Source organism: Convolutriloba macropyga, chromosome 8 (assembly GCF_964194025.1).
Source record: "Convolutriloba macropyga chromosome 8, txConMacr16.3, whole genome shotgun sequence".
Lineage (NCBI taxonomy): Eukaryota > Metazoa > Xenacoelomorpha > Acoela > Convolutidae > Convolutriloba > Convolutriloba macropyga.
In genome coordinates, this window is record NC_134475.1 from 50,928,214 (window position 1) to 51,072,392 (window position 144,179).

Consider the following 144,179-nt stretch of genomic DNA (forward strand, 5'->3'; position numbering starts at 1 on the left):
CGATTTTTGCTTTTCATTGTATAATTTGGGAACGTTTATCCTAAGATTTTCCTAATCAAGTTGGCAAAGACGATGGAGCTCATATTTTTATGTTTTTCTTCTGATCCTCTGCTAACAATCAGTATATTGTCTGGAAAGCGATAGGTGTTTTTTAATCCCATTAATGTGTAATGCCTTGCTTTTCGAAGTTCCTTAAGGATATCTGTCAAAAACCATTGAATCTAGATTGAAATCGGTATGTGCCCGTCATTTTGCTATTTATTATGCTAAAACTGTATTGATTTGCTGTTTCAGTGTCTAGGTTTAGTTCTCTATATGCATACTTGAGACCTAATGTTGAAAAATTTGTAGTGCTTTGCGACCAAATATTACTAATTTGCTAAGGTAAGGACTCGATTAATGTATCTATCATGGGCATTTGGTAATTATTTTTATAAACAGCTTTATTAGAAATTTTTGTATCAAGTTAAAATTTTAGAGATTGATCGTATTTAACGGTGAATACAATTGGTGAAATTAAATTTTTGTCTTAGCAATTTGTAAGTTTAGTTATGTGTAGTTTGTATTTTTTTGTCGGGTAATTTTTTAACTTCTCAGTTTACTTTATCTTGTCTATCAGTAGGTGTACGTCTCTTTTTTTGATGTCGTGGTTGAAATTGTTGGTGAAATTTTGAATTTGCAACATATTTTTTTGATCCTCCATTTCAAGATATCAGAATTGGAAATTGTAGGGATACTTTTTTTGAACGCGTAATTTGGTGAAATAATATTTACTTACTTATCTTTTTGAGATGAGGATTGTTTGACCGCAAGTCGCAGTTTTTCAAAGAGTCACGGCCGATGGGCGGTTTGAAGCCACCAACAACGACTCTGAAAGTCAGTTGATGTATATCGGCCATAGCTTGTTACTGGTGTTCGGATTTTGCCCTCAATGTGGATTGTTCAATTGAAAATGTCCCCAGTTGTGGTTTGTTTATTTCGCTCACTCGCATTCCATATGGATTACTACTAATCACTCGCGCCGCGATTGACTTATTCAAAATGCTGCATGTGCTTTCTGATCCAACCGTTAGAGTAGCTGAGACGTTTTAATTTTTGATTGTCATGTAGAGAGGTTCTATTTTCTCAAGATCTTCGTTTTTTCTGACAACCATGTTTTCTTGTTCGCTACTGTAGTTTGAATCATACAATCCTGACGATGATTCTAAGAGATTCACTGAATCTTCGTGATGAGGTTCTTCTTCTACTGTGTGTACTAGTTCTTTCTTTGGACTTGGGGCTTTTTGTGTTTTTTGTTTTCCGCAAATTTTGTCAAAATGATCAGATAAACCACTGTTGTAACATGTTTTAGTTTGGCAATGCACTTAGCTCGATGTCCAGGAAGCTATGGTGCCGCAAAATTGGAGCAGTGTAATGGTGGTGGTCGAATGCCTTGTCTGTGGAAATAGTTTCAGAGAGACCAATTTGAGGAGCGAGTAATTTTTTGTATTGTATTACATTAACCCTTGCCAGAATGAGCGTCCTAAATTGAGCTTGGATTTGCTGCTAGTTTCACACTCTTAGTTCCATTTTATTAGCAGCTCAAGGGTTTTCCTCAGTTCCACTGTTTCTCTCAATAGATCTTTTTGAATTTCAGGATCGATTAAATTGGTGATGAAAACATCTCTGACTAGTGTTCCTTCTTTGTTTTTGAAGTCACACTTTTTCGGTAGTTCTTTAAGCTTTCCGTAGAAATGGTCAACTATTTTTATTCAAAATTGTTTTGTGATGAGAGAGACACGTTATTTTTTGGGTTCTAATGAATGCGTCCTCCACAGTCTTCCAAAATTCTGAGGTATTGAGAGTATCTACCATGATGTGTGAGTTCTTGCTGCTAAGCCCCTCCACACCGATGCTAAGATAGAGCGATGAGACGGGTTTGAGATCTGCTGGCAGCCACGGTTTGTCTCCACACATTATGCTTACTTGAATAAGTCTGTGGCAATTATTTTGCCAATTCATCTTCTGTTGGGTGTTTCGGTCATTACGTTTTCGTTTCGATTGTGCTGAAGAACCGATGATTCTTTCATTGCATATTGACTCTAGGTTCAATTCCACTTTCTCTGGTTTAGGGCCGGGAAATATATCAAAGACCATATTCTCCTGGGCTTGCAAGGCTAAACTGTATTTTCCCATCGGATAATTGGATCGGGTGTAGGTTTATCACAAAAGGTTGCGCCATGTCGTACTTGACTATTTTGCTGTAGGCTTCAATGCGCGAAGACACACTTTTGAAATTATGGTTGGATGTCACCAGGCGAAAAGCGTTTTTAGCCTGATTTTGCGGGGCAAAATCAAAAAAGAACCTGACAACTGAATTTGAACTAACAAGTCAAGATAATGAATTCAAGTCATTATCAAAAAATAAAACGGAATGATTAGGGAAACACAGCGGGAAACAAAAAATATATGAACAAGCAATAAGTCTGATCACACAGTCTGATCACACAGCGGGAAACAAAAAATATATGAACAAGCAATAAGTTGAAAACAGGAAACATGAAATATGGCCCGAGTAAAATAAAGAATGAAAGGCAATTAACAAAGAACTAATTTTTTGCATCGTATAAGACTTACTGCACTAAATTAAGATAACAATCAACAGTCATCACAGCCCTGATTGAAATGTGACTGGCTGGAGAAAACTCAATAGAAACAAACATGATGTGAGTTTAGTTGAATGCCCTTAATGGAAAAATGATGTTACCTGAATGAGGTAACTATGAACAAACTGGTAACGTTTAGCAGTTTTTTGCGCAAGAAAATTGCTTCGTAGGATTTCGAACGAATTCTCCGAATCAAAGACAAAAAATCATATTTTTCAGATACAGGAGACTTAAAGACGATTGGTTAAATTGGTTAAAAAGCGATAAATGTTTTTACAGTTTCTCAATAAAACAGATGATCCCGTTGATACTCAAAATAACAACACTGGGTATTTATTTTACTGATAGCTAATTTCAGAGAAAAACACGAATTAACTAAGCCTTCGAGTTACCACTCGTGTTTCGAGGTGCGGACTCACAAAACTTGCGTCGGAAGGATGCTTAGTGTGATGCACATTTGAAATATGATTGATGCTCTCAGACATATTTTCTCACAATTTGATCCTATTGACCCGAGGAGACCCTGTTTAAGCTTGCTACTTTAATTAATCCTATCACGTTATTTAGTTTTATCCAAACGGAAACTACCGTAAGACAACTTTTTTAATTTCGCCCCGAAAGTTTTATTAAACAAGGTTCCTCCAGTACTAAATTACATTTTCGTTTGACGAAGTAATAATTGAAAAACATGACTGAGACTGTATTTTTGGTCATCTAGATAATTTTCTATTTCAAAGATTGAGAGAAACTGAACATTGCGAAACATTTTCATATAATGACTTATGCTTGCTTGTTCAATTTTTTTAAAAATTGAATTGAAAACGGGCTTTACAATAATAGCATACATAGCAGGACAATCATGTAGCAATTCAAAGAATTTTCATTTACTAAACAAAAAACCAGACCAAGAACAGAATATGAATGGATTTGAAAAAAACAGTTGGAACAAAATCCGACAATTTAAATAAAAAACATAAGAACAAAAACAGAAAAAGAACAAAAAGAACCGCATAAGAACAAAAAGTTACAATCGAGAATTTTTGTTCAAACACCGTTTTCTCTGTCTACTTGGAAATTGGAGAAAGAAAATTTACGTCGCAAAACCCACTGCGTTTTCGCTCCCCTTGCTGTTTCGAAGTGGTTAAAATTAGTTCTCGTATGTTACCCAAAAAAACTGAGAATAAGTGAACAGATCCGAAATAAATGTATATATATATATATATATATATATATATATATATATATATAATTACAATAAAAAACTTTATAAATTGATTATTTTCTTCCTTTGATGAATCAAATGTGTCATCTTATGTTTGTGCCTAGTCTGCTGACGATTTTTGCAATTCAAGAAAATCAAAATGTATTGGTCGGTCTTCTTTTTAGGATCTGTTCACAAGTTATTTTTTAGGATCTGTTCATAATTTTAAGAGTCGATTAAGAGAATTAATTTTGGTCACGCCGAAAGAGCAAGTGGAGTGAAAAGGCAGGTGGTTTTCCGACGTAAATTTTTTCTCTCCAAGTTCAAAGTAGAGAGAGAAAACGGTGTCAATATTCTCAGGGGATTTAGACTATTGTCGGCAAATTAAGTAAAAGTATTGTTTACACTAAGAAATCTTTACGTTGGTTTCTGAAACACCTAGAATTATATATACCCTTGCTATTTGGGCGTGACCAAAAATAGTTCTCTTATTGGACTCTAAAAATTATGAACAGTTCCTAATAAAAAGAATTTGTGAACAGATCTTAAAAAAAGACCTTCTAAAGCAGTTTGATTTTCGTTTGAATTGCAAAAAAATTCAGCAGACCAGCTTCAAACATGAGATGAAACATTTGATTCATCAAAGGAAGAAAATAGTCAATAGATTTCAAATATAAATTATATATATATATATATATATATGTATATATATATATATATATATATATATATAAATATATACATATATAAGCGTATATATATATATATTTATATATATATATATATATATATATATATATATATATATATATATATATATAATTACATATATATATATATATACATAAAAGTTTACCTATATATATATATATACATATATATATATATATATATATATATATATATATACATATATAGATATATATATATATATATATATATATATATATATATATAAATTTATATATATATATATATATACATATCTATCTATCTATATATATATATATATATATATATATAAGTTTACCTCTATATATATATATATATATATATATAATTGTTTATGTATCAGAAACCAACGCAAAGATCTGTTAGTGGTAACAGTTTTTTTATTTTTTACTTAGGTTACGGACAAAGGTTTAAATTTCCTCGGATTATTGCTCAGACAACTCTATCAAGCTATCCAACAGTTTTTGGTTTTACAGGCAGAGATTCATTTAAAAAAAAGGTTAAAAAAACGATAACTTATGATAATAATATGATAGGATGATGAAAAGATGATGGGAATATGGAAAAAAGGAGGAAATATGACAATATAAATTCTATGCGTTTGTATTCTAAACTTTGGTTCTACAAATGATTTCGATAACAATTTTTAAAGTTAACAGCTAAGAGAACTCAATTTCAAGTGTTTCAATTCTGCTATTGCCTGTTGTTTGTGATATTTGCATATCACATTTTTTGGAATAAAAAGAGGAAAACCAGAACTGTTTTGAAAAATCATCGATAACGAAACAAGAGACGTAATGTTTTTTGGTTACTGTAGATCTTTATATTAAGGAGTAGAAAAAAAATTAATTGAGACATTTCATACTATGGGAACGAGCGGTCACAAAGAACACGATTAATGAACAAATCGCAGATACTTTTCAACTTTTTATTATTGTCTAAAAACTAAAAAGTGTCGGTAATTATTATCCACAGACCAAACTTTTTCTTTCCTGATTATTTAAATAGCACCCATTAGACACCCGCTTAGTTTTCACATGCAGCATTGAAATCTACATCCGGTTGTAATTACACTTACACAAAATTACCGACCAAAAAATATAGCCAGATGAATTCGGGAAACGACTTGAATTTGCCTCAGACAAAAAACAAGGCTTTCAAGTAAATAATTTAACAAACCCTGGTAGAAGGAAACAAAAAAAATTTAAGTCAAACAAAAAAATTAACAAAAGTGGAATCACCCGAAAAAAAAATATGAATTAAGACTTATTTTTTTATTTTTTACAAGTAAACATATGAAAGAAAATATTTGTTTCACACAATCTACACTACCGAATTATACCCTCAAAATCAACAAAGTCATCTTAAGCTTTTTAAAAAGTCTTCTGTTGGGAGAAAACAGAAAAACTTTGGAAAATTAAAAAAACTGTCTTAACTTAAATTGAACAAAAATTGTTCGTTAAAAGAAATTTTGTTCAGACCTTACTTTCGGTGTCAAAAGACGTTAGGAGTACTTCATCGACTCTCTCACTTTTGTTCATTTGTCTTTTTTAATTTGATGTTAATTTCTTTTTGGAGATCGATCATTTAGTTATTTGTTTATTCTTCTTAATTTTGTTGCTATGATTCACTGGCTTTTCTTATAGCCAATTTCCTGATCTTTGCCGCAATTTTAGTATTATTTTTTGTGCATAATTTAGTGCATGAACGAACTGCTGATGAGGTTCTACTTTTTTTCATTTCACTCTCAATAATCCAATTTCATTGTTCAGTTAAATCTCATTTAGAGCAATCAATTGCCAAACAAATCAGACAATTGGAAGTCATACTCCAAATCAGTTATTCGACTCACTATACTCTAATATACTATGGTATTCGCAGAGCGATTACCAACTGAAAATTGCCTCAAAACTAAATAGTGCTAACGAGCAGCATTATAAACAATTTCGCGCCGCCAAATCGCCCCATTTCAAGAATCATACAATATTGGACTTCGATGAGAGAAAAAACAGTTCAGTACTTATTATTAATCTGTACAACTTGGCGCAGTCAGCAGCTCAAAAATCCCAAAAAACCTCATTGTCAATCGAACTGTTTTGGGAGCGAGCAACTACAGAACCACCTGTCCGATGGGAAAAATGGCGAAAACGAGTAAAGCTAGCAGTCTTGACACATGAAAATATTAGTCTGGACACTTTAGAATTGATATCTTCAAGAGTAAAACTTAAACAACATACGAGGCACCTATCGAAGATGCATCGGAAAAAATGAAAGGCAAATACAAAATAGTCAGCTCAAACTAAAATGAGATCTCAAATGCCAAAAAAGTCACAAATGCAGGAATCCTTAGAGGAACACCCATGGACGTTGTGTGATCAAAATTGCGTATTTTTTCGGTCAACGCTCAAACGGCAGGAAAAACTAGTAATAGCTTTCATTTGGCCTCGTAATATCATTTTTGATTTACTTGTTTTCTTTTCAAGAAAACAGGAAAAACGGGAAACAGTCGAATAGTTCCACAGCACCCCGAAAAAACTAGCAATTGCAACTTTGAATGCCGCGAGAGAGACGTAATACGGGACATATTTATAACAAACAGGGTTGATGACAACATTCAACGTGCATTCAACGTGAATTGCTACGTGATACAATTGAAAAAAAAAACAGTGAGCATTGCAGTAAATTTGGAAGTAGGACACCAAAAGAAACAGCAAATTTTATCAAACAATACAAATAACACAAAATTAGTTCACTCAAATTTGCGGCGCAAATACACGACTAAAATGAAGGAACAGAAAGACTTCCAATTGCGAGTACAATGTTCAATCCATAAATTGTAGAAAGAATTGGACACCAAATCATGGACAGTTTTGCATCGGTATGGGTGAGAATTGTAATCACTAGGGTCTACTCATTCAGTTTGCAAAGGTATGCCGGAAACAACAAGACATCAGCAAAAACACATCACGAGGTAAACAAATAAATTGTCTTGAAAATCATGAAAATACAGAAAGTTCAGAGGAACAAAAAGTAAATTTCATTATTTACAATGAGCAGTACGACTCACACTATGACTCTTCTGATGGCGATAGAAAATTTTGAATCGAATGAAACCACGCCGCAAGCAAACTTGAACATCATAATTGGCAACACAGATTTTAATATGCTCCTCGATTACACCAGTGGATGTACCTTAATTGATCTTACACTAGCAAAAACTGTTATTTATTTTTGTATACAAGCTAAGTGGCCAAGGAAGAAAACCATTAGAACTAACACCATTTTCAAACAACACCATGGAAACATTTTGATCCTTAAAAACACCAGATTAATTTTGGCGGTCGGAGAATTCAACGTGCAAAACGTACTGTAGTAGTCGATGGATTCAAAGCATATCTTTGACGAGATTCTCGGGATCGATCAACTAGGAATAGAAAATATGCAAAGTTTCCCCCCCAATTTTGAAATTAGGGACCATCAGTGCCGCATTAAAATGTCAATCGCAAAAACAAAAATCCGGGATTAATAAATGGAATCGGCAAATCAACAACCAATACAGTTATATCAAGTTACACATCAAAATGACAAAAAGTGTATCATTTCAATTACAACGGAAGCTCAAAAACGAACTCAAAAAATGTTAAACGAGGGCCACAAAGAAAAATTGTCAAAAGGCTTGAATCTTTATTTTGTTCCACCTATCATTATCACGGTAAAAAGACGAATCAATTGAAATAGCTCTAGATTCGAATATTCTAAAAAAGTGTCATCCAATACCAAATACACAAGATTGATTGACTCGTTCAAACAATTTCGCAAACGCTTTCAAACGAGCAAAAACCAACATCATATTTTACATTTATTTTGCAATTCGCTCACAGCCAACTTAATTAACAGGCGGATGCGGCCCGCCACTGTAAACTTCAATTTGGTTAGTGGCAATATGACAGGCACATACCATTTCAAAAAAGGAATTTATGGCTTAACAGATAGACCTGTCTGCTGAAATTAAAAAAAATATTTATTGCACTCTAATTGGACGTACTGATACTTAATGTTCTCCTGATGACATTTTAATAGTCAGCAGAGAAAAAGTTGAAGATCAATTACAACTTGTAAAAAACTGTCTCAAAAAACTTCATAATCAAAATTTACAAATGAATTAAGCAAAATTACGTTTTGCAAAAACGCAAATAGAATGGCTTGGTCACAATATCCGTAATAGTACATTTAGCAAAAAACAGCTGCAATGAGACACCTTAGTGCACCATCAAATCGAAAAAAAGTTAATTTCATTCATTGGTTCAGTTCATCATCTCGGAATATTCAATTCGAAGTTGTCAGAACTTTGTCTTCTCTTACAACCACTACTAAAGAAAAACACTAAATTCATCTGGACGAACAAACTTGGGAAGCACTGCAATCAAAAGAAAGAAAAAAATGGCCAAAACTACTAAAAAAAAATACTTCAACCTAAACTTCTATGCACGTGTAAAATGTGACACTTCAAGGAAAGGTCGTGGAGCTGGTCTTGATCTACGTACCCCTGAACGTAGCATTCACCTTGCTTGGTGTAGTTTGTTCAACAGAGCCTTCCTGGTGTTAACTATACGGTAGATAAGTCATCGTCATTACTGATCATAGAGCTGTACTCTCAATTGTACGTGAAAAAATATCTAAAAAATCATATAATATACATATCTCACGTTGGGTTGATCGAATACTTCCGTTTGAGATCACGATTGCTCATTTGCGTGTGGCTCACAAATGGGTGTAGTAGATTACATTTTGCGCGAACCGCAACCAGCAGCCGCTAAAATATCTTTACATGACGAGCCAATCATAGATGCTAAATTAGACGCAATAAAACGCAGCGCGAAAAAAGTTATGTTTAATACCCACAAATAAGCGGATTTCGCTGAGCCAATTGAGGCAAATAAAATGAATGCAATTATCTCAAATACCAACGACGAAATATTTAGCCAATTTGCTGGGCAAAAACACAAATATTATATTTAATTAATAGAAAATATACAGCAAATTATTAATTTCCAATCTTTACGATTCAACAACTTTTGCCCACAAAACCCGCAATCCAAATTTTTTCTTTGCCCAATCGTGCGCTTCAATTCAGTTACCTCTCTTAATTTAAATGAACTGCGATCAAATTCCAATTTTTATTATTAACGACCAATTCCATCAAGGCTCAGATTTGCCCCCAACCGAATGCTCCCTAACCGACTATAACACCCTCCACACTAGAAACAGACGCCACATGCGTAAAAACGTCGGCGCGAAATCAATTGAGTCTAAATGCTTCAACAAATTTGATAATTTACCAGCTACGAAATTGTCCTCAAATGACGATCAATCTATCAACATCTGAGGCTCATTTTGGAATTAAATCAAATACTCCTTTTAGAATTATAGCCACAGAAACAAACCTAAATTCTTTAAGTATAGAATTGATTTAAGTTTTGCAATAAATATCGGAATTATTATTTTGATCTGAAGCTGTCCGGTGAGACGAACGTTCACCCGAAGGTTGATCAGAGGAAGGATTGAATTGGGGTGACATTGAAATTGAACCCAAGACGTCAAGGTTTAACCCAAGATAGAGTCAAACACAGAAACAACAATCCAGCGCAAGACTTCAAAATCCGGAGACATTATTATCCGTACCACAAAAAGAGGCTTCACTAAACCTAAAACTAGCTGAAAACATCCCCAAATTAAACAACCAAAGAACAGCTTAGATGGTCTGTAGGACATTCTAGTCCAAAGTTCTTCAGTAGTCAAAGCAGAAAACCAGACCTCCGTTATAAGGAAACCCGGGAAGAAAGAGATGACGATTCGCGTCTCGGATTTGGCCAATTTCTGAACTCAGAGTTAACGACAGATTGACATTAAGGAGTATGCAGACTGAAGTCAAAAGCCAGTTAAAGGAAATACGACTAAAAGACTCATTTAGAAACATGCCAAGGACACTCGAAAGAACATTGAAGCAGGGAGGAATATTAAAAGAAATCGACGCATAGACGACAATACGAGCTAGAACATTGAAGCAGGGAGGAATATTAAAAGAAATCGACGCATAGACGACAATACGAGCTGCGTATCCTCAATCCATGCGGATATTTCTCGCGCAATGCGTGTGAGGATGCCAAAAATGATAAAAAAGACAGAGCCATTCCCGCCGCAAAGCAGGTAATTGCAACACCACAAAAATTAAAAAGAAAACAAGCAGAAATTAGCACAAGTCAAGCAAGAACGAGCAAACAACAACACACATCATCTTATATAAAAGAGTCAGATAAATACTTGATTTCAACACAAATTTGTCCACCAATACTTACATCAAAAAGAGCTCTTACTTGTCACAAACGACAACAAATGATCAACCAACAAAAAAGGTGAAAAAATAGCTTCTACAATCAAGGAAACAGGTAATCAAAATCCAGATGGTCCTGAAACTAACCTAAAAAAAAGGAAACTCCTCACCAGATACCCCATTTTCAACCCAATACTGTGTCTCTCTCTAAATTATGAAGAAAATTGCGTGACATTCAGGGATGTTGAATGTGCCTAAGATTTTTTTTCCGATGAATTCGCTTGCAAGACAAGAAACGTACTAATGCAAATATTGTATTGGTTATGAGAACCAGTACATATTTTTTTAATTTTCTGTTATAAACAAACTGTATAGTTGTTTATTTTGTCACTGGGCAATGTGATACATTAGTAACTTCAATCTTGTTAACTCCAATTTTTTTGGCTCAAATCTTTATCTCGTTAAATCACTTAACTTTAATTTTAGTTCAATTTGTCTTTCATATTTTGATGTTAATTTGCGTTCATAATTTGGAAGTGATTTATTTATTTGTTCCCTCTTCTTAATTTGAGTTGATATTTAAGTTGATATCATTCATTGTGTTTTTGTGTAGCCAAATTGTTGATCTTTGCTGCAGTTTTAGTTTTATTCCTTTTTTTCATAATTTAGTGCATGATAAAATTGCTGATCAGATTCTGAATTTCTGTTAAATTTCATTCTTGGAAACTCAGTTTGATGTTTCGTTGATTCATTTTTAATGCTATTAACTGTCAAGCAGATTAGACAATTGGACGTTGTACTCCAAATTAGTTTTTCGCTAAGCGACTCACTATAACCTATTATACTATTGTATTCGCGGAGCGAATAACAATTAAAAATTACCTAAAGACCAAAATATTCTAACAAACAGAGTTATAGGGGAAATCACTCAATCCGAAAAAACACCTTTAGCAAGTAAAACAGCTGCAAAACGACGCCTTAGTGCACCAAAAAATTTAAGAAAATTAATATCATTCATGGGTTCAGTTCAACATCTCGAAAAGTTTATCTCAAAGTTGTCAGAATTTGTTTTTTTACAAGCATTAATAAAAAACGCTATACTCATCTAGAAAGACGAACTCAAAATGCACCTCAATCAAAATAAAGAATAAAATGGCCGAAACTACTGAAAAAACACACTTCAAACTAAACTTTGAAGCAAGTTTAAAACGCTCCAGGAAAAGGTCATAAAGCTCATGAACAACGTACCCCAAAACGTAGCATTCACCTCGCGTTTTCCTAATACAGTAGAACAAAGATATAAAGTTACTGAGGTAGAAACTCTTGGTGTAGTTTGTTCAATTGAGCTTTGCTGGTGTTAATTATACGGCAGATAATTCTTCGTTATTACTGATCATAGAGCTCTACTCTCAATCATGCGAGAAAGCATAACTAAAAATTCATATAATAAATATATCACACGATGGTTTGCCGATTATTTCCTTTTGAAATAACGATTGATCATTTGCGTGGCTCAAAAATGGGTATAGTAGGTTACATTTTGCGCGATCCGCAACCAGCAGCAGCTAAAATATCTTTACATGAGCAAATCAAATTTGCAAAATTAGACGTATTAAAAGGCAGCGCTAAAAATAATTTGTTTAATACCCACAAGTATGCGGATTTCGCTAAGCCAATTGAGGCAAATAGTATGGATGCAATTATCTCAAAAACCAACGACTGCGGGGCAAGAACTGTAGCGAATTTGCGGGGCAAGAAAACGAATAGTATAGTTAGATAATAGAAAATAATTAGCAAATAATTAATTTCCAATCATTCAGATTCAACAACTTTTGGCCACGAAACAAAGATCCATTTTCTCTCTGCCCAATCTTCTGCTTCAATTCAGTTACTTCTCTTAATTTATATGAACTACGAACCAAATTCCAATTATTATTAATAGCGACCAACTCCATCAAAGCTCAGATTTGCTGACGAGGCCGGACCGTCGATTGCTCCCTAACCGACTACTGCACCCTCCACGCCAGAAACAGACGCCAAATGCATAAAAGTCGAAACGCGAAATCAAGTGAATCCAAAGGCTTCAATAAATTTGATAATTTACCAGTTAAGTAATTGTCGTCAAATGACAATCAGTCTTTAACTATTTCAGGCTCATTTTTGAAATTCAAACAAATACTCATTTTGGTATGACAGCAACAGAAACAAATACAAATTTTTTGAGGTAGGAATCGATTTAAATATTGCAATACATATCGGCATTATTATTTTGATCTGAAGCCGTCCGGTGGGATAAAACTTTTACCCGAAGATTGATTGTAGGAAAAATTTAATTGAGGTGACATTCAATTTGAACCCAAGACGTCACTGCCTAACCAAAGATGCGGTCAAATACAGAAAAACGATCCAGCACAAGACTTCAATATCCGGAAAAATGATTACCCGTACCACGAAAAGAGGTTTTCACAAAACCTAAAACTAGCTGGAAAAATCCCCAAAAGTAAACAACCTAAGAACAGCTTGGATTATCTGTAGGACGTTCTAGTCCAAAGATCTTCAGTCGTCAAAGCAGACTACCAGAACTCCGTTATAAAGAAACCCGGGAAGAGGGAGGTGACAATTCGCGACTCGGATTCGAACTCTGAATGAATAACAGAATGACTTTAACGAGTATGCAGTCTGAAGACCGAAGCCCATTACGGGAAAAACAACTAAATAATCTCATTCAGAAACATGCCAAGGACACTTGAAACAACCTTCAAGGAGGGATGAATATAAAAAAATAGACAAATAAACGACAATACGAGCTGCGTATCTTCAATCCATGCGGATATTTCTCGCGCATTGCGTCTGAGGATGCCAACTATGATAAAAAAAAAGACAGAGCCAACCCCGCCGCAAAGTTAAGTGCAATTATTACATCCGCGAAGCTGGTAATTGCAACACCACCACAAAAATCAAATAGAAAACAAGCAGAAATTAGCACAATTCAACAAACAACGAGCAAACGACAACACACATCGTCTTATATAAAAATGTTGGATAAATCATTGAATTCAACACAAACTTGTTCCCAATACTTACATCAAAAAGAGGTCGTTCTTGTCAACAAATGATCAAACAACAACAAAAGGCGAATAAAAAATAGTTTCCACAATCAAGGAAACAGGTAATCGAAATTCAGTCGGTCCTGAAATATCCGGTTGGTACTGAAATATGAACCGGTACATTTTTTTTTAAATTTTCTTTTATAAAAAAACTGTAGAGTTGTTTTTTTTGCCACGAGGAACTGTGATACATTGCTACCTTTAATCTTGTCAAACCCATATTATTTTGGTTCCAATCATTATTTTAATTAATTCTTTTAACTTCAAATTTAGTTCAATTTGTCCTTTCATATTTTGATGTTAATTTGCATTCATAATTTGGAGATGATTTATTTGATCACTCTACTTAATTTAAGTTGATATTTAAGTTGATATCATTCATTGTGTGTTTATGTTGACAATATACTGATCTTTGCTGCAGTTTAAGTTTGATTCTGCTGTTCATAATTTAGTGCACGATGAAATTGCTGATCAGATTCTGCATTTCATTTCAAATTGACTCCCAAAATTCCAATTTCATGTTCACATGATTCTCTCTTAAAATAATCAATTGCCAAGAAACTCAGACAATTGGAAGTCATGCTCCAATATAGTCTTTCGCTAAGTGACTCACTATAACCTAATATACTATTGTATTCGCGGAGCGACCACCAACTAAAAGGTGCCTCAAAACTAAATAGTTCTACCGAACAGAATTATAAGGGTTTTCGCTCCGTGCAGTCACCCGAAATAAAGCATTATACAGTATTGGATTTCGATGAGCGAAAACAAAATTCAGTAAAGGATGTTAATCTGTACGACACGAATAAAATAAATTCAGCTGGCAACCAATACCAGTTTCGACAGCCTTCCAAACTGTCACTTAGGTTATGGCAATTTTTTGTTCAGACTTTGAAAAATCAGTTTTCCTAATGCTTTAAAAAAAACTCAGACAGCACATGTATCACAACATCCAGGATTAAAAACAATAAATCTGTGTCCTAAAAATTAAAACTACTGCTGTGTTGCGAAACAAGAGCATGCCACTATTGATGCCCGAGATTCCCCCAGATGTCAAGCTATATGGCGCAATAAAATTTAACAGGAGAGAGTGAGTAGGCTATTTTCTGATCATTAAGATATCAAAACCAGTGATAGACTTGTGGAAGGCAGCAAAAGCTTTCTTCGAACTGTGTAATTCTCAATTTTAATAATATCAATTTGTGGAACACCAGTTGCAGAAGAGGCTTTCATCAGTAGCATTCAATTGCTTTCAATAGCAGGTAGAGAGATTGGAGGAAGCTTGGTTCACTAAAACAAGTTTGTGTAGTGAACACAAATATTAATCAATTCTAAGCTCTGTTTAATATAGAATGAGATTTTAGCTTGCTTCCTGAAAATTAAATAAAATTACTGAAAAATTATTTTTTCAACTTTTGAAGGAGATTGATTCCCAATGCAATACCTAGTCTGAAAGTTTTAAATAGAAAAGGATGATTCTTGCCATTGTGTCATTGATTTTGAAATGTTCATTTCATAACATACTTCGCTTGTCCTCGGCGATTTTTCCTAAGATAAGCGATACTTTCCGTTTAACAGTTTTAAAAACACATAAAATTACTATAGATAACTAAAAGTTGAATACGGCGAAAACACTGGAGTAATGTAAGATCGACGCTAAAAATCATCACTTATCTTATACAGATTAAGTGCCTTCAATGCTTTCGCCTTAGAAGAGAGTGGGCGGGGAGGGGGGTACATAGTTTCTAACATTCTTTTTATGAATCAAGCCGCAGTTTACAGCTTCTAAAAAATTTTTCACCGTACAATTTTTTCTCTACAGCTACATTCGTTATAACATATATGTTAACAATACGTATTTAACAAACCGACACGAGAAATTCTCCAAAAAAGTTGTAAGAAGTGCGCTGAAATGCGCCGACTTTTCAAAAAGTTCAGCGAAAAACCTTACATAATAATTCGCTGAAAGGTGCTGAAATGCGCTGAAACTTTGTAAGAATTGCGCTGAAAATTCAGCTTAAGGTGTTTAATGTGTTGAGGATGTTAGATATGTTAAATGTTGAGAACAGCGCTAAATTAGAGCGGAAAACTTCATGGACTCTGGAACTTCAAAGCTTGACAACTTAAAGCCTCCAACACAGACAAAATGACCACCACCAATACCGCCCATTGCGTTTTTAGAGCATTTTGTTTTTAAACAATTTTAGACGTTATAATTAATTATGCATTGACAATTTTAACGAATTTAGGAAAAATCAATGCTAACTAAAGGCTTAGAAGTAAAAAGTTAACCCAAAAAAGAAATAATTAACCCTTTTTTATTCTCGCATCTAAGCATAAGCCTCTACCTGTCTGTGGATAACATTTTTGCCAACAGTTATTGGTTTTTTATTTTGGTTTTCACTAACCAATTGCGATCGATCTCAATTTGTTTATAATAAGAGGGTCAATTGCTAGCTTTAAAGTAAAATATACATTCTATTTTACTTAGCTCTGACTTTCTTTAATTCTGAGTGCAGATTGAAAGCCTGTAGTTTTTTGTATAAAAAAGACTGTGCTAATGAATCATCGCATCTCATGATCGACGACTGGACTGTTATGTTAAAAGTATCCGGAATTGTGATTGTATTTTTGCATAGTAATTTGCTACGTTACTACTTTGAAATGGTTTTCGGTCATGGAAAAATGCCATCACGTTTCCGTATTTTATTGTAAAAGGCCATCAACCGAAAACAAATCAGGCTTGCTGTACAGCAATGCTTAACAAAAGAATAATGAAATTGTTGAGTTCTAAATCAGAAAAAAAACAAACAAAATTTTAAAACTGCTTGGTACCAGAAAAGATTGGTGTTACACTTTCGTTGTAGGGTCTGATTAGTTTGGTTGTTTTGTTGCGTGAGTTCTATTAATCCTTGCCGCTGGTGGAGCCTGCATTTTTAATAGACAAGATGGTCGTACTTATTTTAAAACTTTTTTGCCATTTTTCAAAAAAGTTCAATTTATCTTTCTCAGAAATTGTTCAAAATATTTTATCGAAGAAAAACTGACTCAGAATTAATAGAGACCCTAGATTAAAGCGAACAAAAATTAAAATAGCAATGCACAAAAAGAAGTTTTTGCAAACAAGGGACAAATAGAAGTTAATAAACGATTATAAAGCATTTTCTTAGATCCCAAATAAAATCACAGTCTAAAAGAAGTTACTTTTAAGCTCTTTTCAGGTCACAAAAAAATTTTTAGCAGATTGGGCAGATATTGAGGAGCAACTTTGTTGTAACCAACTCACCAACTTGCAGCCCATTTATTTTTTCAGATTTGTGTTTAGATGTGTTTGCACCCAGCAAAATGGGATCTAAATCTTATTAATCGTTAATGTATGTGCCCAATTACTGCATGGACAGCTAAGGATGCAATAATTGTAATTGCGCAAGATCTGATTTTCGTTTCTAATATCGGATTAAGTTTGAGTGCATAAGGTATTGATCTCTGAACAATATGTATTCACTAATAAGTTAATCAAACAATTATTTAACCGTTTCCATTAACACATATGAGCAGGCTACATCCTCCATCAGTGTGTGGATAAAACTTGAAAAAGTAATTTGCTATGTTGAAACTGTAAACTGGTTATCAGACACGGAAAACTGCTATCAAATTTTGTTAGTTTATTGTAAAAGGCGTCTACGGAAAACAAATCAGGCCTGCTGAACAACAATGTTTAACAAAAAAAAAACGAATTTGTTGAGTTCTAAATCAAAAAAGAAACAAACAGATCTTTTTTATCTGCTTGGTACCAGATTAGATTGGTGTGTCATTTTCGTTGTAAGGTCTGATTAGGTCTGATTAGTTTGGGTTTTTTGTTGCGTGAGTTCCTATAGCCCCTGCCACTGGTAGAGCGTTTTCTAATCCGGTCAAGGTAGTCATAGTGTTTTAATTTCATTTGCCATCTTTCAAGAAAGAAGAAAGGATCTGTTAAAGAAATCTCGCAAAAATCTAAAAACTTATTTTACAAAACAAGAGCTGCACATTTGAGGGCAATTACTTCATGCAATTTTTGTCGTCAAAAACTTTGGAACGAATGAAAAATACAATCGCCTTGTTACAAAAATTAGTTTCATAACAGATTGACTCAAAATCAAGGAGAGAAGCATCAATCAGAAACAGTTGCCAGTTTTATCAAAAAAAAAATGAATCGGCAACAAAAGCGATCCTAGATGAGAGCGAATCAAAAAAACAAAAAAGAGCAATGCTAAAAAAATTCAAGAATTGCAGACAGATATTAAGACTGATAAAATTAAAAATAGCAATGCTCAAAAGAGATTCAAAAAATGCAGACTGATATTCTTTTTTTAATTAACTGTGACTTTGTTTTTTCCTTAAAAAAATAATGAAGGCTTGTTTTAAAAAAAAGACTCTGCTGAGGATTCTTTGCATTTCCTTATTAAGAAATGCATTGTTTTGTAAATAATATCCGGATTTGTTGGTGTATTTATGCAAATAATTATGCTAAATTGAAACTGTAAGCATAATATCGAATATGGAAAATTGGCAAGAAACTTTCTTAAATATTTGTGAAAAGCCATCAACGAAAAATGAATAACGCTTGCTGTATAACATGGCTTAACAAAGGATGAACGAAAATTTTGAGCTCTACATCAGAGAAGAAACAAACTAACCGTTTTTAAATGCTGGGTATCAGAGTAGATTGGCGTTTCGCTTTTGGTCTCAGGCCTGATTGTTTTGGTTGTTTTGTTGCATTAGTTCGAATAGTACTGGCCGCTGGTGGACCTTCCTTTTAAAATAGAAAAGACGGTCACACTTTTTTCTACCTGTTTACCATCTTTCAAAAAGGTTCCTTTAAACTTTCTCAGGAATAGTTGAACACTTTTTCTCAAAGAAAAAATTGACTCAGAAACAATAGAGGCTCTAGTTGAAAGCGACCAAAAGTCAAACCAGCAATGCACAAAAAAGTTTCAAAAATTTGCAAACAATGGATAAGTAGAAAATAATAAATGATTTAACAGCTTTCTTTTATTTCTTAAACAAAATCACAGTCTAAAATAATTTGATTCTAAGCTTTTTCCAGGTGACAAAAAACAAATTTTTGTAAGTTGATTGGACAGATATTGAAGAGCAAATTTTTCTTGTAATCAAAGACACCAAACCGAATTGCAGCCCGTTTAGTTTTAAGATTTGTCTTTGCTTGTGCTTGCACCCCGCAAAATGGGATTTAAATTAAATTAACCGTTTATATATGTGCCGAATTACTGCATGAAACTAAAGATGCAACTCTTGTGATTGCACCAAATCTGAATTTTGTTTCTAATATTTGATTAAGCTTCATTGCATAAGGTAATGACATCTGAACATTATGGATTCAATAAAAAATAATCAAACAATTATTTAACCCGCTTCCATTCCCACATACAAGAAAGCTACAGCATCCATCAGTCTGTGGTTAAAATTTGTGCCTACAGTATTGGTTTCTCTTGTTGGTTTTCTTTAATCAATTGCCATGGGTTTCCATTTGTTTATATTAAGTTCATCAATTGCCACTTTTGACGAAAAACAAGTTTTCCTTTTTATTAGCTTTGATTTTTTACTACAACTAGAAAAATTTTCTGGTAGTTTTGTAGTTTTTGTAGTTTTTTGTAGTTTTTGTAGTCATTTAAAAATGACTCTGCTAATGAACCTTTCCTTCTGATTATCACAGAATGGACCGTTGTGTTAATAGTGTCCAGAAATGTCTTTGTGCTTTTGTATAGTAAATTGCTACATTGAAACTGTAAACTGGTTATTGGACATGGAAAAATTCCATCAGGTTATTGATAGTTTATCGTTAGAGTCGTCTACGGAAAATAAATCAGGCTTGCTGAACGACAATTCTTAACATGGAAATAACGAAATTGTTGAGTTCTATATCAGAAAAAAAACAAACAAACTATTTATAACCACTTGGTACCGTATTAGATTGGTTTTTCAGGTTCGTCCTAAGGTCTGATTAGTTTAATTGTTTTGTTGCGTGAGTTCTTATAGCACCTGTCATTGGTAGAGCGTTTTCTAATTCAGTCAAGATAGTTGACTGAATTTGAATTCATTTGCCATCTCTCCGGAAAGGATCTGTTAAAGAGTTCTCGCAAAAAATCTAAATGCTCATTTAACCAAAACAAGTGCTGTCAATTTGCGAAAAATTATTTCATGCAGTTTCTGGTATAAAAACTTGGAATGATTAGAGAATACAATAAAATTGTTTTTAAAACAGGATCCAGAAAAAAGGCTCAAAATCAAGTGGAAAATTATCAAGATTAACTTTTTCTGAAGTAGTCGACAAATTTATCGAAGAAACAAAATAGACTGACAAACAATAGCGATGCTAGATGAAAACGAACAAAAATCAAAACAGCAATGCTGAAAAAACTTTCAAAAGTTTGCAAAACAAAAGACAAAAAAAATTAATAATTTTACAACTTTTTTATAGTTTTTCTTTACTAAACTCATAAAGCGAAAAAACACGTTCGGTCAAGTTTTGTTAGGTGACAAAAAATCAAAAAATTTTCTTTTTAAACAATTGGGCAGATATGGAAGAGCAACCTTTTCCTGTAACCACAAACCTGCAGACCATTTAGCTTTAAAATTTATGTTTGGAAGTGCTTGCACTCAACAAAATGAGATTTGCGTTTAATTAATTGATAAAAATACAAGCCCTGCTACTGCATGGGCAACTAAGGATGCATTAATTGTGATTGCTCCAAAACTGATATTTATTTCTAATATCAGATTGAGTTTCAGTGCATAGGGTAATGATCTCTGAATAAATTGGGTTCACTAAAAAGTTTATCAAACAAGTATTTAATCCGTTTCCATTCCCACATATGAGCATTAAACTTGTGCCTACAGTATTAGTTTCTTATATTGGTTTTGTTTAACCAGTTGCAATAGAGTTCATTTTGTTTATACTAAGTGCATCAATTACTTTTTTCACGTAATCAGGAACAATTGCTGGAACATCATTCTAGAACATGCTGGAATCTAGAACAACAGCTTGTAGTTTATCAATATAAAAAAACTCTGCTAATGATTCTTTGCATCAGGTTATCAAAGAAAGGACCTTTATGTTATTAATGTCCGGAATTGTGGCTGAACATATTAATTTGCTACGCTGAAACTGTAAACTGGTTATCAGACACGGAAAAATGCTATCAGGTTTTGTTAGCTTATCGTATAAATTGTGTACGGAAAAAAAGCAGGCTTGCTGAACAACAATGTTCAACAAAAAATAACGAATTTTTTGAGTTCTAAATCAAAAAAGAAACAAACAGATCTTTTTTATCTGCTTGGTACCAGATTAGATTGGTGTGTGACTTTCTTTCTAAAGTTTGATTAGTTTGGTTGTTTTGTTGCGTGAGTTCTATTAATCCTTGCCGCTGGTAGAGCTTGTTTTTAAAAAAGACAAGATGGTCGTGCTTTTATTTACTTCTTTACCATCTTTCAAAAAGGTTCCATTTAGCTTCTCAGAAATCGTCAAAAAATATTTTTTGAAGAAAAAATGACTCAGAAACAATAGAGACCCTAGATGAAGGCAAACAAAAATTAAAATAGCAATGCACAAAAAGAAGTTTCACCAATTTGCAAACAAGGGAAAAATAGAAGTTAATAAATGATTTTAAAGCTTTTTCTTAGATCTCACACAAAAAAACAGTCTAAAAGAACTTACTTCTAAGCTTTTTAAGGTGACAAAAAAAATTTTTTTTAGCAGATTGGGCAGATATTGAGGAGCAACTTTTTGTTGTAACCAACTTAACAGCTTTCAGCCCATTCAGTTTTCAGATTTGTATTTAGATGTGCCTGCATCCAGCAAAATGGGAGCTGAGCCCTATTAATTGTTAATGTATGTGCCCAATTACTGCATGGACAGCTAGGGATGCACTAATTGCAATTGCGCAAGATCTCATTTTTGTTCCTAATATCGGATTTATTTTCAGTGATAGGGCAATGATCTCTGAACAATATGGGTTCACTTATAAGTTAATCAAATAAGTACTTAACTGTTTACATTACCACACATTAGCAAGCTACATCCTCCATCCCATCAGTGTGTAGATAAAACTTGGGCCTACAGTATTAGTTTATTATGTTGCTCTTCCTAAACAAATTGCGATCTGTTTCAATTTGTTTATAATAAGTGCACATATACAGGTAAAACACAGATAGCATTTTTTTAGCTTTGATTTTTTCGTGAATCTGGAAGAAAAACTTATAGTTTATAAGGTAAAATTGACTCTGCTAATGTACCTTTGCATCTGATTATCATAAAATGGACCGTTATGTTAGGAGTGTCCGGAATTGTGGGTGTACTTGTGCATAGTAACTGGCTACATTGAAACTGTAAACTGGTTATTGGACATGGAAAAATGCCATCAGGTTTTGATAGTTTATCGCTAGACTCGTCTTCGAAAAATAAATCAGGCTTGCTGAACAACAATGCTTAACAAGAAAAAATAACAAAACTGTAGTTTTAAATCAGAACAAAACAAACAAATTGTTTTTGACTGCTTGGTAAAAGATTAGATTAGTTTTTCAGTTTCGTTCTAAAGTCTGATTAATTTGAAAGTTTTTTGCGTGAGTTCTTATAGCGCCTGCCACTGGTAGAGAAATTTCTAATCCAGTCAAGGTTGTCATAGTTTTTTTAAAATTCATTTGCCAACTTTCAAGAAGCGATCTGTTAAAGAATTCTCGCAAAAAAAAATCTATCAGCTCATTCAACAAAATAAATGCTGCCAATTTGCGAGGAATTATTTCATGCAGAGTCTGGCCTTAAAACATTGGAGGGATTACATAATACAATAAATTTGTTTTTAAAATAGGATCCAGAAAAAAAGACTCAAAATCAATTGGAGAATTATCAATATTAACTTTTTCTAAAGTAGTCCACAAATTTAATGAAAAAAACAAAAGAGACTGAGAAACAATAGCGATGCTAGATGAAGGTGAACTAAAATCAAAACAGCAGTCCTCAAAACAAATTTCAAGATTTTGTGAATTAAAAGAGAAATAGTTCATTAGTGATTTCACAGCTTTCTCTTAGTTTCTTTTACTCAGCTCGTAGTACAAGAAAACACATTTTGGAAAGTTACTCTAGGTGATGAAAAAATCAGAAGTTTATTTTTAAGCAGATGAGGCAGATTTGGAAGAGTAACATTTTCCTGTAAACTGACACACAATTTTGCAGAAAATTTTGCTTTAAAGTTTATGTTTTGGAAGTGCTTGCACTCGACAAAATGAGGTTTGAGTCTAACTAATTGATAAAATACGTGCCCCGTACTGCATGGGCAACTAAGGATGCAATAATTGTGATTGAGCCAAATCTGAGTTTTGGTTTCTGGTATCGGATTAAATTTCAGTGCTTAGGGTAATGATCTCTGAACAAACCGACTTCACTAAAATTTAAAAATAATTAACCCGTTTCTATTCCCACATTTGAGCAAGCTACACACTCCATCTGTCTGTTGATACAATTTGTGCAAACAGTATTAACCTCCTGTTTTGGTTTTCACTAACCAACTGCGATTGATTTTAATTTGGTTACGATAAGAGCGTCAATTGCTAACCTTCACATATAAAAATAATTTCTGTTTTTGTTAGCCTTGACGTTGTTTCTTCCCGAAAGTGGAATGGCAGACAGAAATTTGCTACGCTAAATCGTAAACTGGTTATTGGACATGGAAAATGCCATCAGATTTTCGTAGTCTATTGCAAAAGGCGATCAACGGAAAATAAATCACGCTCGCTTAACAGCAATGCTTGACAAGAAATTTTTGGAATATTGATGAAGCGTTCACTTGTGGTGCATATGACTGTCAATTCAAAGTGTAACAAAACCGATTTTGAGTTGCTACAGAACAATTTTTAAAGCATTTTGTGTAGTTTCGAGTATTAATTGTAATTGTAGTTGCAGTAGTAATAACAGCAGCAGCAGCAGCAGCGGCAGCAGCAGTATCAGTAGTAGTTGTAGTAGTAGTAGTAGTAGCAGTAGTAGTAGTAGTAGTAGTAGTAGTAGTAGTAGTAGTAGTAGTAGTAGTAGTAGTAATAGTAGTAGTAGTAGTAGTAGTAGTAGTAGTAGTTGTAGTAGTGGTAGTGGTAGTAGTAGTAGTAGTAGTAGTAGTAGTAGTAGTAGTAGTAGTGGTAGTAGTAGTAGTAGTAGTAGTAGTAGTAGTAGTAGTAGTAGTAGTAGTAGTAGTAGTAGTAGTAGTAGTGGCAGTAGTAGTAGTAGTGGTAGTAGTAGTAGTAGTATTGATCTGACTGCCAATTTGAATTAGTATGAATTGTTGATGTCGGGACAATTTGAAATTTAATATTATTCTTTTTGGCACTTGAATTGGCATCGCCTATATTTTTTTTGTGTGACCAATGTAAACTTTTTTTAAAGAAAAGCAGAAATCAAGATCACTGAACCCAAAAAAAGTTTTCAGTTTTCACTTTCAAAAATTTTCCTTGAGGTTGAAAGAGCTGAGTTATATGCCATTCTGAAGAAAAATTTTGTCGTACTGCCAATATAAAGCATCAAAATTTCATTATGGCATCATCAAATCTTGGTAGTGAGGAAAAACTGAAACAGTTTCTTTGGCTTAAAATCTCATACAGAAGTCAATTTTGTACCGCCCAGTAGCTCAAAATGTAAATTCAACTAATTTTTTACTAAATTTTACAGGCTAACTGAGCTTGTCTCATCTCACTCCGAACGAATAACTCAACAAAGTTCCATGGGCACTTTTTTGTTGGGACTTGAAACAAAATTAGAGCAAAAGCCAAGAGTTGGTTGATACAATCTAAACGATCAGTGCAAAAGCCGAGCGTTTGCATATAAACGATATGCAGTCTACTATAGACAAATCATGATGAAGATCAAAATTTGTGTGTAACCCAACTTGGAATTTCTTCTTAAAGCGTAACAACAAAACTATAGTATAGTACTATATAAATAAACGTTTCAGGAAGATGAGGTGGACAGAAGGAAGTCTCACTGGACGTATCACCCTTGATTCATTAGTCTCTCTGTACTTGTCATCCATCATGTTAACATTGAACTTTTACATATAGGAATGTTGACAAAAATTGTGCATACATGACTTAATAAATTGTTGATTATTGATTGTTTTTCAACCGTGTAACAATTTATTCAGGTGACTTGCAGTTGTAGGACGAATGTAAAATGATCGATGCAAAGATTTTTTCTTCGATCAATTCAAAAAGTATAATGATGATCAAATAATACAGAGAATGCAGAGAATACAAACGCAGAGATGATATAAAAACAATGAGGAGAATAACTTAGCTCCAAATAAGTACAATGAATTGGACACTCAATCGTGACCGGTAAGTAGACAAAATAAAGACAATAGTTGCAATAGTTCATCACTCAATCGTGACCGGTAAGTAGACAAAATAAAGACAGTGTATGTAATTGTTGATCACTCAATCGTGACCAGTAAATAGACAAAATAAAGACAAAGTATGCAATCGTTGATCACTCAATCGTGATCAGTAAGTAGACAAAATAAAGACAAGGTATGCAATCCTACTACGAGCACTTACATATAGCACAAAATCAAGGAGAATAACTTAGCTCCAATATGTAAGTACAATAATTCGGACACTCAATCGTGACCAGTAAGTATACAAAATAAAGACAGTGTATGTAATTGTTGATCACTCAATCGTGACCAGTAAATAGACAAAATAAAGACAAAGTATGCAATCGTTGATCACTCAATCGTGATCAGAAAGTAGACAAAATAAAAACAATGTATGCAATCGTTGATAACTCAATCGCGAACAGTAAGTAGACAAAATAAAAACAATGTTCGCAATCGTTGATCACTCAACCGTGACCAGTAGTAACTTTAATGTTTTGGACTTAATCTTCGTCACCATTGTAGTCACTCGAGTCATTAGGTGTTCCAATGGCTTTATCAGTTGTCGCTCCTCTTTCATTCCTGTTCTCTGTCAATCTTGGAAGCCAACTTCTGCGCTCTCAATTGAACAGCTCTTTGTTCTGGATTTTTCATGCGTCACACTCATTAATTTCTCCTTGTTGGGGTATTTCCCTTCTCCTCGTTCTGTCTGACTTCTGATGGGAATTTCTACAGTAAGCTTGCTGAAGGAATGTTTCCCGTGTCTTTTTTTTTCGATCTATGAGTGAGGACAACAACTCCGGAGAATTTGAACAGCACAGTTGCTCTAAAGGAGTGTTCCGCTGCTCAGGCATTCCAAACTGGGCAATGTCCGATCTGGAAATTTCGATGTCAGGGCGTCTGGGAACGGTTATGGTTGCTGTTGTCTTTGAGTTCTTTTTGATTGCGGCCCCGTCCGGGATGAATTCGTAGAGGCCTTCTGAACTCTTTCTCGCCCTTTTTGATGCGCTTTGTTTTCGTGCAATGCTATTGCGTTTGCTCGACGAGTTGATTGGCTGTCTACCCGAAGTGCTCGTGAAGTTGAATTTAGTTTCTCTGTTGTCTCCTGCTTCAGTCTGCATCGTTATCCTCCTTTTATTTTCCATTTTTGCCGAAAGTGTCGAAATCTAAACAGTTTTTCTTACATTTGACAAGGTAAGTTAAGCGTGTTCCGAGCTAGTTTACATTAAACTATTTCTTATTATTGGGTTGCGCTCACAGTTTATGATTAACTGCTTATGGTTTAGGATTAACGGCTCAAAAATCTTACCAAATTCAGTACACGCTTTACAAATGCTTGCTTTGTTTATTAGTTCCCTGTTGCAGAAGAGCCACGCTTCCGGGTTGCGTCGCATGGAATACATCGATTATCGATTCATTAGAGATTCATTAGAGATTCATTAGCGATTCGTTAGAGATGCTAGGAATTTGCTATTGAAAAGATAGCGGATGGTTGCATCTATTTGATCACTAGGTAAAGCCGATTGTTCGCTGAAGACTGATTGTCTTGAGACTGATTATCTTGATACTTAGTTGGTGTATGGAACTTTGTGAATGCTGATTGTTTGCTAGGGCTAACGACTGTGGAGCAAATTGATAAATTAGGTGAGGGGAGAATGCTTCGTGGAGTGGATTTGCTGATTAGATAAATTAGATGGGGGGGATTCTTTGTGGAATGGATTCCTTCGAAATTATCATAATTTGTAGTATAAAATTCTGCATAAATGTTTCAAAAGGTTTGAATAGATAAAAAAAATTGTAAATTTTGTGGAATTGAAAATAGAATATAACATGAAAGTAGAGTAAAATTTGCGGCTACTGATTGTAAAATTGTTTTGAATAGATTTGGATATGTAAAACCTACTGAACAACAATTTGCGAAATGGCAAAGTTAAATTGTTCGCTGTGTGCTTTATCCGGTATATAAGCGTACTTACATAGTGAGTATATTAATAGTAGTCATACTTTGCCAAGTATATGGTTATTTATATGCTCATATGCTCAATTGTTTGACAATTGCGTGGCGCGTTTAGAATAGCTTAAATTGTTGTTTTCGCAATTGCAATTTATCTTTCGCAATCTAACACACAGAGCCATCGATTGCGTTCAAGTAATCAGTAACTAAAAATCCTTAAACAAATGAAAAAATATATTGAAAAAAATTTTTTTCTTTGTATGGCACCAATTCAGATAACCAAGCCTTCCAAAAACAAGCTACCCCTGACTGGATAGTGTATTAGCTATCAAAATTAGCTATACCAAATTATACTAAATGTAAACAATTGAACTACATCGCGTTTCACTGTTGTGTTTTACTTTGTGTTTCACAATTGCAAATCAAAGAAATTCAGTAGGATTTAGAAACTCAATCAGATCACCCGATCGCCTGCAGCGAGGCAACCCAAGCACGGAAAGTGCCGCAATCGATGGAGGAGTGCTGTTATGGTGGTCGGTTTTGGCACCGGCACGGATTGTTAACGGTGAACAACTTGAGACAGCCGCGTTCGTTTTTCAGCAGTGAACGGTTGACCTCAGTTGTTAGTCTTTATCAAACACTTAATTTCGATGGTACACAAATTAAGTATTTTTAATCATTGTTCTCACATTAAAATGTCGGATAACTATCATCACTCTTCAGTCCTGAAAAGCTCAGCTAATACTAATTATATCAATTCCTAGTTTTAAACGGTTTAAAATCAAATCACAATATGCTCACACATTACTTTGCAGTTGTTGAACGATTGACTCAGTTACATTTGACTTACATTATAAGCAAGGTTTAATTACCGTCTGTGTTTTATTTTCAGAACTTTGCTGCATTACTCTATTGTAAATGCAATTTTGCAACGCATGTTTTAATTTCAAATCTTTGCTGCATTACTCTATTGCAAATGCAAACGTGCGACCTCTGGTGTAAAATGTTTTCATTTGTTTTACAATCGTGGAACAATTGTTATTGACATATAAATAAATCATTTCAAAGGTCGATTCTGTGACATTTAATCATCACCACAAAGAAATGCTCAATCGTCAATGAAAATTATCATTTATGTAATAATAGCCAGTAGGTGATACCCAATACTTGATCGATAAAAGAAAATTGATTGACCCTCGTTTGGCCACTTTCACGTCAAAATGAATATTTTTAAATTTGGGTTTCTACTCCACATCTAGTAGATTAATTTAATATTAGTTTAACCATCAGAAACAGTGTTATTGCTGGTGACAATAACAATGACGATAATAATGATAATAATAATAATAATAATAATAATAATAATAATAATAATAATAATACTAATAATAATAATAATAAAAATAATAATAATAATAATAATAATAATAATAATAATAATAATAATAATAATAATAATAATAATAATAACAATAATAATAATAATAATAATAATAGTACTAATAATAATAATAATAATAATAATAATAATAATAATAATAATAATAATAATAATAATAATAATAATAATAATAATAATAATAATAATAATAATAATAATAATAATAACCGCAAGTTGAGCCGGAAACGAAGTCGCGAGCAGCAGTCCGACAAAACAACTAATGGAAAACGATTTCAACCCGACGATAGACAACCCGACGATAGACAAACCGACGATAGACAACCCGACGATAGACAAGCCGTCGATAGACAACCTGACGATAGACAACCCGACAATAGACAAGCTGACGATAGACAACCCGACGATAGACAACCCGACGTTAGACAACCTGATCCTAGACAAGCCGACGATAGACAACCCGATGATAGACGTCATGGTGACCTTCAAGAGGTACAAGAGGAACCCGTAACAACAATGGCCGAAGAATAACCTCATGCATCTGACACAGATATCGTACACGCAAACTGGCAAATACTTGGTTTTATAGATGCTGAGCTCACTGAAAATATAATTGACGGAGAAACGTCGGAAACACAAGCTCTGTTTACATTCAGGCTTTCAATTTCTTTTACTGAAAGATCCGGAAGCAAACGCTTGATACAAAACGATGTTCAACTCATATCTAGACTCCCTTGAACATTTTATATTCCTGACCACTGCAAAAATATGCACCACAAGATGGCTTCACCCCGATGCGCGTTGCTGCCAAGAAAAAACTCTCGCCAAAAACAGTTTTTTCAGGTCTCCAAGGTTTTACTGAAACTGTCTCTGATGACGAGCTCACGGAGGATATCTCTTTATGGATTAAGCTCGGACTTGCTTCCTTCGTCAAGCACGAATGTAACCAAACGCCAGATATGTTGTTTCTGGTGAATAAAAAACAAAACGATTAAATCAATTCAGACAATCAGAACAGTTGAAGTTGACGAAGAAATTTCAGTGTTTTATAGCCTTGATTATTTTGGAGAATTCAATTGGAATTGTTAGTGCCATAAATGCAGCAAAAAAGTAGTCGAGGAAGTATTGCCCGGTGAACACAGTCGTCGAGGAAGTGTTACCCAGTGAAGATGTGGTAGTTGAGGAGGTTTTCCCCAGTGAAGAAGCAATCGTTGGAAAAGTATTACGGAGTGAAGAAGCAATCGTTGAGGAAGTGTTATCGAATGAAGATGTGGTAGTCAAGGAGGTTTTACCCAGTGAAGAAGCAATCGTTGGAAAAGTGTTACGGAGTGAAGAAGCAATCGTTGAGGAAGTGTTACCCAGTGAAGATGTAGCGGAGTCCTATCAAGAAGAGTCGCTCGATGATGTTAGTCGAGATGGTTCAACTCCAACGGCCAAAGAAAGTCAAAACGGATCCCATTTTGGAGTGCCTTGTCTGTCATGCCGTTGTTATGCGAAGGGACAAGCACTTGAACCAACACATTGACTTTCCGGAAAAGTCAGAAATAACTTTTATTATTGATTTTTACAGGACAAAAATCTTCAGAAGAATCACAAAATTTACAACTGTATGGCTTGTTACCGACGATTTGCTTCTCTGATAACACAAATACACAAACAAGTGTGTTTGTTCTGCAGTTACAAGAGTGCAGAATCCGGAAAGCAGGGCGTAAGTAATAAATTTATTTTACTCGGAGACCATTCTTTTTGACAAAATGAAATAATTAGATAATTGTTAGTTAGTTTGAAGGTAAGTCAATTCAAGTTAAATTTGAATCAATTCTCTGACAGTTTATAATAAATTTAATTTTGAGTCAATCCCCTGACAAATGTAAAGGAGAAGTCGGTTTAAAATGAGTCAAACGTTTGACAATTGAATGTAGAAGTTAAAGTTGAGTCTTTAAGTCTATGTCTGGCAACTGCACAATTTAAAGCTGAATCAATTGTCTGACAATTGCAAAAACAATTCAATTTTGAGTAAAACGTCTGACAATGTTGGACAATAAATTACAATGTATTTCGGTTGAGTTATATTTTTGGTCGTTTTAGCTCACTTCCAGGCAATCTTAGAGTCAAGTTAAAGTCCTCTGTGATTGCTAGGACATGCGAAGCGGAAATTGCCCGGAGGTTCACTGACCATCAGAAACAATTGGCAAGTAAAGTAAAGAAACAATTGGCAAGTAAAGTGTGCAAGTAACGACTATTGCAGCAAGGATAGAGCAGGCCTAAATCAATTGATGGCCCTTTTGTACGGAGAAACTCAAGTTCTCAGTCGACCACAACAATTGTTACAAGCTTGCCTCCAGCTGCACGAACGAAGAGGTTTAAAGCCACACACTATATTAAATCACCTAGCAACTTTTAGCATTTTTGTCGACTACTGTTTCTTGTATTCTAACGGTGTCTCCGCAAGGATGGAGCTAGAACATTCAAAAATGTTGGCGGCCATCAAAAGTGTCAGAAAAGCGTTCTCTACTGCTGCGATAAAAAACTATTGTAGCATTGTCAAACAATTACGAGCCCGAGTGCCGTCCATTGCACTTGTACGAAATAGCCACAAGCTTGCATTGAGTCAGCTAAAGTACAACTTGACATCATCTACCTTGACGTATAAGCAACAACAGGCCATCAACTTCTTTGTCATCCAAGGTAGACCCAATGTACGGTCTGGACCTTTATTGGCCTTACTTGGGAAGATGTCAAATACATAGAGGAAAACAACGTTATTGAAACAGATCGGCATAAAACGGGAAAGTTCTACACGCTCTATTTGAAAATAAAAATCAAATACCTCTGCTTTAAAAGTTGAAAGAGACATTTGCCGATGAGAATTCAGTGGAGTCGAAGTATGTCTTTAGCTCAAAGCAGAACAAAATAGAGCAGTCAATTTCGAAGCACATACAAGAAATTTTCTTTGTTTTAGTTGGCGATGACCCAAACGAAATGCGATTCAACGCAAACTCAATTAGAAAGCACTGGGAATGCCGATGGAAAAGTTTCATTGGCCAGGTTTCAGAAGGGGTGACAAAGGCGCTTTTGGCACAAAAAAAGTGTGTGGGGTAGCCGTTCTGGCCCCCAACTTCTCTGAATGGTTGTTATTGTCGCTGCCTCATCTCTTCACAATGCTTTAGCAAAGTGAGAGAACATCAGACGACGACTACTGCCAGGAGTCAAATCAACCCCAGGTCTCAGCTTGAATCCTAGAGTGGACCCCGAAAAAATAGTTGTCAACTTTCTGAGATCTCGTGTCCACAAAGACGAGAGTATTATCATCTGGCACGACGTTATCAACAACTCGATTACACTTCATCCCCGTATAAGACGTGCCCCGCTCTCCAAGGAGGAACTCATCTGCAAATTATTGAAGATACGCAACCACTCTGGAATTGTTTACGTGCAACGAAATTGTGCACCTGATATTTACCAGTACCTAGCGAATAACTCTGTTGTCCCTGTCATTCACCTTTAGAGAGATCTGTTGTCAAAAAAAACAGAGAGATACTACAATTGCAGCTCGATTGCAAGCTCTCCATATTTGCCCATCACTAGAATTGAAATTCTTGTTTCTTGTTAAGAGGGTCAAAGACAATCTTCTTGCATTCAAGAGAAAAAACAAATGACCATCTTCAGCCCAATGAAGACGCTTAGCAAGATCTGCTAACTAGGTAGTCTACTCTTTTCTTTCCTGCAATCTTGTGATCGTGTAAATTTTTCTGAACCGGTTAACTCCAGGTTCAGTTAGATTTCCACGACATCAAGATGACTCGCAACTGCAAGATCTGCGAAAAGAATATCAATCCCAATGAAAAAACTTATCACTGTGTCGCTTGCGATTGCCGCATACACTTGACATCAGTATGCACTGGCCTGACACAAGTTGCTGTCAACAGCATTGCCGAGCTTGGAATGAAAGCTATGCTCCTTTGCAACAAATGCGTGGAGAAAAACGAACGCGAGACCTTCATACGATGAAGAACGAGTGGTAAACTGGAAGGAAAATTTGAGCAGTTCAACTTCGAGGCGAAAATGGAACTGCTAAAGACGAGTTTGACAAAGTTAATGGAAACTAAAGTCGAAGAAGCGATGGAAACCACCTCCGCAAACGTTGGAGACACCTATGCAAAAGTAGTAACTCGGAGCATTCCCAAAAAGATTGAGGCAAGCAATTCAAAAAAGGACGATAAATATGACGATCACAACATCAAGAAGAGTTTCCGAATCCAAGGAATCCCCAAAAATGTCGAAAAATTATGCGGTGAGAACCTTGTCCCCACAACTGAAAAAGTTAACGGTGTTCTGAAGATTATTGGCGTCCAGCCAAAGACAGACGAAATGAAGAGACTCGGAAAATTCAGCAAGGAAAGTGCAAAACCAATAACATTTCTGGTGACCGTAATAACAGAACACGAAGCCAGATAGGTCCTAGCAAAAGGCTTTGAAAATCTAGACAAACTCGTTGACGAAAATGTCTATCTCACGTAGTACGCCTTAACTAAAGAAGAAGCGCTTAAAAAAAGTCTCTGCCTCAAACGCAGGAGAGAGCTATTGAATGATGGTGTGCCTCGAGTTTAAAAAAGATAAGAAAATTTTGAGTTATTTAACAATAACGTCAAGGTGGATATTGAGTCAAACGACTCCGTAGGTCCTGTAGCAAGCTCGTGACTACACCACATGAATGTTTTGCAGATCAACGCACCAAGCCTGGTGAATTACGAAAGACGCTTCCTTCTATCAAATGCCATCAGTTTATGCCGTGATTTGTATCTGTGAAACATGGCTCAATAACAAAATAAGCGTTTCCGAACTATTGTTGAATGACTACTAAATCTTTCGCTCAGATAGAAAATCTACTGAAGACAAGAATCCAAGTGGCGGCACTCTCATTGCTATCCAAAGTGCCCTCAACTGTAGTCGATTGGCACTGGATGACGTCGACAGTTGTGCTATCTGCTAAATTCAAGTAAACAAGAACAAAATTTTTTGCTGTTCCTTCTACAACCCCCCGAACACCAGCCCCTATCGATACTCAGTCGAAGACTTGGAGACAATTTTATCTTGCATCTCAAAAGACTGCATAGTTTTCGTGTGTGGAGACTTGAACTTCCCCAACATGAATTGGACGAAACGGACCAGTGACTAGTACTGACTCTGAAGAAAATTCAGTACTTGAAATTTTCGAAAACAGACTCTTCCGTCAATCGATTGAGTTCCCAACCTGTAGCAAGAATGTCGTACTCCACCTAAATTGCAACGTGTTTTCAACACATGCAGATGCTTTTACAAAAATTTTCAACTGTTCTGACCACATTGAGATCAGTAGCACAATCGAATTACCACATATAAATCAAAATTATACAAGAAAACTCTATTGGGGTTTTGGTTCAGCTGATTTTGACAAAATTGCCAGTGAGATGGAGGAAACCCCCTTCTTGCCAACATGTTTCACTAACATTGACAACTTCTACGAGAACTCGAATAATACCAGGCGGATCTCATACGCAGGAATGTCCTATCGAGAACTACGCACCGTCAATGTCTCCCTCCCTAGATAAAACCAAGCACGTCGCATTTGTTACGGGAATTAGAGACCCAAAAAGGAGGCTTGTTTCGAGAACTGCAAGCTATCGAAAAGCGTTCGTAGCTAAACTCCAAAACTTGAATTGATCGAACTTGAATTGGTATCTGAATTGATCGAACAAGATCGTAAAGCATATCAGAATTGTTTGCTAGAATCACGAACAACAGGACTGATTTTTATGCATCTCAATAGTCTGAAAAAGGACTCAAATTTTCCCTCTGAAATGGAGTACGACGACAGAACTTCAATTACAACCCATAACCAGGCCTCTCTTTTTAATCGTTTCTTGAGTCAAGGTTCTCCGCCAAAGAACCCTTCAGAATTGAAGATATTAAAGTCGAAAATTCAACGCTAACAAATTTCAGCATATCGAAAGCCAATATCAAGTCCATCCCACTAGAACTAGATAAATGATGACCCGAGGCCCCTATGGCATCCCACCAATTTTGTACCAGCAAACGTCCGAGCAGATGAGTTCAACATTCCACAAAGTTTTCAAAAACATCAAGCTACTAAAAAGATTGTCCAAGAAGTGGAAAAGGCCGCAGTTAGTCCCATCTACAACAAAGGCAACAGGAAACTGATGAGCAAGTATCGCGGAATATCTCTCCTTAACATAGACAGCAATTGATTTGAGATATTCATGTATGAGCTTCTCTACACTCATTTTTTTGCAATTCATGAGTGATCATCAGCAAGGTTTTGTGCGCAAAAGGTCGATATTAAGCAACATGATAAAATTTCTTCAAAGAGTGCACCAGTCACTGGAGTGCAACAAGGATGACAATGCAGTCGCTTTTTACTCCGACTTATCAAAAGCGTTTGACCGCACACCGCACCGTCTACTACTAGAGAAGTGTGCTTCAATTGGAGTCGGTGGTTGCTTCCTCGAAATCCTTCATGATTACCTGTTTGGAAGGGAACAGTTTGTTCGAATGAGAAAATTGTTCCTCTGCAACTCTCGAAGTTACCAGCGGTGTCCCACAAAACTCCCTGCTCGGCTCCTATTGTTTTGACTCTTCATCAACGACTTACCTGACTTGTTGAAATTGAGCGAAGCATTCATCTTTGCAGACGACCTAAAGATCCTTTCCACGGGTAAAGCCGACGGGCTAATTCAAGAAGACCTGAACAGCATTCAACACTGGGTGAAGACGAACAAAATGGATCTGGCAATGGAGAAATGCGCTGGACTGAAAATCAACCACCACTCCGGAGATCCGATGATAGACATAAGTCAACAGCACAACGCTGACTCCATCAAAGAGCTTGGTATTTTTGTAACTAAAGACATGACCTGGTCTCTACATATCTCCGAAAGAATCAAGAAAGCCAACAGGGCTCTTTACCTGCTTCGAAGAAATGTTTTGCCGAAAGTCAATGTGTGTGTCAAACTCGAACTACATAAATCCATTCTTCTGACTGCTCTACGGAATGAACTAAGTACGGTTGAGCCGTGGTTCAATCAGGGACTTCGTGGGCTTTCAAAAACCTGCCTTGAACTGGGTCTGCTATTACGCCAACCGAAGCTACCTCCAACAGCTACGTCTCCTCAGGGTACTACCACTTCCGCTCTTCATGCAGCTCAGAGACTTTCTGCTCATATCCAAACTACTTGTTCAAGGAGAACATAACATCAACATTCCCACTTGCAACCCTGAATCTGGTGGGTCCACGATGTTTTTCAAGGGAAAAAATGCAAGAAAGAAAAGACTCGTGGAGAATTTGTCAACCGGACATGCAGAGTCGTTAACAGAATAATTAAAAGAAATCAGCTTGCCAACCCTGTTGGTCTATAATAGCGAATATTCAACCTGATGTGGAAGTTTGTCGACAACAGATCCTCTGTATCCAACGCGTGCACATGGCTACTGGTGTGACTGTCGCAACATTTGAACATCGTTCTAATCAGAAGTTATGGGAGAAATCCCTCTGGTGTCAAACCCCAGGAAGCCACAACAACAACAACAACAACAACAACAACAACAACAACAACAATAACATCCAGAAAAATTTTCGAATTTCAAAAGTCAAATTTTTTGCTTTTGAACTAACACTTCAATGCCAAACTCGCGGCACCCGTCGTGCGTGTTTAGTTGTGGTTTTAACTTTTTGATATTGATCGCTTCAGTTTTCATCAGTTTGTCAACCCCTTTACTTGTATCAGGATTATACCCTTCAATATTATGCGCTGTACCACTACATTCAACGATGTGTTGTCCTACAAGGTATTCTTTTTTTTGATGTTCCAGAATTCTAGTGGTAACATGTCGGCTGGTTCGGTCAACATAGATGGAATTGCATCCATTCTTATGATTTTTATATACCACATGCGATTCTAAAATTTTATCAAAAGAAGATTTCATGGTGGGCAAGCATTTTCCTAATTTTCTTGTCGTGAAAATGATTTGAATATCGTACAATTTTTTTGACCTACTGGCACAAATTTGAGTGATGTTTACTCTGTATTGAACAAAAAACATCGATGTAAGTTAATTTTGTTGACACTATTAACTGTTGTGAGATGTTCATTTTTGATGTTTTTGCTGTAAAACTTTATTTTTCCTAGAGCTACATCAATAGATTGACAATCACTGTTTGCATTGAAAATCCTATGTACGGTCTCTTGAGTCGCATTTTTCTTATGTTGTAACGGTGCACAGCTACAATGACAGCTAATCTTTCTATCATGGTTACTTTTTTGCCCAGATCTAGGATAGCCAGGTTTCCATTATAGCAGCCGCCCGTGCGCAATATGTATTATCTTTTGTAGTTGAGCGTGGTACTTGTTTAAAATACGAAGATTGAAGTTTAATTAATAAGTAGATGAAAGCTGAAGAGAATTGTTTCAAATAAATGAAGATCTAATTGAGTGATTAACTCTGAAGGTAGGTTTGTTATTCAATGAGTGAGTTTTATCCTCAGTTTTGCCCGTACCCAATATCAGTTCTATCACCGTGGTAAATTAACCAAGTAAATACTGATATGTCACAATTGTTAGTATTGCTCGAAGCCCGAGCTTTGTCTATTTTAATATGTCGACACCTATCAAGATTGTGACAGTCATTAATCAAGTAATAAATTAAAATTTAAACTAAATCTTTGACCTTGAAACCCAAGGTTTTTATACATCTTTTTTTTATATACGTGTGACACTCACACTGCAACCCTGTCAATAAGAATAGAGTCTGCCACTCACTCACATAAAAATCAAACAAATTTTACAGCTCTTGATGCATGAACGTTTTAAAATACAAAAAGTTTGTACTTTTCATATAAAAAGTTTAGGTATCAGTTTTCGTCATTCCTGACATTCTCTGCCTCGTCCAGCCCAAAATTGTTGTACAATTCTCTTGCCCCATTGTTCATCAGTAATTGGTATGCTCGATTATGATCTTGAAAAACTCGTCATCTCCAACAGCATCAGGGTGCGTCAACAAGCTCATTTTGTGGTAGTGTTTTTTGATCTTATGTTTTGAAGCAGAACTTTTTACCAACAAAATCTCGTACAATGTCGCAGGCCGATTCAGTACATTTTTATTTCGAATCTCGAATAAACACTTCTCTGTGGCCTTCGTTTTGGCTCTCTCGTTCTTCAAAGAATGCTTTTGTCTATCAATTATAGTGTCTTTCCTTCGGCACTCACTCGCCAAGTACTGGTTATAGTTTTCCAACTGCTGAAGCTCTGACCTCAATTGGTCATTCTCTTTCTCCATTTTCTCCAAGGCTTCGCTCTTTTTATCAGTATTGACTTTTAGATCAGCCAACTCCTGCTTAAGTAAGTCGATTGACTGCTCTTGTTCAGCATTTATAGCTGCCGCCGCCTTTAGGTTATCTCCTAGCGCTCCACACTCGGCGCTCAGTTTTCCCAATGCTTCTCTTGTTGCCTCTTTGGCTTTGTCGCAATGTCTGTCTAGTTTTTGCCGAAGGTCGACAAATCTTTTTGGAGTAAAGAGTTTGTACTCTTCAATTTCTCTAACTGCGCGCACTGGCTTTGCAGTTCCACTTCAGTCTGCAGAGCTCGGGACCGAATATTGGCGGGTGCCAGAAGTTCTAGTGTAGACACCTTCCGAGTTCGTGACAGACAAGATTCCACTCGGTACACTCCCGGGGAAATCTCCGAAATAACTTTCCACAACTCTGGCATATAGTACACATATTCACCAAATTGTGGGGTCTCACTACCTGCTATGTCTAATAAAAAACCATTTTTGCTTCTAAAGTTTCTCAATATTTTCAGTCTTGATCTCAAGACTTCTCCCTTATTTATAATTGTCTTGACCTCAAGACAACTCTTTTTCATTTTGTTTGGTCTTGAACTCAAGACAAGTCATTTTCATTTTTTTCCCGTCCTGAACTCAAGACAAGTCATATTCATTCTTTTTTTTGGGTCTTGAACTCAAGACAACCCATTTTTATTTTTTTACACAACCGACTCTTTCAAGGACTCTTTCTCTTCAATCATTTTCTTTTGTTCTCGACGCTCATTAATTATTTTGAGTTGTTGATTATACATACGTGTTCCGGTTACAGGGTCGAGATTCCGCAACAGTTGTTGCCAGGAGGCTCCATTAATGACTAATCCTAAATAGATGAACAATTTAGGAAAAATTTTCACAACTTGGAATATGAGGTAGACTGTTAAGGCTGACAGAGCAATATCCTTAGCTTTTAACCAAACGTATATGCTTTCAATTTTTAAGTTACGAAAAATTGTTATTTCATTTGTTAGAAAAAATTGTTTTTGGAACTGAGCGTTCCAATTAATAAAATTTTCATGACTGTATTTTCCATCCGAATCTCGGAATGCTTCCCGACTGATAATTCCTTTACTATTATGGCGCATTGTTCGAGCAATTTGACTCTGTTTTACGTCTGATATGGAGAAAAGGCTGCGATGCAGGTTTTCATCACTTACGTTTAAGTTATTATTAATCGACCACTGATAGATCTCACGATTGAATTTCTTCAGCGTTTCTCCATATTGTTGAAAACTGCCGTCTTCTAATTTCACAACATTTGGGTACAGCGGGTTGCATTCAGCGATTGTATAATTATGATTCAAAATTTTTGTGATAGGGTCCATATATCTAATAGAAGAAAAATTCTGACCCTCCACTAACACAGGAACTTCTTCTGTGCAAAAATGAAGTTTAGTTATTGTTGCTACAATCTTTGCACATTTATGAATATATAACACAGATCCTGCTCTTTCGACGTGAGTTCCTTTCTCGAAGAGCGTTACCGATGGACTAAAAATGTTTTTTGATATTTCAATCATAGTTTGTATTTTTAGTCGTTGAATCTCGCATTTGAGTGTTCTAATTTTCACAAAAAAAAATTCTCTCTCCTTGAGAAGTTCGAAATTCAAGGTGTCAACAACGCTTGAAAGAAACATTTCCATGGTTATTTTAAGTTTACCAGTTTTCAGTTCTGAACTTTCCTCGGAGTAAAAAACACCTGGAACTCCGGTTGTTTTCACCTGCTGTCCACACAAACTAATTGCTTTTTCCTCTAAGATTTCTAATGCAAAATCTTCATATTTGTTTTTGTGTAATATTTTTCCGCTGATAAAAGTGGTCTTGTTGTTACCAAAAATTTTTACAGGGTCCTCATTATTAAAGTGTTTGATCGTTTGACATGTTTGCTCACCTCGATTTTCAAAAAAATAGTTTACATAATCGTCTTCAAAATATGTGGTTTTGATAAAAACAGTTTTCGAGAAACCTAGGTGATCCTTAAAGCTTAAGAGGTTTCTTTGTATCAGCTTTCCCCAAATTGTTCCGATGTAAAGTTTTGCATTGATCATCACATTTCCAATAAGTTTTACTCCTGTAGGTGAAACCCACTCTACAGGCTCAGCATACATAGCACCTTCACGATTATTTTTTTTCATGAAGCTCTGGCTATGCTCCTCGGCATACGTAGTTTCACTTGCTCGTTGTAAAATCTTTTCCGTTACTTAATTGTTGACTTTAAAGGTTTTATCTCCAAAACCTGGTAAAGCAAAGTTTTTGTTTTGCCAAATGCTCCTACAGGTTCCTTCGTTTAATGGATATATGGATTTTAATAGTCTTGAATTTTTGGTAATAAAGACAACATCGTCATATACATTGCTCTTTTTAAGTGCAGACACAGTATATGCCGCTTCATACATGCAAATTCTTAATTTTATCTCGGGCTGAACCTCAGCATATATCAAACTACCTTCTTCTATTGTTTTCGATACTCGAATTTTGTTATCACAGTTTGTACTGTAATCCAAATAATATATTTTTGTTGATACGATATTGTCAAAATCATAGCCGTATAATTTAATACAAAGTGAAGGAGAAGCAAAAACGGCTAGCAATGCCAGATACAAACATAGTGATATTCCATCACACGATGCTCCAGACGAACTCGTCTTTCTTTTCGATTCCATTATTTCTTTCTGGATTTTCCTGAAAGAAAAACATCATCAGTTTCCTGGCTGCTAAAGTACTCCTCATCTTGCTCAGCAAAGTAATTTTTTAATCTCTCAGGCACCGATTTTAATCAACTGCTAGACTTTGTAGCCATTTTTGGTGCCCTGGCATTACTATTAATCTTTTCTTCAGTACTTTTTGTTTTACTACTAGATTCCTGTTGCTTTTTTTCTGGTTTTCGAATTTTTGTTTCTGCTGATTTTTTTTTAGTGTACTTGGTAGCTTTTGATGAAGTTGCACCTCCACCCTCGGGAACATTTTGTGCCTTCTCTTGCCCTTTAGAGGTTTCTTGCTCTGATTCTTTAGCTTCATTCTCAGGCGTTTCATTTGTAACATTAAGTGAATCGCTAGCATCCTCAGCTTCGGATTGATTTTCTGTAATTAGATTGCTTTCACTGTCTGTTGATGATTCTATTTCAATTATATCGCCATTGTCTGATCTGTTCAAATTGCTATTCTTTTGTTCCTGACTGGTTGTTTTTCGTTTTGCCTGAGGCTCAGGCGTAAATGGTTTTTCTCGTGTTTTATATTTTTTCAGTCGGTCATAATGGACCTTGATAGCTTTCCTCGTCTTTTTATCTTCTACCTTGAAATTCAATGCGTTTATAATTTCAACAATTATGTATGGTCCTCTATAGAAAGAAGTAAATTTTCTTGTTTCTCCTTTTTTTAACCGTTGGGTTGAAAACTAACACTTCTTCGCCAATTTTATAGCACGGCCCATACTTACTGCGATCATAATACGACTTCTGGCGTTCTTGTTCGACATCAATATACTCTCGCATCAACTGGTGTGCTTCCTGTAGTTTCTGTTTCATCGTGAAAACATAGTCACTTGGTGTTGCATATATTGTTGTCTGTGGTGTGCTATAGATGCAGTCTATAGGTAGCGACAGTGGAAAACCCAGTACCACAAACGCTCTGCTGTATCTTGTTACACTATGAATAGATGATCGATATGCCATCATCGCTAAAGGTAGAAAATTAGTCCACTCGTGTTGGTATTGTCCTATATATTTGGAGAGGCATTCTTCTATTGTTCGATTTGTTCGTTCAATCATCGCGTTCCCTTGTGGGTGGTAGGATGTGGTTGATGTCCTCTGAATTCCTAGTTCACTGCAAAGACTACGAAACAATTTAGACATGAAGTTTGACCCTTGGTCACTGTGTAGATTGACTGGACAGCCGAATCTTACTATCCAGTGTTCAACAAACGCTTTTGCCACAGTTTTTGCCTCTTGATTGGGTAACGCTACAGCTTCATACCACTTACTGAATTGATCACCAATAAGCAAAATGTACTTGTTTCCCTGAGACTCGGGAAGTGGACCCACGATATCAAGAGATACTTGCCAAAATGGATGACTAGGTTTCCATTTTGAGAGTGAACGCCGATGTTTCTGCTTAGTGCCTTTCCTTTTTAGGCAAACGTCACAGCTTTCTATCCAGTTTCTTACGTCCCTTCTCATACACGGCAAATAAAACCTTTCGCAAGCTCTTTTGTACGTTTCCTCTATACCAAAGTGTCCTGCGCTAGGCGAATCATGCAACAGCTCAAGAACGTTGGACACTCTACCCCAGGGTACCAGCATTTGGTAAACAGTTTCAAAGTTAGGTTCTGTTTGGTGTTTTCGATACAAAATCCCTTCTATGAGAAAAAGATTTTTATACTGAACCCAGTATTTCCATAACTCCTTTGAAGCTCCGTTTCTCATTTGCCGTGGTTCGGGTCTTTTTTTGTTTATGACCCATGAATATACTTCTTTGAGTATATTGTCATTTTGCTGTGAATCTCGCAGTTTTACTCTCTGCAGTTTGTGTAACTGCCAACCTCGACTACTATAGTCGGTATCGTCTTGCTCTACGTCTAGCGCAATAGCGCTAACGAAAGCTGTTTGTTCCTCATCTTCTGTGTTTATGCGCGAAAGACAGTCAGCGTGTGGGATTTTCTTTCCTGCTCTATGCTTGATGTCAAAATTAAATTGCCCAAGTTTCTCTATCCATCTTGCGACCATACCGTCTGGTTCTTTAAAACAATAGATCCACACGAGAGCCCTGTGGTCCGTTATAATTAAAAAATGCTGACCAAGTAAATAGTTTTTAAAATAATGGGTAAAATGAACTATTGCGAATAATTCCCGCTTAGTTGCTGAGTAGTTTCGTTGACTTTTACTCAAAGTTTTGCTAGCATATGCAATAACTCTATCCTCAGTTCCTTGTTTTTGTGTAAGAATTGCTCCGATGCCTGTCAACGATGCATCGGTAGTTAATGTATATTGATCCCTATTGTTTGGATATCCTAAAACTGGGGCTTCTAAAAGCTTTTTCTTCAACTCTGCTACCGCACTTGTGCACTCTGTACTCCATTCAAATTTATTTGATTTATTTAGTAACCTGTAAATAGGTTCTGCTGTTTTTCCGAAACCCGGAATGATATTTCGATAATAGCCCACAAGGCCCAGAAAAGCCCTGACGTCTTTTAGGGATGATGGTTCTTTCATTTTTTCTACCGCTCTTACTTTCTCTGGGTCGACCTCGACACCACTCTCAGATATAATATGTCCTAAAAAGCTGACGCGCTTCTGACAGAAATTGCTTTTTGATCCTTTAATCTTTAATCCATTCTCCGATAAACGTTGGAAAACCAGCTCTAACCGTTTAAAATGTTCTTCAAAATTTCTTCCGAAGACGATAACGTCGTCTAGATAAACTAAAGCTACTTCGTAAGAGAGACCAGCAAAAATTAATTCCATTAGGTTTTGAAAAGCTCCTGGTGCAGAAGCTAGTCCCATACGGAGCGTCTTCCACTTATATAGGCCCAAAGGTGTAATAAAAGCTGTTTTATTTTGACTCTCTTCTTCCAGCGCCATTTGAAAGTATCCCGACAGAAGATCAATGTTTGAGAAGTACATGTTTCCCTACAGTGAATCAATAACCTCATTAATTCGCGGTGAAGGCCAGCATGTTTTCTCTATTTGTTTGTTTAGACCACGGTAGTCTACAACTAAACGGTAGGTTCCGTCTTTTTTTGGTACCAGTAATGATGGTGCTGCCTAATCAGAGTGTGTTGGTTCGACTAAGTCATCTCGTTCCAAGTCTTCGACAATTTTCTTCATGGCTTTTCTTTTCTCAAAGCTCATGCTGCCGTATGTACGTCTGAATGGCACAGCATCATTTTTTAATTTTATTTTATGATAAATTCGGTCGCAAAATCCCATATCATTTGAGTTTCGCGAAAATATCATTTCATATTTTGTGCAAAGTGACCTCAGTTTTGACATTTCCTCACAAGACAAGCTCATTGAACTTGAGTTCACGTGTTTGTCGAAATCAAATTCGTCCCTATGCTTTTTATTATTGTCGGTTTTTTTTTGTTGTGCTCTTGAAATTTTTTCAATGTTTTCCGCACATGCGATTTTCGCATTTTTGTAAATTTTCTTTGATTCTAATGTAGGGTTCAGAGCTCGAACCCATACGACATCATCAACCATTTCATTCAGCGATCTCGCTATTGATAAGTGTGATTTGTCTTCAAACCCTTTCATAGGTTCGACTATAATTTCTGTTTGCTGTGTTATGTTACCTTTTTCATCGATAATTTTGCATTTAATGAAACCCTCGCAGCGACGAGGTAATTCTTGATCCTCAGCAGCAATTAAAAACAGACTCCTTTTACTTCGTTGGTATGGGGCCAATTGTAATGTTTTCCCAATCGCCTCGCAAAAAAGTTCGTTCTTTCTGAGATTTAAAATACAGTCAAAATTGTACAAGAATTCCATGCCTAATAAACAAGGCGTTATCTCAATTCTGGTCACTAGAAATTTGACTGTTATTTCACATGTAAATTTCTGAAGTTGAACTTGAATATCTGTTGACCCCATTATAGGCATTTTCCCGTTATTGGCAGCTATTATATTTTTTTTGCACATTCTGATCTGGCTCGGTTCCCCCAATTGCTTGTAGAGTGTGTCGCTTATAATATTAACACTACTTCCACTATCAATTAAGGCCATTATCAATTTGTCTTTTATCATTATTTTTGCGAACAACGCCTCCACTGGGCTGTTTCCACCACGCAAGGTTTTTACGTAGCCGGCTGAAAATGAAGCCCTGCCATTTCCAGCTAATTCTCGTTTAAATACGGACAATTTCGTTTGAAGTGATTTGGGCTCCCGCATTCGAAACAATTTTTGCATTCCCTAGATGCATGGTTTCGCTGACCGCAACGGCGACATTTTTCTTTCTCGAAACTCACCGCTGCTTTCGACTGCTCGGCACGACTCTCGTGCGATCGATCTCGGCTTCTGTTCTCACCTCCCGGTGTTAGCGAACGCGCTCTACTTTCGTAAATGTTTCCTCTATGCTCAGCGCTGCTTCTAGTATAGCTATTAGTATTTCTATTTCTATCTTCGTTTTCTCTTGAACTTCGCTGACTACCGCGCAGAAACTCTTTTGGCCGCGCTCCTTGCGATGAAAACTTTTGATTCTCTCGCCTATTAGGTTGATTAGTCTGCAGTGTTTGCACTAAATCGTTAATCGAATTAACCAGTTGTGTGTTTTCATTCGACTGGATGGCAGAAACCCGCGGCTCATTATCCTCCTCTTCAATTCTCGTGACTGCTTCAATGTGTAGTGCTCTTTCTAAAGCTTTGTCTAAATTCATATCCGCGTCACCCAAGTTCTTTCTCAGGTCGAGTCGCACCTGACTATTTTCTATGCCTTCGAGGAATCCTCTCAAAATGAGATGCTCTCTTATCTCATTAGACTCCTGAGGGTATGCTTTCAAGGCTAAAGTTTGCAAATCACCGAGAAAATCTGTTAATTTTTCACCAGGCTGCTGGACTCTCCTAGCTAGCCTCCCCCGGAACACTACTGGTTTCTCATTATAATGTTGTCTGAAAGCATTTACGGTCTCGTCATAAATTTTTCTAGTGTCCTCCGAAAGTGTAAGATAGAAATCAATAGCCGACTTTTGTAACCTTAACGCGAAATAATGCAGCCGTTCATCAATTTCTGTCTCAGCGCCGTTTACTGTTTCTTTTCTTTGCCACTTTTGAAGTTGTGACAAGAGCTCAAAGTGTGTAATGTAACTTTCAAAATCATTTGATCCAGTAAATGGTTCCGGTAACAGCGTTTTTTTTAAGGAGTGCCGCGCCATCCTTATTTTATTTAAAATCTGTTGTTATTCAAAATATTTCACTAATTCTGTTCGAAACTCGAACTATTTTTCTGACACTCTAGTTAACAGCTTTTAAATATGATTGAAACTCTAGTTCCCTCGTCAATAAATGCAAAAAAACTCGAGGTTTAATGCTTGAGTTTAAGTCAAATTAAGTCAAATTAAAATACTGATGTTTCTGAACGCTATTTTATTATCAATAAAACATGTACGCCCTGATTTATGCTATTCGAATTTTTAGGGAGTACTCACTTTATAGTTCCAAGATGGCAGTTGTTGTTGTCGAATCCCGACAGCAGTCCACAATTCCGGGTCGTGATGTTAAGACGTCGAACTCGAGTTTAAAAATTGGTTTTCAAACAAAAAATAGATTTCTCTTGGAAATTAGTACAACGCTCAATGTTATTGGGTGGTGGTTTTCTATTTACTTTTAATCTCTGTCGGCACTATAGCAGCCGCCCGTGCGCAATATGTATTATCTTTTGTAGTTGAGCGTGGTACTTGTTTAAAATACAAGGATTGAAGTTCAATTAATAAGTAGATAAAAGCAGAAGAGAATTGTTTCAAATAAATGAAGATCTAATTGAGTGATTAACTCTGAAGGTAGGTTTATTATTCAATGAGTGAGTTTTATCCTCAGTTTTGCCCGTGCCCAATATCGGTTCTATCACCGTGGTAAATTAACCAAGTAAATACTGATATGTCACAATTGTTAGTATTGCTCGAAGCCCGAGCTTTGTCTATTTCAATATGTCGACACCTATCAAGATTATGTCAGTCATTAATCAAGTAATAAATTAAAATTTAAACTAAATCTTTGACTTTGAAACCCAAGGTTTTTAGTACACCCTTTTTTTACATACGTGTGACACTCATACCGTTACCGTTGGGTGTCTCAAAAAAAGATTGTAAGTTTTTGTGAAGATAATTTGCATTCTGAAGGTGCTCGAGAGGATTCGCCTTAACAGTGCATACTATGTAATCCACATACCTCATGAATGATTTTAAGTCCTGTGTCCTCTATTTCACCGTTTTGCGCAAAAAAGGAATATATCCGTACAATTTCCTGCATGTTTCTATACCCCGTGTCACTAATTCCTTGGCAGTTTGCACGAAATCAGTTTTTATATGATTTGTACTCGACTCGTTTCCCTCGGAAAGTAACGCGTCAATTACAATCATTGCAATTTCCTTTCATGTCAGGAGTTTGGTTCTCCTTTCCATCATTTGGTTTCTGCAATGTTTTTCAAAAGACTTCATCTACAAGTCGGCCAAAGCACCCGTGTCTAAACCGTTCGATTGTGTGCTCCACAGTTTATTACACTGAAAGTGAACATTCGTTACAGCTAGTCTCAAAATGCTCTTCACCGCTGACCTCGGAATCTCCGGAACCTGGTCACTGGAGTGAAGTTATTTACGCGCAATTTCAGTTGCCTCCTCTACCGGTACATTGGTGTGCAAGCTTTTAACGTCGAGGGACAGTATGAGCTCATCTTCCTCCAAATTGGTAGCCTCCAAAGCGGCTCTGACATCTTTAGAGTTATTATCAATAGTTGCACCTTGTATGCGTAATTAAATACGCGCGGAGAGTACCGGGGCCGGGAATTGACATTTAAGTATTAGTTGAAATGCAAATATTTTCTAAATTTCAAAAAATTTTCTGGTTAGTTCGAAATTTTGTCAACCCCAACTCGTAAAGGATAATCAATAACATCGCTTATCTCTTTCTACTTTACTATTCTATTTGCCCCTTAGTAAACCTAATATACCGTTTTTAATCGCTCACAACACGCTGCGTTTGAAAAGCTTCTCTTTGTCGGTTAAAACATTGCTGCCGACATCATTGGTAGGTTTTGTTATTTTTCATTAACCAATTGCGCTCGATTTTTTTTGTTCGCAATGAAAGCATCAATTGCTACGTTTCATGTGTTGCATTTGTTCTGCTTTACTTAGCTATTACTGTTTTTCCTTAAAATGGAATGAAAACCTGCAGCTATTTGTATAAAAGTGACTCTGCTAATGCTTCTACGCATCTCATCAAATAGTGGATCATTTCAATAAGTCTAGCATTTTGTGTCTGTTTAAGCACATTAATTTGCCACGTTGCTACTGTAAATGGTTTTGGGACGTGGAAAAGGCCAAGCAACTGGTGTTTACGAAGTGTTTTTAAAGGGGAATCAACGGAAAACACTTTGGGCATGCTGTAACAAAGAATTTATAAATTTTTTGGCACATTGTTCCGAGGAGAAGAAATGCTCATGGAGTGATCTCCAGATGTGGACGCTTAAACATACTTTATAGGATCATACTGATCTGAGTTCTTTCCCATTATAGCCACTCATCTAAGTGATAGCCACTCAATCATGTTAAATATACCGCTGTAGAATGGGAGTCTCCAGAAATTAGTCTTTAATTTTGGCACTACTACATGGTCATCAACGACCTCTTAAGCATTGTATTAAGCGGTTGCTTACTTTGGATTTATTCCGATGACAGAATATTTTCGTTGTTGATCCCTGGCCCGTTTCACTATAATTTGTGCTCCTGGGAAATTTTTCGCTTGATCGTCTCATCTGGCCTATTGACTATTAGATGACAGAGTGAATAAACTGGTTCGGCCTGAAGGCACCAAGTTGCGGTACATTCTGAGATTTACACCTTTATATTAGGCTCGCCTCCCATAAGTTAGGTACAACCAAAACGAGGACCACGCCAGTTCACGATTTAGGAGCAGAAGTGTAACAGAAGTTCATATCTAAGGTATAACAAAAATCTGCATTCGAGGCTCAAGAACACTAGGCGGCACGAAATTGTTAATGCTTCAATGGGAGCTGTCGAGGAAGGGAGGGGGTTACTTTGACTCATCTGCTTTTGCCATTAGTTTTTGTGCTGTCTGTCTTTTGTTTATCATTTTTCTCAGCTGATGTTTATGTATAATAACATTTAATTGATCGAGTTGAAGAATACGAAATGCTTTATGAAGACATAATGCTGGGAGGGACCCGGACCAGCCAATATTCACCCGGTGTTGGGGAGGGGCATTTCTTACTTTAGTTCTTGTTTTTTTTAAAGTAGCTGTAAAAAAAATGCAGTACACTAAAAGAAAAATATGCTATGTAAAAAATGGGTAAGTGACACCCGTAGACTCCTAAAGACTATTATTCCACTACCACTACTACCTAAGTTTTTAATTATCTGTCAACACTTTTTTCTCTTGGCTTAGTTCTTGACAATGATGGGTTCTGCAGATGCAACTGATGTCGATAATGCACATTCTTCAGTGAATACTTATAACCTCTCAGTATGCTGTGATCGGTGAATGTGTCCTTATCGCGTAGTTAAACATCATTCGGATTCGCAAATTGCTGCAGAAATTGTTCAAACTATATAGTTGTTTTACATCCAATATTTGTTAGCAAATGATTAGACCTAATACAGAGATCGAAACTTACCGTTGAGCAATGATTGTTTTACATTGAGCCGTTTTCATTACTGTTAAGTGCAATACTTGATTTGGTATCTTTTGCAGAGTCAGTTTTGTGTCTAGTCTACCAGCTTGGCTAACATAAACAGCACAAAATGCCTTCTGCTCCGAAACAGGACTTTCAGCAAGAATTCAAGGACAAAAAGGAGAAGTTTATGACAAATGGGGCTGCCCATGAAGAGGAAGACTTCGAAAAACCAGCAGCTATAGAGGTGAGTTCTGTCTTATTTCGATTTTGAGTGAGGTGTTAGAACTCCTGTTAAGGTTGAAATAACTCATTTTATTTTTTACTGAAACGCATAATGTAACACGATGAACAGAAAAAATGACCCACGGGCTCCTGCAAAAACAGAAGTCACATTAAGAGCCTATCAAAACAGAAATTCTCAATCTTTTGTTAGCTAAATAAAACCAATTTGACCGGTGCTTCTGAAACTTTTAGGTGCTTCTGAAAGTTTTAGCATCATAAACCGATAAAAACAAAACGATCACGAAGTTAACTATCGGAATAGCAATTGACCATTGAACATCCTGTTGACTAACTTGCCTATGGAAAGTATTTAACTGTGGGAATGATTTCTCCTATTTACTTTACTGAAAGTATGTTTTTATACCTGATTGCTCGTGAACGAAGTTCGAAGTATCAGTCTTTTTTATGCAAGAATTTTGCTTGACCGTTTTCTTGTCGAATGTTCGGTCGATCGCTTGAGTAATTTAATTTTTCATCAAAAGAAATTAGTTTCTTTTCATCAAAAGAAATTGGTAAAGGGCGAGGGCATAAGTCCCTGAGCAGCTCTAACAGCTTTACGAAGCTGTAAGTATTGTTCAAAGCTGTTGAGGAACGCTTGAGGGCGATTTTGGACCTCCCCATTTTAACTGGCCTCATTTTCACATCATTGACTAACGAAGTATTGACCAAGAATGAAAGGAGTAAAGATAAAATCTTGCGACCTCTGTAGTTAATGAGGAAGTTGACTTTGAATGGGTTCGAATAGAGATTCTAAAGAGAATGAAGCATGAAAAACAATCAATTGAACCATAAACACAGAAATTTTTCGCTCTGGATTTTTTTTGCGACTTAACTGCACCCAAATCTACTAGTAGTATAATCGTCAACTACGTGGTGCTTATATTCTTGATCATTAACTAGAAATTAAAAAGCATAGTCATGCAGTCTTAACAAAAACCGAATAGAAAAAAGAGCAGCAATTCCTGGATTATCGTTTCAAATGTGGCCCATTCTTCGAAGAAATAAATTGGACTAGTCAAATGAGGGCAAAATTTTTTATAAAACAATGATGTTCGTTATTCTAAACATAATTATAAAAGTTAAACATGCCATTTCAGAATCTAGAGTCTTTCAGAACCTAGGTATTTATTAATTACTTTGAAGCAAAGTTTGAAGCATTCGTTTAGTCCTGTTACTATTTTGTGCGGATTTTTTTGTACGACCGGTATTTCGTTTGTCCGACGAATTTTCGTGACTTGTGTAAAGAAACGGGATAAACTGATATTGCCGAGTGTTTGCGGCTGCTATATAGTTCTCCCAGAGTTATGCTAGTCTCTAATGCAACGGTCCACAGAAACGGCCGAGGTCATGTACCTTTATACTATCCAGGGTAATTTTGAAGGTTTAAACCTTTCCTCACCCTCACAACTAATTGAGCAGCCTTCTGTTTAATGCTAGTTTGTTCCAACCAAAAAGTTCAATATTGAAAAATCATTGATAATGGTTGAATGGAGGTGTTGATATCACACCCTCGTATTCGGATCACAATTTCTCTTCCTCGGGCAATTAATTGGTTCTCAATATTTGCCAGCGACACCCACGCGAGAAGGAATTATTCGTTATAAAGAGAGTGGCTTGATTTCGGTGTAGCAAAGCTGGCTGCCTGTTTCAACTGACTGACATTTGGAGGAATATCTGGAATAACGATGATGTTTTAGGCGGATATCAAAGACATGGAGAAGAGGAAGAGAGTGTCGTACATAATGAACAGTGATGCCTTCAGAACAGAATTGGAGAACATAATCGACTATCAGCTGTCCCACGGACCTCACCCAGCTAGTGTCATGGCACTGCAACACCTGGCTGATATGCTCCTGCCTTCGAATGGAGCTGGACCCACTGGCACAATATCCAAAGGTTAGTCCACATGATTATCATCATTTTTACATTTAGCAGTAGTCCTTTAAGATTAGTTCAAGGGTCTATTATCAGATAATAAGATCAGTTTGAGTTGCAAAAATTGCATTAGTAGAATTCTCCAGGTGCAGGTATTAGTATCTAATTTAATCATTTTGTTCTTTCCTAATATAGCTCCTCCGTATCATGGAGACTAAAACCTGTGGTCCTACTCGGTTTCGAAAAAAACTGTGGAAAATCCCCCAACTCAACTTTAGATAGGGAATAAACCCACACGAGCTGCGCGTTTGGCAATACCTCGCGAACCATTGCCATGCCTTAGCGGCCCTTATGACTACTCGTTTCCTCTTTATTATTTCCTCAAACTGCTAGTTAATTTGACAGTTTGTCTGCTTTGAAAGTGCGAGCAGTTTTTTTTGCATTCGTTTGAAATCGTGTATTGAATCGGACTATTTTTATGTATCTATTGAAATTTTGCATTGAAAAATCTAGTTTTATCATGTTGGGTTTTTAAAATATATATTGACCGAATGGCGATTTTCAAGAAGTACGTTACATGGAACACTTAATTTGATCAATAGCTGCTATAGTTAGTTAGGTATGATAAGTGCGATAGGCATAATTGATTTCGTGTGGTTTAGTTTTTACAGCTGCAAAGCTGTAAGCCGAGTGGAGCTATATTGTGGTGATACTGGTTTTTGTTTCGTCGTTTGACGCTCTTGTTATAAATTTGTTCACATCAAAGCTCAAAAGGTCAAATTCCTCTCAATAACGGCATTTGCGTGCGTGACGTCATTTCTCACTCACTCTGGCAAAAGTTTTTCGATCATTTGCGTGATTAGGTTTTGTTCATAGGTGACTTAACTCACTCAATAAAATGGCTTTTGTACTTAAGTTTAATTTGAATTAGTTTAAGGTCAAAGGAACTTATATGTGTAATAAAGGTCCCTAAGGAAAAGGTTTCTGCGTAGTAAATAACTTCGATAACTTTTTCAAATTATATTTGTATCTGTTTCTATCTCTATTATACGGCCTGCAAGTCTTCTGTTGCAGCTATTCTGGCAATCTGCCGGCTATGTTATAATTTTAAATTGCTTCATAACGAAGTTTTTGGCAATGACATTAGTCCTGTGGTCTTCGTTATGCGATTTTTTGTTTGACTGCTTTGTCTTCTGGTCAATTTGACTTTTCGTCCTCAAAAACGGGATAAACAAGTGGTGCCCAGCGGGCATTAAGTGCTCTTAGAGCCTTTCAGCTCAACAGTCTCCAATCCAAAAATACGATTCACAGATGGCTAGCGACTGACGAAGCCAGTCGGTTGTTTGAGAGCAATTCGCCTGATGTTAGTGGGATGTGTTTACAATTGTTTTCGTTATTTTCGCTTTTTGGGTTCTGTGATGTAAGTTTTTGTTCTGATTGGAGGTAGTTTCTCTGTTTAAAACTGTTTTTGTCTCTGCAGTTTTTTCCCTTGAAATAGAATTTAGCTTTCAATGGTTGGAGAATTCTAAGCGTGTTGAGACATTGCCTTTTTTGGAGGAGTATTATGGAGGAAAAAGTTTTATGGAGGTGTATTGAAAATATCTGTTACGCTAGAAATAAAATTTATGGTGCAGTCTTCTGTTAATTGTATTTTTATGGTCTCTTCTAGAGCATAATTTCTTGATATTTATTGCTTTTGAACTGGTGTCAAAAGATGTTTGTAACAATTTTTTAGTCTTGTTAATCTTTTTAATGCGATTTATCTGGGCAGTAAAGGACATTCTTAGCAATTTCTCGAAATAATTATTTATAACAGTAGTTTTTAGCGCTGCCTTAATTTCTGCACGCCTTGTTGTTTGTTCGGTTGTCTGCGTTTTTTCGTTTTACATCTTTGCACCCCATAAACCTGGAAAGGGCTATTTTACTGATCTTTTCATGCCTCATTTTTACTGCTTTTATATAGCTCTTGTGTGCTTGAAGTCAGTTTTAAGGTAATTGGCAACGAGTTAAAAACCTCATTGGGTGATGTTTTTTTTTCAAAATTTACTTCGCTGACTCTAAATGACCTTTAACACTTTTTTTAAGGTCATTTAAGTTTGCAACAGATAAGAACTGCAATATAATACCAGCTGTTAATAATAAAACAACTACAAAATAAAATAGGCGGTTTGATTTTAAAAAAAAACGTTCAAAAATTTTTGAATTTTCAGTAGCTATTTTTGCCATGAACTCCAACTTAATTGTTTATCTGTTGCTATCTCTATTCTACAGCACGTAAGTCTATTTTGCAGCTCTTTTTTATATTGCAAGTCTCTAGTCTACGAGTCTACAGCTATTTTGTTGCCTATTTGCTAGCTAGATTCTTTTTTTGAAAAGCTCTTGATGGTCTAGGGGCTGTTCACTGCAATCTGCCTGCTATATTTTGATAGAGCAACTTGTTCAATCTAGTTCGCTAATTTGTGAATTTGATTTGACTCGGTTAGGTTTTGCAGTGCATGTTTGCTCTTTGAAATGCCTCCGAGGGGGCAGTTTGAACTCAGTTCCTCTAACCGCTAATTTCCGTATTCTGCTGATCGCAGCAAAAATGGTTGTGCTATTTTATTTACTATGAACCAGTGTGTGGTTGTTAAAAGCGTCCTGTGGAAATATAAGCTAAGCTTAGCTGAAAGGAGTGAATTTACGAAGTTGCGTAAATGTAAACATGCGGCGGGTTTTCTATCTCCCTTGTTGGAAATAGTCAAGAGGAATATTTTTCAAGCCAACTAAAGAGAGGTAAATATGGGTATTGATACATGGGATTCCGAAATGGTACGTCAGACGGACTAAGTAGTTACGCGCAATAATAAGCTTTATTGAATGCTCAGTATAAGGTTTAAAAGGCTTGGTTCATTTTTAAAAATACATGCATTGCACGCTTTTTCTCCGAAAATTCAGCTTCCTAATTAATTGCTCTCAAACAAAGTTTATCGCAGTCATTCAATTCCTGTCGGTCTATTTATGCAGTTTCTTAGGGTTTGTTGGATATGTTTCAAATTTCATTCTGCACGACGTGTGACTTTCAGCTTTGCGCAAACTGATTTGATGTTAGTTTCTAAGGATGATTTAAACTATAGAGCTGTGTAGCTGCTAAAGAGACCCAGAAGTTTTTGACAAATATTAGTAATGTGTATATTGGTACCTCCGCAGCATAGATCCGCGTAATGTGTATATTGGTACCGTATCGCGGATCTATGCTGCGGAGGTACCAATATACACATTATTAATATTTCATCATCCAAATGATGGTCTAATTTTGGTATTCGTTTGTTTGAGCTGGAAAAGTGGTTCGAACGCGCATTTTGCGTTTTGGGCAATTCGCCGTTCAGAGGTGTTCTCAACTAGCAAAATTTTGAAATTTTTGCTGTGGTCTCGGCCTTTTTCTACTGACGCTAGTTTAATCTTTTGCGTTTGCATGAGATCGATATTTTCTACTACTAATATTTTGCTCTTCCTGTAAACCTAAGTGCTAAAAAGTGCAAAAACAACTCTACTAAAATTCTACAAATTTTCATTGTTTTTGTCTGCTCATATTTGACCTAATAATAATAATAAATTGTTTCCATCAGTCAATAAGTAGCTTTTCACAATTACTTGTACAAATACAATCACATATTTGACTGTGGGAGAGCACTATTGGGCCGATGGCCCGTTCTCAAGTGTCTCGTTCAGTTTATCTGGATGAAAGTGATTCAAAATGAAGAAAGAAAAAAAAAGAGGAAGCACTATTTTTGAAGGTAGCATTAAACCTAGTGAAAACTTTATTCTGGTTATGGAACGCCTTTGAGTTGTGATATTAAAACTCATACAACAGTCTGACTATGTCCTCATTACCCAAAATATAATTATCTAGAAATTGATGACAGAAATTTTTTGTTTCGGCAGTAGACATGTTTTCAATCTTTTCTATTATTTCATCATCGTAACCTAGAAGCATTCTTAAGACTCGCCTTATCCTAACTATTATTGAAAAACTGTGAAATAGATTTTTACCTTGAGTTATTTTGTTTTTAATCAACCGCTTGCTTTTTTTAAGTCAATTTTGCATTGAGAAACCCTTTGAAATTGGTGAAATATTACATTGTCCCCTTATGTTTTTTAGTGTCTGCTTAAGAACCTCATAGGCATGTAACTCCGAGGCTAAATAGATCCTATGTTTTACTCTTTCTTCGTAAGTGCTTTCAAACTTTTTTCGATGAAAAATTAGCCGCACGATACGTTTGATAACTTTGTCTATTTCCCTAATAGTTGTGATTGTTGTTGACCCGTATATCAGGACTCCGTATTGTACTTTTGGCTGTATGTATGTTTTAAACGCTTTTATCTGTGATTCTCTCAAAACATTTCTTAGTTTATAAAAGATAGAACAATTCGACAAAAGTTTTGTGACCACATGCTTTGAGTGCTTTGTGAAACGTACGATACGTTTGATAACTTTGTCTATTTCCCTAATAGTTGTGATTGTTGTTGACCCGTATATCAGGACTCCGTATTGTACTTTTGGCTGTATGTATGTTTTAAACGCTTTTATCATCTGTGATTCTCTCAAAACATTTCTTAGTTTATAAAAGATAGAACAATTCGACAAAAGTTTTGTGACCACATGCTTTGAGTGCTTTGTGAAACGTAGATCGTTATCTATCGCGATGCCCAGGTATTTGAAACTTTGTTTTTCTTCAATTTTAGTGTTTTTTATAAATGTTTTTGACACAACATTTTTTTTATTTTTCTTTACAAAAAGCATGCTTTTTGTTTTTTCCTTGTTCAGTGTTAGTTTATTTTTTATGAGCCAATAATTGACGTTATCTAGTGCTCTGTCGTGATCATCGTCAATTTTCGATGCAGAACTTCTGCTCTTCACAACAGTGTCATCGGCGTATAAAATAACATTTGATTTTTTCTGGGACAAACTTAAGTCATTCATTTAGATAATAAACAACAGTGGGCCAAGAATTGATCCCTGTGGCACGCCTAGTTCTATAAGATTCAGTTTGGACTTTTTATCTCCAATTAAAGTATATTGCGTTCGTTTGGACAAATATGATTTTAAAATGTTGTATATTGGACCACGCAGACCATATCTATAACACTTTTGCAGTAAAATCTTGTGATCGACAGTATCAAAAGCTTTCTTTAAGTCTAGAAAGGTGCATTTGGTTTTTTCACTGTTGTTGTGGAGATTTGATCTTATTTCCTCTATTAAGGTTGCAATGGCATCGACTGTGCTCTTCCCGTGCCTGAAGCCAAATTGTGAATCTGAGAGAATTTCGAAAACGTTTAGGTAGTTTTGAATTCGATCAAATATAATCCGCTCAAAGACTTTCCCTATAATTGGTAGCAACGAGATGGGCCTGAAATTTGATGGGTCATCTTTATTTCCATTTTTGAAGAATGGTATAACTTTTGCTATTTTCAAACTCTCTGGGTATTGTCCAAGTTCTATGCATCTGTTAAACAAGAGTTGTAAAGGAGCTGTTAAGCAGTCAGAAACTTTTTTAATGAAAAAATAGTTCAAGTTATAGCAATCAAGACTAAATTTGTTTTTACAGTTGTTGATAGCGTACATTACGTCATTTGCAGATATCCATTTTAGAAACATACTTTGACTCTGGTTTTCTATCGTAACGGCACTTCTTGTTAAAAATTCTGCATTCAATTTTTTCCCAATGTTTGCGAAGAACTCATTGAACTCATCTACTTTATTTTGCGAGCAGACAACTTTAGAGGACTCTGAATTGCCGGCTAAAGATCTGTAAAGCTCAAAAAAAGATTTTTTGTTTTTTACCGAATCGGTTTTAAGTAGATTTTGATAAAAAGTTTGTTTTTTAGATCTGATGAGAGATTTAAGGTTTTAACAAGTTTTTTGAAAATTTTCGTGAATTTGTGGACTTCCAGTTGTATCTGCCAGTTTCTTAAGACTACGTTTTTTTGTCGCTAAGTTTTTAACCTCATTATCAATCCAATTTTCGTTCTTTTTTTGTGTACGATATTTTTCAGGAAGGTGACTGCTTAATGCTTCTGTGAGCAATTCGTGAAGTTTTTTGAAGGCTCTGTCAATTGGTAAGAGTTCTAAACTACTTCTGTGGACCTCAAATTGATACCTGAGATCCTTTTCGAGTCTTTCTTTTGTAATTGGATTATCTAGGTTATGCCAATTACGGCTTTTTAGAGCTTTAAAATACTTTTCTGGACTGCCATTGAGGTCAAAAGAACCTTCTACCGTGTGATGATCTGTTATGCTGGTTGATTTAACTTTTGTTTCTATAAAAAAGTTAGAAAATATTGCGTCAATGAGCGTACCTCTGCCATTTGATACCCTCGTTGGGTCGTTATTGCTTGATATACTGAGACCGTTTCCGGCTAAAAGGCTTTTTAAGCTTTCGGCTTTTTTGCTGTTTACTAAAAAATTCACATTAAAATCCCCACATAGTACGTGTTTTGTTTCTGGGTCAACCATTAGGCTGTCGAGATATCTTTCAACCGTCAAGAAATTGGCTTCATTAGTGCAATTTGGTGGCATGTAAATACATGAGAACCAGATTTCTTCTTTTATGGTTTTGATGGCGACTGTTAGTAGTTGAACGGAATTCGTTTCTAATTTTTTAACTATCTGACAATTTGTTATTTTTCAAGAAGAATGCAACACCTCCACCTCTTTTTTTACGATTGCTGGATATAATTGTTCGATAACCATTCAAAGAAAAACAGTTATTGTTATAGCTAGGATTTAACCAAGTCTCAGTAAGGCAAACTGCTTCAGGTTTCTGAGACATGCTATTAATGTAAACTTCAAACTCGTCTAGGTTCTTAGATACGGATCGAATGTTTTGAAGAACAAATTGGAACTGTACGGGATTACAGATTCTTTTATTTGTCATTGTTGACGTAGAGACACTTTTCGTTATCAATTCCCTGCCATTTCAGTCTGTTTTTTTTTCTTGTATAAAACTATCAATTATTTTGATATAACAGTGCTTAATTGTTTTTTTTTTGGTTTGTTGCTTGCGGAAATCACCAGCAACAAATCAAAACATTCTGTTTCATTGCTCTCCTGCGCCCTGTCTTCATGGTTGCGTCTTCATGGTCACAACCGACAGGCCGCCGCCTGCGGAAATCACAGGCACAGGGCTGAAACAATTTTTAAAGATTTTTAGTTGAAATTGAGGTTATCTTATACATATATAAGCTGAATTTATGAAATTTAAAAAAAATAAAAAAAATATTGCTTTGCGCAAACTGATTTGATGTTAGTTTCTAAGGATGATTTAAACTATAGAGCTGTGTAGCTGCTAAAGAGACCCAGAAGTTTTTGACAAATATTAGTAATGTGTATATTGGTACCTCCGCAGCATAGATCCGCGTAATGTGTATATTGGTACCGTATCGCGGATCTATGCTGCGGAGGTACCAATATACACATTATTAATATTTCATCATCCAAATGATGGTCTAATTTTGGTATTCGTTTGTTTGAGCTGGAAAAGTGGTTCGAACGCGCATTTTGCGTTTTGGGCAATTCGCCGTTCAGAGGTGTTCTCAACTAGCAAAATTTTGAAATTTTTGCTGTGGTCTCGGCCTTTTTCTACTGACGCTAGTTTAATCTTTTGCGTTTGCATGAGATCGATATTTTCTACTACTAATATTTTGCTCTTCCTGTAAACCTAAGTGCTAAAAACTGCAAAAACAACTCTACTAAAATTCTACAAATTTTCATTGTTTTTGTCTGCTCATATTTGACCTAATAATAATAATAAATTGTTTCCATCAGTCAATAAGTAGCTTTTCACATTTACTTGTACAAATACAATCACATATTTGACTGTGGGAGAGCACTATTGGGCCGATGGCCCGTTCTCAAGTGTCTCGTTCAGTTTATCTGGATGAAAGTGATTCAAAATGAAGAAAGAAAAAAAAAGAGGAAGCACTATTTTTGAAGGTAGCATTAAACCTAGTGAAAACTTTATTCTGGTTATGGAACGCCTTTGAGTTGTGATATTAAAACTCATACAACAGTCTGACTATGTCCTCATTACCCAAAATATAATTATCTAGAAATTGATGACAGAAATTTTTTGTTTCGGCAGTAGACATGTTTTCAATCTTTTCTATTATTTCATCATTCTTAGAAGCATTCTTAAGACTCGCCTTATCCTAACTATTATTGAAAAACTGTGAAATAGATTTTTACCTTGAGTTATTTTGTTTTTAATCAACCGCTTGCTTTTTTTAAGTCAATTTTGCATTGAGAAACCCTTTGAAATTGGTGAAATATTACATTGTCCCCTTATGTTTTTTAGTGTCTGCTTAAGAACCTCATAGGCATGTAACTCCGAGGCTAAATAGATCCTATGTTTTACTCTTTCTTCGTAAGTGCTTTCAAACTTTTTTCGATGAAAAATTAGCCGCACGATACGTTTGATAACTTTGTCTATTTCCCTAATAGTTGTGATTGTTGTTGACCCGTATATCAGGACTCCGTATTGTACTTTTGGCTGTATGTATGTTTTAAACGCTTTTATCATCTGTGATTCTCTCAAAACATTTCTTAGTTTATAAAAGATAGAACAATTCGACAAAAGTTTTGTGACCACATGCTTTGAGTGCTTTGTGAAACGTAGATCGTTATCTATCGCGATGCCCAGGTATTTGAAACTTTGTTTTTCTTCAATTTTAGTGTTTTTTATAAATGTTCTTGACACAACATTTTTTTTATTTTTCTTTACAAAAAGCATGCTTTTTGTTTTTTCCTTGTTCAGTGTTAGTTTATTTTTTATGAGCCAATCATTGACGTTATCTAGTGCTCTGTCGTGATCATCGTCAATTTTCGATGCAGAACTTCTGCTCTTCACAACAGTGTCATCGGCGTATAAAATAACATTTGATTTTTTCTGGGACAAACTTAAGTCATTCATTTAGATAATAAACAACAGTGGGCCAAGAATTGATCCCTGTGGCACGCCTAGTTCTATAAGATTCAGTTTGGACTTTTTATCTCCAATTAAAGTATATTGCGTTCGTTTGGACAAATATGATTTTAAAATGTTGTATATTGGACCACGCAGACCATATCTATAACACTTTTGCAGTAAAATCTTGTGATCGACAGTATCAAAAGCTTTCTTTAAGTCTAGAAAGGTGCATTTGGTTTTTTCACTGTTGTTGTGGAGATTTGATCTTATTTCCTCTATTAAGGTTGCAATGGCATCGACTGTGCTCTTCCCGTGCCTGAAGCCAAATTGTGAATCTGAGAGAATTTCGAAAACGTTTAGGTAGTTTTGAATTCGATCAAATATAATCCGCTCAAAGACTTTCCCTATAATTGGTAGCAACGAGATGGGCCTGAAATTTGATGGGTCATCTTTATTTCCATTTTTGAAGAATGGTATAACTTTTGCTATTTTCAAACTCTCTGGGTATTGTCCAAGTTCTATGCATCTGTTAAACAAGAGTTGTAAAGGAGCTGTTAAGCAGTCAGAAACTTTTTTAATGAAAAAATAGTTCAAGTTATAGCAATCAAGACTAAATTTGTTTTTACAGTTGTTGATAGCGTACATTACGTCATTTGCAGATATCCATTTTAGAAACATACTTTGACTCTGGTTTTCTATCGTAACGGCACTTCTTGTTAAAAATTCTGCATTCAATTTTTTCCCAATGTTTGCGAAGAACTCATTGAACTCATCTACTTTATTTTGCGAGCAGACAACTTTAGAGGACTCTGAATTGCCGGCTAAAGATCTGTAAAGCTCAAAAAAAGATTTTTTGTTTTTTACCGAATCGGTTTTAAGTAGATTTTGATAAAAAGTTTGTTTTTTAGATCTGATGAGAGATTTAAGGTTTTTACAAGTTTTTTGAAAATTTTCGTGAATTTGTGGACTTCCAGTTGTATCTGCCAGTTTCTTAAGACTACGTTTTTTTGTCGCTAAGTTTTTAACCTCATTATCAATCCAATTTTCGTTCTTTTTTTTGTGTACGATATTTTTCAGGAAGGTGACTGCTTAATGCTTCTGTGAGCAATTCGTGAAGTTTTTTGAAGGCTCTGTCAATTGGTAAGAGTTCTAAACTACTTCTGTGGACCTCAAATTGATACCTGAGATCCTTTTCGAGTCTTTCTTTTGTAATTGGATTATCTAGGTTATGCCAATTGCGGCTTTTTAGAGCTTTAAAATACTTTTCTGGACTGCCATTGAGGTCAAAAGAACCTTCTACCGTGTGATGATCTGTTATGCTGGTTGATTTAACTTTTGTTTCTATAAAAAAGTTAGAAAATATTGCGTCAATGAGCGTACCTCTGCCATTTGATACCCTCGTTGGGTCGTTATTGCTTGATATACTGAGACCGTTTCCGGCTAAAAGGCTTTTTAAGCTTTCGGCTTTTTTGCTGTTTACTAAAAAATTCACATTAAAATCCCCACATAGTACGTGTTTTGTTTCTGGGTCAACCATTAGGCTGTCGAGATATCTTTCAACCGTCAAGAAATTGGCTTCATTAGTGCAATTTGGTGGCATGTAAATACATGAGAACCAGATTTCTTCTTTTATGGTTTTGATGGCGACTGTTAGTAGTTGAACGGAATTCGTTTCTAATTTTTTAACTATCTGACAATTTATGTTATTTTTCAAGAAGAATGCAACACCTCCACCTCTTTTTTTACGATTGCTGGATATAATTGTTCGATAACCATTCAAAGAAAAACAGTTATTGTTATAGCTAGGATTTAACCAAGTCTCAGTAAGGCAAACTACTTCAGGTTTCTGAGACATGCTATTAATGTAAACTTCAAACTCGTCTAGGTTCTTAGATACGGATCGAATGTTTTGAAGAACAAATTGGAACTGTACGGGATTACAGATTCTTTTATTTGTCATTGTTGACGTAGAGACACTTTTCGTTATCAATTCCCTGCCATTTCAGTCTGTTTTTTTTTCTTGTATAAAACTATCAATTATTTTGATATAACAGTGCTTAATTGTTTTTTTTTGGTTTGTTGCTTGCGGAAATCACCAGCAACAAATCAAAACATTCTGTTTCATTGCTCTCCTGCGCCCTGTCTTCATGGTTGCGTCTTCATGGTCACAACCGACAGGCCGCCGCCTGCGGAAATCACAGGCACAGGGCTGAAACAATTTTTAAAGATTTTTAGTTGAAATTGAGGTTATCTTATACATATATAAGCTGAATTTATGAAATTTAAAAAAAAATAAAAAAAATAAAAAAACTTAAGAAATGAGCAAAAAAGGTTTAAAAAACATGATCAAAACGTTACGCACCTAAACCTGGCGATAAGTTTCTACCCTAAATCTTGAGTTGTGCTCATATTATACACATTAAAGAAACCAAACAAAAATGAGTTATGTTTTAGCTTTTTATTACAGTTACTGAGTTTGTGAGATGCCGTTTGTTCTATTCCTTTTGGATATTAAGTCGTTTGTATGCAGGTGAGTTGATAACATCGTCAGTAGAAGATATTTCGAAATGTTTTTTTCGTTTTATAGCATTGATTGAGTCCAAATCTTCTATCTCGTTAATTTTAACGAATTTTGCCTTTTCTCTACCATTTTCGACTAAAACCGAGACTGCACAGTTGTGTGTTGCAGTAATCATGTTTCGTTTGTTTGCTTCGTTTTTGATCTGAGCTTCATATTCTGGTAGGGGCTCGTTTAGATAGATGAATTTGTTGTTTATCCTGTTTTTTGTTTTTCTCAGTCGTTTTCTTTTTTCATAGACACTTTGTTTGTCGGCAAAATAAATAAATTTGCATATTACTGTTGGCAGTTGAAACTCGTTTCCGGAATTGGGAATAATGTGACACGCTTTGATACTGTCCTCAGTAATTTCGACCCCCAAGAATTTCTCAAAAAATTTTAAAGTTTCGTGCGTTACATTACAAACTTGTCGAGCATCGAAGGGGGGATTAACGATTAGTAACGAGTCCTTTCGCGTGTATCTCTCTTGCGCTCTTAGGCGATCATTAATATTTTTTTGCTTTGCTTTTAGTTCCCTAATTTCTTCGTCCTGTGAGTTATTTTTTGCTTTCAAGAGTTCGATTTCTTTTTTCAATACACTTACTTCTGTGTCTTGAATAGTACTCACGACAACCTCTGAAGCTATGGGTTCGGACGTTGATGATGATGATGTGGCCTCCATCTCCATTGCCGAGTGATAACAATAGAAAAAAAAATTAATAAAGTAAAAAGCAAATTAAATCAAAGATAACACTCAAATTGGAATCTTGTGCGATAAGACTGCAACAGCAAAGAAAGATTGTTCTTTTCAAGCGAACATTTAGAGTTTTAAAGTTTTCTCACAACGTTTCACTCAAGGTCAACCGACTGCTCTTCGCGAGATATGTTTCGTTCCCTCTGACCTGTCGAAAACATCCAATTCCCAAGTGAACCTTTATGAACTTAATCTGTAATATTACAGCACTGTTAAGCTGAATTGTTGCCGTGTATTTTTGATTTAACCGGCCGAAATCAAGGGCAATTATATTGTAGCTATTAGTTGTTTCACACTGCGATTTTAGTGGATAATATTGCGAATGATGATAGCTGTTTTATTTGAATTATAGAATAATGGATTTGAAATAGTGATGAAATGTTGTGGATGCGTGCTATCTACTTATTGAACATTAGTATATTATTGTCTGGGTTCAAAATTATCCCAGCTTACTGCTGAAGAAGGGAAATTTCTGGGAATGTTGTCAATTACTCTCCGAGATCTTATTTTAAAATATTAACTGAAATGTTTTTAATGAAGGTCAGTTTCAGAGTTCCAACTGATTTTCTGAGAGAGTTCACCGTTTTTCTGTTGATTGGAAGTGCCTTAAGATTGTACCCTTAGCTATATTAATCCCGCATAAATGTTTACTGTTCTCTCAGTTGATCCCATAACAGGTTAGCATGTTTCTTGGTGTTGTTGAAGTACATATAGAAACTAATATTGGCACCTATTTGCTGGATCAAATACGTTACTTCTTACTGTTTCTATCAATTTGACAAGTTTTTCTATCAAAGTTTTTTTAAAAAAAATAAATCTTGGGTATTGGTACTTTTAATTGTCCTCAAATGGAAAGGAGGTTCAAATGCCACCCCCTAAAACTTACAGGCTAAATTTTAAATTGTTAAGGGTTTTTTGGAGATTTTATCGCTTTAATTGGAGTTGGTTCATGTGTGAATTAACTGAGCGAATTGACGCCAATATAATATTTCAATGTCATTGCTTAGTAGTCGCACTAGGCAAACTATACTGAGCTATTCCTATTTGATCGTAAAATTGTAAATCGTTGGTTGTTCTAAGAAAGTTTGTAGAATTTTGTTTTTCTCAGTGTCATTTTTGCTAGATAATTGTTCCTGTGGCAAATTTGATTTTTGTTGTCGAAAGAAGGTTGTTAAACCAGATGAAATTAAATGGAGGTTCAATTCTCAAAGGTTTACCAACCTCTGAATGTAAAATTGGCTGCAACACTGAAGAGGAGTTGCAGACACGAACGCGTTGCTGTCATGACCATGTTTTATTGTTTTCAATTGCTCTTGCGTGAATTATGGAGCATTTGTTGTAATTGTATCTGTCTTTTTTCTATGCAAAACTGCTTTTGTTTCAATTACGGATCTTGCGCCTTTATTTTAGAAAATTCGGTGGCTTCTTGAGTGACTTTTTTAGACTTGAGTTCTCCGTTTTTTCGTGATTAGTTGCTTTTGAACGAAGTTCATAGCAATTATTGTAAACGTGTTAGTCTTTTATGCAAATTTTTCGCTGGACCATTTTGCGCTTTCTAGAACATTCTTTGGCTCCTCAAGTGACTTTTTCACGCTTTCGTTCTTAGTTTTTTAGTGATCTCTATTACTCTCACTCCGAATTAAAGCTTGTTGCTAATATAAATTGGTTGCAGCACAGCAAGACTAGGGTTCTGATGGAGCAGTTGGAAGTGCTTGGGGTCACGGTTCGGGAGGTGAGTGGTTCGAATCCCGGGCGGGGCAGTATTTTTTGCACCCCTAAAGAAAAATGGATCTAGGCTACATCCCCTGAATTCACAGCCTCGCGTGTTGTTCAGGAGCAACTCTTCCGACATTTGTCGGTTTATGTTTAGTTTGTCTTTTTGAAAAAAGGCTGATAACTAGCTTTTTTATGTTTAAAGACAATGTTTAATGCTAATTGTCGCCGATTATTATCTTCCGTTGCCTATCATTTATGCTTTTCAAGCCCTTAGTAGTTTTTTCTTGGCTAGTGAACTACCCCCTGATAAAACTACTCCACTGAAAAACGTGGAAGCGAAATGATTGGAATCTTCTTTTTTGAGATGAGTTTGCTGTTAATAAAAGTTTGCGCTCAAGTGTTGTCTTACATGGTTTGAGGACTCTTTATCAGTTTATCGCTTTATTGATAGTTTGTTTTATCCTGTTAGTGTGCGTTTGTGTGGTCCATTCTGTTTGTTTGTTAAAATACTTCTCCGTTGAAGGATAGTCATGTTTTATCGTTAATAGCCGCCGTCACTCTCTTAACGGCTGTTTTTAAGCACTCTCCTTTTTATACAATTCAAAGAATTTGAATTGTATTGGAACGCTGTTTTTTTTAGATCTGTTCACAAATTTTCATGATTTCTGAAGTTAAATCGGAGTCGTGATTTTGGTCAGGCCGAAACAGGAAGTGGAGCGGAAAAGCGAGTGGTTTTGCGGCATTAAATTTTTTCGCTCTATTTTTAAAGAAGAGTGAGAAATTGGTGTTTAATCAAAAAGTCGTTTTCTCACTAGTGGTTTTTGGTTCACGTGCGGCAATTTCGCTTTGTTTTTTACTGGTTTTTCAATTTTTTGGATCTGATTTTTCTAAATGGTTTTCCCAATCCATTCATAGTTCATTAGGGGGCCTAGTTTTTGTTTGAACCAAATTTCCATTTCTCGCTAGTAGTTTTTTGGAAATGGTTTTCGCAATTCACTCATAGTCCGTTCTATGTCTAATTTTTCGTTTAGTCAATGGAAATTCTCTGAATTGTACGTCAGGACTGGTTCTGCTATGTTTTTAATTCGCTTTACCTTTTGATCTCGTTCTTCGTTTACATAAGTCACGATTTTCACGTTTGACTTCTGACATACCTTACTCATTGTTTCAACTGAATGGTTTTTAAATCCACTCACTGAATGAATTACTCAAGATAGTGAATACAGCCAAGGTCAGAAGAGACGGGATAAACCGATAAAGCCCGGTCATTAAGTCAATGAGAAATAGGTTCATTAGAGTGTTTGCTAGCTGACATTAGTATTAAGCTTATAAGCTTTCAGTTTGGAAGCTGAATTAAGAACAGTTTTAGAATCCTACTGAAACTGCACGTCAAATTAGAACACTTTTTGACTCTGAAAAAAAAACTCAAAAAATTTTGCCAATTTCAAGTTTGAGAACAATTCACTAGTAATAAACAATAGCTGCTTTTACTAGCACTTTACAATAAATTATAAATTACATAAACGGTTTAGTGATTTTTTAAGAGAACAGATGTAATGCAATTTCTCGGAAGTACCAATTAGTACTGTGGATGCAATACGGTGTTATCAAAACTTGATCATCTCTCGACTTAATTGAATGTCTGGAAAAGATAGGCGAGTGTTCAATGATTAATAATAACACATGTGTCTAATATACGAAGTGCAGCCACCAAAATTTGTGTTGTTATGCTTGAGATATTTTTACGCATCATATACTTCTTTGTTGTGTATTATTCACATCGTTTTTCATCAGTTGTATAGTATTTTGACCTTCACTATCCATGCATGTGTAGATACAAGGCGCCTTCGAGAACAATTTTTTTTTTGCATTTAACGTTGAAAGATTTCACCACACATGTGTGAAGATTCCTGTCTCTGGTTGATAAAGTTGGTCTTTTTCGGACAAGTTTGAACACTTAATGAATAGAAAATGAAATGATTACGCATATGTGAACTAAAAATAGTCGAATATTTTATAGCTAAGTTTGTAATAGTTAGCCGAGAACCAAATTTTTAGTTACTAACGATCAACCAAGGCAAATAAATGGAGGGGATGGTATATTCCTCACAAACAGGGAACTAGGTCTGGCTATTTTGGATAGTTTGTTGGTTAGATAAAAGCTCCGCTCCCAGTTTCCACTGTGGAAATGTGGCAATGAGTTGGGGGAAACAGCGACAAAATAGCAGAAAGCACTTGCTAGTTGTATACTATATGAAATACCACCACCGCCGCCACCAACACCACCATTTCCACGTGTTTGTCACTTTTACTTCTACTGCTATTGCTAATGCTTTCTATTCACTACAGTTGCAAGCGATAGATTAGAACTATTCTTTCGGTTCCTTTGCTCCGCTCTCTCTCTCTCTCTCTCTCCCCCTCTCATTCTAAATCTGAATACACACCATTTGCATGTGTATGCGCCAAGTGCACATTAGATATATATGTAATCCATAGTCACCATGCTGTATGCTGTATTATAGTATATATGAATGGAGAGAAAGCGAGAGAATGCAGTTTGTAGGTCCCCTAGTTCAGTTCAGTTTTGCACTTAAACTGTTGAGCCTGAAATGTTCCAATGGTTTTACATGTAAATCCACCAATACGCATGCTTTTCTTCTGCCTTTTTCTAAAAAAAATAAGAAGGAATTACCTTTTCTGTTTCTCCTCAGTAGTCTATCGCATACTATACTTACACGTGTGCTATTTATGTAGGGATATTGAATACTGTCTGCGTTTTTTGAGGAAAAGTATTCTGTGCTTTTTTTGTTTTTTATTCCCACCGCGCGCCGCTCACGCACCCGACATGTATTATTTCCCCGTTTTGCCTGCTATGTAATTTCGCTTCTATTTTTCTAACTGTCTGAGACGGGAAATAGAGTTTACAATTTAGCAAGCCATAGACAATAGTAAAGAAATTCAGAATGGCGTCATCACATTGAGCATGATGGCATTTAGTCCTCCGTGTGTTAAGTGTGTGCCGAAGAAATGCTCAGTTTTTGTTCTCAGGTGTTCCTATTTTTGGATTCGTACCAAAAATGAATCTCTGAATTTTTTGAGATTTTTTATTAGTGCATTATAAAACTTCCTAGCCCAGTTTATCTTGGTATCAGATCTCTGCCCCCCCCCCCCCCCCCCTCATCGACTCGTGATCAAGAATTTTTGCTTTCATTATTATGAAACAGTTATAGAATATTGGCATATTCTGGATCATACGTATAGATATAAAGGTGATGGTATTTAAAATACTTTAGTCAATGTCTCACGATTTTTGCTATCTTGTGCTCTATACTTGGAATCAAGTCATGTATACAGCACATGCAAAAATGATGAAAACTTGCAATATAACAGGAGTTTATTTCAAAACTTGTAAAATCCACAGCTATATCAATGATTGAGCTCCACAAGGGGTTTAAACGAGATAGAAATGTGAAACTTTGCTTAAGTGTAATGGGCGAAGATTTGATGCTTGGTTATTTCTTGTGATTTATGGACCTTTCATTCTTTACCTGGACTTGTTAAATGTATGTCAAGTTCTCAAAGTTCGAACCTTGCTTAAGTAAACCCCCCGCATCTATCTAAGTTGGTTCCGCTGGCAAACGACGTTAAAGACTCCAAATATAACCCACGTTGTTCAAACCTTAATTGATTGGAGAATTTATGCCTGATGAAGTTGCGATAAAATGAATGAACTCGAATTGTCTAAATTGGAACCATGGTTGCAAATGGTACCAACGCATACATTAGTTTGTTTACTGTTAGACTGATAACGACCTTAGAATTACACACGCGCTCTTTCGCTCTCGATTACTGGCTCTATCTATTCTATATCTGTACTCGGTGGTCAACTAGTCGATTAGAAGTGGTTACTGAACGCAAATTTTATGAGATATCAGACGCCTTATGCGTACAGCCACTTTTAGAATCACAGACGTTGAAATTCATCAAAATCATGCGCGTACATTAAAATTGAATTGAATTTTGATGTTTATTACAATCTAGTCTTGGCGAATGTGGTCGTATTATTGGAATACCAATTATAACAGAATTTAGCTTGATTAAAAAAATGGATGAAGCCTGCGCATATTGCAAAATATCATTTGAATTGACGATAAATATAAAAAAAAAAGATTTATAAGTATTCACGAATATGAGTATATACATTCATTGGTTGTGGCTTTGCGTTCAATGCACTTTTTGAACTGTATGAATATTCGTTCAGATTTTCTAATTAAGTATTGTTTGTTTTTGTGTATACAAATGAGCAAAAGCAGAGCTGAGAATGAGAGCTGCTTTATATGCAAAAGAAAACAGTAATAGAACATAGCGGTGCAGATTCAGTGTTATTTTAGCAGTGCAGTTTTATGATATTAATTGCATGCTCTAAGGAAATTTGGGATTACCCACTATGGTCTTGGGTTTTCTTTAATCATGGTTCGATTGTAATTTCAGTTGTCTTTCTTTACCATAATATTCTGATCCTTTTAATCGCCTCACCTCACCTTTGCTACCTAGTAAAAAAAATTGCCTCCCCTTCTAAACTATAGTCAATTTTATATTTCATACTACACAAGATATGCACGTAAGCCTAAGGTTCTGATTGGTCAACGAATGGTTTGCTTAAATTATATTCGAAAATCCCCCCCCCCCCCCGTTTTGCAATAGGGGAGGCGACTGTTGAAAAGATCTGAATATTCAAAGGTCGCACTTTCAAATAATGATTAATGTGCGTTCTTCTCATACTAGCGTTCTAAATTTTCATCTTGCTTGATGGCACAATTGTAGTCAAACCCATTTCTGGAAGTGTATGAAACTGTGAGACCTTGTGTGACTTTGTGACATTGTAATGCATTATTAGCTGAGTTATTTCATACTTAGAGAACTTTAATACTGTAAACGTCAGTGAAATTGTGATACACACTATTGGTACCATTGATAAGTTTGAAGTTACTCGTAAAATTATAGAATTCGACTATTGGCAGACCAGTAAAGAGAGGTTTGGATTTCATTCAGTTGTTTAATAGATTAATCAGTTGCGCTCCAGTATTTGACATATTAAGATAAGATGTTTAAATTAACTAAAATATGAAGTCGAAATAGCAATATGACGTAAAGATTCAATTGAGCAAAATTGACCAACCACCAGCCCCCTCCCCCACCGCAAGTTCTCGACGCGAATTGAAGACATGCATGGCCCTCTAAGGCCAGCTATTGGTCGATTTTGGGTCACAATGAGATATTTTCGTTGCTGCACGATTCTGTCACATATATTTGCATTAATTCGACTCATTTAGACAGCTAACTACTTAGACTTTACAGGATACCATTAGAATTGAGTTCAAATGTTGCGGAAAGTTCATACTAGAGCGCCAACCCTCAACCCCCCATGCTCATGCTACTCAAGTATCTATGCCTTGTATTAGAATGCGTTAAAATCAAAATTCACTTCTGGCAAAATAAAATTTCAGAGAAAATCGACTTATGTTCAATTTAATAATGGCGCATTTTTCACAAGCTTGGATTTGTGCGTTGTTGAAAATCTCACAGACGATTCCTGCCTCTTTTTTACAGAACGTATATTTGGTATTCGAATCTATCAACAGTAGTTGGTCAGCCGCGACGTTTATGACATAGTATCTTTGAAAAAGTATAGAATCTTATAAAAGAATGTCTCATATTCGTTCTTGAGTTTGGTTTGCAACTCAAATTGACGTCTCCTAATTTTTAGAACCTCAATCGCCTGGTCCTGTAACTTCGACACCAAGCAAAGCATGTAAGATACCTTCTGAATTGTAGTCATGGGAAGAATCAAACTGCTTGTGTTGTGTTCAATTCAAGGTGCTTTTAAACTATATTCATTCTTGGATAAGGTATAATCTTTTTTATCTTCTTTGACTGATTTTAGTACTGTCATCATTCAAAATGGCCTCATTAATTTGTTCTATTTTCAGGGCGTAGTTAAATTCTAAAGTTTTTTTAAAAAAAAACAGTGCTGCTAAACCTTTACGAAATTTTCTCTTTCTTTAGTCAAAGGCAAGAATATATTGAATGTCTCAAACGCAGTCGTTCTTTTCTTCTCATTGATTAGTCTTTTTGTCCGGAAACGTTATAAACTTGGAAGCTCAAAGGCATTATGCTAGTGTGAAGTTATATTGGAGCTTTAACAGTCTCTAAGCATGCGTTTCAACGAAACTTTCAAGGCAAGAAGGGACTATTTTGGTAAGTATAGAGGGATGTGATATACTTTACAATAAACTATCCAAGAAATTCTGAGCCGGACGGGCAAAACGTTCGCAAATAATTGTACAAATAGTTTAGGCATTTATCTTTTTTTACTGGTTTGTAATTTTTGGACTATTGATGCCATGATGGCATATAATGTTAAGAACCGGCTCATCCACAAACTTGTCTCAATTGTCTACCGGTCGAAGCAGAGATAGACTGCCTATAGAGAAGTAGCTCATACTTTGATATTTAAACTTAAAAAGGACAGACTTCTATGTAGACAACGGGTTCATACAGTGAAATCAAGTTTCTTTATTTTACTAGAATGAACACTCAAAACAGACGGCAGCCATGAAATCGATTCTAGTGTATTGTTTCGGTAGAAAAAATACAACTAATGAGATCCAAAAATCAACATCTCTCCCGTTTTCAAACTGAATCTCAAACTGTATTGTCTTTAAAACAAATGGCCTCTCTTTATTTTCGATTAGGCCTCAAAATCTTAATATGAACTTATAAGAGTGCTGAAAAAAACTTCTGCGTTCACTTCTAAATATCAACTGAGAATTCAAAATTAGATTAAATTCAAATAGGTTGCTCAAGCTGTATGTTCACGAGGCAAGTCACGATTCAGGTAAGTTATGTTAGATCATGGAACTTATCAAGTGGTAGTTCTACCAAATTGGCCATCACTTCATATAAACACGCATATGCGAAAATGAAAACAGAAGGGATCCTAAATCTCTAATTTGAAAATTTTTTGCGCGAAAATTTAAAAACCAAATACAACCGGACAGCTAAATCGAAAACCTAAATCCACTAAGCACGAGAACATTGGTTTGAGTATGAGGCAGCTAGAACATCTTGTTAATGAGATTTTATGAGTCGACAAAACATTCTGGGCAAAAATTTCAAAATCATCATTGAAGGAATTTTCAAAAATAATTTGTTGAAATAAGAAAATTAGAACAGTAGTTAGACTTTTCAGCAGTCCGAATAAATTTAAAATCGAAATAGATATCAGGTCCAGTTATAATCCACAATTATTAACCAAAAAACCAAATAAGTGAAACCAAAAAAGCAAAAGTATATCAAATTTTTTCTAAAACAGTTAGTTTTAAAGCATCCAATGCGGCCAACTATAAAAGGAGAACTTATGTAGGATGCTTAGAACTCGTTAACATTTCAAAACTCTCAGTTCATCATCAAATCATAACTAAAGCTTTTTTTCAACTGTTAAATAGATAATTTTGTCAAGTAGACAAAGAACTTTGTCAAAGAAGAAAAGGAGATTCGGAAATCATTATCTATCCCTTAGTCGAACAATTTTCAAAGTGTAATATCTCTCATGTAACAACTTCTTTTATTCAGCTTCCGCGGCCCCAAAGTAGTTTGAATTAGAATCTAAAAACTCATTCTAGATTCGTAATTGAGTGGAGAAGATGTCTTCTAAACTCACTTGAAAAATTTCAATTGAGAATGGGAATTTAAACAGAGGTCACGCGAACTACATAATTGCAAGCTGAGTAATTAGTGAGGTAAGTCAGCTTGAACTTAACAAACGCTCATTTTAACAAAGTATTTCTTGAAACATGAGTCTACGTTTGCAAAACTAAAAAAAACTTTAAATATATGGTCGAAATTCTTTACAAAAATAGTGTAAAATTGGAAAACCAAGTACAACTTCAGAAAATTTCGCAAACAAAATTGCTAAGAACAAGCGTTTGAATATTAAGCAACTCAGAATTGTTGTTAAATTGATTCTTCTATGTGCCGACAATCAATAATAAGGCGCAGTTTTTCAAAATCTTTGTGTTTCTGAAACAAAGTTCAAAACCTTTCGCTGTTAAATGGACACATTCAGAAGTTTCAATTAAGTTCTCAGAATCTATCTATCTAAGCACTCAGAATGATTCGTAAGTCCAGTTTTAAACAACGAAATTTTAAAAAAAATCAAATGTGTGAAAAACCAAATATGGACAAAACTAAACAAAATTTTGCAGTTTTTAATGTAAGTGGTTTCTTTTTTATGTCATTGAATAGCTACGAAAAGTAAAGAAATTTAGATGATTCAATTATGCTTGTTTTACGACTGATAAACGCATTAATAAATCGGGTTGAATGGATGCCAACAAAAATAACAACAGAACGGTCAAACTCAAATTTCTTTTATAGTTTTTGTAAACATTTTGTTGTGATCAAAACCATTACCTATGTTTAAGACGTTTGTAGGCTGGATTTGTTCCTTTGCTGAATTCGATGAGATCTTTAGTTACTCAGACTGTGACAAAGCTACGACAGTAAAACATCAAAACTCAAAAATTTAAACCAAAACTATTAATTTCAATATAATGCTATAAACTGAGAACATCTTTTAGGTTCATTTAGACCTCTCTATGACTGCAATGAGTCCTGCAGTATTGTGACTCATTTGCAATGCAACATAAAGAACTGAAAAGGCTTGGTGAAATTTTAATTAAAACTTTTAGTGTCGAATTCAACTGTTTTTTGTTGCCCACAGGACAATTCAGCCAACTGCATATATTTGCCATTATGTTTAGTATACTTCGCCTGAGATTCTCGAGAAAAAAGCATAAAGAAGGCGAACGGCCGCAAGAAATAAAAACGAAGAACCGAAAAATCTAGATCCAAATTTGTTGGATTCGAAAAAGTTCATGAGACAAATAGCGTCGATGGTTCAAGGTTATTAATGACCGTTAATTTTTTAAATGGTATCTTAATTGGGTATAAGTTTAAAAGAATGGCCGAAAATGTGAACAAAATCAGTTTGAAAAGTGAAATGTTCCCAAAAACTTTGTTCTTAAAAACCTCGATAACACTCTTCTACGATAAATAAATCAAACGGCCTAAATTGACTGAGCAAAGAGTCCTACCATATATTTTCGCCCCCACTAGTAGGGTCGAAACATTAAATTTAATTGAAATCTATTTGCCGAAGCTATGTTTGAGTAGAAATGTCCTTGAAAAAATCGCAAGATAACATAGTAGTATTTTGGAAGATGTATTCTTGTTTGAAGAATTAGTTTTTAAGCTTTATATATTGTTTCTCGGAGATCCTTATTTCAGGTCTGCTATCCTTATTTTGATCCAAAAAATTATTTTGATGCAATTATCTTTCCATTTCCTTTCAGCAAAAAATGTGGGGAATCTTCATTGCACATGGCAAATTTTTTTTTACAGAATGCTCACTGAATATTAGCAAGTTTTTTTCTTCGGTTATGACCTGGAGCTAATTTTATCTACTTTAACGTGCTACCCAACATCGTAGTAATCAGGAACAAGACGTTTTAGTAGACTGACTTTCTCTTCTAGCGAATTGATTGAAAGTTTTTAGTTTAGGCTGTCATCCGTCGATTTTCTGCAATTCAAACTTTGATCATTAGCAGTTTATCTGTTCAAATCATGACCGGCACGAAAATTCATGAACATGGTAAACGTAAGGATGGAAACCAGTTCTCGTTTTCTGAATGTTTTTAAGCTTTTAATTAATAGCCGGCCCTCATCTTCTCAGCCCGTTATTATAGCGCTCCTATTTTTTTTAACAATTCAAAGAATTTGAACTGTATTGGGGCGCTGTCTTTTTACGACTCGAAGAGGAGTATTGGAGAAGTCCGTTTTTTAATCAATTTTATTGGAGTGATTTTTGAAGCGGGAAATGAAACGCCTGAAACAATTTGGAGTGATTTTGGTGCTGAACAAAAGTGAAGAGCGGAGCGAAAAGAGAGGGGTTTTTGTTCATACGGCTGTTTTTGGGAGAGCGAGAAATTGATGTGTGAAAAAAATTTCTCTAAGCGAGCGAAATTTTTTTGTTCACGTGTGCGGCATTTTAAAGCAGTTTTTTATTTATTTTTGTTAAGAGGTTTGGTTATCATTTTGTTTTTAATTTTAGACTGGTTTTGGTAGTGGTTTGAAGGTTTCTGGAAATTCATTTTAATTTAATGATAATTCAGAGGTTTTTAATGTATTTTGCTGATTTTCGGGCTTATTTTTGCGTTTTTTTGACAATTATTTTGTTTTACTGGCTCGAATGGGTATTGAAGAAGCCCTTGCCTGTTATGACTTGCCTATTGTTTTGCGAGCATCCGGATACCCTATTGGCTGAAGGGTATTTTTCTTTGGATTTATATGTTTTTTGAAATACTAAAAAGTTTAGTAACTTTTTCGAGTTTTTCAGTGAAAGTTGTTTTTAAGAGCTTTTTTTGATAATTTAGCCTAAAGTTTTTATTCAAAATTCAAATAAGTGGTTTTTGTAAGTACTAGTTGTTTTGACGAAGTTAATTTGGCAGAGATAGTTTTTTTCGGGATCTCATTTTATAACAAAATTTGATCAGATTTTTTATCATATTTTAACAGATTTGATTTTGTCTATACTTAGTGAAGGCACGTTTTGTTTGATGTGTAGTTGGATGGCGTTTAAATGGATTTTCACTTCGAGTCGTTTTCGGAATTCTTCCGGCTATGTTTTGTTAATATCTGTTCACACATTTTCATGATTTTTGAAGTCAAATTGGAGTAGTGATTTTGGTCACGCTGAAACAGGAAGTGGAGCGAAAAAGCGAGTGGTTTTGCAGCGTGAAATTTGTTTGCTCTAAATTTAAAGTAGAGTGAGAAAACGGTGTTTGAACAAAATTTTGCTTTCTCGCTAGTTGTTTTTTGCTCACATGCATTAATTTCACTTTGATGTTTACTGTTTTTTCGATTTTTTGGATCGGATTTTTTTCGAAATCTTTTTCAACATTTTGCGTGAAATCTTCTTGACATCTCTTGGTTAGTTTCTCTTTTCTGTCATTCTGCTAAAAGTGATTTTGAACATCAGTTGCTAAGCAAAGCAATTCAAAATGAACAGAGTCAGTATAAAAATTGAAGTCAGAAATAGAAACGGGATAAACCCATAAAGCCCAAGTTTGGATGCCCGCTATTTGAGCGTCGTTCCTATAAGTATTAGTTACCTCTCTCTAATGCTTATTGGTATTGGTATTAGCCCCTGTAGCCTCTCTCTAACAAATAGAAGTATGTTCTACTACGAAATGCCATCAAAATAAATCGGTCTTAAAAAATGTTTTTGTACAAAAATCTTTTTTTTTTTCAATATCTATTCTTTCAATCCCAGTCATGCTTACTGGAATCAACGGCGGCTGTTTTCCGGCAATCTGCCGGGTATGTTTTAAAATATTTGTCGGACAATAACAACTTAGTTCGTCGCATAAGAAAAATGTATTTATTGAAACGCAAAGTGAATGAAAAATAGTGGAAAATAAGCTGTATCTCTGGAAATGAAATATTAATTCAGTTGTCGTGTTTGTGTATCTAATATTTTAATGGCCTGTTGTTACTGAGGTATTTGAAAGTCATCACATGCAAGCAACTCTGTTAGATTTTAAGAGTGAACTGCCTTAATTCCTGGTCCTACATTTGGAACGATCAGTTTAATTGGTAATTGATTGATTCTTGTTAATTAATTGTCACCATGGTGGATAGTTATTTTTATCAAAAGAACATTGGATGCGCTATTATGAGGTGTTGAGCGATAATAATGAAGCGGTTCCAAAGCTTTGAAGATAATGAACTGCAAATCATTTTTAAATTGTCTTTGTGTCCTACTGGATTCAATAATTAGTTTTCTTATGTATATATTACGAGGTTGCTGTGATGTTCAGGTGGTAGCATAGCCCCAATTGCGGACTTGAGAGGAGTGGATGCGAGTAGCTACAGCAAGGGAGAGAGGTTCCTCAGATGCAAGTTGGCTTCTCTCTTCAGACTCATAGACCAGGAGGGATGGAATGAGGCTGCATGCAGTGGCAACACACACATCTCCGCCAGAGTGTCAGGTTTGACAGAGTGCTTTTATTTTCAGAGGGAAAAGATTGTTGAATTCTAAATCAAAATTCTTAAGCTAAAGGAATCATCAGTGAGCTGCGCCTTCAAATTGAGCCCTCAAATATTAGCAACGTGAACCCAAGTAAATGAATCAGGTTACTAGAAACATAAATGTTTAAACTTCTTGTGCTTAAAATTATGGAGGCATCTTTGGTTTTAAGATTTCATATTGTTATGAGCTCGGACTCTGATTTACGCAGTTATTATTTCTGATATAGGAGAGCAGGACAGTGTTCTGATCAATCCCTCAGGCCTTCACTTCCAAGAAGTGAGTGCTACCACACTGGTCAAGGTTGATCAGCATGGCAACGTTATGCACCCTGGCAGTACCACCTTCGGAGTATCTAAGTCTGGCACCAGTCTACACACTGCACTCCACAGAGCCAGACCAGATGTCAGGTGCATCCTACATCTCAAGCAGGCAGACGTACAAGCTGTAAGTACAATTGCAATAGCTCTGAAAATCTATACAAAAATGCTCCACAATATTGAGTAAGACGATTTGTTATCGTTTTGTTTTCCGTGAAATCTGGATGTATTAGATATTGAGTTTGGCAATGAATTTCCCTTGCCAGAAGTTTTAATGGGAGCTATATAATCGAGATGTGAAATCAGCGCAACCTAAATGAAATCTAAATATTACAATTTTCTCGAATTTTTTTATTGACATCCATGACGCCAATTTACACTTGGGTAACAAGGAATATATTATAAGATCATCACTCAGGACTTCATGCTTTGCATAATTTAGGCAATCTGTCACCGCTTAGAGTATCAGGATTTGATGTAACTGGTGTTTCACAGGTATCTTCAATGAAGCATGGTCTATTGCGAACTAGCGTGGACAGCTGTGTTTTGGGAAATGTCTCTACTCAGCCTCTTCTTTTGTGTCCCTCGTCTTCCGTTGGCCTCTCCGATGATGACAAGGAGTCACTAACCAGAGAACTGGGCGCTGTTAACAAAGTACGCTATTCAGTGTTGCATAAGATACGCTTGTCAAGAGGCTCTACTTGTTCGTAATTTGCTTGGTTGGAGAGAACTGGCTTTGAGAGATGCCTTAAGTACGAGAGCTTAAGACCATTGGTGTAATAGTTAACACATTAGGCTTGCAGCTGAGAGACACTGGTTAGAATCCAGTACTGGTCCATTTTACAGTAGTTAAATTAGACCTGCTTAGACCTTACAATGAAAAAACATTTTTGAGATCAAATCTATTTCGTCATCACTATAGTCAAGCATGCTATCACTGTAATTGAATTCTGCTTTTTAGCACATTGATGGATGTCTTTTCTCAAGTATATATTGACAACGTGCAAGAAGAATATTAAAAAAAAACAAAGTCACCTTTTGGTGACAGTTTTTTACTTTTGTGGCCAGCCAAATTTCATCAATCTCTGATAAAGTTTTTTAGATGTTAAACTACGGGCAATAAAGTCAGTGTGTAATTTTGTAATAAAAAGGTGAGTGAGTTGAGGATTGGTTGACAGGTTATGCTGCTGGCCAATCAGGGTGCAGTTGTGTGTGGTGCGACAATTGAGGAGACATGGCAGCTCACAACTCACTTGGTACAGGCCTGCAAGTCACAGGTACGGTACGACAGTCAACAAAAATTTCAATTTACCCCATACTGTGAAATATGGAGAAAAAAAACAGCTTGCTCATTGACATTCTTAACAATGATTGATATTTCAAGTTTCCACGTGCTTGTTTATGTTAATTTGTAAAATTCACTTTAACATTGTTGTTTGAATTTGAATTATAGCCTACCAAGTATCAAGCAAACAGCATCTGGACTGAAAGTCGCTGGAATCCCGACCTTGTGTACATTGTTTTGTAACGAATGTTTTGACAGTATAAAATTGAGGACCGTGAAGTGATTGCATAGAAGAACATCGACCATAATAATAGTTGACAACGGAACCTTAAGCTTTCCAGTTCAGTAAAGAAACAAGAAAAACATTGCCTCTAATGATTAATGATTGACCCCAAATCGGGCAGGAGTGTGGCTGATTGTATTACAGCTTTGATCACGAGGTAACTTTGCGACAATGTGACTGAAGTGTTTATGTATATCAGATACAGCAAGCCTCAACGCTCTAATTACGATCGCGTTTATATGATGAAGTGGTCACCGGATTCTGTTTGTTTAATAGCCGCCCTCATCTTCTCAGCCGGCTATTATTGCGCTCGTATTTTTTTTTTACAATTCAAAGAATTTGAATTGTATTGGGGCGCTGTCTTTTTTACGACTCGAAGAGGAGTATTGGAGAAGTCCTTTTTTTTTAATCAATTTTATTGGAGTGAATTTTGAAGCGGGAAATGGAACGCGTGAAAAAATTTGGAGTGATTTGGGCGCTGAACAAAAGTGAAGAGAGGAGCGAAAAGAGAGTGGCTTTTTGTTCATACCGCTGTTTTTGAGAGAGCGAGAAATTGATGTGTGAAAAAATTTTCTCTGAGCGAGCGAAATTTTTTTGTTCACGTGCGGCTTTTAAAAGCAGTTTTTTTTGCAATTTTTCTTGTTTATGAGGTTTGATTATGATATTGTATTGGATTTGGGCTCGTTTTGATACGAATTGAAGGTTTCAAGCAGTTAATTTGAGTTTTATGCAAATTTGGAGGTTTTTGATCAGTTTTGCTGATTTTTTGACGAAATTTAATGTATTTTGGCCTTTTGTTTTGTTTTACTGCTTTAAGTGCAATTTACATAGAAGCTCGTTGCTCAAGGAATATCAGGGATACAAATTGATTACAATTTTTTTGGTATAAAACATTTTTTCTGAAGAAAAATGACATAAAAATTGAGAATTTTTAAGTCACTTTTTTTTTATTTTTTGCTTTTTTTTCGTTTTTTTTCAATCTTAGACAATTTTTTAAGCTTGTTATGACTTGCCCGTTATTTCTCGAGCATTTCATTGCTCTATCTGCTCAAAGTAACTTTATTTGGCTTTATTTTTTCTTTGTTATATTTAAAAAACACCTTACTTTTTCTCGTTTTTTTGTTCAATTTGGTTTTAAATGTCGTTTCTATTCTTCCTCAACCTTTGATAGCATTTGGGGAGTTTTCCAGTGGAAGTCAGTTGTTGTAGCTCTTTTGGATGTCTCTCATTTTGATTGATATTAGTTTTGAGTTGTTTTTGTTAAAGAAAATCGAGTAAATCGGATCGAATTTTGGCCACTTTTTGTCTTTTTTCTAATTTTTTTTTGCCTATTTCTTCCAATTTAATGTTTTTTTCTGCTGGCAACGTTTTCTCAATAAAGAGCGTTTTTGTGTTTGTTGATACTATGAATTTGCACTTGAAGGCTTAGCAGGGCAGTTTTCCTTTAAACAAATTATACAAAATTCTAATTCGTTAAATTTTTCTTAGTCTTTTTTTTGTTTGTTGTTTAACGTTTCTCTGCAAGTACTAGGTGGGCGATTGATCTAGCCAAATATATATAACTAATTGTTTTCTTTGAGTTATGGATGGGAAGCTGCATGTTATCTTTTTGTAGAGAATTTTGTTTGGATTTTTAGAGAATGTTACTTTTTGATTTTGTCCTTTGTCAAGTTTCCAGTTCTCCATTCTTTTCTTTGTGAATTGGCTACACTGTCTGTCGATTGGTAATATGCTGGTGACGCATCTGATCAGTGAGAATAGTCAAATTTTTACTCCGAGTCGTTTCCGGAATTCTTCCGGCTATGTTTTTTTTTTACTTCGTCAAACTTTTTTTCGCTTTACCATTTTGCCGCCTTTTCAACATTTTGCGTGAAATCTTTTTGACTTCTCTAGGCTAGTTTCTCTCTTCTCTCATTCTGCTAAAAGTGATTTTGAACATCAGTTGCTCAGCAAAGCAATTCAAAATGAACAGAGTCAGTATAAAAAATTGAAGTCAGAAATAGAAACGGGATAAACCCATAAAGCCCAATTTTAGATGCCCGCTATTTGAACGTCGTTCCTATAAGTCTTAGTTACCACCTCTAATGCTTATTGGTGTTGATAGTGGCCCCTGTAGCCTCTCTCTAAGAAACAGAAGTATGTTCAACTACGAAATGCCATCAAAATAAATCGGACTTAAAAAATATTTTTGTACAAAAATCTTTTTTTTTTCAATATATTCTATTCGTTCAGTCCCAATCATGCTTATTGGAATCAACGGCGGCTATTTTCCGGCAATCTGCCGGGAATGTTTGTAAATGAGAACCTGCCAAGTAGGCAACCTTTTGCTATTTTATTGTGCTGTCAGTTGAAATTCACTTGATAAAGATGAAAATTTGAAAATTTTTCAATCCAGTTTTTGAAGAAACAACGCTGTGAATGGCAATATAATGCTATTAAAGTAATTGCAATAGTAATGGCTTGTCTGCCCGCAGAGCTCGTGCATTAGTAGAACTGAAAACTTCGTCTACACTAAGTCATAATGTTGATCCCAGTCCGGAGATATAATAGGGGGGTTATCACCAAAAGGTTGATTGATACAAAAGTGGTCAAGCTGATGTCATCGGAACCGTTTGTACCCTGCCCAACTGTTAAAGCATTTTTCTGAAACGATTATTTTAAAACAAGAAGGCGCGGACATTTACATTCGCGCATAATTTTCCGGCCCCGCTTATCCACAATTTTGGCTTAATTGTCTACCAAATGAGGAAGAGATAGAAAACTTCAATTGAAAAATTGTACAAAAATATTTGGTGTAAGCAAAAAAAATTGCTTCCAACTCAAATCACTCAGAAGAGTAAATATTGCAACATCAGTGGGCCAATGAAACGTTTCATTGTTAACACTGCGAGACAAGATACGAGAAACCATTATTTACATCCCAACTCGATGTTTATTTTTAATAGCCGCCCTCATCTTCTCAGCCGGCTATTATAGCGCTCCTATTTTTTTTACAATCCAAGAATTGCATTGTATTGGTGCTCTGTCTTTTTACAATTCAAAGAATTTGAATTGTTTTGGGGCGCTGTCTTTTACGACTCGAAGAGGAGTATTGGAGAAGTCCTTTTTTTAAATCAATTTTATTGGAGTGATTTTTGAAGCGGGAAATGAAACGCATGAAAAAATTTGGAGTGATTTTGGCGCTGAACAAAAGTGAAAAGCGGAGCGAAAAGAGAGTGGTTTTTGTTCATACCGCTGTTTTTAAGAGAGCGAGAAATTGATGTGTGAAAAAATTTTCTCCAAGCGAGCGAAATTTTTTTGTTCACGTGCGGCATTTTAAGCAGTTTTTGTTTTTCATTTATTTTGGTTAAGAGGTTTGGTTAAGATTTTGTTCTAATTTTAGGCTGGTTTCGGCAGTGGTTTGAAGGTTTCTGGAAATTAATATGAATTTTATGATAATTTGGAGGTTTTTAATGTATTTTGCTTATTTTCGGGCTAATTTTTGCTTTTTTGGACGATTATTTTGTTTTACTGGCTCAAATGGGTATTGAAGAAACCACTTCCACTTGAGCAATTTTATGATAACAATTGGTTACAGTTTTGTGGGTAAGAATCAATTTTTTGTTGAGAATTTTGACAAAAAAAATGGCGAAACTTGGAACTATTTTTCTTAATTTTTTGCAGTTTTTCGTTTTTTTCCTGTTTTTAGCTAAGTTTCTTTGCCTATTATGACTTGCATATTGTTTTGCGAGCATCTGGATACCCTATTGCCTATTGGCTGAAGGGAATTTTTCTTTGGATTTATATGTTTTTGAAATATTAAAAAATTTAGTAACTTTTTTCCAGTTTTTCAGTGAAAGTTGTTTTTAAGAGCTTTTTTCATAATTTTAGCCTAAAGTATTCTTTCAGAATTCACATAAGTGGTTTTCGTAAGTACTATTTGTTTTGATGAAGTCATTTTGACAGAAATAGTTTTTTTGGGATCTCAATTAATAACAAAATTTGATCAGATTTTTTATCATATTTTTTTATCATATCATTTTTTTAACAGATTTCATTTTTTTGTTTTACTTTTTTGATTCATGACTTTGTTTCAAGATAATCATAAATTAGTGAAAGCACGTTTTGTTTGATGAGTAGTTGGATGGCGTTTAAATGGATTTTCACTTCGAGTCGTTTCCGGAATTCTTCCGGCTATGTTTTTTTTTAAGATCTGTTCACACATTTTCATGATTTTTGAAGTCAAATTGGAGTAGTGATTTTGGTCACGCCGAAACAGGAAATGGAGCGAAAAAGCGAGTGGTTTTGCGGCGTGAATTTTTTTCGCTCTAATTTTAAAGTAGAGTGCGAAAATGGTGTTTGAACAAAAATTCGGTTTCTCGGTAGTGGTTTTTTGTTCACATGCGGCAATTTCACTCTGATTTTTACTATTTTTTCGATTTTTTGGATCGGATTTTTTTCTAAATGGTTTTCCCGATCCATTCACAGCTCATTCTAGGCCTAGTTTTTTGTTTGAATTAAATTTTCATTTCTCGCTTGTGGTTTTTTGTTCACATGCGGCATTTTGACATTGATTTTTTGTTTTTTTTTCTTACTTTTTGATCTGATTTTTTTAAAAATGGTTTTCTCAATTCACTCATAGATCAATCTAGGTCTAGTTTTTCTGCTTAGTCAATGAAAATTCTTTGAATTGTACGTCAGGACTTGTCCTGCTATGTTTTTTACTTCGTCAAACTTTTTTTCGCTTTACCATTTTGCCGCTTTTTCGACATTTTGCGTGAAATCTTTTTGACTTCTCTAGGCTAGTTTCTCTCTTCTCTCATTCTGCTAAAAGTGAATTTGAACATCAGTTGCTAAGCAAAGCAATTCAAAATGAACAGAGTCGGTATAAAAAATTGAAGTCAGAAATAGAAACGGGATAAACCCATAAAGCCCAATTTTAGATGCCCGCTATTTGAACGTCGTTCCTATAAGTCTTAGTTACCACCTCTAATGCTTATTGGTGTTGATAGTAGCCCCTCTAGCCTCTCTTTAAGAAACAGAAGTATGTTCAACTACGAAATGACATCAAAATAAATCGGACTTAAAAAATATTTTTGTACAAAAATCTTTTTTTTTCAATATTCTATTCGTTCAATCCCAATCATGCTTATTGGAATCAACGGCGGCTATTTTCCGGCAATCTGCCGGGTATGTTTTATGATTCCTCTTTCTCTGTAGATGCAATGTCTGCAAGCAGCGGGGGGTAACGTGGACAACCTCAACCTCATTCCGGAGGAGGCTGCCCAGAAGGCGTTCCAGAGTGCGTGGGCCGGAGAGCAGTTCGAAGAGGGAGGCCGCCAGTGGAAATTCGGAGAGATGCTGTTTGAGATCAAAATGAGGGAGTTCGACAACCAAGGATACAGGAGTGGATATATCTATAAGAACCCTCTCATCAAAGTGCCCAACAAACCCAAGTTTGATGTTGAAGTTAGTAGGACATTCTTCTTCTGATTAATTGCTCTTGAACGAAGTTCATAGCAATTATTGTAAACGTGTGTGTCTTTTTTATGCAAAATTTTTGCTTGACAATTTTGACTTTTCGAGTGACTTTTACGCCCTTGACTTTTTGCGTGATCTAAAATTCTCTCTCAATCACAATTTCAATCAGCTGAACTCAATTGGCGGCAATTTCATACTAAAAGTCAAATGAAAAGTGCGCCGAAACTGGTGCCATTTTTTAAACTTTAAATCTTAATAGTGATATATGTTAACCCCTAATGTGGTTATTTGAAGCCCACTATTGAACTTCTTAGTCCCATATTGGCTCTAACGTTGTAATGTGTTTTCAGACTCCGGCAGCCAGTAGTTCTCTGACTGGCTACTACACTGATGGTGATATCCCTGTGGCAACTCGAAACACTGGCAAGAAGTACATGACAGCCGGCGGCTACCACAGACTGGAGGCCGAAGTACTCTCGGATGGTGATACTCCTGCCGAAACCAAGATCAAGGCAAGTAGCAATGCTCTGTAAATTTTTTTGAGTGTAATCGATAACACCTTTTAGATTTCTTGATAATTGAGCCCTCCATGATTGCTTTGAAGTTGGATAGGCATCAGGATCATTGGCCATGTATCAAAGAAAGAATTAAAATAAACTTAATTACCATGTTGTAATTCAGATGCAGCACCAGTCAATATATTGGTCTTCTTCAATAATCACAAATAGTTATTAATAAATGCTTTCAAACCAAATTGGTACCTCCAAAACTGTTAACTGAGCGTCTATATATTGTTGTGGTTGTGGTAGTGGTTTGAAGGTTTCTGGAAATTAATATGAATTTTATGCTAATTTGGAGGTTTTTCATGTATTTTGCTGATTTTCGGGCTAATTTTTGAGTTTTTTTTTACTATTGTTTTGCTTTACTGGCTCAAATGGGTCTTGAAAAGACCCCTTCTACTTGAGCAAATTTTAGATAACAATTGGTTACAGTTTTGCGGATATGATTTTTTTGTGAAATATGAGAAAAAATGGCGAAAATTGGAACTATTTTTCTTAATTTTCTGCAGTTTTTCGTTTTTATTTCAGTTTTTTAGAGAAATTTTTTTTAGCCTATTATGACTTGCCTGTTGTTTTGCAAGCATCTGGATACCGTATTGGCTGAACGGGTTTTTTCTTTGGATTTATATGCTTTTGTATTATTAATTGCTCTCAAACGAAGTTTGTAGCAATTATATTAGTCCTGTCGGTCTTTTTTTTATGCGATTTTTCGCTAGACCAATTTTTCGTCTGACGCTTTTGACTTTTCGTCCTCAAAAACGGGATAAACAGGTAGCGCCCAGCGAGCATTATGTGCTCTTAGAGCCTTTCAGGTCTGTTTCAGCTCAAACTGTCTTGGAGACTTATACTTACACTTATGGTGTGAGGGGCGGTTCTTAGAGGTTGACACCCCCCCCCCCTTTGTTGACCCCCACCCCCACTATTGGCTCCCCCCCCCACCGCGCTTTTGCCCCCCCCCCCACCCAGTGCTGCCCCCATCAGCCTGCACCCCCCCCCCCCCCCCGTGGCTAGCTACTAACCAAGCCAACCGCTCGCCGGTCGTTTGAGAGCAATTCGCCCGACATTAGTCGGTTATGTTTAAAATATTTATTATCCTTTTCCAGTTTTTTAGTGCTAGTTGTTTTTAAGAGCTTTTTCTTCATAATTCTGCCTCAAGTATTTTTAAAAAATCACACAAGTGGTTTTAGTAAGTACTAATTGTTTTGATGGAGTAATTTTGGCAGAGATAGTTTTCGGGATCTCAATTTATTACAAATTTTTTATTTTGATCAGATTTTTTTAATCATATTTTAACAGATTTGATTTTATTGTTTTTACTTTTTTGTTTTCTGGTTTTGTTTCAGGATAATTGTAAATTAGTGGAGGCATGTTTTATCTGATGAGTAGTTGGATGGCGTTTAAATGGATTTCCACTTCGAGTCGTTTCCGGAATTCTTCCGGCTATGTTTTTTTTATAAGATCTGTTCACACATTTTCTTGAATTTTGAAGTCAAATTGGAGTGGCGATTTTGGTCACGCGGAAACAGTAAGTGGAGCTAAAAAACGAGTGGTTTTGTGGCGTGAAAATTTTTCGCTCTAATTTTGAAGTAGCGTGAATAAACGGCTGAACAAAAATTCGCTAGTGATTTTTTGGTCACATGCGTCAATTTCATTTTGATTTTAACGTTTTTTCGATTTTTTGGATCGGATTTTTTTTAAATGGTTTTCGCAATCCATAGTTTTTTCTAGGCTTAGATTCTAAATTTCCATTTCTCGCTTTTGGTTTTTTGTTCACATGCGTCATTTTGACATTGGTGTTGTTTTTTATTATTTTGTGGAAATGGTTTTCCCAATTCTTTCATAGTCCCTTCTAGGTCTGGTCTTTTGTTTATTCAATGAAAATTCTTTTAATTGTACGACAGAACCTGTCTTGCTATGTTTTTTAATTCGCTTTACCTTTTGATAACGTTTTTCGTTTTACATAAGTCACGACTTTCCTGTTTGACTACTGACTTACCTCACTCACTATTTCAACTGAATGGTTTTTAAATCCATTCACTCAATGAAGTACTCAAGATATTGAATACAGTCAGGGTCAAAAGAGCAAAATCAAAACAGATGGGGATAAACCGATAAAGCCCGGTCATTAAGTCATTGAGAATTAGGTTATCAAAATTCATTAGTGTTTGCTAGCTGACATTGGTATCAAGCTTATTAGCTTTCAGTTTAGGAGCTGAATTAGGTATATTTTAAGAATCCAACCGAAACTGCACGTCGAATTAGAACACTTTTTGACACTGAAAAAATATAAAAAATTTTGGTCAATTTATCTCTTTTTTTTTCTGTTTCAATCCCGATGTTCATCAAGCGCGTCAAAGGCGGCTATTTTTTGGCACTCTGTCGGGTGTTTGCATATTAGTTTAAAAGTCAGGAGAAAACAATGTTTGAGCAGAAATTTTTGTCCTCAACTCTTGGGTGTTTTTTAATTGCAGCCATTTCCCGCCTGCTGCTATTGTTTCCGCGATCTTTTTTATCATACTTTAAAATAGTATGCAGTATCCGTCCCTAATCATTGCGACGTCTAGTTTATTTTTTGGTTAATAAAAATTAGATTTGAAGTTCAGGACTCTTGTTATGTTTTTTCGTAGTCTGACGCTTTTTCTTTTTTTTTACGACTCGAAGAGGAGTAATGGTTTTCTTTTGTCATGGCATCCATGGAGTTTTCTGTTGAACTTAGTTTTTTAAGTGGTTTAGGTTGTCTTTCTATTCGATTGATTTGTATTTTGGGTTCTGTTTGTTGAAGAAAATGGATAATTTTAAGCACATTTGGCCTATTTTCGTTTTTTAAGTTTTGCCTATTTTTTTCCCCCGAATTTAAGCTTTTCTATTAGCTTTTGTTATTATTTAAACTGACCTATTTCATAGGTATTAGGGTGTATTGTTAGCAAGAGGTTCTTACAGAATAAATAAATAGGAAATTTTTAAATTCTATCGGGTTTTGGTTGGGTTGTTTGTCGATCTAGCTTTGGGTTGTTTATCTATCGAACAGCAGAATGGTTTAAAGGTTTGTATTGTTTTGGGTTGTTTATCGATAGAACTAGCTTTGGGTTGATTATCGATCGGGTTTGGGTTGTTTATCGATCGAACAGCAGAATGGTTTAAAGGTTTGTATTGTTTTGGGTTGTTTATCGATAGAACTAGCTTTGGGTTGATTATCGATCGGGTTTGGGTTGTTTTTCGATCGAACAGCAGAATGCTTTAAAGGTTCTCCGACAAATTGTTGTGAGGTAGCTTCTTAACTTTTTGTAGCGATTTCGTATCAATCCTTTCCTCGGTTTTGCTCTGAAGGTACCGGCGTGTTGGTTGTTTTTCTCAGATGGAAGTCATTATTGAATCACGGCTATCTGTATCGCAAGCTGTTTTGCCAATAGTGGTTTCGGAGTCGCAAGTTTTGAAAAAATGTTATCGGATTTTTTCTGTTACAAAGTTTGTCTTCATTCTTGTTTTTAATGTTCCTCAGTTAATTTTTTGAAAGGATTGGTTAATTGTTGAATATGCTCATTTCATTTATTGAGGGGATAGCTGGGTCCTTAGTGAATGTCTGCTTCGAGTCGGTTCCGGAGTCTTCCGGCTATGTTTTTTGAATTTACCAATAACAGCTGAAGAGGTAATGTTAGTTAATGACTTTTCACTCATTAACGGTGTTTGCACGCATGACTTTATTTGTAATTTTCTATCCCAAGAGTATTTTTTGCCATTCGATCATTTATTATATGGCCTCACTTAATAAAGTAATGGCATTTTAAACTTTAAATTAGATTTCATTTATTTTTAGGTCAAAGAAACACATTTTTGTAATGAAGGCCGCCATTGATTAAGATTTTCCATTTCTAGTTTATTTTTGTGAAATTCATCAAAATTTTTTCAAGTTTTCCTAGTCGGCCTTTTTCTCTATTAGCTTTTGTTATTATTTAAACTGACCTATTTCATAGGTATTAGGGTGTATTGTTAGCAAGAGTTTCTTACGGAATAAATAAATAGGAAATTTTTAAATTCTATCGGGTTTTGGTTGGGTTGTTTGTCGATCTAGCTTTGGGTTGTTTATCTATCGAACAGCAGAATGGTTTAAAGGTTTGTAATGTTTTGGGTTGTTTATCGATAGAACTAGCTTTGGGTTGATTATCGATCGGGTTTGGGTTGTTTTTCGATCGAACAGCAGAATGCTTTAAAGGTTCTCCGACAAATTGTTGTGAGGTAGCTTCTTAACTTTTTGTAGCGATTTCGTATCAATCCTTTCCTCGGTTTTGCTCTGAAGGTACCGGCGTGTTGGTTGTTTTTCTCAGATGGAAGTCATTATTGAATCACGGCTATCTGTATCGCAAGCTGTTTTGCCAATAGTGGTTTCGGAGTCGCAAGTTTTGAAAAATTGTTATCGGATTTTTTCCGGTTACAAAGAAATTTTTCGAAAGGATTGGTTAATTGTTTAATATGCTCATTTCATTTATTGAGGGGATAGCTGGGTCCTTAGTGAATGTCTGCTTCGAGTCGGTTCCGGAGTCTTCCGGCTATGTTTTTTGAATTTACCAATAACAGCTGAAGAGGTAATGTTAGTTAATGACTCTTCACTCATTAACGGTGTTTGCACGCATGACTTTATTTAAAATTTTCTATCCCAAGAGTATTTTTTTGCCATTCGATCATTTATTATATGGCCTCACTTAATAAAGTAATAGCATTTTAAACTTTAAATTCGATTGCATTCATTTTTAGGTCAAAGAAACACATTTTTGTAATGAAGGCCGCCATTGATTAAGATTTTCCATTTCTAGTTTATTTTTGTGAAAGTCATCAAAATTTTTTCAAGTTTTCCTAGTCGGCCTTTTTCTCCAGTATTTTTGCTTCCGTCTGAGTTCATGCTTGACTGTTTTTATGGTGCTTAGTTTGAGCTCTCAATGAATTGTACTACTTAGTTGTAGTAAGTTCAATTTGGTGCATTGAGCAGCAAAGACTAAATGTTATTTGGTTTTCAGTGGGTGAGGAAAGAAGACGGAGACGCTAGTGTTAAGGTTGGAGTGCATGACTTCGCACCCACCATCACCAGCAAACAAGAGATGAAGAATAAAATCAGCACTGTAAGTCAACAGAATAATTTAAGTTCACTATAGAAATGAATTTTTATTGAATTAGGCTGTTTCTATATATTTCAATTACCTCTTCTCTATTCAATACAAATAGTTTGTACATTAATACCTCCTTCAAAAAATAGAATCCTTTTTGTTGTTGGTGATCAAGCTGAATAGTTTTGACTGTTCGGGATGTTCTGGAGATAAGTTTAAAAAGTAAGTTTGACGTCGAGAACAAATTCAGAATTAGTTTCAGAAATTTAAACTTTCTCGATAATTGCGAATGTCATGTTTGTGATTTAAATTTTTTCAATCCTTTAATCAAACGTAGTGTTGAGGTGAGGATCTTTAGTTGGTCTCATTGTGGATTGTTGTAGATGAAAGACGACCGTGACCTGAACAAGTCTAATTCTGGGCACACTTCTCGAATCCTGGATGGACTGGCTGACACAGATAGAAAGACATACAGTGAGTTGCAAGGCAGCAACCCAGGAGCAGTGGCCGCATTCTCAAAGGGAATCATCCAGAGGGAACACCAGAAGGAAGCCGTCATTCTCACAGACTACACTGCACAGAACCCTTTCGATCAGGTACCCAGATCATGCTCAATCACAAGAACAATAAATCACGCTCACGCAACATACACATTCACATATGAACCGCAAGTGGCATAAGTTGTCGGCGAAGAAATAGATGCCATGAAATTAGGAAATGAACATATTGTTTTGTGAGTTAAACTATAAAATATTTGATGCCGTATTTCGCCCTGATTGATCAAATGCCTGTGTGTATGCAAATGCAGCAGAAACTGCGTTTCAAAATATGGATATTGAGATAGTCCGATATATAAACAGGCATCCATAGAGAGTGTAATCTTAAGTGTGATATTTCAATTGATTAATATCCTCGTTCACGGCTGTCTGTGCGTGTTAAGGTGACTGACGATGAATTGAACCAATACCAGAAGAGGTCTGACAGAATTGCACAAGGACTACCAGGTAAGCCGCTGCTCCTCATCTTTTGTAACGAAACATCATTGTTATATATGAGCAACAATTGTGAGATTTTGCTTTGCTTGATGTAAATCTATTGCACCTCAATATTTATCTGCTGGTCTGTCAGATGGCTTATATAGGCTACCGTTTTTTTTACGAATCGAAGATAAAAATTGAAGCCGTGTCTTTAAGTTTGGAAGAGGAGTATTGAAGGCAAATCTTCTCAAGACTCGAAGAGTCTTTATAATGGTGGGATTTTTTCAATCAGTTCATCAAATACTGAAACAGGAAGCTGTGAAATAACTGCTTCGATGAACAAATTCGAGGAGTTGCATTCCCCTTGTTAATAGCCGCCCTCATCTTCTCAGCCGGCTATTATAGCGCTCCTATTTTTTTACAATTCAAAGAATTTGAATTGTATTGGGGCGCTGTCTTTTTCGTTCACACATTTTCATGATTTTTGAAGTCAAATTGGAGTAGTGATTTTGGTCACGCCGAAACAGGAAATGGAGCGAAAAAGCGAGTGGTTTTGCGGCGTGAAATTTTTTCGCTCTAATTTTAAAGTAGAGTGAGAATACGGTCTTTGAACAAAAATTCGCTTTATCGGTAGCGGCTTTTTGTTCACATGCGGCAATTTCACTTTGATTTTTACTGTTTTTTTCGATTTTTTGGATCGGATTTTTTTCTAAATGGTTTTTCCAAACCATTCATAGTCCGTTCTAGTTTTTGTGTTTAATCAAGGAAAATTCTTTGAATTGTACGTCAGGACTTGTCCTGCTATGTTTTTTTACTTCGTCGAATAAAAAAATGTTTCGCTTTACCTCATTTTGCCGCCTTTTCAACATTTTGCGTGAAATCTTTTTTGACTTCTCTAAGCTAGTTTCTCTCTTCTCTCATTCTGCTAAAAGTGATTTTGAACATCAGTTGCTCAGCAAAGCAATTCAAAATGAACAGAGTCAGTATAAAAATTGAAGTCAGAAATAGAAAAGGGATAAACCCATAAAGCCCAATTTTAGACGCCCGCTATTTGAACGTCGGTCCTATAAGTATTAGGTACCTCTCTCTAATGCTTATTGTTATTGATAGTAGCCCCTGTAGCCTCTCTCTAAAAAACAGAAGTATGTTCAACTACTTAGAAAAATGTTTTTGTACAAAAATTTTTCTTTTCAATATCTTCTGTTATTTCAATCCCAATCATGCTTATTGGAATCAACGGGGGCTATTTTCCGACAATCTGCCGGGTATGTTTAGAAAAGGGTGAGAAATGTAGGGTGAGAAAAGTGTTTCCCTAAGCAAGCTTTTCATTATTTTAACCTTAACTTTTTGGCAAATTCTTTTTCGTGGTAATGATATTTAGTTGTTCAGACCCACTTTAGTGGGGGAGAAACTATATACTCAACTTGTTTTTTGCTCAGTGTCAATTTTCGCCGATCCATACATTCATTGTACAGAACTGTGAGTAGTATCATCAGAAAGCTTATCAAGCGTAGAATTTCAAGAGTTTTTTATTTAGTTTTTTCCGAGGAGTTACGGAGGCTTAAAATGTGAGCGTGGGCTTAACTTCCGTTATTTTGTTCACATTTTTCGTAATTTTTGATTATTTTTAAATCAACTTCTGCTAAAATCTGATAACATTATTAACAACAGTCTCATTGGTTATACGTTTAAAGATAGAAGAGAGTTGGTGAACAGTTTGAACCAACTGTTTTGGACAAGTTTTCAGCTCAATTTTTAAAATTCTGCATTTCCTTTCAAAAAAAGTGGCATCAGATATGCCTGTTTGTTCCACTTTGTCCAGTTTGACTGGTGGTCCAGACATGAAAACAGCTAGCACAGCACAATCTTCCTTTATTGAGATATGGGCTAGTTGTACCTGAGGTTCTTAAGAAAGTTTTCTGGAGATAACATTTTTGCGGTCTTTCGCTAATTTAAACTGTTTTTTGTTTATTATATTATTCTTTTTTGTTAAAAAAAGTAGTTTATTGTTTTTATATTAAGATTTTCGTCTGACAAAAAGCCATTGCGCACTTTTGAGAACACATAAGGCTTTTGACAGCCGCGGAGCGGTAGCAATAGTTGATCTTTTGCAAAGTAAAAGGGTTCTGATTGTAATTTGGGTCTGTCAATGTTGAAATATTTTTTGCAATTTTTTTGTTCGCAAATTAAAGTCTTTTCATTCAAAGGTTCAAATAATTGGAGGTCACTTTTTAATCCCATAATGTCCAACGAAACAATGTTGTGTTATTTGAGTGAAGCTTGGGACAAATTGTTTTTTCGGCTTTTTATGGCTCAGGCAAATTGTTTTCGTAAATTAATACTTTATTCTTGTTTTACCATCATTTGATTTTTTTTGCTTTCCTATCATTGATTCTATATAATAAAATGTCTAATTTGGTACCGAAGAAGCTATTAAAAACTATCTAATGCTTTCATTTGATACGTAATGTTTTTTTGGTAATTTAACTCAATAAAGATCCGAAGTTGATTTTTTTTTCGGTATAATGACTTACTGGTCAAAATGCCTATTTCTGTAAAATTTTGAAACGTTTTTTTATAATAGAAAAGAAGCAAAAGCTGTACAGTTTTGGTCTATTCGTGGAATTTTATAGTTAAACTAATCGGATTGTAATCGGTCTCTATTTTTATTTGAAATACTTTAGCCTTTTTGTGTCTTTTATTAGTTACAGACCAGAATGATTCCAATTTTTTGTCGACGTGTGGCGGGTGCATTTAAGTGCAGAGGGAGGAAAATGACATCTAATAACTTCAGCGCAATTCGCATGGTTTCAAGCTTCAACACCATTTCCATAAATTTCTCATGAAAATTTGAGTTCTGCCTGTAATTTGTGATAATGTGTAGTCTTTTGACTGAGTCCTGCTAATGAAATGCACAATTGGCTTCCTAAGTAGTTACAGGTAAAACCGTTTACCATTTTTAAACTGAAGGCTTACGTTTGATATGGCTTACGCTTTCAAAAAAGGCTGTTTTTTGGAGATTTGCCAATTTTTGTCTTATTTCTGCAACTTTTCATCGTAGTCTCAGCAAAGAAAGAGGTCGCATTTTTTTCGCGTCAACTATAATGCAGTTTTTTTGCAGTTTCATTATTTGATTAAAGATTTTTTGGTGTTGGAGTTTTCATAAGTTTATTATCAAATTTATTATTCATTACCTTTTGCTGTGTTATCCGATCATCACATTAATGGCACATCATCTTATTAATGACAATTCGCTTAACACATTAATGGCGTTGAAATGAGGTGCATTTGATTCTTTTCAATGTTTTTAGTGAATAGATTTTGATCTTATAGGCTTCGACGCTGTGTCCTTGCAAAATTGAAGTGACTTTCTGATTTTTGCATTTCGCTTTTTGTAATAGTATGGTATTTTGAATAATGACTGTTCTCAATGGTTTTCTATTAAGGTATAAACAAAGCCAATGAATTATTTCAGTTGATAGTTGATTACTTTCATAACTTAGAATTTAATTGTCTTCAAAAAGTGTAAACTTATTTTCTAACTTCGCCCCTTTGTTTTTCTGACTACTTGTTAATTATTCTCAAAAAATATTCTCAACAGTCCCATAGCTTTTCTAGTGAAATGCAAGTCCTTTGGTTTAGTTTTATTTTTTATCTTGTGCTGTTTTGACTTTCATTATGTTTTTTTGAGAAAAAATATGTAGTCATTGAGTTTTGGTAGCATGAAATGCTAAATATTTTTATTTCATTTTGTTGTTTGTCTTGTTATTGGCAGGTTTTATCGTCCCTCTAATGAGTTATTGTTTCATTTGTGCAGTGGTTAGAGCTTTAATTAATTTTAATGGATACATCAATTTTTTTCAAACAATGATTTTTCGAAAGTTTTCATTGTCCTCCTCATTTGGTGGACAATTAAATCAAAAACCTGGTTGACTGGGTTCGGATTTTTATGTGAAAAGGCAAATTAGGGAGCCTCCTTGTTCACTTAAAATTTTGAAGTAATCATTCGACTTTTCAGAATTTTTTAGTGGCTTTAGCTTCTTAGAGAATTTTTCAGCACTTATGTTGTTAATCGCGAAACGATGTCGAGGCAAAACGATTATTGGTCTGATCTGGTTTTTACAAGATTTATAGCAATTACATCAATTTCGTGCTCCTGACCAATTTTTTGTTTGACCTTTCTGGCTTGTAGTCCTCAAAAACGGGATAAACAGGTAGCGACGTGATTGTTCTTAATCTTAAAAGTTAAGACCCCCTTAGTCAATCCCCTCCCCCTATCTTCAATCGCCTCTCTTCCCCAGCTCTCCTCCGTCGGGCGATTTGGACTCCCCTCTCTTCCAGTCATCCCAAACCTACTCCCTCCGCGTGCCCCCCACCTTCCGCTCAGTCCCACTCTAAGCCCCTAAGCCGCTGCTGGCTGGCTACTACTGAAGCCAGCTGCTCGGTGGTTGTTTGAGAGCAATTAGCCCGACGTTATTCGTTTATGTTATTAATGGCCGCCGTCAGCTTCTCAACGGCTATTATTTAGGCGCTCTCCTTTTTAAATTTGCTTTACATTTTGATCCCGTATTCCTTTTTACATTACATAAGTCAAGATTTTCACGCTTGACTTCTGACTTACCTCACTCACTGGTTCAACTAAATTGATTTTAAATTCTTTCTCGCATTGAATTACGCAATGTAGTGAATGCGGTCGAAATCAAAAGACTAAAATCAAAAGAAACGGGATAAACCGATAAAGCCCGGTCATTAAGTCATAGTGCATTAGGTTATCAAAGTTTATTAGAGCGACTGCTAGCTGACATTAGTATTAATCTTATTAGCTTTCAGTTTAAAGGCTGAATTAAGTATAGTTTAAGAATCTAACTGAAACTGCACCCCAAATTAGAACACTTTTTGACACTGAAAAAAAAAACAAAAAAAAATCGGTTAATTTCTCGTATTTTTTTTCTGTTTCAATCTCAATGTGCATCAAGCGCGTCAACGGCGTCTATTTTCCGGCAATTTGTTGACTATGTTTTGAAATAGCTCTTTTCATTTTTTTTGTGGAAAGAAGATTGCAGTTTTTGCCTTTGGTCAGCAATCTCAACATGCAGCACCAGAGTTTTTTTCAAATAAACAACCGAGCATCTGCTCATTTTTTGGCAGAATCAAACTTTGTGCGAGCGCACATTACCCTCTCTCCTCTTTTTCTTCTTGATAAAGCTGTACCAATATCAAAGACTGTCATTTTTTAATTGCTTTAAGTTGATAGTTTAATAGCTGAATTCGGAGAAAAAAAATTCCCTGTATATGTATTGGCATCCGGAAGGTAACTTCGAGACTTTGTTTCAGCCGAGGAACCTGCAGCACCAGTCCCTGCCCCTGAACCGCAACAATCAAGTGAGTAGAATGAAACTTATAATTCATCAGTACAATAGCAGTACAAAACAGTCCTAAAATGTGTTGGAAAAAAGTACCTTTCTCGGTAGATGATTGTGTAAATTCTTAGATCAAACCAACCACCTTACCCTCGAATTTGGTAACAGAGCAATTGATTGCCCACCTGCCTGGATCAGACCAGATATTTTACCAAATTCTGGATTTTCTGCAAGAAACGACCCAATTATTATAAATTAATTTTGAGCACCTTAAAATTTGGAACTTAGACTCTTAGCGCACGGTGGATTGCCGTTTTTTCTGGAATGAGAACCTCATATATGAGGTACCTCCATCAATATAACGTCAAATTGGGGTTAAACATTTGTTTGATGGGTTGTACTAAATTGTAGGGAGAAATTACCAGCTTCAACAAGCGTACCAACAAAGATACAGCTATGGGGGTTTGTCGATTCTATAATAACTAACCTATATCTATCTCTCTGTCGTTAATGTTTTGAGCCTCCTCTTTTGCATTATTGTAACCGATTTGATATTTTCTGTCATCTCTACAGCAGGTAAGCTGCAACCAGTAGTTAACTAAATTATGCATCCGTGCATATGCTTTGTAATAATAGAGCATTTTAAAAAGCGACCGTTAAGTTGATTAATTGCTCCGAAACCAAATTTCTGATAATTGTGGTCATGTCTATCTATTTTAACCAACAACTTCGCATAACTGGAATTGAACTCTTTGGTTCTTAAATTATACTTGAATATTCTCACACTCCTAACTTAAATCCTGTCAAACACTGTAATTGCAGCCTAATTGCCCGTAATTGTTACTCACTGGGCTGTTTTGTAGTTGATGAAATATTGATGTTTCTAAAGAAACAAGGCGGCTCGTTAATGTGCGTTCGCACATGATGTTCCGAACCGAGCTCATCTACATTTTTGACTAAAATGTCAACCAAATCAAGAGATAACAAAAATAGATGTTTGAGTTTAAAACAATCGTTACACATTCTATCTACTAATTGAATTACTAATGCCATGCTTCATTACAGCACCAACGTGACCTGACATTGAAGAGACTAGAAAAAAAATAGCACCAACAAAATTTTGGCGGCAAAAAATGAATATCTAAATTTAAAAGCACCTGGTAACAACGTCAAAATGCAGTCAGATAAAACCTTAACTACACAAGTTTACCTTTTACTAACTATACAGCAGATGAAAAGTTTTCTTAACGAGACTAGGTAACAAGCCGACAAAAAGAACGAACAGTGAGGCGAAACTTAAAAATTAATCAACATTTTTTGCACCAAGAAAATTCAAAAATCTTAAAAAACATTGGTTTTTAATAAAAAAATCCTTGATAAATTACTAAAAAGTCATTACAAAACCAAAAGCACCCGTCTGTGGTCAGACTATGCCATAAAAACAAACTAAAGAGAAACTCAAAAAATTACAAACGATTTGCGAAAACACAAACCTTTGCTACCATTAAAATCAATACCTATCATCTGAATATGTATTTTTAATTCAGTTGTTATTTCTGCTATTTCAGTTGAAGGATTTATACTGAAAGATTAAATAAGTTTACTTGGGCCACATTTAAAAACCATTGGGATCTGTTATTACGCGATTGTTCTGAAGGAAGAGAAAAAGAAACGCAAAAAATGGCCATTCAATAAACGTTCAGAAAAACGAAACAACAGTGGCACATAATATCAATATATATGTTATTTCTTGAAATACACGAAATTCGATGGGACATCTGATTGATGAATAGAAGTTAAATTTGACGAAAGGAACCTATTCGCTATATACTGAATGTTTCGAGCAACATCATTCATTCAGTCCTCAATTACAAGCCTATGAGATCTGTGAGCAATTTACGGCTACCTAAAGAACAAAAACAGCGAATTCAGGAAAAAAAATTGAGCGACAAAAGGGTCGAAGGCATTAAAAAAAATGAACTTTTCACTAAACACTCTTCAATTTTAAATTAATTTTTCAGGAGCAATGGGAAAACCTTTTTTATCAATATAATTTCAAAAAATCAACAAATATAAACAAATACATTAGACGCACGAAAATTGCGGGAAAACACGTATTATCAACGCCATTAAATTCATTAGCCTTCAACGGAAGCCAGTATATACAATAAATGATGCCTCGAGGGGACAATAAGTTTTTTTGCCAATCGTATTTCATCAATAAGACCTTACAACAAGTTAATGACTATGAAAACAACAACAGAGAGAGGCAAAAACCACAAATTCAGTAGAAAAGTGCCTGAAGAAAATGTCGAAGCAACTCAAATCATAAGCTCTTCCCTGAAAACTTTATTTATGATCCGTTGAACTTCTTCCCTAAACCAATAGGGACTCTCAGCAGTAAGATGATGTGATAAGATTTCAAAAGGATCGAAAAACAAAATAAAGTACCCAAAAAAAATATGAATTCTCTTGGCATTGATGTTTTAAAACTAATAGGTAGAAGATAAAACCGCTAACCAGATTAATTTTGGCTATAGTAGAACGGAAATGGATTCTGTTAGAACCAACAATGACCAAGAGTATTCACGAAAAAAAATTAGGAATGGTTGAATTTCAAAAAAGTTTCGAAAAATTATTTTTAAACCCTTAACAGCCAGTAAACTCAATCTTTCATCGGAGCTCAATGACGATGCTCAGATATAACCCATAGGGAGGAAAATGATGTCTGTCATGCATAGATAGTTAAAAAGACATCACAATAAGTCTTATGACAGAAAACAATAACAAAAACAGCAAAAACTAAAATTCAGTAGAAAAATGCGAGAAGAAAGTGTCGAAGACAATTAAACCATTAGCTATTCTCTGAAAACTTTCTCTGTGATCCACTGAACGTCCTCTCTAAGCCAATTGGATTACAATAATCTTTGGATAATGTGATAAAGAGTTCAAAAGTGACCAATAATTCAAAAAATCCAAAAAAAAAATTTAAAAAAATTGAAATCTTTGTCATTGAAGTCATATAACCAATAGCTAGAAGATAAAACAGCTAAACAGAATATTTTTAGTCGCAGTAAAAAGCAAGTGGGTCCAGTCAATACTGAAACTCACTAACAGTTCAAGAAAAATTTAGGAATTGTTATTGTTCAAATAAAATTTTCGAAAAATGATTTTTATTTTAACAGACATTAAATTCAATAGCTTTCAACGGAAGTCAATAAAAACGCTCAAAGATGCCCCGGTGGCAGTACATTTATGTTTGTCATGCATAGGTATTCATTATGAGATCACAGTAAGTATAATGACTATTAAAACAACAAAAAAAAAACAGGAGAAAACCAAAAAATCAGTAGAAAAGTGCAAGAAGAACGTGTCGAAGCCATTTAAACCATAAATTTTTGTTTAAAATTTTTATTGGTCATCCACAGAACATCGTTTTTAAGCTAATGGGAACTGTCAATATTTGGATAATGTGATAAGATTTCAAAAGTAACCAATAATACGTAAAAATCCAAAAAAAATTTTAAAAAATTGAAATTTTTTGTCATTGAAGTCATATAACCAATAGATAGAAGATAAAACCGCTAACCAGTTTAATTTTGGTTGCAGTAGGAAGGAAGAGGGTGCTCTCACCCCTGGACTGACTTACAATTCACTATAATAAGATTATGATTCTTTAATTTTCAAAAAAAAATTCGAAAAATTATTTTTTAAGTCTTAACAGCCATTAGCCGCCCCCTCAATGAAATAGACATGTTCACTTAATGCTCATTATGGAACATATTGCACTGTTAGTCAATGAATCCCTACCATAGGACTCCAAAAAAAATAGTAAAACTTCAAAAAGAAATTCAAAATTTCATTCAAAATTACGAAAACTCAGAATCGAAGCCAAAAAAAAACATGAGCAATTCCTTGAAAACGACGTTTTTTGTTCATTGCGCTTCATTCGACTATAAAGGAGTTTTGTCATTAATAGAACGTCGATATAAAATGTGACTTGTCTCTAGGTGACTTAAAAAAGCAAAAAAGAGAAAAGTTTTATTAAAAAAAGGGCTCTCAATTAGAGTTCGATTTTTTTTTGATAGTGAACTTCCCTATGAGACCAGAACTAGTCTTTCTATCGCCTTGCATTCAACTTTTACGAACTCAAAATTTATTCTTTTTATAGAAATTTGAATTAATGTTTTCGTAAAAAAGATCTTAGTTTGAAGAAAATTGTACTAAAAGTGAACAATCATGCTAAAGATCCCATTGTTCACACAAAACTTCAATCCTCGATAACTCCTCGAAAAAAACGAAATTCAAAAAAATCTTTTTATTTTTGAATTCTACGCTGGACCAGCTTTTTAATGATACCACTCACATTTCTCTACGACGAATATATCGATCGGCCAAAATTCACTGAACAAAAAAAAAAAACCCATTTGAGTATATAGTTCCTTCCCCCACAAGTGGGGTCGGAACAATTACGCGTAACATATCGTCTGCATTTTACGCTGCATGTTCTTGCAGGTGGCGTTTCTTTTTAAGCAAATGTTGAATTGAACGTTGCATAAAGGTTTTTGCCAAAACTTTATTTTATTACCTCATCTTTATCCGAAAATGGTCTTTGGCCTTAGAAAGAGAATAGCAGTTTTGGGACGAAGACCGCTTACTTCATTTCAAATGTGATTACATTTCAAACAAGGCGGATCTGTAATGTGCGTGCACACATGATCTTCTGACCCAGCTCATTCACATTCTAGGCTTTGATATCTATCAAATCATTTTTCTTTATTGTCAAGCAGATGTAGCAGAAAGCCGAAATAGTGTAGGGAATATCATGTTTTATAATTCAAAATTTGATGTAATCACATATTAGGACAGACATATATACCAGTGAGGTTAATAATACTCTGATGATTTTTTCACTAGATTGAACAAAATTTGAACTGTGTAATAACTTTCAAGTTATGTTCAAAAAAGGTCAAGATGTTATAAAGTTTCTCGAACAACGATTTGGTCAACTAAAAGCCTGACTTCTTCAACCGACAGAACTGAAAGTTTGAAGTCAACTTCAATCCAATTTTCAAACCGAACTTCAAAAACACTAATGTCCTCCAAGGAACAAGGCTTTATGATTTTCCAGCTTGGTTAATCCGTATTTAATTTGTTTTGATTTTGCATTCTCAAATACGATTTAAGTGCGCTCGAAAAATTATCAATCGATTAACCGGAAATACATACAGCATGTGGCTATAATTGACGTCATGAACCAAAGTTCTACTGCATGGTGTCCGAATTCAGCGAAAAGGCCGCTCTTGAATTCTTCACGCGTTATCTAATCGTCGTAAAATGGAGGAAGATAACAAATTAGAGAAAGTTACGCTCAGATATCCTGAAATAAAGTCCAAAGAAATGAGGACCTTAATAACCCAACACTCACATTTTTACCGTATCTTCAGCTGTTGATAGTGAACAAAACATGAGGCAGAAAGAGGCAGACAAGTCTTGACAAAGGGAAAATCCATTTTCTTTGCAATATAATTATATTTCAAATTTTTACAATCAAATCATATAACGTTGAAGAAATGCACATTATTTGTCACCACAGGCTGTGATATTGTCAAAAAAGGTAAGAAAGCAGGAAACGAAAAACGAACGTTTGGCGAAACTCAATTTTTTTTTTGAAAATTAGTGGAATCTAAATTTAAAAAAACAAGTAAGCTAATTTTAAAATAGTAATTACTTCATTGTATTCAGTGATTGAGAACTGCGAGAATCGTTTTTTAATTGCAGTTGGCCGGAAAAAGGGACAAAAAGTAACATCAAAGCAAGTAGGTACCAACAAATGCAGTCAATATTAAAAAAAATCAATGTTTTCTAAAGTAAATTATTTCTTAGTCAGTAATTATAGCTCCAGTGTGGAACTCTTAAGCTACTAGGACTCTATTAGAGATCTGACGATATCTTTTGTTGTTGAGAATAAGACAAGAAGGCAGAAAAACTTGTACAGAACTCAAAAGTCCGCTGTTTTTGTTTAAGAAACAATGATTCAAGTCTAAATTTTTTGATGAAAAGTGAAACCCAAAACAAACTCACTCGGTTCACTAGAACGCACTGGAAGCTGACAATAATAATACTAATTAACACTTCGAAGAGAAAATCGATTAAAAAGTTTCATAAGTCAATTAAATTTTCACAAGACAAAGGTTTTCAGTCATAAAATGCATAAGTTATTGAACTCAATGTATAAGATCATTGATAGCTGCGTAGAACGCCCAGTGGGCCTCTCGTTAGTGCGATTTACTAAGAATACCGCAAACAGAACAACAAAAACTGCAAAGCCAGAAGCACGTAAAACAAAAATACTTGTCGCTGCCACAAAAGCCAGTGGCAGAAATTTTTATATAAAACAACCTATTTCTCTTTAGAAAGCCCAATGTTACCGGTCATAATTTTTTTTAAGAAACTGAAAAGTACAGCAAATAAAGGTAAAACCTAAAAAAGTTGTTAGTTAACTTACGCCTCCTTGGAGAGCCCAATTGTCCTCTCAGCAGTCAACCTTAGTGAACAGACTTCAAAAGAATAAATACATACTGAACTCAAAAACATCAATTTTTTTACAAGACGCTCTGTCAGACAACGAAAGCTGTTCAATAAAAACAATACAGGTTCCTTCGTGCTTTTTCAAGCTGTCTGTTTATCGACTTCTTTTATGAAACTAAGTCACAAGGCAACAAAAGTTATTGCATATACATGTACAGAGTAAAATTTTAAAACCTCATATTTTATGAAAATATATCGAGCCAGTAACATGAATTTCATTCGCTGTCCGTTGGTCGTTTCAAACAATACTATATTTGCACCTTTACAACTCCTGTGTGAGTTTAAAAGCATTTGCAGACATCCACGTGAAAAACTGTGAAACAGTAGTCAAATTGCTGCGCGTGAAGAAAAATTTTCTAAAATCTTATCAATTGTTGAAAACAAGTTTTTTAACTCTGCTTGAAAGGCAGTTTGAAAAAGTTTTACGCTTTGAAACTGTTCAATCTTTCGGTCACTTTAGTATTCCGGCGTTACCGAAATCACTGCTTTAATTTGACTTCTTGACGTTAAAAAGTCAGTGTTAATATCTTGAATAAAAGGTGGCTTCGCAATATAATTAACAACATTTTGACTTTAAAAACTACAATGAGACTTATAACAGCCTCGATTTTGGATCTCAAGGCTAGTAACGTGAAATTGGTGCCAGTATTAAGCAAAAGTTGAGCAAAAGCACTAATTGAGCAAAAGTATCTTAAATTGGCCAAAAACTATGGTAAAATTCCGAAAGTTCACAAAAACTTATGTTACACCTGAATGACTCCTGGAAAAAGTCGGCGCTTGAAAAATTCTTTAATTAACAATTCTACGATCGATGAGCTTCCTTATGATACCACTCATGAATTTCAACCTGAATTATATCAATCGGCCAAAATTGATTGAACATGACTACTATTAGATAAACTAAGTGGGGTCGGAAAAAATGTGTTGATCAACAGTTGAACGTTTAATGTAGACCTCGGACATCAATATAAACCTCAACGCTTGTTTAGAAATTGGATATTTTTGTAAACTTTAGACATTCGCTTTGGATATTACGGATGTGTCCAAACTGGACATTTGATGCTGCGTAGGTTTTTTTCGAGGATATTTTTTGATAAACCGATAAGTTCATTTGAACCGCTAATTTTCCTTCTTAAAATGTAAGTAAGTTGAAGCTAAGATGCCGTTAGATTAAAAATTACTGAAAATATTGAGATAATTATGTAAAAAGAGAATGATCAATGATTTGTTTGCTAGGACACGTTTGAGAAACGCTTGATTTGCTTGATCAAAAATGGTAAACATTAAAAACCCATATACCTGTTCCTAAATTCTTCTGTGAAAGAAGGATCATTGGTACGGAGCAATTTTTCCTGTGACATATTTTAAGCTTTACTGTTGTTGACGCAGCCACTGTTAGTTGCCTGAGCACAGTTACTTGTTTATCAGAATAATAGACATTCGAATGTACGCTTTTGAACTGTAGCACATTTGCGATAGGAAAATTTAATCGGTTAAAATGCTATGTAATCTTCCGACAGATTCTAAAGATAGTCGACACCACAACACATACCTTCACGCAAGGTCCACTTATATGTAGATTTGAACAACTGCATCCACTGGAACTGCTCAAAAAAGAGCGAGCTGGAAGTCCAATATTTATAGCCTCAATACCTCATGGTCTGTCTAGTGTTGAATTCGATATTAAGCCCGGGCAGAATCTGAAAGCTGTGGCTTCGTCTTGTAGTTCTTTAATTGCTCTCAAACAAAGTTATTTACCTAACTGCGGGTAGCCAAGGACTTGACGAATAGTAGTTGTTGTGTACAATTTATAGCATTAGTTGACTGACATTACATTATCTTTAGGTGTCCAATAATGTTTCTAAGAAGTAAATTTTCGTTTCTCTTGCTCTCGAACTAAATTTGTAGCGATTATGGTAGTCCTGTTGTCTTTTTTATGCGATTTGACTTTTTGCTGAATCGTCGATTTTCCACTGACCGATTTGAATTTTTAACTTTTTATCCAAAAAAGGATAACTGGTAAAGCCTGAGAGAGTTAAACACTTATGAAGCTCTCAGAGACGTACAGTTCATCGAAGCTGCTGAGGAATTAAAAATTGGGAGGATTGTGACCCACCCTCCTTTTCAACTTTTACCCCCGCCCCCATTGCATTCAGTCGCCTCTCTGAGCTTAAACTGCTAGCTACTGCCAGTGGCAACCTCTCGCCAGGCGTTTGAGAGCAGTCCGTACGATAATTTTTATTTTTGATATTGTAATCGTCTTTTATCTTCTGAACTCTATTATAGTATAGCTGCGAAGCTGTAAACAGCTTAGCTATCCTGCGGTTATCTTGTTCTTTAACAACCGGCCTCACTTAAGCCGGCTGTTATGGCAACCCTATTTTTTATTGTTTCGCTTTACCTTAGTTCAGATTGTTTCACATTTTGCCTGATATCTTTTTGACTTCTCTAGGCTAGTTTAACGCTTCTATCATTCTGCTCAAATTCGTTTTCAACGGCAGATGCTCTTTAAAACAATTTAAAGCAACAGAGTCAGTATTAAAAACAGAAATCAAAAATAGAAATGAGAATAATCCGTGAAGACCAATTATAGATGCCCTCTACTTGAAATTTTTTCATTTAAGTCCTAATGCTTATTGGTATTAATACTAGTCCCCGTATCCGTATCTTCAAATCACAAAACAGCAGTATGTCTGAGTACAAAATTACATCACAATAGTTAAAATTGTTTTTGCAAAAAGAATCAATCTTAATAGGGGTTTTGGGAATCAATGGGAGCTGTTTTTCGGTAATCTTTGCGTACGTTTTTTCTTAATGGTCTTTTCTGTTGAAGTATGATTTTATTGCTTTTTAATTGCTTTCAAACAAAGTTTTTAACAATTATTTCAGTCTTTTTAGCCTTTTTAATTACGATTTGATCTACTACCGGAGGACTTTTCTTCTGAGTGTATTGAGTTTTTGACTTCAAGAACAGTATAAACAGGTAATGCCAGGTGAGCATTAAGTCGCTGAGCTTTGCCATTTTTAAGTACATTTTTGTGTACCCTGCGCTTACCAGAAATGACTTTTTTCATATATTTTTTAATTGCTCTCAAATGGAGTTTGTAGCAATTTTGTTAGTCCTCCTGTTGGTCTTTTTTATGCGATTTTTCGCTTGACCGATTTATAGTCTGACTCTATGACTTTTCGTCCTTAAAAACTGGATAAACAGGTAACGGCCAGCGGGCATTAGGTTTCATTAGAGGCCCTTAGGTTTCATTAGAGGCCCTTAACTGCGTCTAGTAGTCTCTCAAGTGCTTGGTGTGGTCATGCTACTGGGAAGCCGTAGTTTAAAGTTAGTCATTTTTGGGAGTTTTTGAGCTCAAAATGTTGCAATTTTTTGTGTTGTTTTTGTCATTTTTCGACTTTGGTTGAACCAGTCTAGGAGTGAGACTGGTTTAAGTTGATCAATGTGTTTTTTAAGACATAAGTACTTTTTTGATCTTTTTAAGAGCTATGTGTTTTGGTAATCCAAGCAAAAACACGCAAGTTTGTACTAATTTTCCCAATTATTTACAAGCTTTTTGAAAATGTTTCCTTTTTTGGGTTTTTTCAGCCCTAGGTGTCGAGAAACCTCCTCTAGAGTTTGATAATAGGCTACTGCATATGTTCTAGTTATAGTGGATTGCTTATACCCATTTTAACAGTTTTTTTAGCCTCAGGGGTCCGAAAACCTATGCTAGGGTTTGATAATAAGAATGGTTATAAACATTCAGGTTTTTTTTAGCCTCAGGGGTCCGAAAACATCGGCTGGGGTTTGATAATAAGTTGCAGTAAAATGTTTTTTTTTTGCCATGGATTAGCTTTCATCTTTTTAATGTTTCAAATTTTAGCAGTTTTTTAAATCTAGCAATTTTCCAGTTTTTTTTAACTTGTTTTTTAGGTTTCTCAAGCCGGAAGAGCCAAGAAGCCTTCTCTAGGGTTTGATAATAGGTCACTGCATGGTTTTTAGACAGAACGGAATGTTTTTCAAGATTTTAGTAAGACGAATTTAAGCAACTTTTGCAATTTTAAGTTTTTTGAGTATTTTAGATTTTTTCCCGGCACCAGGGGCCAAGGGACCTCCTACAAGCTGTGATAATAAGCTGCGGCCTAGTTTCTATAGTTAATTGAATGGTTAACAAAATTTTTATGACTCCTGTTTTAGCACTTTTCTGATATTCAATTTTTTTCTCATTTTAATTTTCTCAAATTTTCGAAAAAGTATTGTTCCAAGTTTATGGATCGTTATGAGCCAGTGAAACTGTTTAAGGTTTGAAATACGGATACTGGATAGTCTTTAGAGACAATGAAATGGTTCTTAAGATAGTAATTTCACGAATTTTAGCAAGATATGTTTTTAAAATCGTGAATATTTTTGTCCTTTTATTGCTGATCTTTTTTAAATATATTCTTAACGATCAATACTGGCAAACGAAAATTTTTGCAGATGAGTTACATGAGAGAACTCCAGAGACGAATATTTTTTCAAACATATTTTCACTGCGAAATCTGCAAAATTTTTAAAATTTTGCTTTTTTTTCAGTTTTTTAATAGCCGCCCTCATCTTCTCAGCCGGCTATTATTGCGCTCGTATTTTTTTTTACTTCGTCAAACTTTTTTTCGCTTTACCATTTTGCCGCTTTTTCGACATTTTGCGTGAAATCTTTTTGACTTCTCTAGGCTAGTTTCTCTCTTCTCTCATTCTGCTAAAAGTGAATTTGAACATCAGTTGCTAAGCAAAGAAATTCAAAATGAACAGAGTCGGTATAAAAAATTGAAGTCAGAAATAGAAACGGGATAAACCCATAAAGCCCAATTTTAGATGCCCGCTATTTGAACGTCGTTCCTATAAGTCTTAGTTACCACCTCTAATGCTTATTGGTGTTGATAGTAGCCCCTGTAGCCTCTCTCTAAGAAACAGAAGTATGTTCAACTACGAAATGCCATCAAAATGAATCGGACTTAAAAAATATTTTTGTACAAAAATCTTTTTTTTTCAATATATTCTATTCGTTCAATCCCAATCATGCTTATTGGAATCAACGGCGGCTATTTTCCGGCAATCTGCCGGGTATGTTTTATGATTTAATTACTAAGAAGGCTAGAAAACTAGAAGTTGCAGAGTCGAATCTCATCATCGAACATACTCCTAGCTCTCTCTCTCTCTCTCTCTCTCTCTCTCTCTCTCTTTCGGTTTGGGTTTCTTTTCTCGTTCACGTTTTACCTCTCTCGCACTCTTCTTCTCGCTTTCCTGAATTCTTTTGTTGATGCCGCACTTCAGCTGCTGGTATGTGGCGTGATGTCATCATCTATTAACCTCATTAATGCTCAATTATAGTAGAAAATCTTTATGATAAAAGACTTAACTGGCACTTTTTAGGAAATCTTTGTTAATTGCACTCGACTGAACTTTGTAGCAATTATATCAATCCTGTTGGTTGTTGGTCTTTTTTATGCAATTTTTCGTTGTCCGATTTTTTGTATGACTCATTTCACTTTTCGTAGAGCTTTTCAGCTCACTATTCTCCGAGTTTGAGATTCACGGAAACTGTTTTGGAGAGTTATACTTATGGTTTGAGGGATGGTTCTTAGAAATTGGTCCCACACCCCCACCCGCCCGCACTTCAGCACCGCCCAATCCCCACCCCTTCACCTTGTTCAGGCTTTAAGGGCCCTGTGCAGCCAAAGCTAGCCTCCCATCGTTTGATTATTTTTGATAATGCCGACCTTAGCAACAAAAGGTTAAGCCAATTTGCCAAGTTTTTTTTGATATATTCCTCAATTTTAGAAGTTTTTGAACTGTAGGATCAAAGTAAACTTCTGAAGCTAGTAAATAATTTGTTGAGTAAACCTGGGCAATAAAGAAACGGTTTATATGCTTTTAGCCTCAAGAATCTTTGCAACCTTACCAATATTTGCTATTTTAACTTCTTAACCAGTTTTGTAATATTTTGCCTCTGTTTCTCTCGCTGTGTTTTCATTCTGTTTCCATTTTTTCATTCTCGTGTTTTTTTTAGTACAACGCGACGAAAATTTTTTTGAGGTTCTTGCGTGAGTTGTTTGTTAACAAAATTGGTTTTGAGGTCATTAACACCAAGAAAACTTGGTTTTTATTGCTTTTTATTTTTTCGGCAGTTTTTTTGCCTCCACTTGTCTTCTGTGTTAAACAAAATTTTCATTCGATGCCATGTTCTGTTTTTGCTTTCTTAGCTTTTCTGATAAATATTTGGAAGTTTTCAATATCAAATCAAAAATAATTACAATTTAAATGTATTTTCCTACAATATTGGTAAAGTATGTATGTCTGTTTGGCTCTTAAATGTCAATGGGTTTGCTTCTAAGTTTAGAATTATCCAATTTTTCTATCCGACTCTTCCGATTGTACAGTTCTTCTCCTGCTCTGTTTTTTGCACAATTTGAGGAGTTTTTGAGCACAAACCGGTGCACTTCGTTTTTTTTCGTCATTTTAACTTTTATGTTTGACTGGTCTTAAATTTACGTTCGTCAAAGTTGATTAAGGTCATTTGCATGACGTAATGATTTTTTATATTCAATTTGTGGGCTGTATGTCTTTGTAATGCAAACCTAAACACGGAAAAAGATCATGAGTTTTACAATAGATTTCAATTTTTTCTAGAAAACTTGTGACCGTTTTTTGATATTTGGGGGCAAATGAAACATTTTAGGACATGAAGATGGGTTCTGAATTGTTTCTAGAGGGAAATAAATTGTTCTGAAGATATTAATTTTGACGAAAATTAATTAAAATTTAAAATTTCTTGTTAATAGCCGCCCTCATCTTCTCAGCCGGCTATTATAGCGCTCCTATTTTTTTTTTACTTCGTCGAATAAAAAAATGTTTCGCTTTACCTCATTTTGCCGCCTTTTCAACATTTTGCGTGAAATCTTTTTGACTTCTCTAGGCTAGTTTCTCTCTTCTCTCATTCTGCTAAAAATGATTTTGAACATCAGTTGCTCAGCAAAGCAATTCAAAATGAACAGAGTCAGTATAAAAAATTGAAGTCAGAAATAGAAACGGGATAAACCCATAAAGCCCAATTTTAGATGCCCGCTATTTGAACGTCGGTCCTATAAGTATTAGTTACCTCTCTCTAATGCTTATTGTTATTGATAGTAGCCCCTGTAGCCTCTCTCTAAGAAACAGAAGTATGTTCAACTACGAAATGCCATCAAAATAAATCGGACTTAAAAAAATGTTTTTGTACAGAAATCTTTTTTTTCAATATCTTCTGTTATTTCAATCCCAATCATGCTTATTGGAATCAACGGCGGCTATTTTCCGGCAATCTGCCGGGTATGTTTTTGTCATTTTCCGGACTTTTCAAATTTCAGGGGCCAGTGAAACTACTCCAGGAGTTGATAATAAGTTTCTGCATACTGCATAGTTTCTAGTTGAAATGGAATGGTGTTCGAGATGTTAGTTTTACAAATTTTAGCGACTTTTGAATAAATTTGCAATTTTTTAAGTTTTTTAAAATTATGATGATCGCTTTTTGAATTTTTAATCTATAGGGAATAATGAATTATCTTGGAGATTATATTTAGGTTACTTGCTAGTTTTGAACGTTACTGAGTTTGTCAGGTAATAACATCAAGAGCTTCGGCAACTTTTTGATTAATTTTCCAATATTTTTGACCTTCTATCGAGTTTTTCGATATCTAGTGGCAAACGAAGACTTTTAAAATCTTATGCTTGGGTGATAGCGGCATCATTTCTAGCGTCAAGAACTTTATAAGTTTTTCTATAGTTTTTGCTATTTCCAAATTTTAACTTCTTGATCTTGCTTCTGTTTTTCGCTTATTTGTGCAGCAAGATTTCTGGTCTCGAAGTTATTTGTTCTGTAGATTCTGGTAAGAAAAATGGCTTTGAGGGCTTAAGGTCGGAGGAAAAATTAGACAACGGAGGGAAATTAGACAACTTTCTGAAGTCAAAAAAACTTTATTGAGCTCGTTGCTGTGTTGATGCGTAAATTTTAACAATGCAACCCTCGTGTTGAAGATACGGACACCTAGGAACTCTGGTGAATCATGGTTTTTCTAATTTCTAGTTTTTATTCTACTAGTCGTTATGCCTTTCTCTGATTGCCTCTTATATACCAACCAGGTTTTTTTCATGTTGGCCAAGTTTTCTGCTCCTTTTTTACTTTTTTAAACAAAAACGATAACTTTCGATAACGTTTTTTTTCGTTTTACAGCAGTCAAAACAGTCTCTCTTGACTTCAGTCTTTCACCTAATGCACTGTTTCAAGTGAATGTTATGCACTGTTTCAAATGAATGTTTTTAATTGCTCGCAAACGAAGCTTGTAGCAATTATATTAGTCCTGTCGGTGTCTTTTTTATGCGATGTTTTGCTTGACCGATTTTTTGTCTGACCTATTTGACTTTTCATCCTCGAAAAACGGTATAAACAGGTATTGTCCAGCGGGCAGTAAGTGCTCTTAGAGCCTTTAGCTCAGTAATCCCCATATATGCGATACACAGAAACTTTTGAAGACTTATACTTATGTTGTGAAGGGCGGTTCTTAGAGGTTGACCCCCCCCCCCCCCCACACACACACACACGCGCGCGCACACATGACCCCCCCCCATCCTCACCCCTCCACATCGTTGCAGCCCCGTGCAGCCAAAAACCGCGCTCCTACCGTTACCCCCTCCCCCCTCCCCCTGCTGGTGCCCCCCATCACCCCCGCTGCGCTCACCTCACGTCCCTTCAATTAAGGCTCGCCGGTTTGAGAGCAATTCGCCTGACGGTAGTCGGTTATGTTTCCAATCATTGAATTTCGCCGTTTAGTGAAGAAGTTCAAGATCAAAACAGCAAAATCAAAAGAATATACTTTGAAGCAGAAAGCCCGGGCTCTGACTGATTTTTTCAAGATTGCACAAAATTGAAGTTTAGAGTATACTGGTAATTGGTATTCGTATTAAATAGTGAATGCAGTCAAGGGCAGAATAAAAAGAAACGCGATAGATCTGTAAAGTCCGGTCCATGAGTCATAGGGCGTTAGGTTATCAAAGTTCATTACAGCGATTGCTAGCTGGCGTTAGTGTTAAGCTGAATAGTTATCAGATAGAAGCTGAATTAAGTATGGCTGTGTAATCTAACCTAAACTGCGCACCATATCGGAACACTTTTTGATACTTAGAAAAAACCTGCCAATTTTTATATTTTTGTTCTGTTTCAATCCTCATGGGGTAAACGGTGGCTCTTTGCCGGCAATCTGCCGGTTATGTTTTTTTCTGTTGTCGGAGGTCTAACATAAAACATGCAGCATAGTAAATATTTAAACTCCAGTTATCTCTAGGTAATGTTAATGCATAGGCAAGTCTTGGAATAATGGATGCAAATGGGCTACACCTTATATTTATACATGGGTCCGTCCTTAGACGCGACAACATTAAAAGCCTTAAACTACTGGTAGCTATCTTTAAGTTTAGCGGAAATTATAGGAAATGTTTTTCACAAGTCTGGGAAATACACTTTCTATAATAATGGACTTACGTAGCTTGGTAACCTTTCAGAGTGTCCCAGTTTACTCATTTTTTATTAAGCCATGTTTTTAAATGTTCTTGGTACTATTTAGCACAATTATTTTGTGTTACCTAATATGGTAGAAAAATTAAGATACGTTGTTAGCTTGAATTCAAGTTTGCATGATATGTGGCGTTTTAAACCCTGCTATATTAAATCCAAATATATTGCTTTCAGTTATCGATGGTTTGACATTTTTGTCTTTTTAGAATAAAAATTTAACAGACCTGACGTCATTATGTTTTAGCGACCAAACAAGCTTCAACTTTACATAAAAAGCAACACATACTAAACTTAACAGAGCTAATTTTCTGAATCGAATGATAATTGTTTGTGATTTTTGTATAGAGAGCAGCAAAAAGGACAAGAAGGCGAGGGCAGCAACTATGCCTCATCCGGGAGGTTCGTCCCCAACTACACCAACGGCACAGCCAGTCGCATCCGATACAGAAAAAGGTAAAATTGTCGCGAAGTTAATTCCTTGGAATGTTGTACGGTTTTTGGGAGGACTGGTTGACTACGCAATTTTATTTCATTTTTTGCCTGCCTTTTGAATCGATATAGCGTTCTACGCTCCTGTTATTGCTTTCCACCAGTTCGCTGATACCCCTCAAATTTTCTTTCTGTGCATAAGAGCCGAGAAACGCTACCTGAGGCTACTATTGGACTGCGGGTAGCTGCGGACTTTTAGGTTTTTAGCTCTTGAAGAGGAGTAGGTCTTCTCTACAGATCTTTTGCCTGATGTTCGTTGCTGAAGAGTTTCCACATAGTATTTTTAATTGCTCTCGAATGAGAAGCAATTACTGTAAACCGTTGTCTTTTTATGCAGATTTTTTGCTTGACCGTTGTTGCGCTTTTCTGCTAGAATTATCTTTGACTTCTGAAATGAATTTTTCACGCTTTTCTTCTTCATTTTTGAGTGATTTCAATTGCTCTCACTCTGAAAGTTTTTTGTTCCAACGAAACCGGTTGTTAGAAAGACGATGACAAGGTCCTGATAGCCGAGTGGTTAAGTCGTCTGTTGAGGTGACGGAATTGAACACCGGAGGTCGGGGTGCGAACCCGACCTTCGTCTCATTGTTTTGCACCCGTAAAGAAAAATTTGTCTAGGCTGAAATAAATTGCCCCGTCTGTCATTCGAGAGCAATTCACCCAACGTTAGTCGGTTTATGTTTAATTTTTTAAAGAGTAAGGAAATAGTCAATTTTAGCCGGTTTTTGGCCCGTTAATGCCAATAATGCCAAAAATTTTCAACTGATCGGCTTGTATTGCTTTTTGTTCCTCAGTTCAACTGAACAGCACAATATTGAATGCTGTCCAGCTTTAATAAGGCTGCTATGAAGGGACACCAAGCGGTGGAAGCATACAGAATAAGTGACAAGTACAAAAGCCATCGCATACTGTAGGATACACCTCTAGGCACATCACGTTTCAAAGTATTAAGAATTATCCGACAAGCTGTCGATAGTATTAGAAAAGTGCTATTTGGGAGCTATTTAGGCGAATTTTGGTTTTTTTCTTCCTAAATATAATTCCTCATTTTCAACTGCAATAAAATTTGAAGTGCATGAATTTGGGTTCTATTGTTCATGTTTAGTTCTGCACATGTAAAGTTTACGAAATTACGAAAATTACGAAATCACTTTTTATATGTACAAATAGCAAGTGACAATTATTGTGGCCTACATTGGTTGTGCCCTCCAAGTATTGTTCTAAAGATAGTAGTATCTTTGTCTCTATGAAAATGATGTTTCAGGTATTGGCAAGGTCTGTTATTTTACTCTCAGCTGAATTCACCTTGAAAATTAGCACTCTTTTGCTCGTTGTAAAAGGAAAATACACGTTTTTCCTCGTGTAAATTGAAATGTAAAACCTTGTTATTGTAGGTCTGGAAAGCGGTTTGGACAAGGGTATAACGACTGGAGGAGAAACAGAAACGGAGCAGGTTGGCACACTGGAAGGCAAAAAGGACAAGAAGGGAAAGCCCAAAAAAGAGAAAAGCTTCAAAATGTTCGGAGGTGGAAGCAAAAAGAGCAAATAAGTAAAGACTCATTTTCTCCTTCCTTCATTTCAAAGCCAGCTGGAATCGAACAGACGATATACATAAGACTAAATAGAACCAACTGACATTATTAATTCTATATAAATAAACAATTATTCATGTGTAACTAGTGAAACGATTGATATCCGAAAACTACTAGCGCGTGTGTTAAAGGGTTTAGTTTGTTTTGTCGAGAACGTAGCAAGTGTACAGCTTAGATTGGAGTCAATTTGTATTTTTTCGAATTAAGTGCTAAAAGATAATTTTGTCGATTGACTCAAAAAGCTGTTCGCTTGCTCCATGAAGACTCAAAATAGGCCATTTATTTGGTCTAAATTTGGGAACTGTTTCAATTCCCCCCCCCATCCTGAGCAGAAACAAACCCTAATGTTACGTCCACGTATCGAGCTATACAGAGTTATGCATTGACGCTTTTACTCAGTGAATTTGTTTTAACAAGTTTTTTTTATCTTGGGAAAAGAAAACAGGTCCGAAATTCCTAATAATGAAAATTAGCCTATTTTGAAAAGCATTTGAATTTAAGTTTATTGATCAACGGTGCTTTAGTAATGTGGACTTAACAACCTAGCTGTCGTATATCAAAACGTGAAGCATACTTTAATCTCACCAGATAGCACGTCATTCAGTTATCGGTATGCTTACGTGACTTTCCACTTTCATTGCTTTTCTTTATCGAAATTATTGTCCAAGATTATTGGATATATTTTGCTTAATTTGAATGCCTAAATTATCCCTCGTGATAAAAGTTTAAGAATGCGTACTCCCTTGTTTAAATGGTTTAGTTAAAACCCCGCCCCCAATTGCACCTCTGCATTTCACAGTCAATAAATGTCGTTAAATCAGAGGTGAATTACCGAATGTGTTCAACATCCTGCAACCTTATCAACCCTCCCTTATTACGTAATCTGTTTACATCAGCTGTGCACTTAAAAATGGCCTCAGAGCCTAGTAATTGAGTTCTGAAAAACTGAAGACTTCTCACGTTTTTTTACAACTTAGAGGACTTAGTACACGATTTGGTGAGTTGTTTTTAGGGTTGCATGATTTGCATCAGATTCGGGTATAAAATTTAAAAAAAATTGAAAGTGGTGTTAATTATTATTGTCATACCAAATTTTATTATTGAAAATCTAATTTTGCAGTTTTTTACTTCTCTTGTTCTGTCATTAATGTCAAGTTTCATGCTGGAAATGCGAGTTATGTATTGGTAAGTAAAGTAAGTAAATGAGCGAAATGCCTGTTGATGTGTTTAAATTATTTCTCATGTCTGTATTATTTGAGCTTAAGATTGTGGCGCTCCTAATCTTTCCCTGTATGTTATGTTGTGTTGTTCTGTATTGACGGTGATCTAATAGAACATACTGTATAAGTTCCCTGAAATGTCCACTATTGGTTCTGATTCAGTGGAGCGGAATTTCATGGTACTCTTAAAAATAAGATTCAAATTTCTCACATGAGTGTTATCCGCCCGTATTTTGGTTGTCTGTCAAGAAATTTTTCCTCCAGAATATCCAAATACTTAATCAGATGATTTTGCACATGAAAGTCTGAGGATAATCAAGTTCCGTTTCACTGAATCAAACCTCATAGTGGGATTTCATTGGATTCTGGTGCGGGATTGTGCCTATAGTCTTGTTCACACCTATCTCTAAAACCCAATCTGATCATTGATACTTTTATATGCCTTGAACATTGAAAGATGGAAAGCATTATTATGTTTATCGATGATTGGGTCGTCAATTTCCGTCTGCAAATCATCAATTCGTTTAAGAATTATCAAGTGACAAAATACTCCCTTATAATATACAACTGGAACCGATCAGTTGATGTGAAATGGGGTCGTCTTAGTTTATCACGTGTCTGTTGGTTTGTTTCAGTCGACTACTTTTATTTGTGAACAGTTGTTTCCTTGTTTATCTTTCAATATTTTGTAAACAAGCCAACAAATTTGAATGGTGTTTGTGTGCTGAGTGCTTTCGCTCCAACTCACCTCACTCACTCTTAGTCCATTGTGATGTTGTGTGTTCAGAGTTTGCTATTAGAGAGATCTGAAATGAACTAAGCAGTTTAACGCAAACTACATACCATCCATGTTCACCACAAGACAACGTTCAAATTTTACACAATAATCTGGTAGGACAACATTGCACCGCAGTATGGGTACAAATGTAGAAAAATAGAAGGATCTGTTTTTGTGAAGATTTTGAATTCGAAAGTTGAAATTTTCCATCGAAACGGAAAACAAGCCATATGGGCATATATGAGCATATAATTCCATGTTGAAATTCCACATCTATTCGAACCCTACTATTAAATCTTCGGATATAAAATTTTCATAACTTCTTTGCTTAAATATGTAAAAAAAAATACAACGAATGAAGCCCATCTGCGGTGTAATGCAGGGATAAGATCTAATGGTCATAAATTCACTGCAAGAACTGCCTAATAGCATTCAGATTTGCCTTGTCGATTTTCTCAGTTGGGAAGTCCTAAGTTTGCTTTATTTGACTAACCGCAATGATATTGTTTAAACTGCTGTCTAATTTCAAGGTAGAGTGTGTATGAAGTCAGTCTATGATCTGATGCAATTTCATTCATTTGACTGGGTCAATTCTACCCGCGGCGGTGCTATGTTTAAAAGCAAGACTTGAAAGTAGATGCTATTTGACAGTATTCAACTAATCATGATAACATTTATTGTTACGCTATTGTTGTATTTGTCAGATAAATTCGAATGAATAAGGCGGCCCCATTCTGAAATTGTCGATACCCGGTAAAATTTAGGGCTTTGAAAGGTATAAAAACGATTTGATGATGTTTGTTCTGATTTGATTTCGGTTGTTGCTTCCAGAAATGAGGTTGTGATAATTCTAAATCTAAATTTACCAGTCTGGCTGTTTATAATTATTCATGGATGTTGCATTTGATTCAATTATTTTGTACATGCAAATTAGTCGAAGCATAAACACATACAGTTTTCATGTAAGTTACATTTGGAATGAAAATTACTGTTTTTCAATTAAATTGCTTTTCTATTGACTTTTCTCAGCCGCGCGAGATTCCAGAAAGAACTAAAAGAAATTGAAGAGGTTTGAAATTTTGATGCCTTTTACGGTAAAAGTTTTGCGTTCTTTGAATGTCATAAACTGCAGAGAATGCAAACGAGTAACAGGAACAAACTGCCAACAAAAAATTAACTGAAAAAGAAAGTTGGTTTCTTACAATTCACTTTTATTGCAAAGATGGAAACGATCAAATAGTTTATGGAAACTATGGCACTTAAATAAATCCTATTATTATTCAGACCGCACATTTTTTGTTCAGTCAATTTTGGCTAATGTATAAATTCAGCGTACAGAGTTGAGAGTGCTATTATTGTAAAGCCCGAGATGCACAGAATATAAAAAATGTTGATTTTCATGTTTTCGGAGGAGTTATCGAGGTTAAACGTTGAAGAGGTTAAAGGTGTGAAATCCGTTGCTTTTACTGACATTTTAATTGCTCTAAGAAGCTTCACGCAATTATTGAAAATGTCCGGTTTTTTCCCAGTTCGTTTTTAGGAGCTATTCTGATTTGTCCCCCCCCCCCCCCACATTTTTACGCCACCAGGCGCACGTGTTATTTTTTACATAGTAACGTTCTACATATAACATGTAATTTGCAAATGGGCGGCGCAAAAAACACTGGAGGCAAAACAGATTAGGTCCAGTTTCTCTTTAGTGTGTCACTGTGAATAGTCTGTGATCCGTCTCCACACTGCAAATCTGAAGACCTCATGCATTTTCTGCACTTTTCCTGTTTGTCTGTCAGTGATTCAGACTCTGTGATTGTTCGTTATTCCTGTCCAAGTAATTATGTGACATGCTTTATGCTTGAAGAACGTGTTAGCTGCAAATTGGAGTTTTTCAAGCCATTCATAGAGGGAAATTCATTTTCATTTCAAATAATTTTCGCATTCCTGGCAATGGCCATCCCATCGCAATTACCACCCAGTTTTGGGTTAAAATCTCGCTTATTATGTCATATCCAGAAAACTTCTCACTACTGCACTCATTTCCGCGAAATAGACTTCCCGTTTTTTTTTGGTTGATTATCATACGGGTTGCGGTGGCATTAATTACAAACAAGGTGGTCTTTTTTTGTGCTCGGTAGAATATTTTCCTTGTTTCGTCGGTATTCATCTTGCTCCATTTTTACTTTTTCTATGTAAGATAGGTGATTCTCTCGTTGAATCTCTCGGTTTTCTGTATTTTGATATTTTTCTGATGAGAAAGCCTTAACCATCATGCCAGTTTTCTCCGATATCGAAATGTATTGCATGATATTCATTTACTTTTGTGACTTCTCCATCTCATTTTGTCTCAAGGATCTTGTGAAATAGAGGAATCTGTGGCATCCATTGAAAATTGAATTGAACGTCAGATCTCACTGACAAATTCACAAATAGTATTTACAATGAGAAACATTTACAGAGTGTTGTTGTTTCACTCAATTTGTGAGTTTCTGAAGATTTTGAAGTGGTCACGATTTTAAAATTGAAGCGCAATAATGTATATGATCATCTGATATAGTTTTTTTCTCAAAATCTGCAGACGCAAAAGTTTTCCTCGCACTTGTAACAGCAATTCGTCCAGCAGAAATATTTCTGCAGACAGTTTCCATAGATTATCCAAACACTGTTCTGTTTTTTGGGGGTCACTCTTTACTCTTTCAACCCATGCTGGTCAGAGAACAGCAAAATTTTGGGACCTTTCCCATCGTAGCCCCCAGCTTAATGATCAGATAACCTATAGCCCCCCAAACATGGTAAATACTGTCGTGTTGCTCAGAAGAAACACCGCTTATTGCAAACTTTTATTTAACATGAGAAACACAAACCCATATAAATTAGTAAATGGAACAAGTGATTACGATACAAGAGAAGGATCTCAATTATCAATACATCCAGTCCTCCTATTTTAACATCCAACGTAATCATCTAAATACGTCAGTCTGTTTCTCAGTCGTCCAGATCGTCTATTGTCCACTTCATGCTGAATCATCGGATAAAAAATTTTTTTGGGTGATTTCTCGAGCACTTTGGGCCCATTTTCGGGCACTTCGGCCGCTTCGCCAGTAGAAACATTGACAATCTCAAACAACTTCACTGTGATGGTTTTGCTCTGTGAGTTTGCTGTGTTCCTTGTTTCATATGAAACAACAGCTTGCTGCTCATTCAATGCAGTGGCTGAAAACCATTCTGAAGACGAAGCTAAGTCTCGAGCAGAGATAGTGCTTTCTTATCCAATATTTGACTTGGAGAATATTCTTGCTAAAAAAGCCTGTTATTTTTGCAGCTTCCACGAGAAGATCAGATTTGCTTCGAACAAAGTTTCTCAGGTACGCTGTATTGCCTTTAAACAGCCAACCTGGGAAATCAAAATTTCCACAGCTTTTCCACTAAGAGTTGCAAAAATCTCCAGTGAGGGGTTTAATTTGTGCTGGTAGTAAGTATCCCATTAACTGAAGAAATTACCTCCCCGAAAACAGCTTCCCAGTGGTTCTGTGGAAATTTCTTGGAATCCAAAATGCAGCTAACAGCCTTCCAGATCACTCCATTGTAACGTTCGTTTTGCCCGTTATCTTTAAAGTAGTTCAGCGATGTACGGATTTGGGCAAATCCTCTTTCTGAGCAGAAAACATTGAACTTCAGCGTCTCTGGTTGTCCTCCACGATCTGATTTGATAAACCCTGGATTGCCAAATTTATAAAAATAAATTCGAGTGGCATCTAAAAATAGTCTTTGCTGTAATATATTTAATGGGGAAGGCAAAGGGAAACCGACTGAATTCATCTATAAAGGTGAGCAAATTGACGCTACCTGATATGAGGGACGGAATCCTGGGACCAACTAGATCAAAGGATATACTGTCAAACGGTTTCAAGGCCTTAATAATGTGACCAGACTGGCTCGGCTTGTAAAATTTGGGTTTTATGTACCTACAGGTGTCGCATGTGGCAATAACTTATTTAACTTTCTCATGAGTGTGCGGTAAGTTCTTAGAAATGATGTAGTGCCAAAATCTAGTCACTCCAGGATGTGCTAATCTATCGAGCAGAGAACATGACGAAAATTTGCTCCGTCCTAACGTGAGAAATCCTGGAGAGACCGTCAAGTCCTATATATTTGCTTTCAGGTCTATATTCGATACTATAAAGATATTCAGCAATTTTGATTCGCCGGTGGAGGAGCTTCTCGTCCTGTTTTTTTTGTCGCAAAATTATAAATGCAATGTTCTTTTGACCGGTCCTCACAGTAACCGGAAACGTACTTATTAAAGTGGAAAACTTTGTGAAAGATTCAATGATGCCTAAGGCTCCTTTTTCCGCAGCGGACTGATTCCGCTCACACTGCAATAACGTGCGCAAAAATGCGGTATTTGTCTTCTATTTGTGATAATGATGAACCAATAGCGTACCCAGAGGCGTCGGTTTCAAGAAGCAAATGACCAGCAGCTGCACGAAGCAAGGTTAAACAAGCATCAGCAATCTGCGACTCGATGTCGTTAATACGAGAAATGACAGTAGAACTCAACACAAAAATTCTTTGCGTTTAATCTTCTAAGAATGGCTGAACTCTGCTTGAATATTGTGGGACCCATTTTGAATTAAACGCGGAAAATCCAATTAGACGTCGCAACGCTTTCGAATTGCCTGGAACCGGATACTCCTTCAGAACCCTCAGTCTCTCTGGGTCCGTTCGCTGAAAACCTGCTGAGACAATGTGGCCTAGATTAGAAAATTTTTTAAGACAGAGTTGACATTTTTCCAAACTAAAGATGATTCATCCTTTTCGCAAATCATTCAAGCTAAGGTCAAGTCTTCTCTAGCTTGTTTCGGTCAGCGATATCGTCTAAATTTTTCTAAAACGAAGGTACCGCGTTAGTTACCCCAAAAGGAGGACAATTAAATTCGTACGTAAAATTTTCCCCCAACTTCAAAACGTGTAAACTGCTTATCTTTTTCTTTCAATTGTATCTGATGATAAACGCTCTTTAAGTCAATCTTCGGGAGAAAAATGATTCTCAGAAGCGTTGTTCAGCAGTTCTTCCATATTCGGAAACGGGTACTCATGAAGAACTGTAAATAAATTAACTGTGATGGAGTATTCGATTAACATGCGTTGTTTCTGGTCTTTTACAAAAAACGCATGAGATCGCCATTGAGTAGTTGCGCAATGATCTTTTCCCTTCTTTAGCAGATCCAAAATTTCATTAAGCATAAACTCAAACTCTTCTTTGTTTGAGTGTCTGGATTTCGTTGTAACGAGCTTAGTTTTGTAACCTTCGTCGGAAAATATCTTCCGTAGGTCAATAACCATTGGTTTAAACTCGCTACTTTCAGCGATAGCAGCCAAGTTATAAACGTTCAACTGAGTCGTCTTTACAAATTAAGGTAAGACTGTTTCATGTTGTGAGAATACATGCAAGGCCAACTATTGCCCTACAAGTTAAGTTACCATCTGCAGAGAAGGAAACAGTATAACAAAAGTTTTTTAATTGCAATTCTAAGAACTGGAAATTTTTCTCCGTTCGCGAGACGAGAGTTTGACTTCGTTGATAAGAATAGTAATTGCAACTGTTCACACACATTAGCCGCTATAAACGAATGAGTTGAGCAATAATCGCTCTAACAGGAAGAGAGCAGCCTTCGCAAATGAAAAAATTTTCGTAGATTCCATGGGAAGACCTTCTCACTTCGTTCATTGTCTTCACACGGCATTGTTGTTGTTGTTGGGGATTTTCAGGTTGTCCTGAGGGAATTTCTCACTGTTGGTGGATTAGAATCTTGATCACTGATGTCGGAACAGCTGGCAATCACATGCCAGTTACCAGGAACACACGTTTCGCTCTGAGAAGTTGTTTCGACTGTTTTTCATAAGCGTTAAAATTCGGGTTTTTACACCAATCAGACCTAACAAATTCACTTCATTTCCGATAAAATTGACAATCCGGCTCGTTCGGTGGAAGAAGTTCTTTTTGAGGTTGAAGAATAGATTTTTTTCTCTTGTCTGCGTGACGCTGAACTGGAATGGTACTTAAACAGAACTTCTGTTCCAGTAAACTCAAAAAGAAAAGTAGGCTGCTCAGTTGCAGATACATAGAGAGAGGCAGTAGGTTTACTCGAAACAGAAGCTTTTCGAAGTTAAGTTTGAAGTTGCACGTCAAAATCGGCAGCAGCAGCGATTTGTAGATACATATCTTGACATTCTTGTTCACTTTGTTCGACAGATTTCGTCTCAAATACAAAAGTACGTTTTTGGTGTTTTTATTCATATTTCCAAATGCTCAGACTATGTTAGTGAAGTATTGACAACTAAACCAAGGTTTGTTACCAAATTCGATGACCCTAGAGGGCCTCCGGCAAGTCGGAAACTGGGTATACGTCCATTATTGACTAATTGAGATTACTTATTTGGGGCCAACTACATCTTGTTTTCTTCCACCCGTCGTGCAACGTGTTCCAGGCCAGATTGAGTCTCTGTCGCAAGGCTTCGTGTGCCAAGACTTTGAAGTCATTCGTAAACGGAAAAGGATCGTCAAATTTGGCGACAACTGGAAGATCATTCACCAAAATGCAGAACAGTAGCGGCACCAAAAGAGAACCTTGGGGAACACCACTGGTTATGTCCAATGTCTTAGATGAGACATTGTCTGCTCTCACTAACTGCTTGCGTCCATTAAGGCAGTTCGCTAGCACTTCTAACAGACAACCTCCGACTCCAATTTCAGCTATTTTCTTCATCAGCTCAAAATGAGGAACCTCATCGAAGGCTTCTCAGAAACGGGCGTAGAGAGCCGTATTTTGCTCATTTAAGTTATCATCTAATGCTTGATAGATTTTCTGTAGAAAACCAACCATGTTAGTTGCGACAGATCTCTCTTTCACAAAATTTTGATGACAAACTGACAAGTGCTTACGAAAACGATTCATTAAGGGCTCTCACAAGCATTTCTCGAACAACTTGTTACCTATGTTCAGTAGCAACACAGGTCTGTAAATGCTGATTTGGCTCTTATGTTCTTTCGTGAAGATTGGAGAAATTGAAGCATCTTTCCACTGGTTTGGTATCTTTTGTGGCCTCTTGATGTGCTTGAAAAGTTTTTGGAGAATTTCGCTGTCTGCTTGAAAAAGATTGATGACAAACCATCTGGCCCACGAGTATTGGTAATATCAAGTGAGATAAGGTCTGTAAATTTTTACTGCGTGAAACGGAGAAATTTTTTCAAGACCAGGTTCTCGCACCTTATTTCCGCAAAGTTGATCTCTTTTTTGGAGAAAAGACCGAATGAAAAAATTAATCAAAAAGATCGGTTTTATATTGGTTATCCCTGCATTTTTTTAACCCAAATGATTTCATTAGGTAAGGTTGAAGATTTGTTCAAACAATGCAAGTGTTTGAAGACAGCATCGGTGTTTCTGGTGCTCATCAGCGCTTCCTGATACGCCTTTAAATCCTTTTCACATTTTTCTGGGAAACTATTTTCTAACTGTGTCAACTCAGCTTCCTATAACTAATCAGTTTCGGTGCCAGGATGTCCATTTGCGTTTTCAACCGTTTCAAGAAGTTCAAAAATGATGATGTTATCCTGGGACACAACGTTTGCCATGTCTGGAACTGAGCGGGACATCCTCAACAATTATTTCATACACATAGTCGTAGAAATGATGGCATATGTTGCTTATGTTCGTGAAACAGACGGGTTAAAGCTCCTTTGACTCATAGGGTTTCGCACCGCTGCGTAGTTCACAGACCCCAAACTCTTAAAGTTTTGTAGGAGGGGTTTTAATACCTCAAAAGAACGTTCGACAGACAATTTGATTGATACATGATCAGAACGATCATAAAAATTGCTAAAACTTTAATCCATTTCAGCAGAGAGGACAATATTTTGGCGAACAGCGACATACAATGTGCTGCGCGAGCATGTCGGTAACTTTATTTCTTGCTGAAATATATTGGAATCCAGTAGATCAACGATTCGACTTTCTTCCTCACTGTTGCTCAACATAGTATGCCAGTTTGTTGACAGAAAATTGAGGCCTCCGCATAAGATACAATAGTCCCTTTTTGGGTATAGCAACCAATATCCTACCAACGTCATTGAAGTCCGATACGTACTGCCCTTGTGTGGATTGTAGAAACTACATACGAAGATAAATTTGTTGTTCATCGTAATTTGATAGAAAACACAGCTTCCTGGAAATCCTGCAATTATTCGGGTGGGACGAAAGACTTTTTAACAACTAAAAGAGAGCCAAAGTGAGCCGAACTTTCGCTAGTGTGCCGGTGAGATCTGTAGACGTCATATTCTTCCATTAGAAGTTCTAAGTCGCTGAACGTTCTAAGATTTTATCGCTGAACAGCGGTTCACAAACATATGCAATGGCATCGTCTCCAGCTGTTAACGCATTGAAAAAATAGAAACTTTCATAAATTATTATGCTTCTTGCAATAATTTGCAAAATGTTTCGGAAAATAGTAATGCTAAATGCTGATTGGGTTCAGCATTCTTGCGTGGCAACTCAACTTTCACACCGTCGTTGAAAAGCGCGAGATTTCAGATTTTCAGCTTATCTTTTTGTAATCCCTTGTCAATCAATTCCCGCCGTTTCTTCAGGCACATGTTCTCTTTATGTGAGTCGTATTTTGACAGAGCGGGCAACAAAAAGGCATTCTGCTGCGTCAGCATTTTTTGTTTTTTTGGCAGCTCTGGCTAGCACGAGGCGAACTTCATATTCGTTAGCCATTGTCACCAACAAAATTTTTGGTTTGCAACGATCTTAATCAAATTTTCCGAGTCGTCGCAATTGCGCAATTTGCGGGTTCAATACAAAAGATTTCAAGAACTCTTACAACTTCTCGTTGTTTTCAAAAAATTTTCATTTCATGGTTTCCCTCGATCCTCAGGAATCCCATGCACTCTAAAGTTTGATTGATAGCTGCGATCAATAGTCTTGCTTGACTTTCCCTTGCCTCATCTCATTTGATGATGCTGTGTCGGGTTCGGAAGCAATATCTGCTTAGCTTTTTTTCAATTTTTTGCAGTGCCTGGTTTACAGAGACCTGAATTCGGTCTTCAATTACTCGAGTCAGTTTTTGCTTAATCTTCTCCAACTTATTGTCAAGGTTGATGCTCTGAACTGATTCCTCTTCTTTCTTTGCCATTGCAGACCCTAGTAGTTTCTACCGTTTGCCGATCTCTACACACTTATTGCACAGAAAAAACACGTTTGTCTCAAGCTCTTTTATGCCATTTATTGCTACACTGGACAAACCAGTACAGATTGGTTCCAAATGCAATTCACAAATGTAACTCACAAAAAGATACGTTGGATTGTTGTCGTTGATTTTCTTCGTACACGTACAAAACGAGCCCAACAATCTTTCAATAAGTGGGTGCACCTATATCAAGTAGATAAAAAGTCACCAGTGCACTATCACAAGTTGAGAAAAATTAATCAGCGGTCAAGACTCTATTCAGCAGCTGTAGAAGCCTCTGCTTGGTTTTTCAATGCCTTTCACCTTCTTCTAGAAACACTGTTTTTCTGTTGCGTCAAAGAAAGCAAATTAGCTAAGTTTTTGTTTACAATGGCTAAAATTTTGAGTTCCAAAGAAGATTCCTGATGGACAACACGAAATTGCTGAACCAGCTTAATGTCCTTGATCTTCCTGTTTGATAGCGAGTTGCTGATGACGTGGATAGTTACAACGCCTGATTTCTTCAGCACTTCAAATATGTCCTACACTCCCTAACTTTGACAAAACAAAATGTTCAATCTACAACTTAGACCTTTAAGGATTCCGATCAGCTTCGAAGATGACAACGACTTGAAGTTTTTGCTTTGATGAGGGGTGATTGAAATGTTCACATTTTCGTGCCACAACAACATCTCGCGTTTTTCTCGACAACTTCGCTTCAGATGGTACTGTACTGTCTTCGCCTTGTTGACTGCTTGAGGGTTTACACTAAGTCCACGAATTGCAAGGATGTTTCGGCAACACCTTCGTCTGCTTTAGTAAGGTAGCGACCGAATGGCTCGATTCAAAGAACTTGCAGCAATAATTTTCATAATCAGGGGCCACAACTTCCGCCCCAATATAAAAATTTAGTCTGAAACTACTTACGATCGGAGCAGTAACTTCAAATATTTGTTTACTCAAGTCATATTGAAGTTTTCATATGGAGAAACGTTGGCAATCAGAAATCTTTTTCTAATTAACTACTTTTACAGAAGCTACCCGTTCGTCGTCATTGGAAGCGACAGTTGCAACAGTTGACATAAAAGCTGCTCCCCACGCCCTTGTTTGCTGCGTTTCAGGCACGTATTTCGTGGCTGCAATTTTATTACGTGGATGTTCCTCCAGACCACAAAACTCGCATTTACGATTTGAAGCCTTATAAGGTTGAGCTGTTCTTTTATTGACAGCAGCGATAATCCGACGGGTGCACTAGATTTAGATGGCGGAGTTTCTGAGCTGGCACTGAATGAGCGGGAGAAATTGGCAGATACTTCGATTGCAATAGCGAGTGAAATGCAATTCTCAAGCGAAGCTTCCGAGTCCGCCAATTCCAAAAGTCAGAAACGTATTGCATCAGATTAAATACCAGATGCTAAACAATCGCGAAAGAGTAGGTCCTTGTGTTGCTGCACGATGAGGTCTGTACTTTCACAGTGCTCAACAGGAATCCGTAGTCGCCGCAAAATTGTCGTTATGCACTCACCATCTCGCTGCTTGCACGAAAAAAACTTGACATCTGGCGTAAGTAATTCTCGAAGGCTTCTTAAACTGAGCATCCAGAAAACCTATTTTTGTCGTCGAAAGTAGTTGCTCCCGGGAGAATTGTAGAGAGTCCCGCCACTCCGTGTGATCTGAGAAATGTCAACTTTCGTTATTCCACGGATTGTTAGGCCATCAACAAAGTCTCACTTCCACCAAGACCATTGCTCTTAGTTTGACTCCGCCCGATCAGGAGGCCCTTTTCATGCCATAATGGGGGCTGTTTTTTTCTTGGGGGCTATAATGGGGAAGACCCAATTTTTCCGGAAAATTTTTTGCCAGTGTACTTAATGACTCCGCGCCAGCTTTTCCAAAAAAAGTCATTCATTTTCTCTGTATTTATTTTGTTTCTCTCTATCGAATTGATCGTCTGTGTAAATGTTGAGTTCATGGGTCGCCGCCGGAATAACAAGAATTGAAAAGATGTGAATTGAAGAATAATAATATTGAATTGAACGTCAGATCCACCGACAAATATGTACAATTTTTATTATTTAGTGTTGTTGAAAAGTTCCATTGGTGAGTTTATAAAGCTTTTAAAGTGATGAGAGTTTTAAAAATGAAGACCAATGTATATGATCAACTGATATTGTTTTTTGAAGACACTTAAGTACCCCCTCCCAACCCTGTAACAGCCTTCCATTGTGATGTGCCGAATTAAGAAGATTTCATTAACAATCAGACCACACTGACAAATTGTGAAAATTGTTTACAAATAATAAAAAAAACTAATTTAATCGTTCAATAGTCCATAGAATTTTTGTAAAGCTGTCAATTTTAAAAAAAGTCTACAATAAAGAATGATCGGTTGAGAAAAGCGTTCTTTCGCAAAATCTACACACATAGGTTTTCCTCCCATTGTTAACAACCTCCCATACAACACATATTATTGTGCACCCTGGGCGAGACTGGATGGTTATCTTGTAAGATCTTACAAGATTCTTACAAAAAATGTTTATCTTGTAAGATCTTGTAAGACGAATGTTTATCTTGTAAGATCTTGTAAGACGAATGTTTATCTTGTAAGATTCTTATAAGACGAATGTTTATCTTGTAAGATTCTTACAAGTTTAAAGTACTGAGAAAATACTGTTATTTGGCATCTAATAAGGGCAAAAGAGCCATTGGAGTAGGGCGGCACACATACACCAAAAGTGACGGAAACCAAAATTTTTGCTCACTGATGTTAAGGACAGTCATGAAAAGCCGTTTTGCTACGGTAATCGCATTTCAAATACCAATCTTCGTCTTTTTTGCTGTTTCAAGAAATTTTCTCATTGAAAAAGGAACAAGCAAGCCTAATTGAGTTCTATCAGGAACAAATTGAAACTATAGTAATGTCATATGCGTTACAAGAAAAGATAATTACTTTTTCGTGCACAAAAATTGCAAAGCCTTGAGGTTAGCTCCTTCAAAGCTTTGCTGTTGCCTGTAAAGTCAACAATGACACAAAACTTGCTTTTTATGGAATTTGGAAAGGCATGAAACAAGTGTTATTTGAGTCAATTTTAAAAACTAAGCATGTGATGGAAGATGATTTTATAAAAAAAGTTTTTTTAATTGAAAAAGCAACAGCAGTAGTTTTCTGATCGTTTTTCTTGTTAATCAAAATTTATTGGTCTATCGCCCGCCTCTGACTCAAAACTGCCACCCTTAGAGGCATAAGCACTAACTCTGACGGAAGTTTGGCGCTGGTTTTTGCTGATATTTTTTATCAATTGAATGTTTCTTTTTCGCATTATATTAATTATCGTTCTTAAACAATTTTTAACGATTTTCGATTATAATTTGTTTCACATACTGCATCAAAGCATCAAAAAGGCAACAACACTTTGAGAGAAGGACGGCAGACAAGCGCAAAAAGTAGCGGAACTAAAAATCATTAGTCACTGACCTTACGTACAGTCATGAAAAAGGCGTTTTGCAACTGAAATAGAATTTCAAATACCAATCTCTCCTTTTTTGCTGTTTCAAGAAATTTTCTCATTGAAATAGGAACAAGCAAGCTTAATTGTGTTCTATCAGGAACAAATTGAAACTATAGTAATGTCATATGCGTTACAAGAAAAGATAATTACTTTTTCGTGCACAAAAATTGCAAAGCCTTGAGGTTAGCTCCTTCAAAGCTTTGCTGTTGCCTGTAAAGTCAACAATGACACAAAACTTGCTTTTTATGGAATTTGGAAAGGCATGAAACAAGTGTTATTTCAGTCAATTTTAAAAACTAAGCATGTGATGGAAGATGATTTTATAAAAAAAGTTTTTTTAATTGAAAAAGCAACAGCAGTAGTTTTCTGATCGTTTTTCTTGTTAATCAAAATTTATTGGTCTATCGCCCGCCTCTGACTCAAAACTGCCACCCTTAGAGGCATACGCACTAACTCTGACGGAAGTTTGGCGCTGGTTTTTGCTGATATTTTTTATCAATTGAATGTTTCTTTTTCGCATTATATTAATTATCGTTCTTAAACAATTTTTAACGATTTTCGATTATAATTTGTTTCACATACTGCATCAAAGCATCAAAAAGGCAACAACACTTTGAGAGAAGGACGGCAGACAAGCGCAAAAAGTAGCGGAACTAAAAATCATTAGTCACTGACCTTACGTACAGTCATGAAAAAGGCGTTTTGCAACTGAAATAGAATTTCAAATACCAATCTCTCCTTTTTTGCTGTTTCAAGAAATTTTCTCGTTGAAATAGGAACAAGCAAGCTTAATTGTGTTCTATCAGGAACAAATTGAAACTATAGTAATGTCATATGCGTTACAAGAAAATATAATTACTTTTTCGTGCACAAAAATTGCAAAGCCTTGAGGTTAGCTCCTTCAAAGCTTTGCTGTTGCCTGTAAAATATACAATCACATAAAACTTGCTTTTTATAGAATTCGAAAAAGCATGAAATAAGTGTTATTTGTGCCAATTTTTTTTTAAAATGCATGTGATGGAAGATGCTTTTAAAAAACATTTTTTTTATTTGAAAAGGCAACAGCAATATGTTTTCTGATCCTTTTTCTTGTTAATCAAAACTTATTGGTCTATCACCTGCGTCTGAAAAACACTGCCGCACATAAATGCATAAGAATTAACTCTGACGGAAGTTTGCATATGGTTTTGCTGATATTTTTTATCAATTGAATGTTTCTTTTTCGCATTATAATAATTATCTTTCTTAAATACTTTTTTGCGATTTTCGACTGTATTTTGTTTCACATACTGCATCTTAGCATCAAAGAGGCAACAACACTTTGAGAGAAGGACGGCAGACAAGCGCAAAAAGTAGCGGAACTAAAAATCATTAGTCACTGACCTTACGTACAGTCATGAAAAAGGCATTTTGCAACTGAAATAGAATTTCAAATACCAATCTCTCCTTTTTTGCTGTTTCAAGAAATTTTCTCATTGAAATAGGAACAAGCAAGCTTAATTGTGTTCTATCAGGAACAAATTATAACTATAGTAATGTTATTTGCGTTGCAAGAAAAGATAATTACATTTTCGTGCACAAATTCTGCAAAGCCTTGAGGTTAGCTCCTTCAAGGCTTTGCTGTTGCCTGTAAAATATACAATCACATAAAACTTGCTTTTTATAGAATTCGAAAAAGCATGAAATAAGTGTTATTTGTGCCAATTTTTTTTTAAAATGCATGTGATGGAAGATGCTTTTAAAAAACATTTTTTTTATTTGAAAAGGCAACAGCAATATGTTTTCTGATCCTTTTTCTTGTTAATCAAAACCTATTGGTCTATCACCTGCGTCTGAAAAACACTGCCGCACATAAATGCATAAGAATTAACTCTGACGGAAGTTTGCATATGGTTTTGCTGATATTTTTTATCAATTGAATGTTTCTTTTTCGCATTATAATAATTATCTTTCTTAAATACTTTTTTGCGATTTTCGACTGTATTTTGTTTCACATACTGCATCTTAGCATCAAAGAGGCATTAACACTTTGAGAGAAGGACGGCAGACAAGCGCGAAAAGTAGCGGAGCTCAGAATCATTAGTCACTGACCTTACGTACAGTCATGAAAAAGGCGTTTTGCAACTGAAATAGAATTTCAAATACCAATCTTTGTTTTTTTTGCTGTTTCAAGAAATTTTCTCATTGAAATAGGAACAAGCAAGCTTAATTGTGTTCTATCAGGAACAAATTGAAACTATAGTAAAGTTATTTGCGTTACAAGAAAAGATAATTACATTTTCGTGCACAAATTCTGCAAAGCCTTGAGGTTAGCTCCTTCAAGGCTTTGCTGTTGCCTGTAAAATATACAATCACATAAAACTTGCTTTTCATAGAATTCGAAAAAGCATGAAATAAGTGTTATTTATTCCAATTTTTTTTTTAAAATGCATGTGATGGAAGATGCTTTTAAAAAACATTTTTTTTATCTTAAAAGGCAACAGCAATATGTTTTCTGATCCTTTTTCTTGTTAATCAAAACTTATTGGTCTATCACCTGCGTCTGAAAAACACTGCCGCACATAAAAGCATAAGAATTAACTCTGACGGAAGTTTGCATATGGTTTTGCTGATATTTTTTATCAATTGAATGTTTCTTTTTCGCATTATAATAATTATCTTTCTTAAATACTTTTTTGCGATTTTCGACTGTATTTTGTTTCACATACTGCATCTTAGCATCAAAGAGGCAACAACATTTTGCGAGTAGGACAGCAGGCAAGCGCAAAAGGTAGCGGAATTAAAAATCATTAGTCATTGACCTGACGTACAGTCATGAAAAAGCCGTTTTGCAATGGAAATAGATTTTCAAATATCAATCTCTCCTTTTTTTGCTGTTTCAAGAAATTTTCTCATTGAAATAGGAGCAAGCAAGCTTAATTGAGTTCTATCAGGAACAAATTGACACTATAGTAATGTTATATGCGTTACAAGAAAAGATAATTACAATTTCGTGCACAAAAATTCCAAAGCCTTGAGGTCAGCTCCTTCAAAGCTTTGCTGTTGCCTGTAAAATCATTAATGACATAAAACTTGCTATTAATTGAATTAGTGGTTTACTTCAAATACACGACTGTAAACGTGTCAGTTGAAGGATACATAGAGTATTCAATCTGAAAGATAATAAACCACTTTTCTGTACAAACTATTACAGACCTGGCCTTATTCTGATCCATTTTTTGGAAGCTTCTGCTAATAACTACTAACTCTTGCTCTGTTTTTCTATATTCTTCACTGCATTTCGTCTTTTGCAAACTAAATTTCGATGTAAACTAAAAGTGTGGATATAATTATGCTTTTTTAAGCATAAATTTTGTGTTTTTATTTTTTTAAAAAGTTTTTCTTCAAAAAGAACAAAAAGTTTGACGGATTGGTTATTTTCTGCATTTAAAACTGAACTAACCATAGTCACCCTTGTGTTTAAAGACTAAAAAGCTAAACTTTACTATTATTATGGTTGCTGTTAGCGATCATGTGTTGGAGATTTACAAAGACACATTAAAAAACGTCAAAAAAACGTTTTGAAGTTTTGTTCGTTGCAAAGACCTTTCTTTAAATTTCTTGATCAACTCATTACTTAAATATTCTTTTTAACTTTAAATATGATCGCTTTATGCTACGAAAAGAATAAAAAACTATTTTAACTGTGTGAATAATAGAAAATTATAATCCGATCCATAGAAACCTTTCCGTACTTTCAAGTCAACTTTTTGTGTACCTATTTTTGTTTTATTAAACAAGTCCATTAAGGAAGTTTAATTACTTGGAGCTTGTGTGTGATTAGCACCACAATTGAGCACAATATATATATTTGCCTTAATGTTCCTTTTTATATGCAAAAACTCCAGCTAAATCACAAGGTTGGTTCCTAATTTTGGAAATCATGACAAATTCTTTGACCTCTTACGTTTCGAATAATATGTTAAAACCAACATATTATAGCGCAAAATAACCGTCATTAAACGGTCTGTTGATTGGTTTATAGAGTTATAGAAATAAAGCTCATTGAACAACAAATATTTAGCAAAATATGACAGATTGGGCAGATTTTTGAGCATTTTTTGGAAATCTTCTGCTAATACCGGCTAGCTACGGTTTTGTTTTAGTACGTTCTATAGCTTATTTTTTAGCTCATTATATGTACTTTCCAAAAATATAATATGTTGATACAGTTACATGTGTTGATAAGGAGAAATTTAGCTCTGTGCTAGCCCTAACAGGGCCGAAAATTCGGAAAAAAGTATGATTTTCAAAGTTGTTTGTATTAATAACTTTTTTGTTAGCCAGTGTTATAACTTGTATTATAGCTCATTTTCTAGCATTTTTTCTCTACTTTACAACCATATGTATAACTTTTAAAACAAATTCCGTTTAAATACTTTTTTTAACCATTTTCTGGCATGTCATCAAAATCACTGAATTTCGACACTCCGACCCCAGAATCGTCAAAAAAATTTTGAAAAATTGTCTGACAAACTATATATATTTTGAAAGCTTATTATCTCCTGAGTTCAAAACAGTTTAAATTTTTCAATTTCGTCCATTGGTTGTGGAGTTATTAGCCATTGTTTTGACCCAACCTGAAAATTTCGAATTTCGGCCCTCCCGAACTTTTTGTAACGTGTCGGTACACTCACAACACCCACCTGGTCAAATTTGCATCGTCTGGTTCGGACCCCAGAATATATCTTTAAACCCGTTTTTAACCCAGTTCCTGTCGAAATTACAGGGTGCCACTTAGCTGGTTAGATTCTCCTCGATGAGAGCTTTCCAATGATATAACTTTTAGCCTGGCTTCAAAATGGGGTTTGCTCACTAATCCCGCCCATCCCCTCAACGTCTCTGGACGCATTTGCCACTTCAGCTGTGATATATCTGACCTGAACTGAGAACCTCCACTCTGCAGAGGCAGCGCGATACGCTTGCATGGAGGTGTAATGGAAGTGGTTGCGTTGTGAAGGTACCCTGTATTGAAGTAATATGAAAGTGATATTTTCGAAATTAACTGGGGTCCGATATATGAAGCATGTTAGGTGGGTGTACTGTCGTGACAGTGACAGCGGGGCTGCCAGCCAGTAACGTCTGGACAGTGTATATGTGGTAATAATGTGGTATTAATGATGTAATAGTCGTACTGATGGGCTATCGATGATGGGACCATAAATACACAATATCTGTGACTGAAAGTCAATGTGTGGCTCATTTTTCAGATAGTTGTTGATTGCCAAGTTGAATCATTGAAGTGTACCAGTCAGAACAAGGAGAATTCGCACTTGACTTCGCATAATGAGCTCCCAGTGAGTATCTTCCGTATTGCCCAGTATTCTGATATATGTGTATGGTTTATAACAGTTTTTGGGTGTTTTTACCACCTGAGCTATGTCAGGGTAGTTGCTATACATGCTGTACTACCCAGATTGAGGTCACCGACCAAAACCAAGTGATTTCAGACCGAACAGATGTATGATCAGACCGGTTTCTATTTAATGCTCAGTGGTACCCATTTTCGGGCATATTTCAGAATTTTAGCCCCCCCAGCACCGCTGGGACTGTAGTAACAGTTGTAGTAGGTCTGGTATGGTCCAGGATGAGTTGCCAGACCATAATCAACCATGATCAACCATGATCAGACCGAATTGACCCTTGCGCAGACCTCATTTTGGGTGATACCCCGTAACACCCATTTTTGGGCATATTTTTGAATTATAGCTCCCCCAGCGCTGCTGGGACAGTAGTAACAGTTGTAGTAGGTCTGGTATGGTCCAGGATGAGTTGCCAGACCATAATCAACCATGATCAACCATGATCAGACCGAATTGACCCTTGCGCAGACCTCATTTTGGGTGATACCCCGTAACACCCATTTTTGGGCATATTTTTGAATTATAGCCCCCCCAGCGCTGCTGGGACAGTAGTAACAGTTGTAGTAGGTCTGGTATGGTCCAAGATGAGTTGCCAGACCATAATCAACCATGATCAACCATGATCAGACCGATTTGACCCTTGCGCAGACCTCATTTTGGGTGATACCCCGTAACACCCATTTTTGGGCATATTTTTGAATTTTAGCCCCCCCAGCACTGCTGGGACAGTACTAACAGTTGTAGTAGGTCTGGTATGGCCCAGGATGAGGTGCCAGGCCATATCCAACCATGAGAAGTCATTATCAGACTGAATTGACTTTTGAACAGACCTCATTCTGGGTGATACCCCGTGACACCCATTTTTGGGCATATTTTTGAATTTTAGCCCCCCCAGCACTGCTGGGACAGTACTAACAGTTGTAGTAGGTCTGGTATGGCCCCGGATGAGGTGCCAGGCCATATCCAACCATGAGCAGTCATTGTCAGACTGAATTAACCCTTGAACAGACCTATTTTTAGCTGATACCCTGTTGTACCCATATTTGGGCTTATTTTTGTTTATTAGGTCCCCAGCACCACTGGAACAGTAATAGCAGTTATTGTATGTCTAGAATGGCTGAGGTTGAGGTCTCAGACTATATCCAACCATGGTAATACTGTTTTGGCCGAATTGAGACTTGATCAGACCAACTCCCACGTAGAAATGATGTAATAACCCATTTTCGGGCATATTTTTATGTTTCGATCCTTTAGCTTTGCTGGCATAGTTGTAACAGTGGTACTAGTAGTAGTAGTAACAGTTTGTGTAGCAGGACTGAAGCCGAGTAACGGGTCGTTGATACTCTGAGTCAATCACTTTGACTCAATGTTGAATTGAACCTATATATCGGAGAAATATTTGTATGAATATTTAATGTAATCTTGTTTGGAAATCATAGTCAAAGTTCTCTGCATGCTCTGGAAGGGACATGTAGAGAGAAACGCCCGTGTAAACATTGATTAAATTCGGCTTAGATGTTCTAAAATCTTTTCATTTGCTAATTTTCAATTTTTCTCAGGCCGCTAAGAGTATCCGAACCCAAAAGATCGCAGCGAATGATTGAAAAGTCAAACAAGCCTCAGCGCGAAGATTTAGATGTACCGAAGGATCTTGCCTGTATGTTTTATTTTGCGTGTGATGGAAAGTACTCAAAAGTTTTGGTTGCTGGCAAAAAGAGGTGGCCTGATGATTGGACCTTATCCGACAAGTTATCTCTGTCTGAAGGAGACTTTGTTACTCTCAAGTGCGGGCCAAAGTACAATATTGAAGCACAAGGCGAGTTCGTGCTTCAAGGGAGTGAGAAGCATGTTACGAGAGCTATTAGCAAAATCTGCGTATTGAGGGAAAGCGGTCATGACGTCAGTCAAATTGAGGCGCAAAAAATTTTTGACGAAGTTTTGAACAAGGATAAACCAATTTTGCCTGAATCTCAAGACGAGGACGACGATTTTGTCCCGGCAAGCCCGGAAACAAGGGGTAGAAAAGTACCAAGGCTGCAAAAAGATGTGGCAATTTTTGATGACGATGAAGTTCCAGACGAACCTAACATTGATTGCGAATTTTACAACGAATTTTTGGAATACACAAAGGCCAAAAAGGATGCTGGGCCTTCCTCAGCTAGAAAAACACCAGAGTCTCAAAGACCTAGTGCTCAAGAGGTAAGCATTAGTAGTATAGTCTCCACTTTTAAGTATAGTACTGTTAAATTTTGATTTTGATAACGCAAATTAATTACCTAAGAATTGAAGAGGGGGTAGCCAAAATAAACCTGGCGGGATTGTAAAAGCCTTTTTAGCGCTCTTTTAAGCTTTTGTCTGTGTTTTCTAAGGAGTACAATTGGGAGAAGTTTCATCACTTGATGGAGCGCATTGCTGCTAGACTAGACGCGAGCAATGAAGTTCTTGCACAGTATATGAGGTTCGCAAAGAAAGCGATGGACGAGATTAATAGACTTCATCAAAATTCGCAGCCGAACCTGAACACAGCTGAACCGGATGAGGAAATAGACGAGGGAGAGGTTGAAAAATACGTCTTCAGCGGAGTAAATCTACTTGCTCTAGGTGGTACGACTTACAGAGAAAAAGCTTTAAATATCGCTAATACAATGTGGACAGAAGATGAGAGAGCCAGATACTGCATCGAGCCAAAAAAGCAGCTTACAAAGCATCGAGAGAAAGCTGATAAAGAAAGAAGCGACGTATTCCGTGAGGTGATGGGAATAATAATGAAGAGCGACTTCTCGGAAGAAAGTTATCGTTCAATTCTGAGATATGTGAATCAACAAGGATTGGACATAGACAGCAAACGTCGAAGATCGCTCCAAAAAGAGAATCATCCCCCTTCTAATGAATGTGCATCTGTGAATTAGGTTACGCTCTGCAAGGGACGTAACAATGATAAGATAAACATGTAACTTAAGTTTGTAAGATTTTTATTTCGTTCACCGATTAAATGTTCCTAAGCTCTTTTGAGAGTTCGATTGACTCCGTTTATATTCGATCTGTTAATATGATCCGTTAATAAGAATTCGGCGTAGGTAGGGTTAGTATTTTGACACCGTAGCTGATTGCAGGTAGATGCTGAAAAAAAGATGCTCTAACTTTGTTTGCGAGATTTTATTCAACTATTTGTTAATGTTTGTTAATGTTAGTTAACTCTTTAGTGCTTGTTTGAATCCTGAAACTGGACGAAGCTAAGATTATCATTTTGTCAATATAGTAGATAATAGCTGCGTTTTCTGCAGTAATTTTTTGCAGTTGAAAAATTTGTAATATCCGGAAAAATTCAGACTTTTTGCTATTATTGTAGACGTTTCTCTTGTTTTATTCTTATTCGTTCTGCCGTTAGATTTAAGTTCTGTTTTGTTTATAAGCAAATTGATGCCTTATTTCTGGAACCTAATTCAATTTTGTTTTGAATTTTTGATAGAATGCGAAATGCCCAAGTAAAAACTTTGGATCTTAACTGATGGTCTTCAAAAAAAAAATTGCCTTCAGATTTGCGTTGCGCTTAATTTCGTTGAGAAATGGAGAAGATAGATGATAATCAATGTAGTTCTGCCAAATTCTCTATGAAACCTGTTGTTTTGTTAGAAGATCAAGGAAGTAGAGATGCTAACTCAGCGAACAATGAGGTAAACTTCATCGTTTGTTTAAAGGATATTCTATGATCTCAGCTAGGATCAAATGGTTTTTGGGAATATTTTCGAAATTATTTGCTCAGAAAGTTTTCTAAATGAGATTTTAATGGTTACTATGAGAGTTGAAGTAGGACTACGTCATATGACTTTGTCTTGGTTGTGGTTTCAGCATGTCTTAAAAGCTAAGAAACTGAAGTTGGACGAGAAAGGAGTTTGCATTAACGCCTTGAAAAATGTTGAGGAAGCACTGAGGCGTAGCAACAAATTGGAAGTTGAGGCGCGCAACCAAATGCTAGCGGTTTCGAAGATGCTCAGGCAAATCGTTAGTTAGCTGAATACTCTGTTTCGAGGTTTTATTATAGTAGTTGAGCGGATTAATTCCTATCTTTCTGGTTTTCAAATGCGTCAATGTTTATTTACAATATGGCATCACGCTCTCCGCTGGACTTTTGAGTGTAATGTCTGTTAGCAGTTTTACGGGAAAGCGTTTTTAGTTGACTGAGAGAAATATTTTTTGTTCAGAATACCAAGGAGGCTGAGAAGCGTCGTAAAGAAGCTAACAAACATCTTTTCTATAAAGGAAAGGACCTCCTGGCGTATGACGGTGCACGAGATGACTATGCTGGTTTTGGTCGTTACCTAAGCCGGTGCATTCTTTCGAAGGAAGAGCGCATGAAAACTTGCTGGTTTGCGCAGCGGATGACTATAAAAGGGAGAGTTAATGCCTCTATTGAGGACGAAAAATTTTTTCGGGGTAACTTTTTTAAGCTCTCTGAGTGGATGTTTTTTATGATCTAAACTTTAGTCAACTTAAGCATATCTCGAGCACTATTATAGAGAGAAGTTTTTCTTGAAAAACGCTGTACAGAACAGTGACTGCGCTTAGTTGTAGTTTGAAATCTTGAGATTGTTTCAATGTGTTAGTAGTTTATTCGTATAATCAACTATTAGTTGTTTAGATGCTGTCAAAATGTTCTGCGGTGACAACTTGTATGCTCTCCGTCGGGTTAAGGATGCGGCAAATGCATTGGGAGTCAGAGAACGTGCTTCATTGAGTTCTGGTGTATCTGACAATAACTAGAAACATAATTATTCTACTGGTGTTCATGTTTTGTGTATAGTTGATTTCATGCAATTGCGTTTTTGTCAGCGCTCTGAAAAGGACGCTGGCAGTTTTTGAAAAGTTTTTGATATTGTAACTAGTTTTACGTGAACTTCTGCATCTGTGAAACATTGTTTCCGTTACATTTAAATACTTATGAAGACGCAAATTATGTGAGCCTTTGTTTTTGTGCACAATAATTCATTGTAGTTTTGCTCTAGAAAATTGTTGAGATAAGACAGGCTTCAGATCAATTTCAGTTGAAAACTTACTGCGAATTTGTCGAAAGGCGTTCTGATTTTTAAACATTTTTCCAGACAAGAATGACTCAGAGCAACGCGAAATTCTATTCATCTGCAGCAAAAAGTTTTGTTCAGTCGGGTGTGAAATGGAAACAGCTAGCCAAAATTGACTCTGAATTGACAAAAAAGTGGGTAGATGGGACCAATTTCTCTTCTCACAAAATAGTGGTTTCTGAGGAGAGAGACGAAAGAAGCGATGATGAGGTTTTTTTGCATGGTTTTCTTGATGGAGAATATGGTAAGAGTAAGCTATCGGTGGACTACAAAACTGTAAGTTATTTACCATCAGGCAATTTTCAACAAATTGGATTGTTTGCGAAGCAAAATGTAGAGAAGGGTGAAACTATTAACGGCATAATTGGTTTTCTTGCTGAAATAACTGATAATGAAATTGTTCCCGGTTTTAACGATGTGTCAATTCTCTATAGCGAGTTAAAAAATGTGCAATGGGTAATGTTAGGACCAATATCGTTTGTGAACGCATCTTGTAAGTCAAACATTGAATATAGGCAAAAAGGACGACTGGTATATTGTGTGGCGTTAAGAAATATTAAAGTAGGAGAGGAACTAACAGTGTTTTATTACAGGCATTTCTTCGGAAATTTCAATGTTGACTGCTTATGCCCATATAAAACACGGCACGGTGACCCCTGCCCTGCTGACCCAGAGCCATTAAAAAAGCGAAGGAAGCAGGAGCATAATTTAAGCAACTTTTCTACTCCGCAAGGTAACGGAGAAGCTTTCTTGTCGTCTCGGACTCCGGTAAGAAAAATTTTTCTCGAAAAGTTGCCGCCGCGTCGTGCTCTCTACGGAACGCCTGCTGACAATGATGAAGATGATACAGACCTGCTTCTCTCCTACGAATCGGTTTTTGGCGATATCGAATCAAATCGTAGCCCGCAGCGGGAAAACGTTATGCACAGTTTAGATAGGTTTGATGCAGATTTTGAGGCGAGCACTGAAAATTTAGGCTCCGAGGAAAACGAAGTTGTTGATTCTACTCCTCTAAGGCTCGATGTTTTCGAGGATGACGCGGATAATCGGTTCGAACGCAATGATGATATTATTAGGAATTCTCTATTTCAGGACAACGAAACAACGCTGTTTGCTGGATCGCATTTCTAAACAGAGTCTTTCATGCGTGAATTTGATTGCATTTCTGACCAGCATAAACTTTCAAAAGTTGCGCGTTCTGATTTTTTAAAACTAGTTGCAAAAGTTTTACCTGTTCCCAATAATCTATTTGAAAAACTATCAATTTTTCACCTGCCGACCGTCAGTAAAACAGATTTTGAAAATGCAAGCTTTTGTTGTGTAGACATTAAAACTCAAATTGAAAAAATCCTTTTGAAAAATGCAAAGTTTGTGTCGGCTTCCTGGAGCAGTGATTGCTCATGGGAAACAAATTGGGATTGTTTTTTTCCACAGGAAGTTCAGTTAGTTCTAAATATCGACGGTGCGCCTGTTTTCAAGTCATCTAAGTTCTCTGTGTGGCCAATTTGGGTTCAAGTTTTTAATCTACCACCTAAATTGAGAGGTGCTTTTTCTAATCTGGCCCTTTTAGGACTCTGGCATGGAAAATCAAAGCCGGATTTTGCAAAACTTTTGCCGCTAATGGTTTTTGAAATAGAGTCTCTAACTGAATCAAAATTAAATGTTGAAAATCTAGGAACGCTGAGATTTCGTGTCCGTTCTTTTGTTGCTGACATGCCTGCAACTGCATGTATACTGTGCATGGTTCAATTTAATGGATACTCTTCCTGCCCGCACTGTTATATAAAGGGTTTTTCAAAAAATCGGAGAATGCTTTTCCCTGTTAGAAAATGTTTCAAGTTGCGTGAAGCGAAGGATTTTCAAGCTTGTGGCTACATTGCAGAAGTTTCTAAAACCGTAGCGTCTGGTGTGAAATCGCTGACACCATTGCATAAAGTTATGACCTTACCATGGTATTGCCCTATTGATCCAATGCATCAGATTTTTTTAGGTACCGGAAAAGTGCTCTCAAAATTAATTGTTTCTCAAGCTAAAGGTGTTTTGTTTGAAACCGCCGAGGCGCAGATAAAGCTAATCAAAATTCCTTTTGATGTAAAACACAGAGTAAAATCGTTAACCGAAATAACTTTCTGGAAGGCATTTGACTTCAAAATATTTTTTTTCCACGTCGGACCTCTCATATTTAGAAACTTGAAAATTTCAAAATTGCTCTATAAAAGTTTTTGCACGCTGTCGGTGGCTATTAGGCTGTTAAGTGATAAAAAAGTCTTAGATGCTAATATCATGGAAGCTGAAAATTTGATAGATCTTTTCTTCGAAAGTTTTGTTGATCTCTATGGCATTGATTCGCAATCGTTCAATTTTCATACAATGAGGCATATTTGCGAACAGGTCAGACGCATCGGACCCCTGTGGCTTTTTACTGCGTTTTGCTTTGAGTCGGCTAATCATGGTTTACTTAGTGCAGTGCAAGGTACCATAAAAAGACCTGAATCAATTGTGCATCAATTCATAAAACATCGAGCATCTTTCGCGAATGCCCAGGAGTCAACTCATGTGAACTATCTGAAAGGACTAACAGTTGTCGATGATGTAGTAAGAGATTTTTGTAAAGAGAGTGGAGTTGATTTCTTCTTTTCTCGCTTTATAAGTCCGTTTGGTCAATGTTTTGCTTCCATGTCTTACACTAGAATTGGCAGTAATCTCGGCGACTGTCTGTTTCAGCTGGGCGATAAACGTTTTTTCCGAGTGGAAACATATTTTTCCTCTAGTGAAAGCACTTATGCTGTAGGTAAGGCCGCCAAAAATGTGCAAAAACTTGATCTTCTTGAAAATGAAATTACATATGATTTTTTCTATGAACTTTTTGGACTGGAAGAACTCGAAATCATTTCAACTGACAATATTATCAGTAAAACTGTTGTCTTAGTGCAGGGAAGCACTCTGTTAGTGAGTGTTATGAGGGAAGGTTTTGAACATAATTAAATCCTTTTTTTTGCCGTTTTTTGTTTTTTGTTTTTTTTTGTTTTTTCGTTTTTTTCCTTAGCTGCGCTGAAAGGGCCAGCTAGTTCTTGGGCTTTAAATTTTTTATTAATTTTCATCATCTGTTTTAGAAATTCCTTCGTCATTGTGGGTGACAGCAACCTCGTCCGCTTAGGGGAACAAATTGAAGAGGACATCATGCTCCGCAGTTTCAATGTGAAAACATTTTGCAAGCCTGGAATGCGGGCAAAACATCTAGATGCCAACGATCTCCTTTACTGTAGCAAATTTTCACACTGCCTGATAATGTTAGGGAATAATGATGTCAGTCAGCATCCAACGAAAGCCTGGATCAAACCCGAATCTCCCATTAAAACTGCAGCTCGGATAGCTGGCTTTGCTCTTAGATTAAAAAGTAAAAACGTTAGAGTGAAAGTTATTGGCCTCCTCTCGCGACCTGATGTAAACTATAACTTAGTAAAGGAAACTAATTATTTCCTGATGCTTATCTTGGGAGTGGATTATGTAGGTCCTAGAAAAATTCACTCCAGTCATTTCATTCGCCCAGGATTTCCCCGAGACTTAGCGCATCTTAATTATCATGGCAAAAAGCGGGTTCTGTCTC

General features: G+C 35.9%; 2 protein-coding genes across 4 annotated transcripts; both read left to right on the forward strand.

Moving 5' to 3' along the window:
• The first annotated feature begins 49,440 nt into the window (after positions 1-49,440).
• LOC142344809 (protein hu-li tai shao-like) lies at positions 49,441-115,699 on the forward strand. Of its 3 annotated transcripts, XM_075396780.1 has the most exons (16): positions 49,441-49,739; positions 51,475-51,673; positions 71,392-71,436; positions 77,567-77,737; positions 78,005-78,222; positions 78,591-78,749; positions 79,274-79,372; positions 84,863-85,111; positions 85,474-85,635; positions 90,693-90,794; positions 91,163-91,375; positions 91,720-91,783; positions 97,091-97,138; positions 97,528-97,578; positions 113,628-113,735; positions 115,166-115,699. In XM_075396780.1, exons 1-16 carry the CDS (start codon positions 49,623-49,625, stop codon positions 115,318-115,320), a joined length of 2,160 nt encoding a protein of 719 aa, XP_075252895.1. In that variant the 5' UTR covers positions 49,441-49,622; the 3' UTR covers positions 115,321-115,699. The 3 variants fall into 3 exon arrangements, with proteins under 3 accessions (XP_075252895.1, XP_075252898.1, XP_075252896.1); XM_075396783.1 differs by lacking the exon at positions 97,528-97,578 and having other exon boundaries at positions 49,442-49,739; positions 115,166-115,698; XM_075396781.1 differs by lacking the exon at positions 71,392-71,436 and having other exon boundaries at positions 49,442-49,739; positions 115,166-115,698.
• A 23,361-nt stretch (positions 115,700-139,060) lies between these two features.
• LOC142345102 (uncharacterized) lies at positions 139,061-140,390 on the forward strand. Its single transcript, XM_075397187.1, has 4 exons — positions 139,061-139,168; positions 139,344-139,496; positions 139,697-139,928; positions 140,134-140,390. Exons 1-4 carry the CDS (start codon positions 139,061-139,063, stop codon positions 140,253-140,255), a joined length of 615 nt encoding a protein of 204 aa, XP_075253302.1. The 3' UTR covers positions 140,256-140,390.
• Positions 140,391-144,179: the final 3,789 nt, after the last annotated feature.

Excerpts from the sequence above, each read along its gene's own strand:
- LOC142344809 (XM_075396780.1), top strand. The coding sequence starts at position 49,623 with ATGCCTTCTGCTCCGAAACAGGACTTTCAGCAAGAATTCAAGGACAAA. Across the intron at positions 78,223-78,590 it reads AGCAGGCAGACGTACAAGCT|GTATCTTCAATGAAGCATGG; the intron begins GTAAGTACAATT and ends GGTGTTTCACAG. Across the intron at positions 91,376-91,719 it reads CACAGAACCCTTTCGATCAG|GTGACTGACGATGAATTGAA; the intron begins GTACCCAGATCA and ends GTGCGTGTTAAG.
- LOC142345102 (XM_075397187.1), top strand. The coding sequence starts at position 139,061 with ATGGAGAAGATAGATGATAATCAATGTAGTTCTGCCAAATTCTCTATG. Across the intron at positions 139,169-139,343 it reads CTAACTCAGCGAACAATGAG|CATGTCTTAAAAGCTAAGAA; the intron begins GTAAACTTCATC and ends TTGTGGTTTCAG. Across the intron at positions 139,929-140,133 it reads GGACGAAAAATTTTTTCGGG|ATGCTGTCAAAATGTTCTGC; the intron begins GTAACTTTTTTA and ends TTAGTTGTTTAG.